This window comes from Ictidomys tridecemlineatus, chromosome 1 (assembly GCF_052094955.1).
Source record: "Ictidomys tridecemlineatus isolate mIctTri1 chromosome 1, mIctTri1.hap1, whole genome shotgun sequence".
Classification (NCBI taxonomy): domain Eukaryota; kingdom Metazoa; phylum Chordata; class Mammalia; order Rodentia; family Sciuridae; genus Ictidomys; species Ictidomys tridecemlineatus.
The window spans coordinates 1,219,411-1,360,450 of record NC_135477.1 but is presented as its reverse complement, the minus strand read 5'-3'; the positions used below and the strand labels follow the sequence as shown (position 1 = coordinate 1,360,450).

At 52.2% G+C, this 141,040-nt stretch overlaps 2 protein-coding genes and 3 long non-coding RNA genes across 16 annotated transcripts; 1 reads left to right on the top strand and 4 right to left on the bottom strand.

Annotated features, from left to right (window-relative positions):
- Nucleotides 1-45,954: 45,954 nt before the first annotated feature.
- Nucleotides 45,955-46,679, bottom strand: LOC144367499 (uncharacterized). Its single transcript, XR_013426943.1, has 2 exons — nt 46,334-46,679; nt 45,955-46,232 (listed from the first exon to the last, which is right to left on the bottom strand). It is a non-coding gene; the product is annotated as an uncharacterized LOC144367499 (long non-coding RNA).
- A 30,301-nt stretch (nt 46,680-76,980) lies between these two features.
- On the bottom strand, nt 76,981-84,499 carry LOC120885551 (uncharacterized). Of its 6 annotated transcripts, XR_013426937.1 has the most exons (5): nt 83,571-84,499; nt 82,160-82,240; nt 79,978-81,899; nt 78,562-78,632; nt 76,981-77,821 (listed from the first exon to the last, which is right to left on the bottom strand). It is a non-coding gene; the product is annotated as an uncharacterized LOC120885551 (long non-coding RNA). The 6 variants fall into 6 exon arrangements; XR_013426941.1 differs by having other exon boundaries at nt 76,981-77,361; nt 77,687-81,899; XR_013426934.1 differs by having other exon boundaries at nt 76,981-78,632.
- A 280-nt stretch (nt 84,500-84,779) lies between these two features.
- On the top strand, nt 84,780-122,382 carry Ppp2r2d (protein phosphatase 2 regulatory subunit Bdelta). Of its 4 annotated transcripts, XM_078024035.1 has the most exons (9): nt 84,780-84,898; nt 84,978-85,067; nt 106,569-106,666; nt 109,943-110,108; nt 110,490-110,602; nt 113,198-113,375; nt 115,022-115,186; nt 116,882-117,143; nt 121,889-122,382. In XM_078024035.1, exons 1-9 carry the CDS (start codon nt 84,892-84,894, stop codon nt 122,166-122,168), a joined length of 1,359 nt encoding a protein of 452 aa, XP_077880161.1. In that variant the 5' UTR covers nt 84,780-84,891; the 3' UTR covers nt 122,169-122,382. The 4 variants fall into 4 exon arrangements, with proteins under 4 accessions (XP_077880161.1, XP_040128142.1, XP_021579067.1 ...); XM_040272208.2 differs by lacking the exons at nt 84,780-84,898; nt 84,978-85,067 and adding an exon at nt 99,717-99,789; XM_021723392.3 differs by lacking the exons at nt 84,780-84,898; nt 84,978-85,067 and adding an exon at nt 103,289-103,427.
- On the bottom strand, nt 92,547-106,556 carry LOC144367498 (uncharacterized). Its single transcript, XR_013426942.1, has 2 exons — nt 102,308-106,556; nt 92,547-102,203 (listed from the first exon to the last, which is right to left on the bottom strand). It is a non-coding gene; the product is annotated as an uncharacterized LOC144367498 (long non-coding RNA).
- Bnip3 (BCL2 interacting protein 3) lies at nt 115,023-139,431 on the bottom strand. Of its 4 annotated transcripts, none has more exons than XM_078024043.1 (7): nt 139,246-139,431; nt 133,472-133,619; nt 132,491-132,575; nt 131,070-131,176; nt 130,849-130,998; nt 127,410-127,519; nt 115,023-116,147 (listed from the first exon to the last, which is right to left on the bottom strand). In XM_078024043.1, the coding sequence occupies exons 1-7, from the start codon at nt 139,289-139,291 to the stop codon at nt 115,987-115,989; spliced, it is 807 nt and encodes a 268-aa protein (XP_077880169.1). In that variant the 5' UTR covers nt 139,292-139,431; the 3' UTR covers nt 115,023-115,986. The 4 variants fall into 4 exon arrangements, with proteins under 4 accessions (XP_077880169.1, XP_077880171.1, XP_077880178.1 ...); XM_078024045.1 differs by lacking the exon at nt 115,023-116,147 and adding an exon at nt 120,144-127,142 and having other exon boundaries at nt 139,246-139,430; XM_078024052.1 differs by lacking the exons at nt 115,023-116,147; nt 127,410-127,519 and adding an exon at nt 128,287-128,607 and having other exon boundaries at nt 139,246-139,427.
- Between the last annotated feature and the right edge of the window lie 1,609 nt (nt 139,432-141,040).

Here is a 141,040-nt window from a genome sequence, read left to right as displayed (position 1 = left end):
CAAAAAAGAACTGAGAAAACCAACAAATGATCTGTGCTCAGAACATAAGAAGAGGCACAATCAGCAAGGGAAAGGCCATGCCCAGAGCCCTGAAGAGGCACCTTCCAGGCAGGACAGAGCCGCCAGGGGCTGGGGAGGTGGTGGGCCTGCGCCTTCGAGCTGGGGAGCTCCCCAGAGCGGGTCACTGGTAACCACCAGCCTGCCCAGCCGGGAAGCCAGCCGTGGCCTCCCACTCCCCCTGAACAGGGCCCCTCCTAGGACACAGAACCCAGTCTGGAGCTGGGGCCAGCAAGCTTCTCTGTAACTGGGAGGTGGACGATTTGTGCTTCGGGGACATCTAAACTCTGAAGGAACTTTTGTCACTATGTGAAAGTCATCACGGGCAATATGCAAATGGATGGCACCACTGGGCACCAACAAAACTTCCTTTACAGAGCAGTGGGCAGCTGGGCGAGCACACAGAGCCCATCTGAGGGTACTCAGGCCCTTGGGCACAGGGTGGGGGACCATTGTCACCCAGTGTAGAAGCAGGAGAAGGTGGGAGGCCACAGGCACCCAGTGTGGACACGGGGAAGCAGGAGAAGGTGGGAGACCACAGGCACCCAGTGTGGACACGGGGAAGCAGGAGAAGGTGGGAGACCACAGGCACCCAGTGTGGACACGGGGAAGCAGGAGAAGGTGGGAGACCACAGGCACCCACTGTGGACACGGGGAAGGAGGAGAAGGTGGGAGACCACAGGCACCCATTGTGGACAGAGGGAAGCAGGAGAAGGTGGGAGACCACAGGCACGCAGTGTGGACACGGGGAAGGAGGAGAAGGTGGGACGCCACAGGCATCCAGTGTGGACACGGGGAAGGAGGAGAAGGTGGGAGACCACAGGCACCCAGTGTGGACACGGGGAAGCAGGAGAAGGTGGGAGGCCACAGGCACCCAGTGTGGACACGGGGAAGGAGGAGAAGGTGGGAGGCCACAGGCACCCAGTGTGGACACGGGGAAGCAGGAGAAGGTGGGAGACCACAGGCACGCAGTGTGGACACGGGGAAGCAGGAGAAGGTGGGAGACCACAGGCACGCAGTGTGGACATGGGGAAGCAGGAGAAGGTGGGAGCTTGTGTCCCTGGGACCTTCCCATTCTCACAGGTTGATGCAGTGGGCGCTTGGAGGGGACTCTGCACATTTTTATAGTCTCTCTCTCTCTCTCTCTCTCTCTCTCTCTCTCTCTCTCTCTCTCTCTCTCTCTCTCTCTCTCTCTCTCTCTCCCTCCCTCCTTCACTCTTCCTCCTATTTATACCTTATTTGGGTTTGGAAGGTAGTAAGTTGAAGAGCAGCCCCGGGCAGCAGAGGATAGGCCCTCCAGTGCTGCGAGGGACGTGGACGGAGCAGATGTGAATGAGAACGGGGAGTGAGCCGGTCCCTGATGCTCCAGGATGCGTCAGGAGGGTCAGGAGGGCAGAAGGGCTGGGGATGTGTCCTCACTGGGGCTGGCCAGGACATCACAGCTATGGGGTCCACCAGCAGGGATGGCCAGAGGACAGGAAGCAGGACCTGCCCGGGGCAGGTGCCCTATGGGGGCAGAGAGGGGGCTCGGGGGCTCGGAGCAGCTGTTGAAGCAGAGCCCACTCTGCGCCCTGAGGCTGCCTCCCCAGGTCCTGACCCCACTTCTCATCCACACGGGTGATAACATGGCCCCCAGTGGGAACAGAGACTCGGTCGGGTGATCGACAGCCCTGGATCCAGGTCCCTGCCCAGCGGCTGGAGAGCAGGCCTCCTCACTCCCCAGGGCCACTGGAGGCTCCTTGCTGTGGCTGCAGCAGGCTGGTTCCTGGGAGCAGGCTCTATGGTTGGCCTCTGGGGCCAGGGTGGAGACCCGAGGAACGGGGTCAGCAGAGGGAGAAGTGGAGGCCTCACCCACCCAAATGGCAACGGCAGCCACCACGTCCCCGCACTGGGAGTCCTGGAGCTCACAGGCCGCGTCCTCCCGACTGGGCCAGTGGACCAGGCCCGCCCACAGACGCCCTGCCTCCTGCTGCCTCCACCGCAGGCTGGGCCTTTCAGGAGTGTCCAGTTAGGGGTCATCCACAGGAGCCAGGAGCAGCTCCAGGGGGCACAGTGGGGAAAAGGTCCCCGAGGCACCTCCAACCCCAAGGACTGAGGACGAAGCCCCTCCAAGTGCAGGTGGGAGGCCCAGGGGCCAGGAGAACTTTCCCTGGACAATAAACTGTGGAAACCCAGCCCTGTGCAGGAGGCGCACAGTCACTCCTCTGAACTACCGACTGGCAATGCAGATGGCGATGGTCAGTAAGACGGACTGGCCGTGTGACCAGGGGTGGACCAGGTTGAGGCAAGTGAGTGGCACGGCTCCCTCTGGCCACTGCAGACGACACCCTGTGGCCGTCAGTGAGTCTCTGAGCTCCCACGCGAGGGACTGGTGGAGCTGGGCCCCGAGCTGCATCCCATGCTCCAGACACGGCAGCCCCCAAAGACCACAGCTCAAGACAGACTGCCCGGCGCCGTGAGCTGCCACGGGTCACTCTCCCCCGTGTTTAATAAAGGACATCTTCATGGAGAGCGGTTTCTTTGAGTGAGTGCCACATAAATCCCCCTCGCCCCAGTGCTCCTCCACCACAGTGCCAGGTGGGCGAGAGGGAGACACAGCAGGTCTGCAGGCTGCTCGGAGCCCAGAGTCAGGGCAGGTGCCCTGAGGAAAAGACCAGAGGAGCCACAATCACCCCCCCGTCCCCACGGACGTGTGACCCTAGAAGTGCAGCTGTCACGTGTGCTCTTTCCACAGGGTCGTGCTGGGGCCCTCTTCCACGTGGCAGCTGGAAGATGGAAGGGCTCGGGTGGCTGTGGGTGTGGGGAGTGCCTGCAAGGGCGTGTCCCACTGAAGGATGACCGTGCCTATGCACTCCAGTGTGTTCATCCCATGAGTGTGTGTGCACAAGTGTATCTGTTGACATGTGTGTGCAGTGTGTTCATCCCAGGAGTGTGTACGCAGCGGGCCATCCCCATGAGTGGGTGCATGTGTATGTGTGCTTGTGTACACAGCGTGTGCCTGTTGGTGAGTGTTCATCTACATGGGTGCCCAAGTGTATTCATCTGCTTGACTGTGCGTGTGCTCGTCTGCATGAGTGTTTCTCTGTGTGTGTGCATGTGCACAGGCGTGCTCCTGTGACCGGGGAACGGTGGGTGGGACCCGGGAGCTGTGTGTTTTCCCCTCCAGCTCCATGGTTTACAAATCTGCTGCTGCTTTTGCACAGAATCCCTGCTGATGACTTGGCATTTGCCGATAGGAGGAGAGCAGCTCTTCTTGAGGAACTCGGGGAAGTTCTGCCTGTTCGCAGACGGCTAGGCCGCGCCTCTATCGGGTTGTCCACACCAGTGAGCACTTCCCTGGCCGGCGGCTGGCGCTGCCTCACACCCCACATCACACATTCTGCTCTCAAGTTTGAGGAAGCCGATCACAGTGCCCTGCCAGGCCCTCGGCAGGCCTTCCTGCACCGGAGCGGCCAGGTGAGGTGTGGCCACAACAGCACAGCCAAGCCCAGGAGGGAAAGAGCCCCCGGTAAAGACAAAACCAGAGGGAAGCAGGCCCTCGACCCAGGACCCCTGCCTCCGGGAACCTCATAAAGAGGACACAGCCCCGTGGGCCTCAGGGGAAAGCACTGGAGTGGCTTCTCCTGGCCCTCCCCAGGCCTCGTTTTCCACGCTGTCTGCCTAGAAATGCTGATTCCCGCTGGACTTGTACACCTGGTCTGTGTCCCCGAGTAACGGGTCCCTCCCCGGAGTTCTCACGTCTCCCCGGTCAGCCCACCTCTCCCTGTGCTTCCTGCAGGGCAGCAGAGCCAAGCACGTCCTCAGAGGCAGCCCAGGCGGCTGGCCTTCCCTGCTGAGGAGGGCCTAGAGGGCAGTGGAGGGACAGTGCCCATGTCGTGGGGGGGAGACGCGTTGCACACCAGGGCTGCAGTCTGCTGTCCACCCAGCTGCCCACCACAGCAGGGAAGGGCCACCAAGGGAGCGAGAGTGGGCTGTGGTCTGAGCGGCCAGGAGGGAGGCCCGTGGGGATGGAGGAAGGTTCCTGCCCCCCAGGTAGGGGAGGCCAGACCAGGACACCGACTGAGACAGATGTGATGTTAGTCACATGAACTCACAGCCCAGAAGGACCTCGCAGGCCACACAGGGCCCCGTCAGGGATGTGCTGGGGAGGGAGGAGCAGAAGGAAGCGTCGTGCAGAACATTCAGCCCGAGCTGTGGAGCCAGGGTCACCTCTGCACTTGGGCCTGTCACACATGAGGAGTGGTCCTGTCCTGTGTGCTGAGCCCGGAGGAGCATCACCATTCAGGCCCACATCCTTGTGCAAGTGCCATGGACCCTTCCAGGAGGTCCGGCCTCGGCGAGGTCCTGCCTCCGCAGGGCAAACACCCCCCACTGCCCACTCACAAGGCGACCCAGAGACCACGGAGCTGGCCGCCTCCGTGCTCTGTGGCCACCACTGGCTCTCCTGGGATCGGCTCCACGTGCTCCTCAGGAGACAAGGCCCCTGTCGCAGAGCGGGCAGCCGCCTTCGGCCGTGGGGTCGGAGCCGAGAGTCCCTGCAGCTCTTCCTCACTCGCAGTCCACACCCCGACTTCTGAACATGAAGTGCGCCCCTGGGAGACAGCTCTGTCCCAGCAGAGAGCAGTTACAAAACAGCTCAGGACGAAGACCAAGCAGTGCTTCCCACCAAGGAAATCATTAGGTTGACACCTTTTTCACCTTTCAGAAGTGTGGCAGGGCCTGCAGCCAGCTAAGCAGGAGGGCCAGGCACCACACTCCCCCTCCCACGGTGGCTGGCCCCGCCTGACCCTGAGGCCAGAGGGAAGCTGAGCCTGGAGCCAGGTGAGGACTTTCCTCAGAGATGGCCCCTGCATACCCCAACGGCCACTGGTGAGGCTGGCCACTCCCAAGTGGAAATGAAGAGGGAGCTGGCCCTGCTGCGGCCATCAACAGGCAAGTGCTACAGCCCCACCGCAAAGTTCTACAGACAGGGCTGGTGCCAGCAGCAGCCTCCCCAGCCCACATGTGCTGAGGACACCATGCTGCCGTCCCTCTGTCCCCCGTCCCCCGTCCCCCAGCACTGACGCCACAGCCAAGGCCGAGCAGGCACAGGGCGGGATGCTTCCTTCTGTTCGTGGTGTGTCCACTGAGCCAGGCCTGCTCGCCCACTCGCCCCGCACATGCACCCCCACAGGAGCTATGGAGAAGTGTGTCCTCTTTCCTGGATGGGCCAGACACACGAGCCGTGGGCCCTCGGTGCCCTGGGTCACCCACACACTGGGAGGAGACAGACCTCATTCTCCTCTCACAGACGTGTCCTTCCGACAAGTGACCTTGGTGTATGTCATTTGGCATGACTCACAGGGGCACCTCCCAGGGCCAGGGCTGAATTCTGCCTGCAGGCGAGCACTGTCCAGGCCCGAGTGGGGACAGGCAGGCAGGTGTCCTGACAAAGGCAGGACTGCTCCCACTACTTACACTGCCCACGAGACCCCGTGCTACGTCCACCAGAAACCCTCCCGGAGGCTCGCAGCAGCTCTGCCCACGACTGAGGACACGTGGAGACCGCGGAGCCGGCCCTCCGCTGTGAGTGGGAAAACAAACTGAGCACATCCAACCAGGGGCGTCATCCCGTGCCAGGAAGGGGGCCACCGAGCCAGGCTACTCAGGAGCAAGGCCGGTGCGAACAGGCCAGACTCAAGTCCTAACCACGGCTTCCCAGAAAAGGCGAACTAGGCAGACGGCAGCAACACCAGTGGTCGTCGGGGGCGGGAGGGACAGCAGGAAGTGACTGACCTGCAGCGGTCCACGAACGGCCGCAGGCGGCTCTCCACACAGACGGGAATGCTGCTGCAGAAGGCTCCCGAAGGAGAACCCGCGGCCTCTGGCTATCGAATAGCCAATGACACTGGACTCACGGCCACCCCACATCCCAGCAGTGCCACCTACGGCCGTTAAAAGAGGACCGACAAGTGCAGCACATGGGAGGTGGCAGCAGCGGCACCGCCTCTCGCACTGGCATGCGGCAGAGACGCACACACTCCCTCCACCCTGCCCAGCAGTGCCAGGCTGCAGACAGGCCTGGGAGAGTGCCTGAGTCGGCACGGGAGGCCCTGGTTCAGCAGGGAAAGCTCACAAAGACCAGCCACTGCCCCAGGGAGAGCTCAGGGCCGACAGGCAGAGCGCCTCCGTCCCTCACCAAGCAGCGCCTCCTCTCTCCCTCGGGTGCTGTGTCCAGCAGCACTGGGCTAGACGAGTGCCACGGGCCCTTTCCACAGGGCCCTCAGTTCCCTACTCAGACACTGGCAGAAGCAGCAAGCCCTCGGCATGAGCTCCTCATCTGACCAGCTTCCCAAGGGCAGTCGCCCTGGCACCTGCAGGACAGCAGCTCTCTACTGAGAACACCAGCTGGCCTGGTTGCAGGAGCCTGAGAGAGGAGCATCCTCCGCATACTGTGCATCTGGGCTCCCCACACAGGCATGCTCCCCGGAACTGGCCAGGTGTGGACGCTCAGGGACACAGTGTTTGTCTCTTTGCTCTAAGGATGATACACACAAATCAGAGGAATTCTACAAAGTTCTTGGGCAGAACAGTACATTGTGGTACAGCGTATAGGTGGGATGCCATGTACACGTGAACTTCAGAGGGTGTGTAGGTAAGATGCCATGTGCACGTGAACTTCAGAGGGTGTATAGGTGGGATGCCATGTGCACGTGAACTTCAGAGGGTGTGTAGGTGGGATGCCATGTGCACGTGAACTTCAGAGGGTGTGTAGGTGGGATGTCATGTGCACGTGAACTTCAGAGGGTGTGTGGGTGGGATGCCATGTGCACTTGAACTTCAGAGGGTGTGTAGGTGGGATGTCATGTGCACGTGAACTTCAGAGGGTGTGTGGGTGGGATGCCATGTGCACTTGAACTTCAGAGGGTGTGTGGGTGGGATGCCATGTGCACGTGAACTTCAGAGGGTGTGTGGGTGGGATGCCATGTGCACTTGAACTTCAGAGGGTGTGTAGGTGGGATGTCATGTGCAGGTGAACTTCAGAGGGTGTGTGGGTGGGATGCCATGTGCACTTGAACTTCAGAGGGTGTGTGGGTGGGATGCCATGTGCACGTGAACTTCAGAGGGTGTGTTGGTGGGATGCCATGTGCACGTGAACTTCAGAGGGTGTGTGGGTGGGATGCCATGTACACGTGAACTTCAGAGGGTGTGTGGGTGGGATGCCATGTGCACGTGAACTTCAGAGGGTGTGTGGGTGGGATGCCATGAGCACGTGAACTTCAGAGGGTGTGTGGGTGGGATGCCATGTGCACGTGAACTCAGAGGGTGTGTGGGTGGGATGCCATGTACACGTGAACTTCAGAGGGTGTGTGGGTGGGATGCCATGTGCACGTGAACTTCAGAGGGTGTGTGGGTGGGATGCCATGTACACGTGAACTTCAGAGGGTGTGTGGGTGGGATGCCATGTGCACGTGAACTTCAGAGGGTGTGTGGGTGGGATGCCATGTGCACGTGAACTTCAGAGGGTGTGTGGGTGGGATGCCATGTGCACGTGAACTTCAGAGGGTGTGTGGGTGGGATGCCATGTGCACGTGAACTTCAGAGGGTGTGTGGGTGGGATGCCATGTGCACGTGAACTTCAGAGGGTGTGTGGGTGGGATGCCATGTGCACGTGAACTTCAGAGGGTGTGTGGGTGGGATGCCATGTACACGTGAACTTCAGAGGGTGTGTGGGTGGGATGTCATGTGCATGTGAACTTCAGAGGTGTGTGGGTGGATGCCATGTGCACGTGAACTTCAGAGGGTGTGTAGGTGGGATGCCATGTGCACGTGAACTTCAGAGGGTGTGTAGGTGGGATGCCATGTACACGTGAACTTCAGAGGGTGTGTGGGTAAGATGCCATGTGCACGTGAAGTTCAGAGGTGTGTGGGTGGGATGCCATGTACACGTGAACTTCAGAGGGTGTGTAGGTGGGATGCCATGTGCACGTGAACTTCAGAGGGTGTCTAGGTGGGATGTCATGTGCATGTGAACTTCAGAGGGTGTGTGGGTGGGATGCCATGTGCACGTGAACTTCAGAGGGTGTGTGGGTGGGATGCCATGTGCACGTGAACTTCAGAGGGTGTGTGGGTGGGATGCCATGTACACGTGAACTTCAGAGGGTGTGTGGGTGGGATGCCATGTGCACGTGAACTTCAGAGGGTGTGTGGGTGGGATGCCATGTGCACGTGAACTTCAGAGGGTGTGTGGGTGGGATGCCATGTGCACGCGAACTTCAGAGGGTGTGTGGGTGGGATGCCATGTACACGTGAACTTCAGAGGGTGTGTGGGTGGGATGTCATGTGCATGTGAACTTCAGAGGGTGTGTGGGTGGGATGCCATGTGCACGTGAACTTCAGAGGGTGTGTAGGTGGGATGCCATGTGCACGTGAACTTCAGAGGGTGTGTAGGTGGGATGCCATGTACACGTGAACTTCAGAGGGTGTGTGGGTAAGATGCCATGTGCACGTGAACTTCAGAGGTGTGTGGGTGGGATGCCATGTACACGTGAACTTCAGAGGGTGTGTAGGTGGGATGCCATGTGCACGTGAACTTCAGAGGGTGTGTGGGTAAGATGCCATGTGCACGTGAACTTCAGAGGTGTGTGGGTGGGATGCCATGTACACGTGAACTTCAGAGGGTGTGTAGGTGGGATGCCATGTGCACGTGAACTTCAGAGGGTGTCTAGGTGGGATGTCATGTGCATGTGAACTTCAGAGGGTGTGTGGGTGGGATGCCATGTGCACGTGAACTTCAGAGGGTGTGTGGGTGGGATGCCATGTGCACGTGAACTTCAGAGGGTGTGTGGGTGGGATGCCATGTACATGTGAACTTCAGAGGGTGTGTAGGTGGGATGCCATGTGCACGTGAACTTCAGAGGTGTGTGGGTGGGATGCCATGTGCACTTGAACTTCAGAGGGTGTGTAGGTGGGATGCCATGTGCCCGTGAACTTCAAAGGTGTGTTGGTGGGATGCCATGTGCACGTGAACTTCAGAGGGTGTGTAGGTGCGATGCCATGTGCCCGTGAACTTCAAAGGTGTGTTGGTGGGATCCTACGTCCAGAATACTGACTTCCTCCGTGAGAGAGCTGGCAGGGCCGCAGGGCCTTGGGAGACTCTGTGGCTGTCAGCCTTTGTTCTGTAAACTGAGTCTAGGGTTTGTGGATGTTTGGTTTGTCGCTTTCTTTTTTTAAGCTTTGAATATTTCATAAGTTAAAAGAGCAAAGCACAGGACAACATAAATAATACACTAGCATTTGCTGTCTTAACAAAGAGGACACACACACACACACCTATTTGCATACATCTGGAACTCTGGGCAGGAGCGTGCATATGAACAACACCCTTTGCACTATTCAGGTTTGTGTTACCGTCTGTACATACTCTATTTTCAATTTTTAAAAAGATGTCAATATTTTAAGAAAACATAGCAGGAGGAAGCCCTGCCCACCCAGTATCCCCAAGAGTGCCATCCCCTCCTGATCCTGGGGCTAGGGCTTCAGCCATGAGCTTGGGGGACACAGCTCAGTCCATGAGTGCTGCACCCCAGCCCTTTTCTTTTCTTACTCAGAGCTCAGCCTGAACCAGCCCACCCCCTCAGGCCTCCATGTATCCCAATGCGACCAACTCCCACCCCAGAGCTCGCAGGATTTCCCTCTCTGCACCCAGGGCACAGCCCACCACAGAAAGCCGTGGAGTCTGCTCAGCAGCGGGCTGGTTCTCGCAGCGCTTCCCTTGGCCAGCCCCCCGCTACCCTGGGCGACTGCCCCTCCACCTTCCCAGACCTCCACTGACCTTCCCCTAGCATGCCTCGGTGTCTTTACCTTCACTAGCTCCGTGTTGGGCGCCCAAGACGACAGGTCTCAGCAGGGGAGCAGAAGCCACAGGAGGATTCTAACACAGAATACGACACAGGAGATCCTTCCACAGGCCTCCCTTCCGAGTGGCAGAGTTGGCGGGAACAGCTTCTGTCCCAGTGCGAGGAGTCCCAGAAGCCCAGGGAGGGGTCCCACAGAGCAGCAGGCAGACTGCTGAGGAGGGGTCTTGCAGGCTGTGCTGTGGGCCAGTGGACACCGTGACGGTTCTGCATGTGGGGGCACCGAACCCACAGCACTGCGCTGCAGGAAGAACGCTTTCCCCTACTGGCCTGCAGCCCGCCTTCCTCTGGCTCCCCAAGTGGCAGAAGCTGACAGGCAGAAGTGGCCCTAGTGTCTGCACCAGGGCCAGGGAGCAGAGTGTGTGCGGCAGGCTGGGGCTGAGGCGGGAGCTGGAGACCCACAGACGCGTAGGCCACGGCAGTGTTGGAGGAGGGCGGGCCGCGCCAAGCTCGAAGGCGCACACGCTCACCAGCCTGGGCGCCATTTTGCCACCAGCAGCTCTGGGAACGCTTCCCGTCTCTGTGCCCCTGCCCCTACCCTGCCTCTCCAGTGAACAGACGTGCTGGCCCTCTCCCTGGCTGGAGGATGTCCTGCCAGTGACTTCGGGGCTCTCTCTACAGGGGCAGCAGAGGACATGCACTCTTCTTGAGACCCCCACTCCTCTGAAGCAGACTCCCAGGACAGGCCCACTAGGAGGGAGCCATCATGTGGCCATTTTCTGCCTGGTCTGGCCCGTGCAGATGACCCCCATCACCAGGACCCTGGCCCCCGGCCCCCGACCTTCTGCCCGATCAATCTCAACCTGAAGATTTAAGGCTTCACCTTTGGAAGATAGAATTATGCATGATTTGGGAATGGCCATATTTCATGCCTACATTATTGATTCTTTTAAAAAAAATAAAATGCAGGTCAGGCGATGCTCAGGAAAGGCCACTCATGCAGCCCCAGCCCCGGGACACAGCTCTGCCTCCACTACAGTGTCAGGCAATTACAATCAGCCAATGTAGGTTTCATTTACAAAAACCGTATTTTAATTACTCACTTCACACTCTAAGAAGCAGAAGCCCTCTCTTCTGCCTCCTTCTCAGAAGGCTCTGTCCATGAGAAGCTGCAGTGGGTGGGCCACTCAGGGCAGCAGAGAGGGTGGCTTCCCTGAGCACAGAGGAAACCAGAACCAGGGGGCCCAACCCACCAGGGCCGCCAGCTCCTCAGCTGCAAGAGTTGGTGTCCCCAGGCTGGGAGCGTGTAGAGGTCACAACAGAGGTGGGCATGACCCGGGGTCCCCCCTTGACTAGCAAATCGTCTACTCCCCAAAAACATCAGGTGAGTACTGGGGCTTGAACCCCAGGTGTTGGGTATGCACCCACATTCCCTCAGCAGGCCTCGGGTGGACCCCCCATGCACCAGTCCCACGTCAGTGCTCCGTAAGTCTCTCAGGAACATGCCCGGGGTGACCCTGAGCTGGGCTGGGCCCCGGTCCTCTATGAAAACTCTCCCTTTGTGCCTTTTGTCCACAGGCAGGGGTGTGGGCAGGGCTGCTGCTGTTCACCAAGTGATGCCCCTGAGGACCTGCCACCAGAAGGAAGCAGCAGTCTGCCAAGGGCCGGGGAGGCCAATGGTCTGGGTTAACAGGTGCTGGTAGAGGTCTCTGAGAGGGCAAGGTCACCCATGCCAGGCCACCCGGTGCTGTTCAGGCCCAGGGCTCAGGAACAGTCCCGATGACGCCCACCGTCAGGAGCCACAGCCCAGGGTTTGGATGCAGGACCACTGCAGGACCTCGACCTCAAGGCCAGATTCATCCCGAGCTCTGAGCCAGGTCTGTGTGCTTCTTGGTCACCCTGCCCTCTCAGGTAAAGGATGAGCCCAACACTCAATGGACAAAACCCTGAACCCAGGCCAGGTGGGCCTCAGGGTCACTGCAAGGACACGAGCAAAACCCACACCAGCCATCCTTGTAGTGCAACTCACACCCTTTGTTACCCTCTTGCGGCTATTGCCAGAGGCAGAGTCCCGCGGGCCACACTGAATCCCCCACATCCTCTCCCACTGCACCTTCTTGGTTGGCCACCCCACCCCAGCCCTGGCGACCTTCCTCTGCTCTTGCCCCTGTCATTGTGCCTTTTCTGTAGGAGCCTGGCTCCTTCCCCTCGGCGACACTGACTGCTCAGGTACTCCTGCACCATAGTGCCCTCCTCTGCACCCAGAGCAGTGTTCAGGATTGCGGGCACCACAGTGCTGCCCACTCACTGGGGTGGGCATTTGGGTGGATTCCCCAGGGTTATCCCCAACAGCCATGTAAGCGTCGACCCAGCTTGTCTTTCCCGGGGTAAGTGCTCAAGTGAGCAAGGGTTTGATCAGGATGCAACCCCCTCTGCTTCCAGGTGGCCTGTACCAGCCTGGGATCCCTTGGTAAACTCCACACCAGAATCCTCGGGGACATAGGTGGGTGGGAGACCTTGTTCCTCCTCCAATAACTCTAGCACCCGGGGAGTGAGCTCCTTGCAGCTTCAGTGCCCAGGGGCATGTGGAGTGATCTCCTTGCAGCTTCAGTGCCCAGGGCATGTGGAGTGAGCTCCTTGCATCTCAGTGCCCAGGGGCATGTGGAGTGAGCTTCTTGCAGCTTCAGTGCCCAGGGGCATGTGGAGTGAGCTCCTTGCATCTCAGTGCCCAGGGGCATGTGGAGTGAGCTCCTGGCAGATTCAGTGCCCAGGGGCATGTGCAGTGAGCTCCTTGCAGCTTCAGTGCCCAGGGGCATGTGGAGTGAGCTCCTGGCAGCTTCAGTGCCCAGGGGCATGTGGAGTGAGCTCCTGGCAGCTTCAGTGCCCAGGGGCATGTGGAGTGAGCTCCTTGCATCTCAGTGCCCAGGGGCATGTGGAGTGAACTCCTTGCATCTCAGTGCCCAGGGGCATGTGGAGTGAGCTCCTTGCATCTCAGTGCCCAGGGGCATGTGGAGTGAGCTCCTTGCAGCTTCAGTGCCCAGGGGCATGTGGAGTGAGCTCCTTGCAGCTTCAGTGCCCAGGGCATGTGGAGTGAGCTCCTTGCATCTCAGTGCCCAGGGGCATGTGGAGTGAGGTTCTTGCATCTCAGTGCCCAGGGGCATGTGGAGTGAGCTCCTTGCATCTCAGTGCCCAGGGGCATGTGGAGTGAGCTCCTTGCAGCTTCAGTGCCCAGGGGCATGTGGAGTGAGGTTCTTGCATCTCAGTGCCCAGGGGCATGTGGAGTGAGCTCCTTGCATCTCAGTGCCCAGGGGCATGTGGAGTGAGGTTCTTGCATCTCAGTGCCCAGGGGCATGTGGAGTGAGCTCCTTGCAGCTTCAGTGCCCAGGGGCATGTGGAGTGAGCTCCTTGCATCTCAGTGCCCAGGGGCATGTGGAGTGAGCTCCTTGCAGCTTCAGTGCCCAGGGGCATGTGGAGTGAGCTCCTTGCAGCTTCAGTGCCCAGGGGCATGTGGAGTGAGCTCCTTGCATCTCAGTGCCCAGGGGCATGTGGAGTGAGCTCCTTGCATCTCAGTGCCCAGGGGCATGTGGAGTGAGGTTCTTGCATCTCAGTGCCCAGGGGCATGTGGAGTGAGCTCCTTGCAGCTTCAGTGCCCAGGGGCATGTGGAGTGAGCTCCTTGCAGCTTCAGTGCCCAGGGGCATGTGCAGTGAGCTCCTTGCAGCTTCAGTGCCCAGGGCATGTGGAGAGGAGCTCCTTGCAGCTCAGTGCCCAGGGGCATGTGGAGTGAGGTTCTTGCATCTCAGTGCCCAGGGGCATGTGGAGTGAGCTCCTTGCAGCTTCAGTGCCCAGGGCATGTGGAGAGGAGCTCCTTGCAGCTCAGTGCCCAGGGGCATGTGGAGTGAGCTCCTTGCAGCTTCAGTGCCCAGGGGCATGTGGAGTGAGCTCCTTGCAGCTTCAGTGCCCAGGGGCATGTGGAGTGAGCTTCTTGCATCTCAGTGCCCAGGGGCATGTGGAGTGAGCTCCTTGCAGCTTCAGTGCCCAGGGGCATGTGGAGTGAGCTCCTTGCAGCTTCAGTGCCCAGGGGCATGTGGAGTGAGCTCCTTGCAGCTTCAGTGCCCAGGGGCATGTGGAGTGAGCTCCTTGCATCTCAGTGCCCAGGGGCATGTGCAGTGAGCTCCTTGCAGCTTCAGTGCCCAGGGGCATGTGGAGTGAGCTCCTTGCAGCTTCAGTGCCCAGGGCATGTGGAGTGAGCTCCTGGCAGCTTCAGTGCCCAGGGGCATGTGGAGTGAGCTCCTTGCAGCTTCAGTGCCCAGGGGCATGTGGAGTGAGCTCCTTGCATCTCAGTGCCCAGGGCATGTGGAGTGAGCTCCTTGCAGCTTCAGTGCCCAGGGGCATGTGGAGTGAGCTTCTTGCAGCTTCAGTGCCCAGGGGCATGTGGAGTGAGCTCCTGGCAGCTTCAGTGCCCAGGGGCATGTGGAGTGAGCTCCTTGCAGCTTCAGTGCCCAGGGCATGTGGAGTGAGCTCCTTGCAGCTTCAGTGCCCAGGGGCATGTGGAGTGAGCTCCTTGCAGCTTCAGTGCCCAGGGCATGTGCACTGAGCTCCTTGCAGCTTCAGTGCCCAGGGGCATGTGGAGTGAGCTCCTTGCATCTCAGTGCCCAGGGGCATGTGGAGTGAGCTCCTTGCAGCTTCAGTGCCCAGGGGCATGTGGAGTGAGCTCCTTGCAGCTTCAGTGCCCAGGGGCATGTGGAGTGAGCTCCTTGCAGCTTCAGTGCCCAGGGGCATGTGGAGTGAGCTCCTTGCAGCTTCAGTGCCCAGGGGCATGTGGAGTGAGCTCCTGGCAGCTTCAGTGCCCAGGGGCATGTGGAGTGAGCTCCTTGCATCTCAGTGCCCAGGGGCATGTGGAGTGAGCTCCTTGCAGCTTCAGTGCCCAGGGCATGTGGAGTGAGCTCCTTGCATCTCAGTGCCCAGGGCATGTGGAGTGAGCTCCTTGCATCTCAGTGCCCAGGGGCATGTGGAGTGAGCTCCTTGCAGCTTCAGTGCCCAGGGGCATGTGCAGTGAGCTCCTTGCAGCTTCAGTGCCCAGGGGCATGTGGAGTGAGCTCCTTGCAGCTTCAGTGCCCAGGGGCATGTGGAGTGAGCTCCTTGCAGCTTCAGTGCCCAGGGGCATGTGGAGTGAGCTCCTTGCAGCTTCAGTGCCCAGGGGCATGTGGAGTGAGCTCCTTGCAGCTTCAGTGCCCAGGGCATGTGGAGTGAGCTCCTTGCAGCTTCAGTGCCCAGGGGCATGTGGAGTGAGCTCCTTGCAGCTTCAGTGCCCAGGGGCATGTGGAGTGAGCTCCTTGCATCTCAGTGCCCAGGGCATGTGGAGTGAGCTCCTTGCATCTCAGTGCCCAGGGGCATGTGGAGTGAGCTCCTTGCAGCTTCAGTGCCCAGGGGCATGTGGAGTGAGCTCCTTGCAGCTTCAGTGCCCAGGGGCATGTGGAGTGAGGTTCTTGCAGCTTCAGTGCCCAGGGGCATGTGGAGTGAGCTCCTTGCAGCTTCAGTGCCCAGGGGCATGTGCAGTGAGCTCCTTGCAGCTTCAGTGCCCAGGGGCATGTGGAGTGAGCTCCTTGCAGCTTCAGTGCCCAGGGGCATGTGCAGTGAGCTCCTTGCAGCTTCAGTGCCCAGGGGCATGTGCAGTGAGCTCCTTGCAGCTTCAGTGCCCAGGGGCATGTGCAGTGAGCTCCTTGCAGCTTCAGTGCCCAGGGGCATGTGCAGTGAGCTCCTTGCATCTCAGTGCCCAGGGGCATGTGGAGTGAGCTCCTGGCATCTCAGTGCCCAGGGGCATGTGCAGTGAGCTCCTTGCAGCTTCAGTGCCCAGGGGCATGTGGAGTGAGCTCCTTGCATCTCAGTGCCCAGGGGCATGTGGAGTGAGCTCCTTGCATCTCAGTGCCCAGGGGCATGTGCAGTGAGGTTCTTGCATCTCAGTGCCCAGGGGCATGTGGAGTGAGCTCCTTGCAGCTTCAGTGCCCAGGGGCATGTGGAGTGAGCTCCTTGCAGCTTCAGTGCCCAGGGGCATGTGGAGTGAGCTCCTTGCATCTCAGTGCCCAGGGGCATGTGCAGTGAGCTCCTTGCATCTCAGTGCCCAGGGGCATGTGGAGTGAGCTTCTTGCATCTCAGTGCCCAGGGGCATGTGGAGTGAGCTCCTTGCATCTCAGTGCCCAGGGGCATGTGGAGTGAGCTCCTTGCAGCTTCAGTGCCCAGGGGCATGTGCAGTGAGCTCCTTGCAGCTTCAGTGCCCAGGGCATGTGGAGTGAGCTCCTTGCAGCTTCAGTGCCCAGGGCATGTGGAGTGAGCTCATTGCAGCTTCAGTGCCCAGGGCATGTGGAGTGAGCTCCTTGCAGCTTCAGTGCCCAGGGGCATGTGCAGTGAGCTCCTTGCAGCTTCAGTGCCCAGGGGCATGTGGAGTGAGCTCCTTGAATCTCAGTGCCCAGGGGCATGTGGAGTGAGCTCCTTGCATCTCAGTGCCCAGGGGCATGTGCAGTGAGCTCCTTGCATCTCAGTGCCCAGGGGCATGTGCAGTGGAGCCCCTTGCAGCTTCAGTGCCCAGGGCTATTCCAGGTGCCCATGGTGCATGTCTATATTATCTGGTGACAGGTCTGTCCAAATTTCTGGCCAAGTTTTCCTTTTTGCTTTATAAAAAGAGGATATTTAGCTCACAGTTTTGAAGGCCAAGCCCAAACTGCATGCTTGGTTCTTGTGAGGGTCCCAGGTGCAGGTTCTTCCCCCACCTCGCAGCCCCCACCTCCTTTGTGTTCTGTGAACTCCCATGTACTCTGCATGCTCTGGACGTGACGTGACTTGTCATTTCATGTTCTCAGCAATATGCTTTGAAGAACAGATTTTATAACTTTGATACCATCTTACTTATTAATTTTTATGCACCTCTTCTAGTGTCACATCTAAAAACTCTTGCCTGAGTTTACGAAATTTCTCTCCCAGCCTTCTGGAAGTTCTGTGGTTTGGGGATGCACATTCAGGCCTGTGATGTACTCTGAGTTGATTTTCACTTGTTGCACAAGGACGGGATTGAGCTTGTTCTCTTCCCTGCCCATAGCTATCCTGATGCTCAGCACCATTTCTACAAAAGGTGTCTGTCCCCTCCTCTGTCGAAGGCTTGTGCACTCAGGGGACTGTGGCAACCACATCACATATGGAATGTAAGGGTTCAGCACTAGGAATCTCAAAGTCAGTGCTCAATAAATGGTGTGCTCCTGAAGCCGGGTGGAGGCGGAGCAGGCGTCACCAGAGGAGTCCTGGGAGTGTCACTTGCTTCTGTGTCAAGGAGAAGGACCTCTCGTCTGGTCTGATGGCTGCCCAGGAGGGTTACACTAGAGATGTGAGCCGTGGTCCCCGGCTGGAACCGGGATGCCACAGCAGTTCCGGAAGCCTCCCCGGGAAGAGACCGGGGAGAGGGCAGCACATGACTCCCTGCCCTGTACCTCGCATGTGGACTTGTACAGAGCTTAATCAACATGGCCCCCACTGTTAGTACCCAGGTGGCCACATTTACAGACTCCTTACTCGAAGGTTTTTATTAATAATTGATTGGGTGGCTTCTTTCGGCTTTGCCCACTGAGACATTATTTGCTTTGTGTACAGCACAATTGATTTTTTAAACAGAACATATTTAAACATCAATTGACAACAGTGATGGTGCATCTGAAGCTATCCTTTACCATGTGTTTATCAAGCCTTTTATCTTTGGCATTTGAAATAGTAAAGCCAAACAGTCACCATGGTCAGGGCCAGTCCACCAACAGGCACTGACTCTCATTTTTCTTGAGGAATAAGAACTAATTCAAAGATGATACACCAAAGGCAAAATCTCCCCATGAGCCCATGCCCAAATCACACCTGCGCTACCTGGCCCAGGCTTGGGTGGCCACCTGTGTGGGCATTCACAGCACCCTTGTGTGCCCTGAGCTAGAGCAGGACTCGGAAGCCCTATTCCAGAGGAAACTGTGTCTGAGAGGTCAACCCACACCAGAGCTTGAGACAAAATGCCTCAGACAGCCTCACCCTGAGTTGACCCTTGTGGTGGGCCCTGTGACCTCAGGTGTTCCCTGAGCCAGGCCCATCTGGAGCACCGTCAGGTGGAGACAGGTGAGTGATGTCTCTGCACGCTGCTCCTCAGACGCAGTGCAATGCCGTTCCTCCTCTCACAGACACACGAAGCCAGGACCAGGACCTGGACTTGCAGGTCTCCACGGCCTCCCACAGGGCCTGATCCTGGCACATGTGAGCGCCGGTTCCAAACATGTCCCAAGTGTGCGCCAGACTGCCATCTGCAAGGACCCACACTCAACCCCAGGGTCTCGGGCCTCTGGTCCTGCGGAGTCTCCAGGACTCCCGGTGGGAGGGCCCAGGGCCCTCGCGGCCTCTCGTGTCTCTGGTTCTCGTGCATCTCTTCCCCTGCATCCCACCCAGATGCCTCCCCTCCCTCCACAGGCTTGGGAGCGCTGCAGGAGCCAGGACAGGCGGCCCTGGTGGGCTGGGGCTCTCCAGGGCTGATGTTCTCTTCCTCCTTAGCTCCTTATCCTCTTCCCAGAAAGTCTCCACCTCTGGACAGAGTGAGGCCTGCTGCTGCAGCGCCCTCCTCAGCCCTCCTGGGACGCTCCCATCTGGAGCTACCTGCAGACTGCAGGCCACCCGGGGCCAGAGCCCAGTTGCACCGTCACATTGCAGACACTGCAAGGCACGTGTTAAATGAGTGGGCAAAAGCCAGCCCCTTCCCCTCGTGTGCAGAAGCGTGGACGGCCAGTGGTGCCTGCTTTTAGTGTCGAAGCAGTCTCCTTCCTCCCACTCGCTGGCTTCTGCCCAGAGGCCAGACAGGCCCGAGCTCAGACCTGCACAGCAGGGTCAATTTCACCTTCCCTGGGCCCTGGGCCCACCACTCCATAGCTGGAGCAGCCTCTCTCAAGGCAATGTCCCTTAGAACACGGGTCCATGAGGATCCAGAGACATCCCTGGGGCCATGTTCTGGGCTCTGGAGAGATGAGAAAATTGCAGGTTAAATATGATTCACTGCAGAATCCCTGGAGCCTTTAATAGACACGTGGCCCTCCCAGAGGGGAGCAGACTCCATCAGCTGTGAGACTCACCATCAGCTTCCAACAGCTCTTTGGAAGAAAAACGGCAAAGAGCCTGAAAGACGCTCACAGCATTAGTTACTGCTGTCGCTGGGGCAGCTGTCCGGGTGGCCCAAGATCAAGGGCTGTCCTGGGAGGCAGGACTTCAGAACTGGACCAAGGAATTCTGGAGCAAAGCGCAAGGGCTGCCCCCAGCACAGCCCACATGAGAAGTGTGCAGCACTTTCCAATTTATGCCCCGCGTCATCTTAAGAAGCCCCTCTCAGGGTTCCACAGAACACTCTTTGAGAAGTGGTGAGCTACGCCTGCCCGGGGAGAACTAGCATCTGCTCCATCTCAGCCTCCGTGGTCTGAGTCCCCAGAGGTTCTGACACGCTCTGCAGTGAGCTCCTCTGCAGAGAGGCATGGCTGTCGGCCACGGCGACCCTCAGCTCAAACACAGACGGTCACTGGCTCCAAGGGACCCCGCCTGGGGCCCTCCATCTGGTACCTGGAAGAGCTGGGTCACCTGCAGGAGCAGCCGGGTGGACAGATGAGGCCAGGCCAGGCACACAGATGGGCCAGGAGTGCGCAGGGCCTTGTGCCCTTGGGACGTTTCCCTGTGGTCCAGCTGCCTGGGGCCCACATCAACCTCAGTTTAGGTTCAGTGATTGACATGTTTAGAAAAACACAGGTTTCAAGTAAACAGACGTGATGACGCTTATTAGGTCAGAACTGGACTCCAGGAAAGGAGCACCAGGGTGAAGGCAGAGCGTCCCACGCCTGGGCCAGCCCAGATGGAGGGAGCTGGCCTCAGCGAGGCTCAGGGACACGCTTCCTGGGTTGGGCTGGAGACTGAGACTCTGCAGTCCTGCGGGGTCCAGACAGAATAGCTGAAGGCCCAAAGGACAAACCAATGTACATCTACTCTACAAGGAAGGCTCTGACCTTGCTGGAGCTACCTGGAACCCAGAGCAAAGCTGAGCACCTCCCAGCTGACCTCGGGCCTCTAGGGAGCCTCAAGAACCCAGCCAGTATGGCGCTGGCACACCGTGGTCGGAGCCGACTCCAGGAAACCTTTCCTCACACCAAGTCCAAAAATTAACTCAGAATAGTCTTTAGACCTATGATAACCCGACCTGTAAACATTGCAGGAAAAATATCTTTGTGGTCTTGGGTTATCCAACAATTTCTTAGAACATAAAACACTCTTAAAAATATCAACGAATTGAATTTCACCAAAATTAAAAACTTGCTCCTTCAAAGATAGTGACGAGAAAACAAAACAGTAAGACACTCATTGAGAGAAACATTTGATACACACACACACACACACTCACACACACACTCACGATCTGTATCCTAAATACATAAAGAACACATCTAACTCAACATGAAGATATTAACAGTAAATGATTGTTAAATGAACAAGAAATTCTGAAGTAGACAACTTACAGAAAGTCCACCAGTGGCAAATAAACACATGAAAGACGCTCACAGCATCAGTTACTGGGGAGACACCAAACCACAATGAGCCACCACTACAAATGCACACGGAATAGCTGGTGCTTTTTAAATGGACCATCCCAAGTGTCAACAGAAAGTACAGCAGGTAGAAGGTTCCTACGGGAGTATAAAATGATGAGCCACTTTGAAAACGATCCCAGCAACTTCTCATGAATTTAAACAGACCCTAGCACATGACCCAGGATTGGCTCCTAGATACTTCACCAGGAGAGGTTAAAACACACGTGCCCACAAAGACGTGCGTGCAAGCACTTGCAAGAGTTCTCCTCATGTGGCCAGAGCCTTAGCACAACCAAGACACCTGCTCACTGAGGGCCAGTGGCCTCTACGCCCCCGCATGGGCCTCGCTTGAGTGCGTGACTGTGTGACATTGCACTCTGGCTGTTTGGAAACACTCACTGAGCTACGTAGATCCTCAAAATGGGAACACGTTTTATAATCCCACATCAGAACCCACGTCGTTCAAGTCACCACTGAACACCCCACCAGGAAGGTCGCTGAGTGTGAAGAAGCATCACACTCACAGCAGCAGATGTCAATCACCCAATATTCTGATTTTTGCCTGAAAGCTCAGAGTTCATCATTAGAACGCATGCTGTCAGTTGTCTCCTCCAAGCGCAAGTTCACGGCGCTTGTTTTTGAGAAAATATCTGCCAAAGAGGAAGCCTGGGTAAGTGAGGCTCCCTGCCAGTCACTCCATCGAGTGCAAATGGCCTTTCAGGAAGGAGGAGAGCAGCACATGCAGGCCCAGGTCCCAGGCGGCCCACATCTGTCTGCTCCTCCAGGTCCGGGGCCCCCACCACAGGAGAAGCCCTGAGGTGGGCTCCTGTCCTGCCACACGAATATCAACGGCACATGTGGCCAAGGACTGACGCTGAAAACTGGTCGCGCACGGGCCCCCCTGGCCCCCACCAAGCCGTGAGCATGGCACCGAGGGGGAGACCCCCACCACACAGCCCAGCACTGCCTGGTCCCACTCAGGCCCCAGCACGGGCTCCACGGTGGCTTTAGCTCCAACAGTGCTTGCTGGCACCAGGAAATGCCATCTTGGTATTGTCATGAGGATTGCTTTAGCCTCTGGACCTGGGAAGGACCCCGTGCCCTGGGAAGGCCACTCCAAGGGCACCCCTCGCCCCTCCCCGCCCAGAGCTCACCAGTGGAGGCAGGGCCGCCGGTTTCCCAGGGCAGCAGAGTGCAGACACCGTCCATCCCCATGAAGCCACCAGCCGTACAGCTACACACAAGGACATCCACATGACCACACCGACTGTGGCCCTTTAGCACACCCTGGAGCCACAGGAAGCCAGGGGCAGGGCCACAGCAGGGGTCCCGCCCCACAGAGCTCTGTTCTGATGAGTGGGTGCCAGCCTCTCTGCTGAGGGTGCCCAGTGTGCCCCCAGCCTCGGCTCCTGGCAGCCAGGGCTGTTTTCTGTCTCCCCTTTCCCTGGCTCAGACTCTAGGGCTCCACAGCAGCCTGGGCCAGAAGCACAGTGCCCTTCTCTCCCCCTGCTGCCCAGCACTCTCTGAGGGTGCTGTGCTCACGCTGCGTCTGAAAGCACCTCAGATTCCAGCTTCCCCAGCAAGACGGGGTCACTGGAGCCCCCCACTCAGGTGAGAAGACACGCAGCCTCCCCCCATGCCAGGCTCGCACGTCACAGGACACCGCAGAACCCGTAAACAGACCCAGAGAGGAACGGTTCCAGTCACAGACAGCCTGGGGGCACAAGCAGTCCAGACAGGCACAAAGGCTGCACCCCAACTGACACAGACTGGCGTTGGACACTGGAAAGCAGTGAGGTCACAAGCCAGGCAGCCTTCCTGACTTTAATAAGGGTGCCTTATGTTTCAATGTGTCGCCATGACAACCCGTCTCTTCAAGGTGAGGCGTTAGAAACACTAGAATTGAACCCCAAGAGAAAGAAGGCTGCTCAGCGACTGGCCCCCTGTGCTCTGTAGCCATGGGCACTAGCACTGTCCCAGACCCGGGCTCCACACAAGCCTCATGGAGCAGAGCCGGCCAGCTCCCCTCGTCCTTCTCATCTACAGTCCTCTGCCCATGAACACGGCCTCCTTCAGGCCTCCCTCCACCCAGCTGCGACGGAGACCTGCAGGGCTGGCGCCTGAGGGCTTTCTCTCTGGGAAGAACAGCGCGTGCCTAGCATTGACTGTGTGGTGGGCAGGGCTCAGGAAGCCCCCTCAGCAAGTGTGGGTCCCGTGACAGCCCCCAGGGCTCCTCCCAGGCGTCCCCTCTGGACCTTCAAGGACAGGAATCCACACGTTATTGTAGGAAGCAGAACCAAGCATCTCTATGAGGCTTTAACCGAGCCACAGGTAAGCGCAAGTACCTGAGTGTCAGGTGTGGACAGCTGCAGCCCCGTGGCCAGGCAGCATGGGGGCAGGGCTGGCCAGGGCAGGGCTCTGCTCCAGATAGGAAGGACTCTGAACAGAGTCCTCCCTCTGCCCCCTGCTCCACATCCCCCATGAGGATCTTGGCATCTAGACAGGGTACAGAAGGCCCACTGTGGAGACTAGTGTGGGCCTCGCTTTCCCTTCCCTGGAGGGAATAGTGGAAACACTGGGACCAGGGAGCTTTGTCCCGTGAAGTTGTGGACTTGCAAACCTGGCCATCGGGAGCACTCCTTTGGTCAGCCCCCAAAGTGTCATCACCATTACTGTCTGCTCAGACAGCAACATGCTCCTGCCTGCTCCCTGCGCTCCCGCAGCCAGCACGGGGCAGGAGCACCACCTGCAGCCCCTATCCCGTGAGGACCCAGACTTTGCCACTCACCAGCGAGGGCTGCTCGCTGCCTCATTTCCTCCACAGTAGCGATGCCATCCGCAGAGGGTATCTGGAGGTAAATGGGTCAGCATTGATGAAGCACAACGGTGAAGCACAGGAAGCACTGTTTACGAGCATATCAGACACTTGGACGTGATGCACCCTGGCCTATGGGCCAGCAGAAACAGCCCCTAAGCAGCCTCTGATGGCCGTTTCCTCTCGGTCTCCACGTGCACTCCCCTGCAGCCACCACCACAGAGGCAACCTGCTCCCACGTCAGAGGGACCTGTGTCTGCTGCCTGGGAGTGACAGGGGCCTGGGCACTCTAAGTGAGTGCACTGTCACAGGATGCGGGACCTTAACACAAAGGAAGTAGCAGGTTCCAGAGCACAGCACTGGGGCCCTGGGTCCACCACAGCCCCCACCAGTCCTGCAGACAATTCCTACAGCTGGTGCATCTTCACAGTGAAGCCAGAGCACAGCACTCGGGCCCTGGGTCCACCACAGCCCCCACCAGTCCTGCAGACAATTCCTACAGCTGGTGCACCTTCACAGTGAAGCCAGAGCACAGCACTGGGGCCCTGGGTCCACCACAGCCCCCACCAGTCCTGCAGACAATTCCTACAGCTGGTGCATCTTCACAGTGAAGCCAGAGCACAGCACTGGGGCCCTGGGTCCACCACAGCCCCCACCAGCACTGCAGACAATTCCTACAGCTGGTGCACCTTCACAGTGAAGCCAGAGCACAGCACTGGGGCCCTGGGTCCACCACATGCCCCCACCAGTCCTGCAGACAATTCCTACAGCTGGTGCACCTTCACAGTGAAGCCAGAGCACAGCACTGGGGCCCTGGGTCCACCACAGCCCCCATCAGTCCTGCAGACAATTCCTACAGCTGGTGTACCTTCACAGTGAAACCAGAGCACAGCACTGGGGCCCTGGGTCCACCACAGCCTCCACCAGTCCTGCAGACAATTCCTACAGCTGGTGCACCTTCACAGTGAAACCAGAGCACAGCACTGGGGCCGTGGGTCCACCACAGCCCCCACCAGCACTGCAGACAATTCCTACAGCTCGTGTACCTTCACAGTGAAACCAGAGCACAGCACTGGGGCCGTGGGTCCACCACAGCCCCCACCAGTCCTGCAGACAATTCCTACAGCTGGTGCACCTTCACAGTGAAACCAGAGCACAGCACTGGGGCCCTGGGTCCACCACAGCCCCCACCAGTCCTGCAGACAATTCCTACAGCTGGTGCACCTTCACAGTGAAGCCAGAGCACAGCACTGGGGCCCTGGGTCCACCACAGCCCCCACCAGCACTGCAGACAATTCCTACAGCTGGTGCACCTTCACAGTGAAGCCAGAGCACAGCACTGGGGCCCTGGGTCCACCACAGCCCCCACCAGTCCTGCAGACAATTCCTACAGCTGGTGCATCTTCACAGTGAAGCCAGAGCACAGCACTGGGGCCGTGGGTCCACCACAGCCCCCACCAGTCCTGCAGACAATTCCTACAGCTGGTGCACCTTCACAGTGAAGCCAGAGCACAGCACTGGGGCCCTGGGTCCACCACAGCCCCCACCAGCACTGCAGACAATTCCTACAGCTGGTGCATCTTCACAGTGAAGCCAGAGCACAGCACTGGGGCCCTGGGTCCACCACAGCCCCCATCAGTCCTGCAGACAATTCCTACAGCTGGTGCATCTTCACAGTGAAGCCAGAGCACAGCATTGGGGCCCTGGGTCCACCACAGCCCCCACCAGCACTGCAGACAATTCCTACAGCTGGTGCATCTTCACAGTGAAGCCAGAGCACAGCACTGGGGCCGTGGGTCCACCACAGCCCCCACCAGTCCTGCAGACAATTCCTACAGCTGGTGCATCTTCACAGTGAAGCCAGAGCACAGCACTGGGGCCCTGGGTCCACCACAGTCCCCACCAGCACTGCAGACAATTCCTACAGCTGGTGCACCTTCACAGTGAAGCCAGAGCACAGCACTGGGGCCCTGGGTCCACCACAGCCCTCACCAGTCCTGCAGACAATTCCTACAGCTGGTGTACCTTCACAGTGAAACCAGAGCACAGCACTGGGGCCCTGGGTCCACCACAGCCTCCACCAGCACTACAGACAATTCCTATAGCTCGTGTACCTTCACAGTGAAACCAGAGCACAGCACTGGGGCCCTGGGTCCACCACAGCCCTCACCAGCACTGCAGACAATTCCTACAGCTGGTGCACCTTCACAGTGAAGCCAGAGCACAGCACTGGGGCCCTGGGTCCACCACAGCCTCCACCAGCACTACAGACAATTCCTATAGCTCGTGTACCTTCACAGTGAAACCAGAGCACAGCACTGGGGCCCTGGGTCCACCACAGCCCCCACCAGTCCTGCAGACAATTCCTACAGCTGGTGTACCTTCACAGTGAAGCCAGAGCACAGCACTGGGGTCCTGGGTCCACCACAGCCCCCACCAGCACTGCAGACAATTCCTACAGCTGGTGCACCTTCACAGTGAAGCCAGAGCACAGCACTGGGGCCCTGGGTCCACCACAGCCCCCACCAGCACTGCAGACAATTCCTACAGCTGGTGCACCTTCACAGTGAAGCCAGAGCACAGCACTGGGGCCGTGGGTCCACCACAGCCCCCACCAGTCCTGCAGACAATTCCTACAGCTGGTGCACCTTCACAGTGAAGCCAGAGCACAGCACTGGGGCCCTGGGTCCACCACAGCCCCCACCAGTCCTGCAGACAATTCCTACAGCTGGTGCACCTTCACAGTGAAGCCAGAGCACAGCACTGGGGCCCTGGGTCCACCACAGCCCCCACCAGCACTACAGACAATTCCTACAGCTGGTGTACCTTCACAGTGAAGCCAGAGCACAGCACTGGGGCCGTGGGTCCACCACAGCCCCCACCAGTCCTGCAGACAATTCCTACAGCTGGTGCATCTTCACAGTGAAGCCAGAGCACAGCACTGGGGCCCTGGGTCCACCACAGCCCCCACCAGTCCTGCAGACAATTCCTACAGCTGGTGCACCTTCACAGTGAAACCAGAGCACAGCACTGGGGCCCTGGGTCCACCACAGCCCCCACCAGCACTGCAGACAATTCCTACAGCTGGTGCATCTTCACAGTGAAGCCAGAGCACAGCACTGGGGCCCTGGGTCCACCACAGCCCCCACCAGTCCTGCAGACAATTCCTACAGCTGGTGCACCTTCACAGTGAAACCAGAGCCCGTGGCCCCTGCCAGGAGGAGCCAACACTCCGTGGGTGGAAGGAGTGAAGGAAGCCAGAGGTGGTGCTCCAACATCCACATTCTCTTCTCTCGTGGGCCAGGCACTTACTGTCACCAAGCAGGTCACCAGTGTATTAGAGGAGCAGCGGCAGTGACCCTATAGCACCCTGCTGTAGACAGCTCTCAGAAACCCTGAGTGATGGCCAAGCGGTCTCTATATCCCCAGGGGTCTCAGGCTATGGTCCCCCATCTGGATGTGTGAACACGGACTTCAGGTGGGACCTGGCGTGACCTGGCGTGACCCTGACTCACCTGAGAGCGAGGTTCCCGACCTCTGCACTCTCGGGCAGCAGGTGTCATTGGGCCGTCCAGTGTTGCCAATCTTCCTCTGGACGAAGGCCGAGCAGGTGCAGGCGTCAGCTCTGTGGCGAGCACAGCATCTGGGGAGAATCCATCAACATTGCCCTTCCTGGCCCAAACGTCTTCCCCAAGTAGAAAGCAGTGTCTCGCCGTGGCCGGAGGGAGCTGTCAACACAGTCATCACACTCAAGAGGTCCAGCACGGCTCATCTCGTGCCTGCTGAGCCTCTGCTGCGGTCGGCCACCACCGGATGGCAAAAGCAAGACGCTGGCCCTGGTGTAGTTGAGCCAAGAAGATGACGGGGACCAGCACTGAGGCCAAGGACATTGAGGGGAGGGTGGGGGAAGGGGAGGTGGGAGGGTTGGGAGCTCACCACACATCTAAGGGGGAGCACATCTTCGGGAGAGAGGGACCCAGGTATAGGCCAGGACACAAGTGATGTGCCCCACGTCCCTCACCCAGCAGGAATCCTCACTCTGAAAGAGCAGGTCCCCACTCGGGGGACAGGTGCTCACAGACACAGCTTGTTTGCAAGGCCCTCCCTCTGCTCCACAGTGCTCTGAGCACCAGGGCAGCCCCCCTAAGTGAGCAAAGACGCTTCGGCACAGCTCACAAGATGGAGGCTGCTGCTGGGTGAGTGTGGGGAGCCATCCTGACACGTGGCTGGGCGGCTCCCGTTAAGGGCCTGAGGCGCTCTGGCTGTGTCGGAACTTTCCCGGCCCTTTCCTGATGAGAGAGCCCATCCGTGTGGGGGTGTGACTGACCACTGACCCCGGGGGCCCAATCACTGACCCTGACCTTGGAGTGCAGCCCCCCCAACCTTCATTGGATGGAATTCTCCCCTGAATCTCTTGTTCCCCAATAAAAGGCTACTCTGGCGTGTTCACCCTCTCTCTCTCTCTCTCCTGCTAGCCCTGAGTAATCCTCGCTGCCCTGCTGGGCGGATAGAGGTGAGAACCAGAGAGGGGAGCCGTCTTGGACCTGGCAATAGAAATAAGGTAACTGAGTCTGTGTGTTTTATTTCGATCTCTTCTAGCTAACTTTATGCCAAGAACCTCATTAATGAAACCATTGCACTGGCCGCATGGTGGAGGTGAGGACCCGCTTCCTCCAGATCAACAGCAGGAGCTGTGGGGACCAAACAGAGACACACGTGAGGTGGGCGGGGTCCTCGGGCCCTCCCAGCCACAGCGCCACCCGAGCAGAGACAATGACCAGGCATCAGCCTCCTCAGCGGCTGGAAGCAGAGGGAGAGGCCGGGACAGAGGGGAGCAAGGAGGGAGAAGAGCAGGTGTCAGGGGGAGGGCAGGAGGACGGAGACTGAAAGGTGCACCCAGGGGTCTGGCCACCGCAGGCCCCTGTCCTCAAACCCCAACCCGGAGACCCCAGGGGAGTGTGGTGTTGAAGAGAGGAAGGCGAGAGCATTCTGGTGCCATTAGCCTGCGGCCTGCCCTGGGCCCTTCAGAAAGCCACAAAGGGGTGAGGGTTAAAGGGACAAAGAGACAAACGCCAAAGCCAGCCCGGCCAGGTCCTGGGTCGGCGGGAAGCCCCACAGGCGGTGGGTTGCTCAAGGTCTTACGCTGGCCGCGTAGGTAGGACCACGGCTCCTGAGTTAGTGGGAGAGAGCTGTTATTCTGAGAAGACATGGGCGGAAACCTATTTAGGATCCAGCCACGCTGTGGGCCACTTCCAAATGGCTCAAAGGAAAACACATGGAGCCACTCCTGCGTGGCAAAGCTAAGGCGGCAGAGGCTGGCACCCACGGGGAGGTGGGCACTGCTCTCTCCTCACTGAGACCCTCCAGGGAAAGGCTGGAAGGAGCCAGCTCTCCTCAGGCCTCTGACCTTGCAGGAGACCCACCAGGGGCTGTCCCACCCCTGGGATGGCAGAGTGTACTCGTCGCAGACGCAGGCTGGCCTCGTGTGAATCCCTGTTATCACACAGGCATCCAAGACATCCTCACTTCCAGCAGCCACCAGCCAGGGCTGCTGGTCCCTGGGGAGTGTTTTCACTTATTGTCATTGAAATGTACCTCTCATGCATAAAACCCACCCTCACCCAGCAGTGCACCTACTGAGACCTCACTGGGTTCCCCAGCCTCACTGCTAGGCAGTCCTGAGACAGGTCCTCCCAGGAGCTGGGCCCACCAGCACTGGATCTCCTGCCCCCAGGGCGGCCAGTGACCGTCCACCAGGCTTGGGAGGTGCAGCCAGGGAATATGGTGGAGCAGTGGTGTCTGCTGGGCCGACGTCCTGATCAGGCTGCGTCAGGCAGAGGGAAGCAGACACACTGACCCAACACAGCCTGTTCCAGGAAGTGTCACCCTGAGTGGTGACAAACCATTAAAGAGCTCACCCAATATGGACAGACGGCCTCAGAGGTTGAGCAGAGGTCACCCCTGCCCAGAGCAGGTGGGTGCCTGTCCTGTGACATCACTCTACTTTGACACACCCCTTGCACATTACTGCCACCGAGCAGGAGGCTACAGGGGTGGCTGCCCAAGGCCCCCAGCCTGCGAACCAGCTTAGACTTGGGCCTGGGGCTCCTCCCGCAGCCTCAGCCCCCCACACTCCAAACAGGGACTTATCCTGGCAACACTGCACTGGTGTGGGACCAGGGCCAGCAGAGGCTGTAGATGCAGCAGCTCTTTCCTACCTGTACCACGTGACAGGACGTGGACTCTTCCCCCAGAGGATAGTGTCCCCCAGGGACTGCCAGCCCAAGTCTGGTCTTTTTTACAGACGTCGGTAAAGCAGAGTGAGACAGGCCAGAAGTGCCAGCATCACACGACACCAGCTGCCTTGTCCCGCCATCAGGACCCTAGTCCTACTCCCACTCGTCCTCCCTGGACTGCACAGGGCCACCTCTGCCAGAGAGGCCACCAGATCCTGCCCACCTGCAGGCCTCAGCCGCAGGCCCAGACCTGGAGAGCAACTTGGAGTCACGGGTGGAGCGCGAGTCCCACAGCTTCACGCCACCCAGCAGTGGGTCTGCAGGGCCAAAGCCTCCCCTCCAGGGAAGCTGGGGTCCCCCAGGGGCAGCAGCCCAAGGCAGTCTGCACCCTGCCAAAGTCAGAAGGTGGAGCACTGGAGAGCTGAAGGCCAGGGGCTGGCCATGGGAAGGCCTGTGGGGTGGACGAGGAGGTGGGGACCCTGCTGGATGGGAGGAAGGGGCAGGAGAGTCCACCGCAGTGGACGGTCACACAGGGAACCTTTAAGGGACCAGTGCTGGGGCCTCACTGAGCCCTGTGGGGCCAGCGTCCTGTGGGCTGGGACCCTGCATGGCACTGTCCCCATGGTGGTTCTGAGGTGGGTCTGTCTTCAGAGTGTCAGAACATATCTGGCCCTTGGTGGGTGGCCAGGAAGCCACCAATGGCAGAGCACAGGCATTGGGCAATCAGGGTACAGCTCCTGACCAACGTCCTTCCAGCCAGTGTTGACTGACCACTTCGAAGCTCCCCAGCCCCAGGACATAGGGCTACCCTGTGGAGCCTGGGCCTCCCTCAATGGCAGCTGGTTCTGGAGCTGCACCCACCAAAGCCGAGGGAGGAGAAGATGGCCTGGGGCTGTGGTCACAGAGGGCTCACCCCACCTCAGCAGCTACGTGAGGCCACAAGACGGGTTATCCGGGCAGCGTCAGCTGGCCCTGGACCAATGTGAGGGCCCGACTCTGGGGAGGCCCACTGCCAGGGCTGCCCTCCACCCGAGGGGCCCCAGGGCAGCTTGCCTGGCGATTGGACTCCCTGGTGAGCAGAGCTCTCTCCAGGCACTGACAACACTGCTGTGAGGGGAGGGAAATGACCCTGGAAGTGGAGCTCTGCGGCCCCAGCTCTGCATCCTTCGGGACGATTCTGCTCCTGTTAGAAGTCCAGGGAGCCTCCTCTGCCATTCACAAGGCCAACCCCCCTCCTGAGGTCCGCCCTGCGGAGCTGAAAGGCTGTTGGCTCTGCACTCCTGCCTGCTCGCTGGGAAGCTGGGGAGCCCGTGAAAGGGAGGCAGGCGCGCTGGAAAGCATGACAGCAGGCGGGACCCGGGCAGGAGGGGAGGCGAGCTCGGCCTGCCCAGCCTCACACAGGGAGCTGCCTCACCCCGACACCACAGCTCCAGGGCAGGGGCTCTGGGCCAGCGAGGCTCCAGGGACAAGCCTCCTGCGCTGGCCGTGAGTGACACTGGCAGGTGCACACTTTGCCTGTGACGTTTGGTTGAAAACACCTGGAAAAAGGAAATTCAGTTGATGTATCTGGGTCAGATCAAACTTGGCAAGCATGACAGTTTTTGAAAGGGTGGAATATGAGAAGCCCCCCACCTCGCCGCCCACTGACCACACACAAACTCTGGACAGAGATAATAAGGCAGTGGTTGGGACCCTGGAACCAAGGACCCAGGACAGTAGTAGCAGTTGGGTTGCAGCAGGCAATGGAGACTGGACATGGCGGCATGGCCGTGAATCTCCTGGTCAGCTCCCTCAAGCTCCCAGTTTAAACCCAGGGCAGCCCAAATCTCAGAAGTGAACAGCAGGAGCAGCCTAGAGAAGCTCATTCTCAGAGGCCGGGCCCCTCTCCTTGATGGCCATACCCCACAGCCCCAGCACCAGCAGGAAGTCCTGTGCTCACTCTCCACCCAGGGGCTCACCCAATTGAGGGAGGCGCAGGACATCACAGGGCGCTGGAAACCCTGGTGCCTCTGCTGGGGCACTGGGAAGAGGTGTGGTGTCAGTGAGTTTAGGGATATCCCGGAAAGGAGGAAGCCAGACTTGCCTCCATGTCGGACACAGGCCCAGGAGAATGGAACGACTGAGACAGGAGCTCCGCTTCGGCCCCACAGACTGCACTGTGGAAAGTGCACACGGGCGGCAGATCCCAATAGCACCGTGAAGTCTGTGGAATCCGACCAGCCTTGATACAGCCAATGGGAAGGAGTCAGCACTGACAGCCTGAACCAAACTGGGCCAACAGAATGCTGAAACGAGATTCCCTGGAAGATTTTAGCAGGACTTTGAACCTCATAACACAATACTCAAAGTGTGCAAAAAAAAAAGAAGATACAAAAGTACAGTAAAATACTACCAGCTGGAAAAGAAAAAGACCATCAACTGATGCCGCTCCCAAAACGTTAGAACTGCAAAAGACTTCACAACAGCTAGTATATCGACTTCCATGAAGTAAGCATGACTCTCGTGAAAAGAAGAAGAAGATATACAGTGTCAACAGAAAAACAGAAGCCATATTATAGAAGCAAAGGGAAACTTTGGAATTTGAAAGCAAAATCATTGAACTGAAGCCTCAGTGGGTAGGGGTGTAGCAGGATGGCAAAGACAGGAGGTTGTTGGTAAACTGGAAGGCAGATCCTAAAATCCACCTCATCTGAACAATAAAGGGAAAATATTAAAAGGAAAAAGTACAGAATCTCAGGAGCACTGGGTAAAATATCAAACTGTCTAACATATATTGTTGAATAAAAACTTCCCAAATTGGGCAAACAAAAAAAAATAGAGAATTGATAATCTCAGTAAATTCCAGAGTGGATGATTTTTTAAAAAAATTCCCAGACATACCAAAATCAAATTTCTGAAAGTGAAAGACAAAAACAAATAGTCTAAAGTAGTCAGAGAAAAATATAGGAAATAACAGTTGAATGACTACAGAACGCAGTGGCACGACATCTAAAAGTGCTGAAGGAGAAGGACGGCCAGGCTAGAGTGGTCCTCCTTCTCCCCCTTCTCCTTCCCCACCCCCATGCTCATCCACCCCCCTGCCTTCTTCTCCCCCTCCTCCTCCTCCCCCTCCTCCTTCCCCACCCCCATCCTATTCCTCCTTCTCTTCCCCTCCTCCTCCTTTTCCTTCCTCTTCCTCTGTGGTATGGGGGATTGACCCAGGACACTATCACTGAGCTACCCCCCAGGTCTTTTTATGACAGGGTCTTGCTAGATGCCCAGGCTGGCCTGGAACCTGTGATCCTCCTGCCTCGGCCTCCCAAGTAGATAGGATCACAGGTGTGCACCACTATGCTTGGCTAACCCAGGGTTCTATAGAGAGAGAAAATATCCTCCAGGGATGAAGAAAAATAAAGTATTTTCAGATGGATAAAAGCAAAATCAGTTCAACACTGGGAGACCTATTCCAAAAGAAACGCTAAAGGAAGTTCTTGAAGTAGAAGAGGAAGGACATCAAAGGAAAGAGTGAAGCTGCAGGAACTAATGAAGACAGAGACAGGTACAAAGCACAGCTAAGATTATGAGAGGGTACTTTCTCCTGTCGTGCACTTTAAAATATGTATGACTGGGGCTGGGATTGTGGCTCAGCGGTAGAGCGCTTGCCTAGCACGGGGGGAACCTGGGTTCGACTCTCAGCACCACATAAAAATAAAGGCATTGTGTTGAAAAAAATGTATGATTAAAATAAACACGTGTGATTAAAACATGGCTTTGTGAGGAATGTTAGCATCATGCACCAGATAACTACAAGACAAAAGGCCTCATACAACTGTAAGCATGAACATGTCACCTGAATGGGGTTCTCACCAAGAGAACACAACAATCCTAAATTTTCAGTAAACTTTGAAAATATGCACATTATAATCCCTAGATCTACCACTTAAAAAGTATATGCACAGACATAAGTAGAACTCAAATTCATAGCTACAAATATGATTCTAAATAAATACTTAAATAACACAAAAGGAAGCATGAAATGGAAACAGAAAAAAAGCAGAAGAAATAACGGAGCATAAATAATAAAATGGTAAAGCTAAACTCAAGCATATCAGTATTAGGAAACAAAAATAATCAAAATACCAGATACAATGCAGATACTGTCAAATTGGTTTTTTTAAAGATCTGATTACATACTGTCCACAAGTCAGCTTTAAATATAAAAACACTGATGTTTCAAAGAACCGGAAGATATCCAAATGAAAACAAAATGGTCACGTGAAAGGTGGAGCTGCTGTGTTGCTACCAGAAAAAATACAGTGCAGACCCAGGAGAGGAGACAAGGTAAGAGGGGCCTCCCACCATCATAAATGCTTCAATTCACCAAGAGAACACAACAATCCTAAATGTATATGCACCTAACCACACGGCTCTAAAATATATGAAGCAAAAACCCATTGAACTGAAAGGAGAAATAAACAAATTTAAAATAATATTTGGAGATTTCAACACTTCCCTCAATGATCAATGAAATAAGTTAGAGAGAAAATCAGCAAAGATAGAGGAAAATTGAATAGCATCATCAACCACCTTGACCAAACCAACACTTACAGAACACTCCATACAAAAGTAGCAAATTGCAAACTCTTTTAAAAGACACTAAAACCTTTGTCAAGGTAAAGCATATTCTGGATCCTAAAACAGCTTTCAGAAATTTAAAAGAATAGAAACCATACAATGTATGTTCACTGATAGGAATGGAATTAAGCTTCAAATCAATAAACATATATCTGGGAAAAATCCATATACTTGGAAAATAAACAACATTATTCAAAATACTAACAGGTCAAAGAGGAAGTCTCAAAGATTAGAAAATATCTTGAATTAAATGAAAATTAAAGTGTAACATATTAAAATGTAAGGAATGCAGCTGAACAGTGGTTAAAGGAGATCCTGTGATATGAAGGATCTCCATATGATAGAAAATTAAAAAGCACTTAAAGACATAATATGAGCTTCCACTTTTAAGAAACTAGAAAAATGAAGCAAAATAAACCAAAACACACAATAAGAAGGAAAAAGTACAGCTAAATCAATGTTATCAAAAATAGGAACAATAACCCCCCCAAAAAAAAAAAACAATAAAACCAAAGCTGATCCTTTGAAAAGACCAACCAAACTGAACTTCTATCCAGTCTGAATAGAAAAAAAAGAACAAAGCTACAAACCACCATTATTAGAAATGAAGATGGGAACAGCTCCAGACTTCAAAAATATTACACCATAGACTCCTCAAAGGATGTTCAGAAACAACTCTATGCACAGACTTTCAACAACTTGGACGAAATGAACCAGTTTCTTCAAATGCACAAAGTATCAAAACTCACTCAAGGAAAAATAGGTAATCTGAGTCATCCTAAATATACTAATTTTTAGAAAGGGGTGAGGGTTGCAGGCCCCTCCAAAAAAGTCAACTCTGGGATCAGATGGCTTTCCTAGAAAATTCTACCCAATACTTAAGGAAGAAATAATATCACAATTAATGATTTCTTCCAGAAAATAGAAGAGATAATACTTTCCAGCTAATTTTTGTAAGGCCAACATTACCCTGATATCAAAATCAGACAAATCAATACAAGAAAAGAAAACTAAAGACCAGTAAAGATCAATATTCCTCATGAACACCAACACAAAATTCTCAGCATAATATTGGCAAATTGAATCCAGCAATATTTAAAAGAACAATACATCACAACCAAGAGAAATCATGCTAGGAATGCAAAGCTGATTCAATACCTGTAACTAAATCAGAGGAATCCACCATATTCATAGACTAAAAATATAGAAAGCACATAATGATATACAGTGAAGCAGGAAATTCAACTCTTGCACTCTCGCTTAAGAACAGGAAACAAACTCCCTTACCTGACAAGATAAGTTTAAAATTACATGATTGATAGACAGATAGATAGATAGATAGATAGATAGATAGATAGATAGATAGATAGATAGATAGACAGACAGACTGAATTATACTTAAGAATGAAAGATTAAATGCAGAATTATAAGACTGGGGGCAAGACAAGAATTTCTCCCCTTTCCTTTGCCATTCCTACTCAGCACTTGAGATCCTTGCCAATGCAACAAAGCAAGAAAATGAAATCAAAAGGCATACAGATTTGCAATTTAGAAATAAAATTGTCCCAATATATAGTTAACATGTAGAAAATCCCAAAGAATCTACCAAACAAGAGGTTTTAGGACCGATACACAAATTGTAAAATTCCTCACAGAGTGTAAGGCTAACATATAAAAATCAACTGCTTTTCTATATACTAACAATGAACAATTAAACTTCAAAAACCATGTCATTTACTATCACCCAAAGAAATGAAACATGTAGGCATAAATCCAATGAAATGAGTAAAAGATCTACATATGAAAAACTACAAAATTCTTGTGAAAGAAATAAAGAATTTATTAATAAAAAGACATACAGTGTTCATGGTTTGGAATACAATTTAGTTAAATGTCAGTTCTCCAAATGATCTATAAATTCAACACAATTCCAAATACACTCCCAGTGGTAATTCTCCTAGACACCCAGATGCTGATTCTAGAATCTACATGGTCAGGCAAAAGAACAACAGCCAAAATACTTTTTTGGAAAAGAGCAGAGTTGGTGGACTCATGCTGCTAGAGATTTACTTACTGCAAAGCTATGATGGTTCTGATTGTTTAATGTTGGTGAAAAGATAGACACTCAGATAAAAGGAACAGAACAGAGCCCAGGGAGGGACCCACACAAGATGGTGAACTGAGCTTTGAAAAATGTGCCCACACAATGCAATGGGAAAGGACACAGGGGGAAAAGGAGCTCCGTGTGGACCTTGTGATCACACAGAATAAACCTAAGGCAGATCCCAGGGTGGAATGTGGTATGAAAGACTGCATCACTCTTAAAAAAAAAAAACACCAGAGGACCCAGTGCTCTGAGTTAGCAAAGCGTCTTGGAATGGGACACCAAACGTAACCCTGAGGAGCTGATTCACTCGAGCTGGAAACCGGGAACATCTAGTCCTCCAAGGAGACTGCTAAGGGACACAAAGGTCACAAACAGGAGCAAACATTTTAAACCACTAATGACCGTCTGATAAAGAACTCAGGTTCACGATATGTGGACGACCCTCCGACTCAGGCAAGAGGCTTCAAGGGACTTAAAGGACACGAATGGGTGTCTTGCCAAAGAGGCTGCACGGGTGGCCTGACCAGGGCACCAGCCACGGCAGCTCTTCCAGCTCCTCAGGGGGCGCTCCCCCCAGGCCACGTGGGCAGCCACACATCTGCAAGTGCCCACTGAAGGGCTGCCCCTCTCGGTCCTGCTCCCTGTGCCGTGGGAAGTCCCCAAGGCAGGCCAGGGGAAGCACAAGGAGTGCCCGACCGTGAGCTCGTCGCACTGACCCGGCCCTCGCTTAACTGACCAACAGCCTTTCCCTGAGGCTCTTCCTGGCAGAGCGCACCTTCAGAGGGCCAAGGGGGTAAAGGGTCTTCTGCTGGAGGAGCCCAGCTGGCTGCACTCACACCCTCGCCCCTCACAGGCTGCTGCTTTCCTGGGCTCACGGGTGCCGGAGGAGGGCACCTAGCCCCAGCTCCCAGAGGCCACTCACTGCAGGCCACTCGCACACGCAATGGCTCCTCCCTGGTGTGGTTCAGGTCTGCCGGCAGGGTGACTCTCTGCAGCAGGTGTGGGGACCTAGACCCTCCTGTGCTTGGCCCAGGCTCTCTCGGCCCCATAAAGCCAGCTGCAAACACATACGCGCGCGCACACACACACACACACACACACACACACACACACACACACGCTGTCCCTTTCAGAAAGTCCAGCCCCGTGGGCCAGCCAGGCCTGGGATGTGGTGTGGATATGATACTCCTGGACTCGGTGGAACTTGCTTATCTCAGGAAGTCTGCCGCCCCCTGTCTGGGCACTGTCCCTGAATCCCTGCCCCCACTGCTCTGCCGTCTCGGGCTCTGGCCCTCTCCTCCCTGTCCCAGCCATGTCTGTCATCGAGGTCCTGCAGTCTCGCCAGTAGGGGAAGGAGCTCAGACCTCACTCGCAGGCTCAGTGTCACTGCTCACCAGACCTGGCACAGCCCCTTCTCAGCCTCACAACCCCCTGCCTGCCCTCAAGGCCTGAGCCCACAGGCCTGAGCCACCCTCAGAAGCCAGGACACACTGCAGGCCATGGCCAGCCAGTGCCCACCGTAGCCGTGGTGTTGACAGGCCACCCCACGGCAGGGCCTGCACACAAGGCCAGCGTGGGCACTCCACCCTCCTGGGCACCAGCCGTGAGGCTCTCTTCTGGGTCTGGTAAGTGCTGAAGTCCACAGCCATCTGCAGAGCTGACGTCAGCCGAGAGGCATCCCGCCATGTGCACTCTGACCGGGACAGCCCTGCGGCGTCAGAGCCCAAGGACTTCAGCACGACCCTGGGCTCTGTCCTGTGTATGTGCAGGACTCTGCTTTTCCCCTGATCCTGGTTGGGGGACCCCAGTGAGCCCCTGAAGTGGCCTGTGCACTCCCATCACGTCCACAGTCCACACAGCCACCAGGTGCTTATCCTTCACACCAGCCTCAGCCCAGAGGTGCAACTTCTTGCCAGAAGCACCTGAGATGCAGCTTGTGGCTTGGACTGCCCCCTGGGTACCCCTGTGTGGGGCACTAGAAGGGCTCCACAACTTGTCACTAAACCTCTGAAAAATCATCCTCCCTTTTCACCTACATGTCCACCAAGCCCAGAGACCACGAGTCTCTCACAGGAGGTCAACGGAGGGCTAGCCCTGGTGTCTGGCCCCTGGACCTGCCCAACACTACCTCCCATGCACAAAACCCAGAGAACATCCTATCCTGGGCCGCAGGGGAGCACCTGTGAGCAGCCCCGAGGGCATGTGCCATCTACTGAGGCTGGCGCTGCCCCCCCCTAGAAGCCCCTGCCCCTGCTGGGCCTGTGGGGGTCCAGCACAGGAGCAACGCATGCCAGCTGTGGCCAGGAGCAGTGACGACATTGCTGCAGGCTTGTCACTCACACCTGAGCCCCTGGGGCACCATGCTCTGCAGGAGCCTCCATGGCCCCTCCACTCAGCACAGGGCTTCAGGGTTCCCGGCACAGGCCCCAGATGTGGGGGATCAGAGACCAGCCGTGCCCGTGGCACCTGAGCCCGTGCCCGTCCTCTGACTTAGAAAGCATCCTAGAGCAAGGCTGAGGGTTGGGACGATGTGCCCCACCGCAACAGCCTCGGAAACCTGACTGGGACAGCCACCGCTGCAATCTGAGGTGCAACCAGAGATGCAGGCCCAGGCGGGGCCTCAGCTGAGACAACCGTCCCACGGCCTCCCTCTTCCCAAAGGAGAGCACAAGCCTCTACCAGGCCCAGGAGGCGGCACCGCTGCCCGGGCCGGCTGAGATGGGCAAGTGGCAGCCCTGTGTCCCTCAGAGCCGAAGACTGCTCGGATTCAGATGCACTCCAGGCTGCTGGGTGACCATGTGCCCGCTCGGTGCGTGCCTTGGGATTCCTGCTCTTCGCATCTGCCCTTCCTGGGCCAGCCTCGGGCAGTCTCCTACTGACAGCCCCGTCTGCTCCCAAGTGCTGCCTCCATTCTTGGTGGGGAAGGAGGGTGTGCACGGCACTTGGCGGAGCCCGTTTCAGCTGGCGCTCAATTTAGAGAGCGCTCATTGCAACGACACACCAAGAAGTGTTTCTTCAAGGGTGTTTGACAGGCAGTCTCTGGAGGCCATCTTCCCACATCATTTTTCCAGTGAAAACATGGTATTTTATGTCTCTATTCCAGCAGAGGAAGATTTACTTTCTTAATAATGGAAATCTGGATGCGGCCGGGCTTTGTTGCTTGCTGGAGCTGACGTTTTGTTTGCTGTGCCACTCCATTGTAAGAGGGTTTAATTGACAACTTGAGATTTACCATAGCACAGCCATGAAACATCTGGGAAACTTGAGAAACGCACGCTTTTATAGCCGTAAGGCTACTCGCGATTTGATAAACAGAAGATATGGGTAATCTGAATGTTTAAGCATTTAATTACTAGTAAGTGGGAGAGGTTTTGTTTTATGTTGTGTTGCTTATTCTTTCATAAGTTTTCATTTAAGCATCCGGGAACAGAAGCCAACTTTCTGTCATTCAGCTGTCTCTGCCCCCATCTTTCTCGAAGGCAGAGCAGGTCAGGCCCTGGGGAGACCTGGACAGGCCCAGGCAGAAGTCAGCTGTCTGCCTCCAACACCATGAGCAAAGCTCACGTGGCCTGGCACCACTCCACCAGCCTCCGGGAGCATCCCTGTCGCTGCCCCTGTGTGTGGCCCCCTCCTGAAGCGCAGAGTGGGGAGACAGTGGCCACACCCATCCAGTGGCCACACCCGTCCAGTGGGAGACCACCAGAGGCGAGACTCTCAGCCCTGCTGCCGAGGGCCCCAACACCCCTGGGACAAAGCCATTTACTTTCAAACCACACATACTCAAGGCCACCAGGGGGCTGAGGAAGCAGATCCGCTGTCCCCTGCTCTCTTCTAGGTGCGGGGACAGCCCAACACCTAGTAAAAACAGGGACCACTGCCCCCGCAGACGTGGTGGGAAGGAAAGTTCAAGGTTAGAGGTGGAGCTCAGCCAACTTCCACACCATTACTCATTGGAGGGAGGCCACAGTGGGCTGAGGTGACGGAGCCTGTAAGGACAGCAAGAAAAGTCACAGCTGGCTCCCTCCAACAGGACCTGTCCCTGGCAGAGCACGGGGCCTCGTCAGCTGGGGGCACCACGTGTTCCTTGCACCCTGGTGCGTGCGGTGGCTCTCGCCTCCCTTCCCCCCCCCTCCCCTGGCACCTGGAGGCCTGGCAGGCAGGGACAGCCCGGGAGGCAGGCCTACCACAGGGAAAGCACCAGCCCCGCCCTAAGAAGCCCAGGGAGGCTCCATGAGGACCTGTCTGGAAAGCAGGCCGCGGGAGGAGGCAGCGTCATGGTTCTGCAGTGCAGAAGGAGAGCAGAGAGCCCTGCCCTGACCCCAGAGGGAGCGGGATAGAGGCCAGAGGGTGGCTCAGCGGCCATCCACCCTGCCTTCTGGTGCCAGGCTCCCTCTGGCATCGGGCAACTCGGAGCTGTGCTGGAGCAGAGGGGGCTTCTGTGTGGCCAGACTTCCTGTGTGTGCCACCTCGTGGCTCTCTGCTGCCTGGAGACCAGTGCCCTGGTCCCACCTCTTCTCAGGAACCCTGCACACGGCACGTCCTGCTCAGGCCAGGCAGGCTCTCCCTGCATTTACACACACAGAGAGAGAGGAAATACGTGAAGATCAAAGGAAAAGCTTGAATTTTCTTATTCTCTCGTGACCTTTATTTTTAAGATAGTGCTCAAAATAACAGTGGCAGCAAGGCACCAGGCGAGTCCCGCAGGGTGAGTGGCGTGGAGACAGGCTGTCCCAGAAATGGGGGGAAGGGAGACTTTGGAGAGTGTCACGGTGAACTGACTTAAAGGTCTGTTTTACAAACCATGTGGAAACCACCAAACATTCTTGAAAGGGCTATGATTGATATGCCAAGAAATGAGGAAAATGGAATCAGAGAAAATGCCCACTTAAAACCAGGGAACACAGGAGGGGTGGAGGAACTGTGGGGTGCCTGTGGTCCCAGCACTGGGGAGGTTGAGGCAGGGGAGCACAAGTTTGAGGCCAGCCTCAGCAATTCAGTGAGCCCCGAAGCCACCTAGCGAGACTCTGTCTCAAAATGAAAACAAATAGAAGGACTGGGGATTGGCTCAGTGGTTCAACAATGTGGGTTCCAGCCCTGGTACCAAAAGAAGTGAGGTGGGAGTGGGAGTCAAAGGGAACAGTGATCCTGACAGACAGGTGAAAAGGCTGCAGACGCGATAGTTGTCACCTGAACCACGTCAACAGTCACCCCAAACGTGAAGGGCCTAGAAAAACCAGCGAGAAGCCGAGACTGACAAAGTGGGTAGAGCCCAGGGAGACTGGACCCGGGAAAAGCCAAAGGCCGCAGAGGCACACACCCTTGTGGAGCGGGCGTCAGTGCAAAGCTGGGCTCGCCACACCGACTTCAGATTCCAGAACATGAGTGTCACCGCAGACAGACCGGCCTCCGCGGAGCCAGTTCTCCAGAAGGCACCGCAACCCTCTGTCAGGTCTGCCACCAACCACAGTGTGCTGCACACGCCAGCAAGCAGCAGGGGAACTGAAGGAGGGGGCCACCCACGGTCACGGAGGAAACCCCAACACCACTCTCTCAGTGACCGACAGTCCTAGCAGACCCAAGGCCAGCGAGGCCGAGTGGACTGACGGGCGCCATCCATCACCCGAGTCTAATTGACAGCTGCGGAACACTCCACCCCATGGCAGCAGCACACGCTCTTCTCATAAAGAAGAAAGACGTGCTTTCTTTATTGGTAATCTCCTATGTACCAAAATGAACCACTGGAATTTGAAATGTTAAAAAAATGACCCCATTTATAATAGGTCCAGAAACTGAACTACTCAGGAATACACTTAGGCAAGGAAGTGCTGCGTGACACCCCGTCTGCAGGGGTCTTCCCTACAGTAGTGAAGGAATCAAAGGAGACCCAGATAAAGGCAGAGAGGGTTGTGACCATAGTTCGGAAGGCTAAGGTTTCCCAGCTCGATGTGAGATTCAACACGATTCCAGTCACCGTCCAGTGAGCCAGTTTTCAGACACTGACACTGATTCTAGAGTTTCTGTGGAAAGGCGAAGGCCCCAGAGAGCCAGATCTGAAGGACAAAAAGGAGGACTCCCTCTGCCCCATTTCAGCAGTCCTCAGTGATCCCAAGGGCACGGTGTCAGCCAACACACACGGAGCAGTGGCCAGGAGCCGTCCCTGGTCCACGCTGCCCACAGTTACAAAGGCAGTTCAAGAGGAGAAGGCTGGTGTTTTAGCAAATGCAAGGACGTGTGCAAAAGCTGCCTCGGTCCTTGGGTCTCCTGCTTCCCACCTAAACACGAGCTCAAGATGAGTCACTTCCGGCAGGGCTCCTGCCCAGGAGATGAAAATGTTCTGGAATGAATGGTGGTGGCTGCACAGGTTTGTGAATACACCAAGAAAACACTGAGCCGTGCACTTTTAAAAAGTATGTCTGTGATGGTCTGGGGATGTGGCTCAAGCGGTGGCCCGCTCGCCTGGCATGCATGCGGCTCGGGTTCGATTCTCAGCACCACATACCAACAAAGATGTTGTGCCTGCCAATAACTAAAAAAAATAAATAAATATTAATCTCTCTCTCTCTCTCTCTCTCTCTCTCTCTCTCTCTCTTTTAAAAAAAAGTATGTCTGTGATACATAATCATATCAAAAAAAAATAAAATCAACTCAAAGTGGCCGTAGACATAAATGTAATAGGCAAAACCGTGAATCTTCCGAAGGAAAACGGAACATCTACTTGTCCTTGTAGATGAGGTCCCAGATAATGAAGGCACAGGTCATGGAAGGAAAGACCTTGGTGAGCTGGACTTTGTTCACAGTGAAGCCTTCTATTCAGCAGAAAACACTATAAAGAAAATGAAGAGCCCAGTCACAGATGAGGGGGACATGGGCGACACGCTGTGCCGTGCTGTGCCCAGAATCAACTCTGCTTGCCGTGTGCCTTTGTGGGTGAGTCTGGATGACTGGCATCTAGCCACTTCCCTGGGCAGGCTGTCCCCTCCAGGTGGTGGCACCACTCCCACCCTCAGGGTCTGAGTCACGAGGAGGTGGAAGAAAACAGAGCTCTCCAGCCAGGGCCTTCTCCCCCCTGGCCCTGGGACTTGTTCTACCCACTTCCTTGATTCCCTTTCTCTGGAGAATACCAACTAAATACAGATTTGTCCCCAAAATACACCAAGAATGTTTAAGACTCAAAAATATGGAATTAAGTAAGCCGATTTAAAAATGTGCAAAATATCTGAATAGAAGCCCATGCAGAGATGGCCACTCCACTTGTACTCAGGGGACTTCAACAGCAAGGCGGCACCACACACCCATGGGAACAGTGACACTGATGGCAGCAAGTGCCGCTAGACGCGGAGCACGGGGACTCACACCTGCAGGCAGGACGCGACGGCCACCTTGGAGGACAGTGACAATCTCTTACAGTTATCACATAATCCTGCAGTTTCCCCGTAGGAATTTACTCAACCAATCTGAAAACTTTGTCCACACAAAAACCTGTGTGCTGTGTTCACAGCAGCTCTGTCCTGTTCACCCAAAACTTCAAGCAGCCAGGGCGTTCTTCAGCTAGTGAGTTTTGATACGCCTGTGGTACATCCGTACACAGAACATGTCCAGGGCAAAAGAAACGAGTATCAAGCCCCTTGACAACAGGATGAACTTTTTCTTCTTTCTTTCTTTTTTGCAATACTAGATATTGAATTCTGAGGTGCTCTGCCACTGTGCTACATTCCTGGCCCTTTTATTTTATTTTGAGACAGGGGCTCAAAAAGTTGCACAGCTGACCTCATACTTGCCATCCTCCTGCCTCAGCTGCCTGAGTAGCTGGAGTGACCGGCATGGGTCACTATGCCCAGCTCCAATGCAGATGAATCTTGAAAGCAGGCTGCTAGGAATCCAGCCTGAAGGGGCCACGTACTGTAGGATCCCATTTATATGATGTTCTGGAAAAAGCAGAGCTGCAGAGACAGCAGGTAGATGGGAGATTTCAAGAGCCCAGAGGCAAGGGGAGGAGAGAGTCAGCTGAACAGGCGACCCTCAGAGGACTGGGGGGGACAGTGAGGAGCTTCCCGGTTGCGGCCAGGGAGTACCCGAGAGGGCACGGAAGGTTGTGCCCACACGCCTGCTGTTCCTGAGCGACATCCTTATGATACTATGTAAAAGCAGGTGAGAGTTCTCCCTGGGCTCTGAGGAGGGCTGGCAGGACCCCGGCTCCTGGCCAGTCGGTCAGCAGACATGAGGCCTGGGTCTGCCTCTGTACTTAGAGAAGTCCCCTAGAGGGCTGTGCAGGGACGTGGTGGAAGCCCTGCTCTTGTCCTGGAGACGGCTTCCCATCCGCTGGGAGCCACCTGGCCAACAGGTCCTGACAAAAGTGCAAACTGTCCTGGCTCTTGGCCGGGTGAGGCCTGAGCCTCATGGTGAAGTGGAGAATGGAAAGAAAGGGCCTGGCCTCCAGCAGTGGAGGGGAGAGGTGGACGGGAGAGGTGGACAGGAGGTGGACGGGAGAGCTGCTGACAGTTGATACGCAGAGAGCCTGCTGGGCACACATCAGCACCATGCTCACTGGCCACTGGCTGGGACGTGGCTCATCTGCATGATCACTGCTCTGCGGCTCATGCAGGGCAAACAGACGCCCTGGAAACTGTGCAGACACAAGACTAAGGCACCAGACTAAGGTGTGTCCTTCTCGGAACCGCCCATCACACCCACCCTCGACCCTGCATTTGGCCTCCACCCAAGGTCTGAAATGAGCCCACTAGCCTGACCCTTAGGAAGCCAGCCCTGAGGAAAAGGAAGTGACAAACGCCTGTCAGCCACGGGGGCTAGGGTTCTCCAGACCAAGGTCCAGGTGGAAATGGCCGTCATTCTCAAACAGAGCTTGATCCATAGGCTCCACTCTGCCCTGGTGACAAGGCCTGATGACCACATGGACAGCACCTTCCTGGGACCGCAGGAGAGAGGGAAGGGTCCCTCACGTAAGGGAAGCCCTGGGGACAAGGCTGGAGTCCACGTGGGCAAACTCCTTGGTGTAGTCAGCTGGTGCCTCCGCCTCGCTGGCCCCGGGAGACTAGAACCTCAGCTACTGTGCCAGGAAACAGGCTCCTAGTGCCAGTCCAGAGCCTGTGTCCTGTGGATCTCCCTGTGTTTCTGAGCTTCAGTGGCCTGAGCGGGGACAGTGGCCCCCTGACTGGTCCCTGGGTGCTAATCATAGAGGATGATCAGCTCCTGCTGTATGTGTCGGGCTGGAGCTCCAGTGCCACGTGGAGGTGATGGCTGTGGCTGGGCTGGAGTTCCAGTGCCACGTGGAGGTGATGGCTGTGGCTTCGTGGGGGCTTTGGTGTCACTGAAGTGCCCTGCACACAGTCACCAGAGCTATTGGCCCTTGGGAAGGGTTCCTGCTCCCCTCAGAGCAAATGGGAGCCTTGGGTACAATCCTTGATATCCTTCAGCTCTGGGAGCCCCGGCCCGTGTCCGTCCTGGGTGGACCTGGGTGGAGCCTGTGCTCCAGGAGGGGAATGCTCAGACCTGCCCTGTCCACCACTGTCAGCCCAGAGCCACCTCCAAGCCAGCTCCAGATGCTCTCTGGGGACTTTCCTGCTCCTCCCCTTGCAGCCCATTATCACACGGGCGGCACTTAAGTGTGGAGCTGGTGTCGGAAAGCTATGTCCCTCTACAAAAGCAACAGGACTCCCCTTTATTTAAAATTGGCGTTTTCCACGTTCCTTACGTCCAGCACAGACTCGAGGTGTCTGGCAAATCGCCGTCTCTGGCAGACCACAGACACCCCATGCTGCGCCTTAACCAAGTCAGTAGGATCCTCTCAAGACGGACTCAGTTGCCAGACGTTTGCTGAGGATCTTGGCTCTTCTGAGGACAGCAGAAATCCCAACTTAAAGATCCACATCATGAAAAGAAGTTTCTTATTCTCCAAATGTGGAAAGAAAGGGCCAAGCCTAGGAGAAGGGAACTGTGAAGTGAGGACCCTGTTGCACTTCTCCCTGGGCATGTGCACCAGGCACTGGGGCTGGCACAAAGCCACCCTGGCCTTGCTCACCTCCTCTTGGCACCAGGGTGGAGCAGGTCCCTCTGCAGCCCAGACTAGCCCCATCAGAGTCGTGAGGGTGCCGGGGGCCGGCCAGCCCCAGCGGGGTCCAGGGAGTCCTGAAGGAGGAGTGGCAAAAAGATGAGGCAGGAGTCGTTCCGTTTGAGCCATCTTCAGAGAGAGAGCTAGAGCTGCTTTCTCTGGGTCCCCTTTTATTACAATTTTTCTCATCATTATAGATTCACAATACGTCACTGATTATATAATTTAAAACTTTGCCAAGACATGACATTTCCTTAACCATGGGCACACCAATCTACATCCTTCAGATTTTCCCAAGAATTACTGTTTTTCCCAAGATATGTTATTTTCTTATTAACTAATGCCAAACTACGTAAGCAGACTCTAAGTCTCCTAGCCAATCATTAACCTAAAGTACACCTGTACTTTATTTTTAATCTAAAATTCCCATCTAAAAAAGTCCCTTTAAATCTTATATTTAAAATGTCCTAAAGTTTATGAATCATCCTTAAAACATCAGAAACCTATACAACTAAAGACTTAAAAATTTCTAAACTTAAGAATCTAAATAAAATAATATTTCTAACATTATTCTAAAACTGTGTTTTATAAAGCTATTTTAATTAATTCCTAAATTTATTCTCATAAAACTGGTTGAGCTGCTTTCTCGAAGAGTTTCTTTGTTTCTCAGTCAAGGTACACTAGTTCTCAAAGAGTTTGTTTCTCAGTCAAGGTGCACTAGTTCTCAAAGAGTTTGTTTCTCAGTCAAGGTGCACTAGTTCTCAGAGTTTGTTTTTCAGAGGATGATTGTTGTCCGTTATTAGGTTTGTCCACAATGTACTAAGATAGAAGTATAGCCTTTCACTTTGTCCTTGATATGCTGAGGGGTAGTAGAACGGCCTCCAAGGCATGAACTGCCTGTTCTGTTCTAGCCATCTGAAATTTAATTTGTTTGGCATTCAGCATACTCATGCCTCCTGTGAGAAACATAAGCATGAAAATGCAAAGTCCCAATTACATAAAAAAGGGTCTCATGGTTTCGGTTTCCCACCAACCAGCGTGGCTTTGCCAGCATTCATCCTCACTGTGACCCTGTCAAGACAGTGGGAGAGCGGCTTTGCCAACACTTTTTCTCACTGTGACCCTGTCAAGACAGTGAGTGGGGGATCGCCTTCACCATGAGAGGTCACTGTCCATGCTGGGCATGCAAAGTGTCCCTTGAGTCAGAAGTGGTTCAGCACTGAAGGCCAGTGACAAAAACTTGAACCAGGCCACAGAGCAAGGCTCCTGTCTGCGGGGTCCCCTCCATCCCCTGGCCGCTGGGGTGCCCTGCCTGCTGTTCCAGGACCTGCCACCTTGGTGCCTGCTACAAGCAAGGAGCCAGTATGGGCTGCCAGTGAAAAGCCCATGTTCACAGAGGCCCCCTGGCCAGAGTGTGCAGCACTGGGCACGGGATGGACTGCAGGGACTGACCCCCCGATGTCAAGAGGCCAAGCAGAACACGTGTCACTGCTGTCCTCGCCCACCTGCCCAGAAGCTGCGCTGCCCTGGGCATCGCTGAGCCGTTTCTTGTTGCCAGGTCTTCGCTGTACTAAAGAGGGAGTAAAACACTGCTGTTAAGTCCAACCTGTCACCCACAAGTCACCTGGGGTGCAGATGACAGGGACAGCCTGAATGGAGGCCACATTTCCACCACTCACTCTGCAGGAGGCCTTGAGCCAACTGGACCCACTCTCTACATGTCACACTCCAGGCTGGGCAAGGCTGAGGGGCTGGCAGGGCCATCCCAAGAGGGACAAGTGGGAGCCAGCGCAGCCTCACCCCAGGCTCCCAACCTGGGGTCCCGCACAGGCCCCTCTGGCCAGGACGGCCTGCGACGCCCACCCAGGAGTTCGGCAGGAATCCACTGAGTGTGCGAGAGGGCTTTGTCAACAGCCAAGAACTAAACAAATGCTGGACTATTATTGTTATTTCTTATCAAATTAACTACCCATATTCTATAATTGCAAATCGCTCCTGAGCAGAGGAGGCCGGGACACCGGGCTCATCAGCAATTCCCAGCAACTGCACATCTTTTGCTGACCTTTGCATTAATTCTTGCCTTTTCTCTCCTCATTAAATCCTATTCCTGGAGCGGTTATTAGCTCCCTCGTCTCTACCCTGATTAAATAATGACCCAGGATCACTCGCTTAGGCGCTCCTCATTCCCATCACACTGCCGCCCGAGGCACCCCCACTTTGGCTGTGTCTCCATTTGCTGTGGGCTCTGCTGGTGAGGCAGACGCTACTAAATCATCCTCGATCTGTGCGCAGCAGATGCCTCTCGTGCCAATTATTAAAAGCTTGCAATTTTCAGGGGGGAAACTGCACTTTTACAAATAATTAGGTTGGGATTTGATCTTCCCTGCAGTCAAAGGACACTAATGAATCCCATTCTAGCTGCTGCATCCCCTTCCTGCAGCCTGGGACCGCTTGGGGAGCTATTCCCGCTGACAGCAGGGAGGAGCCCCTCTCCAGGTGGCCTCCTGTGAACCCACTGGGGCCACCTCACCAGCCCACAGCGGAGCATCTCGGGGGTCTTCAGCACGTCCTCCACTGCCCCCACATGCTTACACAAGTGTTTACGGAAACGCTGGCCCATTTGTGGGTGAAAGAACTGCCCTACAGGTTTTAGAATGAACTTGAAGTTCAAGGTGGATCAACAACAAAAAATAAACAAACCAATTCAAATACAGACAAGGACTTGAATAGATCACTGACCAAAAAAAGATATGCAAATGGCCAACAACCTCATGAATGCTCCACATCACTAATCATCAGGGAAATGCAAATCAGAACCCTAATGAAGCACCGTTTCACACCATCAGCACGGCAATCGTCAAGAAGCAGAAAATAGCAAGTTTCTATAAGGATGTGGGAAAACTGAAACCCTACCCCTGTGGGTGGAAAAGTAAATGGGTACAGCTACTGGAAAGCCATGTTGCAACTCCTCAAAAGGTTAAAAATAGAATTACTGTATGACCAGTGGTACTCATATTTTTTGTTTGTTTGTTTTGCAGTGCTGAGGATTGAACCCAGGATCTTATTCATGCTAGGCAAGTGCTCTACCACGGAGCTACTCCCCAGACAATCAAAATAACTGAAAACAGGAATTCAAATACATATTCAGAAACCCATATTCATAGCACCATCATTCATAATAGTGTAAATGTGGAAGCAATCCAAATGTCCTTCAACAGACAGACCGCAGGTGGATGGATAAACAAAATATGGTCATCTCAGTCCCTCCCAGCTGCGATAACAAAATGCCATACACTGAGTAGCTTACAAAGAGCAGAAATGTATCTCTCACAGTTCTAAAGGCCAGGAGTCCCGGACCATGGCACCAGCTGGGGCTAATGCGCTACACCTGGAGAGGCCTGCTCTCTGCTGCAGATGGCACCTTCCACCTGCATCTTCACAGGGTGGAAGGGGCCTCTTCTATGGGACACTAGTCCTATTCCTGAAGGCACTAACCCCGCTGACCTGTTCGCCTCTTAACACCACTGCACTGGACTCTGGGGGCTCACGCCTTCAGGCCTCAGAGGTGGTGTACCCAAGCGGGATACTAAGCCATCCTTCACAGGGAATGGAGCTCTGACTACAGCACGCATGAGCCCAGAGGTCATGCTGAGTGAACAAGCCAGCACAGAGGGACAACGCGTGGCTCTGCTTGTAAGGGGGCCTGAGGAGTCATTCAGAGAGTAGAAAGTAGAACGGTGGTGGCCAGGGGCCGGGGAAGGGGTGGGGTTGTGGAACGGGGGTGGGCTTCAGTGTCAGAAGACAATGGTTCTGGAGGTGCAGGGGGTGATGGGAGTACGGCAATGTAAACCTAGTTAACGCTTGAAAACTTGAAAATGATTCAATGGTAAGTTCTATGTTATATTTTACAGCAATAAGAAACTAAAAGCAAAAAATAAATTTACTGGGAAAAAATATTCAATGTGGGTCCCTCGAGCTCCCCTAGACCAAGCCGAGGTGGGCAATGCCAGGGCTGGGCAGGCAGGCAAGCATTTGGCCTGGCGGCTGGAGGCACTGGGCCTCTCCACCTGGCACCTGGAAAGAGCTATTGCCTGTGGCCAAGGTCACCATCGTCCCTGCCAGATCTCTAAACACATACACCCCCAGGGGCCGGCTTCTTCCCAATGCAATGGTAGCCATCTCACAAGGCTGTCAATAAGCCCCACCTGGTTGGAGAAGAAGCCTCTCAAAAAGGGGGAGATCACTGGTTGGGGAGCAATAAGGGGTCAACGGCAGCTGAAGATGTGTGATAGATAATGGCTCCATATACCAGGGTCCTGGTAAGGCCTGCAGAACCAACAGGGAACACAGACAAGAGGCAGCTTAGGACCCTGCTTGAACATGATGTTGGTGATAGGGAGAAACACCATTCGATTTGGCCTCAAGAAAAGAGAAACATGATTTTATGTTCCAGCAACAGCAGACGATCATTTCAACTTGACAGCGTTGAATCGGTCCCACGTCCGTGACTCCGCACGTTCCGAGCTGGCACTTTACTGGGCACTTAGAGCTTCCATCAGGTGACTGAGCTGCGTGGATGGCCCTTAAGGCCCTGGCAGCCTGTGGTCCCTGTTAGAGGCAAAGCCAAGGACAGCGAGGTGATTCGAGGTCCAGCCCTAACAAGGCCTACTTTGACCAAATTAAAGGAATCCTGTTCCTGTGGGAAACCTACAGACTCTTCATGAAGGCCTTTGTTATAAAAAACAGACTGATGTAAAAGGAACCTACCTCAATACAATAAAGGCCACACATGAAAAACCCAAGTCGCTTCACAGTAAATGGGGGAAACTGAACACATTTCCTTTAGAATCTGGAACAGTACAGGATGTTCACTCTCACCATTTCTATTTGATCTAGTGCTAGAAATTCTAGCTAGCGAGATTAGGCAAGGAACAGAATAAAAATAGGAAAGATAGAAGTCAAATTATAACTGTTTCCAGATGATATGACCCTATACTTAGAAGATTCAAAAAGCTTCACTAAAAGACTTCTAGAGCTAATAAATTCAGCAGCACAATCAACATACAAAAATCAACAGCTTTCCTATATACCAACAATGAATCTGCTTAGAAAGAAATCAGGAGAACAATCCCACTCACCGTAGCCTCAAAATAAAATAAAACACCTAGGAATAAATCTAACCAAGGAGCTTAAAGACTTCCACTATGAAAACTGTAGAAGAAAGAAATTTAGGAAGACCTTAGAAGACAGAAAGACCTCCCATGTTCATGGATAGGCAGCATTAAAATTGTTAAGATGTTCATACTACCAACAGCAATGTACAGATTCCATGCAATCCCCATCAAAATACAAATGACATTCTTCACCCAAGCAGGTGGGGAAAGTCCTTAAATTCCTTTGGAAGAATAAGAGACTCATAATAGCCAAAGTATTTCTATGCAAAAAAAAAAAAAGTGCTAGAGGAAACCCAATATCTGATTTCAAATTATACTACAGAGGTGTAATAACCAAAACTGCATGGTGCTGTATAGAAACACACAGACCAGTGGTGCAGGGTAGAGACACAGAGACACATCCACACAGACACAACCACCTGATCCGTGATAAAGTGCCAAAAACACACACTGGAGAAAAGACAGCCTTTTTAACAAATGGTGCTGGGACAACTGGTTATCCACATGGAGAAGAATGACCCTCATCTCTCACCCTACACAAAAATCAACTCAAAATGGATAAAAACTCTCAGAATTAGGCCAGAAGTTCTGCAACTCCTAGGAAAAAAACATAGGGTCAACCCTTCACCATACAGGCCCAGGCAGCGGCTTTCCCAATAAGACCCTGAAGCTCAGGAAATCAGGCTGAGAGCTAGAAAATGGGACGGCATCAAACTAAAAAGCACAGCCAAGGAAACAATTAGGAATGTGAAGAAAGGACCTGCAGAGTGGGAGAAAATCTTTGCCAGCTACTCTTGTGACAAATTGCATTGCTACATGTCTGCATGTATAGATATCCAGAATACATAAGGAACTCAAAAAAACCACTCACTTAGTAAATGGGCAAAAAAAAAAAAAATAAGACAGACATTTCCCAAAAGAAAAACCACTGATGGTCAACAAGCATATGAAAAATGTTCAACATCTCTAGCAGTTAGGGAAATGCAACTCAAAACTACACTGAGATTTCATCTTACTCCAATTAGAAGGGCATCATCAAGAACACAAAGAATAATACGTGCTGCAGAGGGTGTGGAGAAAAAGGGACCCTTTCACACTGTTGGTGGGACTGTAAACCAGTACAACCACTATGGAAATCAGTGTGGTCCTAGGCATGGAACCGCCACAGGACCCAGCTATACCACTCCTTGGTATTTATTCTAGAGAATGAAAGTCGTCGTACTACAGTGGTATATGCATACCATGTGTGAAGCAGCAAAATTCACAATATCCAATCTGTGGAACTAGCCGAGGTGTCCATCAACAGATGAATGGATAAAGAAAATGTGATGTATATATGCACAGTGGAGTTTTATTCAGTCACATTGGAAAATGAAATTATATAATTTGCAGGAAAATGGATGGAACTTGAGAACATCATGTTAAGCAAAATAAGCCAAACTCAGAAGGCTCATGTGTTTTCCCTCATGTGAAAGCTAGAGAGAAAAAGGAAAGAAAAGTGGGAGGAAGGGGATCTCATGAAAATCACAGGATGTCAGTGGAGTAGAGGAAAGGGACCGAGGAAGGAGGACAGGAGGGAAGGAGACAGGCTGAGGAGGGGTGGTGGCCAAACGGCATTGCTGCGCGTCTGCATGTATAAATGTCAACTACAAGTCCCACTATGAAGTGCAGCTCTAAGGCACCGATATAAGACATGGGAAAATAGACTGCGACCTCTGAAAGCCTTGGAGCAGGTCTTGGAGACCTCAGGGTTGTCAGGAGTTTCAGGTCTGGTCCTTGCTGACAGATGTCATTGCTGTTGCTGCTGTAAGGGAAGAAATGGCAAGACCTCTTGAAAAGCTGGGTGCAAATGGGGTTCAGTCACCCGTTGCGATAATAGTTGAAACAAATTTCCTAAACGTACATTAGTGGAGATAAAGGGGAGGAGCTGACTTGTTCAGAGAAAAACACAGAGAGTGAAGGTTAAGGAAGACGGAGGGACTTGTCACCTTGGAAGCAGTGGTCATCCATAGCCGTAGCCACCACTGGCCCCTCAAGGCAGCCCAATTCTCCAGCCAGGACAGCCCCCTCCCTGGATCCTGGGACTCTCCCGCAGGCACAGCAGTGACCTGGACCCCCCTGGAAGGAGAAGCGCAGGCCAGCTGCCCCACCACCTTGCTCTTCTGTGAAGAGAGCCAGAGGCTAAGCTCCTGCGAGAACTGCACTTGTCCAGCAGTCGCCACTGCCACTAATGACAATAGTCGACAATCTAGTGCTCAGCTCACAGGCACAGGCGTCACACTTCAGGGACCAGCAGCCACTGCACTGGGCAGCAAAGACCTAGAGCCTCTGAACAGGGAGCACCTTTCCCCGAGCTCTCCCGGGCAACAGCCTGATCCTGACCTCAGGGCCTTTTCTTTGTCTCCCAGCTGCCCGAGGGCACAGTGACCCTGCAGAAGGGGAGAAGCTTGGGGGCGTCACCCTTCCTGCTCGGAAGCTCAGTGGGGGCTCCTGGGAGTCCCCCGTGTATAAACAACAAATTAAGCCACAGACTTGCTGGTCTGCCAGAGAAATGGAAGACGGCTTCAAAAGTCTGTCTTGAGAGAAAGGCACGGCTGTCCCCTGCTGGTGAGCAATCCCAGATGACACAGACCCACGTTTGCTAATGAAGCCTCCAGCACCATTCACTTCAGGGCTGGAGTGGACTTCTAGCCCCTAAAGCTTTCATGATTGCTTGTGTTATTATGCCAGAATTTTATGTCAGTTCGAAGATTCTTTTTTGCATCCTATTAAAATTATTAATAAACTGTATTTAAGACCTTACCTTGAAATTATGTTGAGCAGACTAAACAAATCAACATTGGCTCTCTGTGCATTTATAAGAAAATACAGAACTGCTACAAACTTAATCTTTTAAAGTCAGAGCTGATTTTAATTGTGTCCAAAGTAAGCACGTTTAAGTCATGGGGCTGAGCATCTGCAGCCTGGCCTGCTAAGCCACAGGTGGGAGAGGGCACAGGAGGTGGGCTGAGCAGCAGAACGCACCTGGCAGGCCAGGCTTTGAGGTGTTCCGTCTCCTTCATCCACTGCCTCTCTTCCTTATCTGCACACATGGACCTGTGTGAGAAGCAGAATTTGAAAGCCCCTGGAGGCTGAGCTCTGTGGAGCCCTCAGGTCTGCAGGACACATCTTGCCAGGCTTTGCAAAGCTCCCCTCCTTCTCGGCCATGCTGCCTGCCTTCCCCCTAACATGGCTAGGTGGACCAAAGACTTAAATCCGATGGGTCCCCAGCCAAAGCTGCAGGACACTCACACTGTCTTGCACACAAAGCAGAAGTGGGGTGAGATTGCAAAGGCCAGAGTGCCTGAGCAAGGCCCCTCTAGCCTGTCCAGGAGACAGCGGGACAGGCCTGCCCTGGAGCAGGTCCCTGGGCTCTGGCCTGTCCGGCCCTCACCTGCTGGAGGCAGCCCAGGAACAGAGGCTCTCAGACACTGAGGAACACTGAGCAGCAGGCCCAAGGTCTCGCAGGGAGTCACCAGGGCCTGATTCCAAGCCCCAGGGGAGGGCCCCGGCCCAGGGCTGCTGGAGCTCTATGCAGTCCCTATTCCAGAGATCTGGGAGGCAACTGGAGCTGCCGGCCATGCAAGAAAATATGCTACAAGTTTTATTCCCTGGTTTTAAAATGCCAACATGTTGCTTTCTGTAAAATTCTCTTGTATTTAATATGGAAAATAGTGCTTACATGGGTCTCTAGGGAGGGAGGCCCCTGTTCCAGGAAGAGGCATCGTTGCTCTCTGGATTCAGTGTGTGGGAACCGTTCAGGCTGAGGGGTGTGAACTAAGCTCTGCCAAGCAGTGAATACCTAACAAGAGACAAAAAGTGAGCCAGGAAGGTGGCACACGCCTGTAATCCCAGTGGTTTAGGAGGCTGAGGCAGGAGGATCCCAGGTTCAAAACCAGTCTCAGCAATTTAGTGAGGACCTAAGCAACTTAATGAGACTCAGTCTCAAAATTAAAAGTAAAAAGGGTTGGGGATGTGGCTCAGTAATAAAGCTCTCCCGGGTTCAATCCCCAGTGCCAAACACAAAGACACCATTGCCAGGCTAAATCTCATCACTGAGGATGAGGCGAAGACAGCTGCTCACACGAGTGCACCCCTCCTCACCCTCCCTGGCCACGTGCTATCCACTGCTGCCACCAGAGTGGGCTACCCACGAGTCGCAGCTGGATCCGGCCTGGGGCCTCAGCAGCCTCCATTCAAGCACCACATGTCCTTCATCCACTCAGGGGAAGGTGGCATGACCTTCCAGCCCAGGGTTAGAGCCTTGGTATTCCGTAAATGCACCCAAATCACTCGTTTATAGTTTTTATATTATTTATGGAGTCTCGTTTTTCCAAGTTAATCATTCTCTCTGTGACTCTGACATATTAGTTTGAAATGACAAGTGTTGAAATATTAAACAGAATATGAGCTCCAAATTAAAGAGAAATGAAATAAAAAGGTGTGGTGATAGAAATCTCCCGAGACCTATTGGAAGTCTGTGTATGCAGATCGGATCACCAAGGTCAGATCACCAAGGTCAAATCACCAAGGCCGGATCACCAAGGTCGGATCACCAAGGCGGGATCACCAAGGCGGGATCTCCAAGGCGGGATCACCAAGGCCGGATCACCAAGGCTGGATCACCAAGGCTGGATCACCAAGGTCGGATCACCAAGGTGGGATCACCAAGGTGGGATCACCAAGGCTGGATCTTAAGAGGGGAGTGCAGCCTCACGCTCCTGGCAGGAGTTTTCTCGGGAACGGCCCCCTGTGTCTTCAGCTCACTATTTGAACTGCAGGTTTAAACTCCTCACAGGCCAAGCTAACAAGTTTCAGTCAGGTGGGGGGGCTGCCCCCTTGCCCCACAGTGCAGTCCCTGGTTCCAGGGTCTGCACAGGGTCTGCGCTGGGGTCCTGCAGAGGTCTGACCAGCTGCCATATCCCAAGCCCTAGGGAGACATGGGGGCTCAGGGCTCGCAGCGAGAAAACCTGACTGGCCATGGGTGCAGAGGCTCTGGAAAAGCTTTCTGGAAACCCAAGGTCTGAATTGAATCAATCGATCCATAGCCAAGGGAATTGGGACCCCTGCCAGCCCAGGACCTCATCAAGACTGGGCACTGAAGGGACCATCAGAAGAGGTGGGCGCAAGGGCCCTCAGTTCTAGAGTTAAGAGTACTGGAGACTGAAGCCCTTAACCACCGAACCACATCCTCAGCCCTTTTTTATTTTTTATTTAGAGACAGGGTCTCACTGAGTTGCTTAGGGCCTCGCTAAGTCACTGAGGCTGGCTTTAAACTTGGGATCCTCCTGCCTCAGCCTCCTGAGCCCCCGGGATTACAGACTTGCACCACCATACCCAGCTAGGACATTCACCCTTTAACCCAACAGATGGTAAACTATCACCTAACTGGGCACAGTGCACGGGGACGTGGCACCAGGCGCCATTGCCAAGCAGCCTGGGACTCTGGTCCTAAAGGCAGCTGTTGGAGCTCTGGCCTGACCCCCACTCTGCTCCCACAGGCCAAACTGAGGGTCTCTGCACACACCCAGGGCCAGCACCCATGCACCTTCAGAGAAGTCAAGATCCACCCGGCCCTCAGACTGCCCAGCTCCCAGGTCACGGTCCCTTCCCTTTTGTTTCCCTAATAATGACTTCCTCAAGCTCCTCAGGAGCCTGCCCTGCCATCAGTCGGGGCTGAGCCGGCCATGCACCTAGTCGCTGTTGCTCTTGCTCTCAGACACGGCTGTGTCTCTGCAGGCCTTCTCCCTCCACAGCTCCTGGGTGCCCACGGTCGGTGGCCCCAGTTGTCACCAACACCCGCCTCTGACTCCCAGACAGACAGTCCAGCCCTCCCCTCCCTTGAACACCTTTGACATCCTGGGTCTCCCCTGCCTGAGGAGCTGCCAGTGCCTGCCCTCCCAGAAGTTTCTGCAGCTTCCAGCCAAGGTCTGGCTCTGCTGCCACAGGATCCAGGCCGACAGTGCTGTTTGCTTCCATGTTCCAGTTACTGTGGTCACGTGACGGTAGGAGGGGCTGGCGGACCTTCCAACACTGTGGTGTCCACTCTCACTAGCCAGAGGGAAATAAGCGTGGCATGGCCTCCTGCCGCACACAGAGCAGGCAGGTCGAGAGGCCATCGTGCCCGAGCTCGCCAGTGCACTCACACCACCAACCCAGTGGCCATATCTGGGAATGCGGATTTGGTGCCAGTTCTGCAGGGAGCTTTCTCCTGGAATCTGGTGGCAGGCGAGGCAGCAGGCGGTATGAGGCAAGCAGCGTGGCAGTTCCTGCACACGGGCGTTGGAAGGGGAGCTGTGCTCTGCATGTTTCAGGACGCCCAGGGTCCGTGGCCTTGGCAGCTCTGAGCAGGGGCCCTGGGAGCTGGTTCCTGCTGTGGTTTGGCCACCTCTAGCCAGCACCCTGTGGTCTCTTCCCACAGATTCTCTTTGAAGTCAGAGGTTGTTCCAGGCTCAGATCTGTCCAGCAGGCAGCCATGCAGGCTAAGGGCAAGGAAGGCTGCTTCCTGCATGCAGAACAGAGCTCCCAGAGCCCAGAGAGCCAGGAGACTCCAGACTCCAGAGGTTGCTCTGGACTCCAGGAGGGCCCCACAGAGGGTCACGATGAGGAACCCGTGCCCAGGCCAGGCCCGCCCTGGGGCAAGGGGACCCAGCAGCTCTGACCCAATCCAGCAGGTAAAAGCAGAGGAGCCAAAGGAAAACGGCTCACCCTGGCCACTCCCGGCCATTTCTTCAGCGCACCCTGGCACTCCCGGCCGTCCCCTCAACGTGTTTTCTTCATTTCCCACTGCAGTCTCCCCAGGAAGTGGTCACCCGGTGGGGTATCGGGCTCCCTCAGCCCCAGGACTTCATCACATCTGCATCCTGCTCACTGCAAACCCGCACAGCCCTGCTCCATCCCCCTCCAAGTCGAGGGGCCCAAGGACAGAGCACAGAAGCCTGGGCCCAACATGGTTCCTGCAGTGACACTGACCATCTGCCACATTTCCCCTCCGAGTCTAACCGGCCCGAGTCTGGAACACCTGTCACCACAAGACCCTTCTGGAGTCTCGCTGATGCTAGGATTTTCCCTTCCTTGGAACTCCAGAGGGAACAAACCCGCCTGAAGACCAAACCATGCCCAGAGCTTCAACAGCACCTCCCAGGATCAGAGCTCTGCCCCTTTAGCCCCTCCGCACAAGGACTTAGCACCCAGCTCAGGAGAAAGTGGCACTTTCTTGGTTTTCCTCTTTCTTTCAGAGAAGGACAGACAAGTGCCTTAAATCCTCATCTCTAAAACAGGAACATTAAAAGAGGACAGAGATGGGAAGGAGAACAAGGAGGAGGAGATGAAGACAGAAAAGGGGGGTCACCTTGGCCAGTAGCATCTAAAGGTGCCAATAAGTTCCAACCACACGGTATCTCAGTTTAGATGTCCTCTTGTTTATCCTGCTGACCAACTCGCAAAGTTCAACATAAACTAAGTGATCCCGACAGAGCCAAGCGGGGCCCATCCTTTAAATGAGGTGCAAGAGCGCCGCCCTGTGGCCGGTCTCTTTCCTCGGTGCTGGCCGCCTGAGCCTGCCTGCCCTGCCTGCTTCCTGCCCTGGGTTCTGCATATTCCTTCCTGGGGCTGCCTGCACACACGCCCTTGGGAGGTACTTCCTGACTGAGAAGGAGCAGGGCTGAACACACACCCCTTCCTACAACGCCCCTGGCCTCTCTGCTCCTGGGGGCCTCCTGGGTCTGGAAATCCTAAACCCTGCCATCCTGGTGAGGACAGGGTGGTTCCTAGCTAGGGCTACTACTGGGCAAAGTGCCCAGGGTACAGGGTCTCTTTGCAGGGGTCCTCCCCAGCCATCAGAGGCAGGTGCTGATGCCTCTCGTCACATAGTGGCTCACCTGAGGTCTCCATGGCCGCCCTCTGCCAGGAGGAGAAGCAGAGGAGCCGGGGGTCACGTCCTTACCCTTCCCCGGGGTGTCTTGAAAAACCTGAGCCACTTCCCACAAGGCCTTCAGCTGGTGCTGCCCTCTGAGTGTGGCCACCTGTTTACATGTTTCCTGTGTCTGGGGGCAGGACCAGAGCCAATGCCACATGCGTACTTTGTCTGCACTGGGCAGCCGCAGGTGGCCCTCCCTCAGCCTCAGAGCCCTGCCCAACGCTCCAGGGTAGGAAGGGTTGGACTCTCTGAATTAACACGGTCCTGGAGCCACACGGGAATTGGAGGGGCTTCTACCTGGTCCCTGGGTGGGGTTAGGGCTGTGCACACTCAACGTCTGGTGTGTTTGGGAAACCAACCAACATGGGCAGGAAACCGTGGTGAGCACAAAGAGCCCTGCCCAAGCGCCCATGGTCACCTCCATGCCTGACCTCCTGGGTATGGGCCCGGGAGCAGCCCAGTGGCGTGGCTTGGCAGTGGTAACACTGTCACACCCTCTGAACCCCAGTGTCTGTGTCAACCAGGAAATGAGGCAGTGCAGTCTGCAGGAGGGGCCGGCTGGGAGGGGCTTCCCTGTCCTCCCTCGGCAAGGAAGGTCCCAGGAAGTCGATGCTGGGCTAGGGTCCTGGGCCCAGGCTGGGGGCAGAGTTCCAGGGGCCAAAGTGGCCCTTCTCCCCTGCAGTCAGAAGACTGGGGCTCCCTGCCCATTCCACTCAGCTTGGGGTGGGGTGCTGCTGGCTGTCCCTGTCAGGGCTCACTGCTGACCTGCCCACCTCTCTCCCAGCTGGCCTACCTTCCCTGCCTGGAGCCTGAGGCTGCGGCTCAAGGCCCAGTCGGCCTCCTGGGCTGTGTGGCCTTGGAGAGACTCTTCTTCCTCGTCAGGCCAGCAACACCCCCGCCAGGAAGGCTAAATCCAGGACCACTGTCCTCCTGAGACGGGGAGAAAGCCCAAGGGTGCCCTGGGGGCAGGTGTCCCTGAGTCCTGGCCAACATATGGCCAGGGTGTCCCTTGAATATGGCCACAGACGGTCTAGTAAGGCGCTGCGCTGCCCCACATAGAGAACACGATGTCTTAGGTCGGCTTCAGAAGGGCAATTGTCCTCTAGGGAAGGGTGAGCCCAGGTGCCTCTTGGACGGTCAGCAACTTTTCCAGAATAAAAGAGACTCAGGCAGTAGAGGGTCTGGAGAGTGGCACACAGAGAAGAAAGGAGCCAGTGCACAGGAGGGGTCAAGGGACTCAATGGGCAGGAGCTGGGGTCAGGATGCAGCATAAAGACCTGGAGCAGAGCAGGAAGGAAGGGGCCCGGGAGCAGAGAGCCAGGAAGGTGCCGGGGCACATCTCCCTCGCCTTGGGGGAGCGTTCAGTGGACCTTGCCGGGGCTTCCCAGAGAGCACAGTGAGCTCTTAGTAGGGCAGAACGCCCCGCTGACCACAGCTACAAACCCCAGAGTGCTCTCACCTCATGGGGAACTCGAGGCTCTGGGCAGGACAGGGAAGAGAGAACACCTCTGTGCCACGTCACACCAGCAGCCCAGCTGGAGCCAAAAAAAACGGAGAGGAAACACGAGGCACAAGTTGGAAAAGAGGAACAAAACCATTCTCACCCTCAGATGACATGATGACTAATGCATGGAATCCCACAGAAGTGGTGAAGCCAGATTTAAAGTTAGGTAGTCAGTGTCGTTAGGTAAATCAGGTCTATTACCGAGTGAAATCCAAAATGGAGGCCATGCTGGGAATGACTCAGGGAAAACTCAGGACAATTCATGGAATGTTAGTGAAGTCCCGAAAAGGCCCTAGGCCAAAGTCCACCTGGAAGAAGTATTAATGAATAGCCCCCAGCAGATTTGGAGACAGCCCATCCCAAAGAAGTGATAATGAAGTCCTTCCTGCTCAGACTACTTCCTTGGCCCACCTGTGTCCCACCCCTCGGGCCTTCCAACCTACATTCCATCACTGAAAGAACTCTAAAAAGGGGAGACAACCGCACTTCCACAGATTCCACCTTCTGGGTCTCCTTCTTCCTCCGGGAGAAGTCTTTTCTGCTGTCCTTTAATAAACTTCTAATCTCTACTCTGACCTTGCCTCGGCATGCTTCTTGGTGTTATTCTTCAACATCGGGGAAGCAAGGACTCGTCACCGGTCAACAGCGGTAACACTGGCGGCCACAAAACCTCCCAGAACATATCATGGTAAGGTTGCAAAGTGAGATAAAAGCCAGTCTCTGTTGTGGACACCAGCACTGAACTGCTGGAACTGGAGGTTAAAGCACAGCCGCACCACAGGTGCAAGCCCAAAGGAACAGGGCAGGAGCTGTCTCAGGAAAGCCACAAGCTCCCAAGGAAAGGGACAGGAGCTACGTGAACAGAGACCCCACATCTGTGCATATGACTCGACATTCTCACTGTTCACAGTTTCAACGGTCCCAATTAAAATCCCACCAAGTTACTCAGGGGATACTGACAAACTGATTCTGAACTCAATGCAGAAAGTCAAAATTCCCAGAACTGCCAACAAAGAACAAAGTTGGAGAACTGACTTCCCAACTTCACGTCACAATATAAAATGACAGTAATTGAGAAGGTGATGCTTTGGCAAAAATAAATAAATAAATAACCATGCAAACAGATTTGGATCCAGAGCCTTCAGCAAGCCGTGCGGCAACAACTGGACACCTGCCTGCACAGACTTCGGCTTCAACGTGTGACCCTGGGTTTGGAGATGAGTTTCCTGACACAATATGAAAAGTAAGATCCATGGAGGAAAAATCAAGCCAGATTTCACTGACTGTAGAACCTCTGCTCCACAGAAGACTCATCAGGCAATGAGAAGGCCAGCCACAGGCCAGGAGGAAACGGTTTCAAACAGCATGTCTGGTAAAATATGCACAGAAGCCCAGAGAACCTGGGCCACACGGGCACTGCTTCAGTGGCCACTGTGACAAATCACCATGAACTAGCGACCTAGAACAGCAGCAATCCATTCTCTGTTGGTCCAGAGTCCAGAAGTCCAAAGCCCACGTCACTGGGCAGCATTCTAGTTGGAGACAGAGCTGTGCTCCTCCCTAAGCTCTGGGGTGGGGGTCCCTCCTTTCCTTCCAACTGCAGGGCCTTTGTGGCTTGTGTCACTCCAGGGACTGCCCCCCCCCACATCACTCTGCCTCTGCCTCTGCTTCTGCCTCTCTTGGTGAGGACAGTGTGCGGGCATCCAGGGCTGCCAGCATTGTTGGGGTGACCTCATCACCTGGAGAGACCTGACTTCAGCACCCTCCTGGGAGGCCCACCACAGGTCTCGGTACTGGGGCATGAACATGGTCAGCCTGCAGAAAATGGACCTGGGGGGACAAGGCATGACCCAACACAGGAGGGCAACAGGGCCTGCAGCCATCTGGCTGAGCTCCTGCCTCAAGGAAGCTGAGGTCCGTTTTCGTAACAGACCCGGCAGCACGACGCCAGCCGAGCACTGTTCCTAGAGCAGCCGCTCTGCTCTGGTGGTGCTCAAGAGGCTGCAGGGAGGATCTCTAGTTGCCTGAATGCCCCTGAGTGTCACCTTGAGCCTTCCCTGCGTCCTTCCAAATGTAGGATGGGGCTCAGGCTGAGGATGCATCCAGAAAACTCTCATCTCAAGGCTCAGAGTAAGCAAGATCCAGGAAGCCAAGCCTCTGGAGCAGCCCCAGGCCAAGATGAATGCATCACAGATTAATGCACACCCACCCACACACACACAGACACACACACACACACACACACACACGCCACATATGCCATACACATCCACACACACACCCTGCACACCACACCCCTCACACACACACGCCACATGTGCCACACACATCCACACACACACCCTGCAGAACACAAACACACACACACACGCCACATGTGCCACACACATCCACACACACACCCTGCACTCCACACCCCCCCACACACACACGCCACATGTGCCACACACAACCACACACACACCCTGCAGACCACACACACACACACACACACACGCCACATATGCCATACACATCCACACACACACCCTGCACTCCACACCCCTCACACACACACACGCCACATGTGCCACACACATACACACACACACACTGCAGACCACACACACACACACACACACACACACACGCCACATGTGCCACACACATCCACACACACACCCTGCACACAGGGCCCACGTGTTATGTGCCCACACACATTACACACACCACATGCACACTGTACGCAGCACACACCCAAACATACTCCACACACTGTACACCATGCACATCACAAACACTGCATCATGCACACGTGTGTTGAGAGCCACAGCCGAGTCAGAATGGCCCCTGGCATTTTGCCAGAAGTAATGGTTGAGAGGCGAGCCCTTAAGATGATGCTGGATTGAAACAGGCTGTGTATTCAATTGTATATAGACCCCTGCTGTCCGACTCAGGCGCCCGCTATTTTGGAGTTCTCACGGGGATTCCTGGGGAGTTCACGTTGGTTGGTGAAGTTCCGGTGGAGGGAGTTCTGGTTGGTGTATGGTGTCGCTGGAAGGACCGCGTGGGTGGCGTTTGGGGGAGTTCAGAAATAAAGTTTGTTCCTGCTTGAGTGGCTCGTGATTTGTGTCCAGCCAGACTGCGGCATTTGGTGGCCCATGCAGGGAACGCCTGAAGCTTGGAGGTAAGTGAAGTTGCTCGCCCCTGAGGGAAGGTGAGAGAATGGGTAACCATTTAAAGATTCTTCTTTTGTTTTGTTTCACTTTTGTTTTAAGTTGCCTGTCCCTGGAGATGGGTGGGACGAAAGAAAATCTGCTCACCTCTGAGGAAAAACTATTTGCGTCTGAGGAACAGATAGGGAGAAAGGACGGATGGACATTTCAGGAGGATAGAAAGGCTGATACAATGAATTTTTGTTCCATTTTTGTTTCATTTTGCTCAGTTTTATTTTGCATTATCTTAGTGAGGGGTATCTTCGTCACAGAAATATGGAATTAAAAATTATTAAGAACCAAACTGAAAGGGCGTTAAGTAAAGTGCTAGAGGAAGGAGGCATCTGAGTAAAATCAAGAACAGTCAGGGCATACATTAAGACGATACAAAGGTGTAGCCCATGGTTCATTAAAGAGGGGTTGTTAGATATATCACAATGGAACCAATGGTGAATATTTTAAAAGGATAGAAAAGGAAAGCCCAGGAACGCTGCCAGTTTGCACATTACCATTATGGACGTTGGTACGATCTTGTTTGCTTAGTCTAGGAGAAGACATCTTACATCAAGTAAAAGAGGAAGTCTCTCGTGCCGCAGTCTGGCTGGGCACAATTCAGGAGCCACTGGTCAAAAGAAAGGAACTTTATTTTTAGAACTACAAACGCCAAGCAAAACAGCTCCTCAGGAAAAACCCTCAGAGCCCAACTGCCACCACCGGCTTCCCACAAGCCTCTCACCCCCACACCAGCCTCTCCACCTCCCACAATCCTCCTGCTCTTGAGGCCGATTGGCTGGGTCGCGTGGGCGGAGCCAAAGAAGTCCCCCAATGAGCAGCTCCGTGGTATGAAAGGGCAGGGAAACAGCCCAATGAGCATCACCGCAGAGGAGCCAATCAGCTAGATGTTGCTGGGGCCGCTGTGAGCCAATCATCAGCTGGCAGTCTGAAAGGTGGGGAAACAGCCCAATGAACATCACTGCAGAGGAGCCAATCAGCTAGATGTTGCTGGGGCCTCTGTGAGCCAATCATCAGCCAGCAGCTGGAAGTTTGCTGGCAGCTGGAAGTTTGCTGGGGCCCCTTTGGCTGTGGCTCTCAATACTCTCGAGTTAGTCAGACAAAGGAAAAAGGTTCAGAGGAGGAAGGGCTATCAGGGAAAAAGTTACAACAGGAAGCTGCTACTAACACTTTCTATCACCAGAGAGCGTAAGTGTCCAACCAACAGCTTCACCTATGGAGACAATATATGCTGGGGGGTCCCCAACCCCCGTAGTTGATAGATGGAATCCTGAGACAGGACCTCAAAGATTGGCATGCCCTGTACTTGAGCAGAGAGGAGGGCAACAAATTCACCGTGCTTTAGATTTCAAAACAGTGAAGCAATTAAAAGAGGCTGTGACAACCTATGGTCCCCAAGCACCCTTCACTGTAAGCATGGTCGAATCCATTACCAACCTGGACATGATGCCAGCAGATTGGGCTAATATGTGTAAAGCTGTGCTAAATGGAGATCAATACCTGTTATGCAAGGTTACCAATGAGAAATTTTGCACGGAGACAGCTAGGAGAAATGCAGCAGCCGGTTGTCCTCAGAGAAATCTAGATATGTTGTTAGGAAAAGGACCTTATGAGGGTCAGCAGCAACAAATTGCATATGATCCTGCCATATACTCACAAATTGCTGCAGATGCGGTTAGGGCATGGAAGACTTTACAAAGACATGGAGGTTTACAAGGTCAATTATCTAAGGTAATACAAGGAGCTAATGAACCTTATGCTGAATTTGTAGATAGGCTTATTCAAACAGCTAGCAGAGTTTGGGGGGATACAGAACAAGCAATGCCATTAATAAAACAACTGGCTTATGACCAAGCGAATCGTTGGTTGCGGAGATATCATTACACCATGGAAACATGAAGATTTAGGCACATATATTAAATAATATAGAGATATTAATGAACAAGGGCAAGTCTTGGCAGCTGCAGTACAACAGGCTTTAGATGCCAGGCCAAAAACATGCTACAATTGTGAACAAACAGGATATTTTAAAAGGAGTTGCCCCAGAGGAGGAGGGTTTAACAAAACTAAGTATCAAAGGGGTAGAATACTGGGTATTTGCCCACGATGCCATAGAGGGAGACATAGGGCTAATGAATGTCGTTCTCAAACCACCATAGAGGGTACTCCATTATCAAAAAATGGACAAGGACCAGGTGTTTACCCACGATATCATAGAGAAAGGCATTGGGCTCCATTGCCAAAAAACAGACAGGGGGGCCCAATGCTCCGGGGCCCACAACCACAAATATACAGGGCACTGGAGGAACCCAGCAACACCATCAGGGTAGTGCCCAGGACACATTATCCATTAGATCTCTCATCAGACAAACCAGAGGGAGTGCCGGGTTGGACATCTGTGCCTCCACCAGAGCAGTACTAACTCCAGAGATGGGAGTTCAAATCCTTCCCATAGGGGTGAAAGGACCTCTTCCCCAAGGAGCAGTAGGCTTATTATTGGGATGCAGTTCTTCTACTCTAAAAGGACTTATGATAAGTCCTGGGGTAATTGATCCCGATTATGAAGGTGAAATAAAAATTATAGCCAGTTCTCCAAAGGGTATATCAGTAATTTCACCAGGAGATAGAATAGCACAGTTATTAATAATACCAAGCCTACATGATAAATGTTCCAGCCGTACTATAGAAAGAGGTTCCAGGGGATTAGGCTCTACAGGTGTAGATTGGGCTATGCTTTCTTTAAATTAGATTCTCACCCCATGCTAAAACTAAATATTCATGGACATGAATTTAATGGGCTACTGGACACAGGTGCTGACCTTAGCATCACCTCTCGTCAAGAATGGCCGAAACATTGGCCATTACAACAAGCCACTCAAACGATTCGAGACCTAGGAGTGGCAACTAATCCCCATAGAAGTGCAATGGTATTAGATTGGAAGGATCCTGAAGGATGTGAAGGAACTATACAGCCAAATGTATTGGATCATCTTCCTATAAATTTATGGGGACGAGATGTCCTAGATCAATTAGGTTTGACATTAACAAATAACATCAATCCAAATGCGCCCACTATTATGGCTAGACAAGGTTTTAGGAAAGGAAAAAGATTAGAAGAACAAGAACAAGGTATAGCAGCACCAATACAAATAGATCAAGTAACAGACAGATATGGGTTGGGTTTTCAGGAGGGGTCACTGAGATAATCAAAATTACTTGGAAATCAGAAAGACCAGTATGGGTTCCTCAGTGGCCCCAGAATAAAGAAAAGATACAAGTAGCCCATGACCTGGTCAAACAACAATTAGTGGAGGGACATATACAGCCTTCTGTATCTCCCCATAATACTCCCATTTTTGTCATTAAAAAGAAATCTGGTAAATGGAGATTATTGCAAGATTTAAGAGCCACTAATAATGAGAGGGTTATTATGGGACCTGCTCAGTCGGGGATTCTTCAATTGTCTGCTTTGCCAAAAACCTGGTATGTTTTAGCTATAGATATTAAAGATTGTTTTTTTTTTCAATTCCAATTCATCCTGAGGATAGTCCACATTTTGCATTTACTATCCCTGCACTGAATCATGAAGGTCTCGATCAGAGATATGAATGGAAAGTACTCCCTCAAGGGATGGCTAACAGCCCAACTATGTGTCAAATTTATGTTAACAAAGCAATCCAGCCACTTAGAAATCAAAATCTGAACTAGAAATATTTCACAATATGGATGACATATTGTTAGCACACAAAGATAAAAACACATTGCAAGAATGTTATGCCACACTTACAAACTTATTAAAAAATTATAATCTAGAGATAGCAATAGATAAAATACAATTAAATTTTCCAATTAATTATTTAGGAGTTCTATTATCCTCAACCATGGTCCATCCACCAAAAATTCAAATACGAGTAGATCAACTCAAATCACTTAACGACTTTCAAAAGTTATTAGGAGACATAAATTGGATAAAGCCTTATCTAGGCATACCTATAGGAGAGTTGAGACCTTTATTTGATATCCTAAAAGGTCCATCAGATCCAAATTCACCCCAAATGTTAACGCCTGAAGCAAGAAAGGCATTAAAAATCATTGAAACATATATGGAAAATATGCATTTGGATAGAATTGATATAAGTTTGCCTTTTTTATTTATTGTACTACCAACAAAAAATATTTCTACAGGAGTATTTTGGCAAGATGGTCCATTATTATGGATACATTCATTTTATTCTCCTGACACTATTCTTACTAGGTATCCTGAGGCTGTAGGACAATTAATACTCAAAGGAATAAAAACAGTAAAGGGAGTATTTGGAATTTCTCCCAATAAAATTATTACTCCATATACTATGGATCAAATTGATGAATTAGCTAATGAGTTAAATACTTGGGCAATAATCATGTGCAAATCTAATGTTTCATTTGATAATCACTTACCATCTAACTCTTTGTTATCTTTTTGGTCTTTGCATCCTGTAGTTTTTCCAAAAATGATAAGAAAAAACACCTATCATGAATGCTCCAAATATATTCACTGATGGGTCAAATAATGGTACAGCAGCAATAGCTACACCTGATCAAACTTTTACATTTTTAGTACACAAACAATCAGCTCAAACGGTAGAGCTTAATGCAGTATTACAAGATTTTGTGATGTTTAAAGATTCTGTATTTAATTTATTTTCTGATAGTCAGTATATAGTTAATGCTATAGTATCCCTTGAAGATGCTGGTAGGATTTCCCCTTCCTCTACTGTTTTCTCTTTGCTTTCCACTATACAAAGTCTAATCTGGGACAGAAAAGATCCATTCTTTATAGGACATATCAGGGCACATACAGGATTCCTGGAGCCCTTAGTTTGGGCAATGATTTAGCAGATAAAACTACACATGACATACATATTTTCTCTACACTAGAAGAAGCTATAAATTTTCATAAAAGGTTCAATGTCAATGCTAATACTTTACAAAAGCATTTTAAAATAACTAAAGAACAAGCTAGACAAATAATAAAACAATGTCAAATTGTGTGACCTTTTTACCACAAGTTAATCTTGGAGTCAATCCTAGAGGACTGATATCTAACCATATTTGGCAGATGGACGTCACACACTTGCCAGAATTTGGAAAATTAAATTATTTGCATGTTACAGTTGATACTTCTTCTGGATTTTTGATGGGCTCCCTTCATGCCAGAGAAAAAACTAAAGATGTTATAGCTCATTGCTTACAAAATTTTGCCACTGTGGGCATTCCAAAACAGTTAAAAACAGATAATGCCCCTGGCTATACCTCTACCTCTTTTAAACAATTTTGCTCATCATTTGGCATTACTCATATAACAGGAATCCTATACAATCCACAGGGACAAGGCATAGTTGAAAGAGCTCATCAAACTATTAAAATGTACTTATTAAAGCAAAAAGACGGAATTGGGAAGGGGTATATATCCCCCAAAGATAAACTTAAAATAACCCTTTTTACTCTAAACTTTTTAAATTTGGATTCATCAGGGCTTAGTGCTGCGGAAAGGCACATATGTCCAAAAAATGTACATAAGCCCAAGGTACTTTGGAAGGATATTCTAACATGACAATAGAAAGGTCCTGATCCATTGATTATCTGGAGTCGGGGTTCTGTTTGTGTGTTTCCACAGGGAGAACAGCAGCCGATTTGGATTCCAGATAGACTAACTAAAGTGATTTCTACAAACCAAAAAGAAGATGACTTGGCTCAAATCCCTAACAGCTGATATCCTTACATCTGCAACAGTGGTTCTCCCACACCTGGAGGCTAATGAATAATGAATACCATTAAAGCCTATTTCAAATGTAAAAAACCTTGGGGCTTGCTTGTGGGAATACCTTCAGACCCATTATGCAAGTTACAGGAAGAAGGGTGGAATATCCAAAGAAGAGTCAAACCCGGGTGGTAACCAGGATGCTTTTTTTCAATATCTATTTTATTATTGCCCTTTCCCACATCATGAAGTTCTATTTTGTTTTTTGAGCTCATACAGACCTAGGTTAATGTTTTTCTGATCAGTTCTATTTTTTGACTGTGGAGTTTTTAAACATTGCAATGGAGATGTCACCTGTGAAAAGCTACAAGGCCTTTACTATTGTCTTATGTGTTGTATGTTATGTGTGCACACTTGTGTTTTGTGTTGTATGTCTGTATGTGTGTATGTCCATATATCTTATATGAGGAGCGCTCATGAATAAATGGATCCAAATATTTTTTTTATTCACGTAATTTAAATGGTTTAATTTAAATTGGGTAAACAGCTGTTGAGGATTGTTTTAATATGTGAACAAAAAAGGAGGTTAATAGATCTGTTTGTTTACTTTCACCTTTCCTTTTCATTATATTTAATAATTCTGTTCAGGATAATGTAAATTGTTCAGAAACTTGCTTTCTTTTAGTGGCTGCTGGAATGTTACATAATTTTTTTTTTAGCCATCATTGCCAGAATTCCTATCTTCATCCCAGTGCCGGTGAAGACAAAGATAAAACAAAACTACAGCTTCTGCGATAGCTATCACAGTAAACTATATAAACTGATGCATCAATGAATAATGTAACTCAACAAGCGGTGCTCAATCAAAGAGTCGATTTACTTTGGGAGGAAATGGACATATTAATAGATTCCTCTACTTTGAACTGCTTGCAGAACTTGCCTGGACTATGTATCACTTGTATGCATTGTGAACTATCTGTTGGTGCAGCAAATTGTGGTAGTGCTGGAGTATCTTTGCTGATGATGTCATTGGTGGTACAATTTTTCCAAAGGAGCCGTCAATTGGCTTGGTGTCATGGCGTTTTGTATCCTCCTCCCTTCTGCTTGTCATGATCGTTAAGCTAAAATTTGGGGGCCAACAGAGGTGAGGCAAAGAACCTCACCCCCCCACACTGGTGCAAAGGCCTATCCACAAGTATGGCTGTATACTGGACCAGTAGTCAGTGACGGGTAAGATCCAATTGCAGTGGTACCAACCTAAGACAGGAGGCTGACGCCTTGAGGTCAGCTCATCTGATGACGGGTAAGAACCATATGTAGTATTGGACAACCTAAGACAGGCACGGTCCCTAAGCCACATACTTGTTGTTCAATTAAACAGAAGCGGGGAGATGTTGAGAGCCACAGCCGAGTCAGAATGACCCCTGGCATTTTGCCAGAAGTAATGGTTGAGAGGTGAGCCCTTAAGATGATGCTGGATTGAAACAGGCTGTGTATTCAATTGTATATAGACCCCTGCTGTCCGCCTCAGGCACCCGCTACTTTGGAGTTCTCGCAGGGATACTTGGGGAGTTCGCATTGGTTGGTGAAGTTCCGGTGGAGGGAGTTCTGGTTGGTGTATGTTGTCACTGGAAGGACCGCGTGGGTGGCATTCGGGGGAGTTCAGAAATAAAGTTTGTTCCTGCTTGAGTGGCTCATGATTTGTGCCCAGCCAGACTGTGGCACACGTACACACACATGCCCCTGCACACATGTGCACATACGGGTGTGAGTGTGTGGGGTGGGGTGTGACCACACTTGCACTATTGGCTTTGGCCTGCAGGCTCTGTGGCTCTTCTAATGTGCTCCGGCATCTCCTAACATCATTGATGTCAACTGGCTTTTCTGCTTTCTCCAGCAGGCAAGCTGTGAGAAACACCAGGTCCTCAGCAGTTCCCAGAGATAGCCACGGGATTCAGGGGGTCAGCCCATACCTCTGGCTTCCTGGAGGGAAGCCCAGGGGTGGAGGCCTCCCATGGGTCCTGCCTGGGGCAAGGCGCTGCCGGCCTGGGCTTTGCCCCTGGTGCCAGGGCAACACACCCAAGGAGGCACTGCTGCCTCCTGACAGGCCTTGCTTGGCTTGTGCTCAGGTCCTCAGGGCAGGGGGAGCTTCTGCCTTCTCTGGATCTAGACTAGACTTTGCAAATCAGAACAGAAGTGCAGCACAGGAGCCTACAGAATGTGCTTCCTCCAGGACGTGGGTCAGGGTCACAGAGACTTGTTGGGAGTCCCACGGAGAGCTTGGTCCTGTACCCAGCACGTGGCGCCCAAGGCACCCTGCAAGTCAGGCACAGAGACTCCAGTAGCACCAATCTCGAAGGAGAGGGACCTGCTCTAATTTTTGAGGATGACTAAGCGCTGGTCAGCTGTCAGAGGCACACAGAGTAGCTGTCCACCCCCAGGTTTTGCCCCGCCACCAGCAGGTAAGGACCAGGGTCAGGTGCCAGCTGGTGGTTCAGACGCTCCCTAACCAGACTCTCCCCAGAAGCCTGGAGAAGGTTTCTGCACAGGTTCTTTGGGGTGCAGAGATGCAGCCAGCATGTGTTGGGAACGTCCTGCTTTGGCCTGCATGGGCTTTGTTTCCTAGATGCTTATGTGGGCACAAAAGCAAGGACTATCCACCCGGTGGCCTGCTCCTTGGATGTTGGGAGTTAGGCACTGACTGCCTCCTCGAACTCGGCCAGCAGAGGGCAGTGGCGCCCTGACAGAGGCCGCCTCGCAGGCGGCAGACACAGCACCAGATCAGGCTCTGGCTTGGGTGTTCCTGCGTATTTTTACTTTCGCTTAAGGACGGTCCAGAAAATGACTTCCCACCTCTCTGAAACTCGGTAGTAAAAACAGTTCAGATCGGGACATATGTAACCATTTTCAGAGCACTTGCATTTATTTTCTCTTGACCTCATAACTCCACAGAGCAGAGAGAGCAAGAACAACCATTCTGCTTACCAAGGATAAAGAAGCAAACTCAGTGAAACTGGAAATGCACTAGAGGTACTCAGATTTGGAGAAGCAGAGGCTGCCCTTGGGGACCTTGCACCTGAGCCCCAGGCAGAGGGAGAGGCCCAGCACAGCTCTGCCAGTGGTGTTCACAGGGCTCTCCTCTGGGGCACCAGGCAGATTTGCCTTCTCAGAGTAGGTGCGGGAGCCAGTGCCAGGCCTGAGCTCCCCAGCTCTCTGCCGCATGCTTGACTTGCTCTTGGGGCTTGGAAGATATGACGCACCCCCTGGAGCCAGAAAGAGCTTTACTTAACAGGGGCAGCAGCGGGATTCTCCTTCTGTTGGTGGCATGCCTCCCAAGACGGCTCCAGGGCACACAGCAAGGGTTCCTCAGGACAGGGGAGCCCTGCAAAGGGCTCAGGAGCACCCTGCTCAGAGCCGCCCATCCCCCTAGAACAAGCCCAGCATTGGATTCATCTTGTCAATCACACTGACATCCTCCCATGAGAAAATAAGGCGACTGGCGTTTTTAAGGCTCTTTGATGTACAAAGAGCTTTTTCAATGTACAGAATCCCTGGGTTACCAAGATTAATGGGAGAAGATGTGACATTTATTGTGCATAATTTAAATTCAAATAGGCTCCCAGGGAAGGAGAATCACGGGTGCTGCACGGGCCTGTGCCTCCAGAGCCGAGCCCGTCACTGGTGTGCTGCTCTGTGCTGCTTTGGGTCCGTCTTAATTTTTATAATTTGGAGAGTGAAACTGTACTGTATAATGTTGCAAAGCTTATTCTTATTTTTGAAATAAAGTTATCCCATTTGTGCATCATTTCTTTTTTAAAAAACCACTTAAAATGAACAAATGTTTTTCTCACTTTAAAATATCTAATTTAAAAACAAGAAATATTGAACAGTTGACTGTATTCCCAAAATATAGAGAAATGCACGGATGCAGGTATGTGTCAAGCTTAGAGAGGGAAGATTTCCCAGAGGATATATGCTCTAGGCTGGGTCAGTCCCAGTCACTTATGGTAGCAGAGGTATGGACACTGCCCCTGGGAGACCAGCAGCCTCACTCTGCTCCACATTGCAGAACAGAGGAGCCCCAAACATTCCTGTGCACAATCATACAGACATTCCTTTTGCTGCCTGTGAGCTGGGGTATCCCTCTGTGCTTAGCCCAGAGGCATGGAAGGTCCACATGTCCCCTGGCGATGTCCAGTAGGACCAGGGTTATAGCCCTCTGCTTTTTCCCTCTGCCTTCAAGTCAGAAATGGGAGAGAGAACACTGTGGAGCCAGAGAGAAGGAGAGGGTTAGCACAGTCCTGCAAGGAAACAGGTGGGATTGAGGGGCACCCAGGCTGTCTCTCCTGAACCCATGCACGTCACGTCCTGGAAGAGTTGAGAACCAGCTGAAGCTCACGTGTCACCCTGACTCATGGGATGTGATGAGGTAGAGGGGTTGACAGGGACCCCAGCTCACAGCAGAGTATCACAAAACTCTTGCATCTCTCCGATGACCTGTGACCTGTGAATGACATGCATGTCTATGAGGAGCATCTATTAGGGCCAAATGGCACCTAACCTATAACTCTCCTGCACTTGCTCCTGATGCCCTGACACTGCAGAAATCCCAAAAGGGGCTGCACCCCCACCTGCAGCCATGGCCGTCCCAGGGCTCCACCCACCTCGCCGTGCCTGGTTCCCTTCTGTTCCCGGAGGTTCAACGGCCGGGGTGGACAGAGCCTGGGGCTTAGGACTGCCCTGGCCACACAAGCAGTGCAGACACCTGCAGAGAGGCCCAGAGCAGAGCTGCAGTTCACTGCACTGCGTCTCCCAGGAAGAAGCCCTGAAGTTCCCACCAGCTGACCATCAAGGAGCCTGGAGATAGAGCCCTTTGTGAACCGGGCCTCCTGCCTGTGACTCTCCCAGCCTCCCTGCCTGTACCACAGGTCCGCAGACACGCAGGGACTCAGGGTCTGTGTGGGGACAGAGTCCGCTCACACCTGGCCTCCACCCACCCAGCAAGTTGGGGCCATAGCTCTGGCCACACGCAACCCTGGAGCCTATGGCACAAAGGACAAGGTTTGTCTGCCCATTCAGTGGGTGACGATCTTGTGGGTGTCCTGGGGAGGGTCCCAGTCAGGCCTGGACACAGTGGGCTTCCAACTGTGGGGAAGTGCCCCCAGGTCGGTTATTTCTCCTCCAGCATTGACTGCAGCACAGGAAGGAGGGACAGTCACCAGGCCTCAGGAGGAAAGTGGGACGAGATGACCCGTGCTGATTTTGAGTCTCACCCCAATGGAAGTCCTCTAGGGACAGCTGGACAACAGGCTCTGCTCTATCTTGAACTCAACCCCAGGTCCAACTGGAGGCTTTAAGGGGTCCTACAGGTGGCCTTCCTACCCCACACTCCCCATGCATCTTAGTGCTGCAGGTGCTCCCCACCAGACCCCTCTCCCCTTCAAAGCCACCTGGTTCCTCGTCTCTTGGCTACACACCTGCTTCCTCTCCAGCCCTCCCACACCTTCCCTCCCCACCTTCCCCCAAGTCAGCCAGTAGCTGTATTCTCCCCCAGTAGCCTCTGCACCCCTTTTCTGCATCTTTCCCAAGGGCCCCTTCTTGGGGGGAAGGGGGTGCACTGGGCAGCATTTCATCACTGAGGACCGCATACATACTCACACCTGCACACACGCGTGCCTTCCGTTGCCTGCCAAGCCAGGCATGGTGTCCAGGTGCAGCAAATGAGCCCTCCCAGAACAGTCCTGAGTCACAAGAGGGAGAACCAGGATGGATGGAGCCCTGAGCTGAATGCAGGGCCCAAGCCTCAGGAGCAGGCAGACGGTATGAACTCCTGGGGTCGGGAGCACTGGAGTCCAGAAAGCAGGTCCCAGAATCCGAGGCAACGGCAGAGAGAAGTTGTGGGGAATGGAGAGGAGAAGCCAGTCTCTAAGTAAACCAGGCGTGTCACAGGCATGTCACACTATGCAAGACACACAGGAGCACAGGAGGGTAACCAGAGCACAGGAGAAGCCCCATGGGGGGCCAGCAATGACATCATAAGGGAGACACAGTCTGCGGAGCTCTCTGACCTCCATAAAAATGGACAGGCAACCCGTGAACTGGGCGAAGGCATCCTGTTATCCCCAGAATAGCTTGAGAGATCTATTCCCCCAGAGCCTCCCTGCTGAATCTATCAAAAACAGCGTCCCACAGCAGACCGCTAGAAGGACGTGACAGTGAACACTGAGGTGAGCCTGGAGCAGACAGCCTGACATCCAGGTGCTGCAGAAAGACACAGGGTGGGAGAGCACAGAGAGCAGATGTGTGGCTTCATGAGCAGACAGCGTGGCCACAGGCCACCTCTGAACCCAGGTGGAGCAGGCAGAGAGAGGCCAGTGTTCCTCAGCAGCCCTCACGATGGCGGAGGAGACGGCGATGTTGGCGCTGCAGATTCCCAGGCACGCAGGTGCAGCAGGGTCAAGTAGACCAGCAGAGAGGTCATGGTCTGGCTTGATCGTCCCTGGTCCCAAGGAACCAAGACTGGTGTGGATGAGGAGACCATGCGACCATCTCGTCTGCACTGGGGTGCAGCGCAGCGGTAGAAGCTTGCCCAGCATGCACAAGACCCTCAGTTCCAATCCCAGCACTTCAGAAGGGCTGCAGGTGCAGGTCAGTGTTGGAACACCAGCCCATCATGGGCAAGGCCCAGGTTCCACCCCCAAAACCACAAGTAACCACAATAAACAAAGCCTTCTTCACCGACACATAAAAATAAATGGCGGAACCTGGCTTTGCACCCCAGGGAAAGAGTGGACCTGGGCCTCCAGCTGCTCACTTCAGATCCAAGGAGCCCCCTGAGGGCTGGTCACCAGGCATCTGAAGTCCTGCTGAAGGCAACAGCCACCTCTGATGGAACCTCTGCACGTCTGTCATTGGTTGAGGGGTACAGGGAACATCTCCTACCCCCGGAGTCTGCTTCTGGGGAGCCCACCACACTCTTGACCAGGAGTGATGCAACAAGAGTTTCTGCCCAAATAATCCAGGAAGTTACACATTTGTGCATGACTGTCTGTGTCTGAATTTTATTTAATAGTAACAGGTTAATTTCAAAAAACAAAACACAAAACACTTCTGATGTGTGGGAACACTGGAAGCTTCTGCAGTCCAGCCACCACAGCCCACGGCAGCCCACCACAGACAAGCCGGAGCCTCACAGTGACTCTGGCTAAGGGCTGTGCCCCAGGAGGACAAGGGGAAGCCCCAAGGAGAAGTCCTCCACCATAGTGTCCAGGGCCACCCTCTGCACCCAGATCCAGCTTCCTTCTCCAATGTCCAGCGGGATAAACACATTCTGTATCTGATGACCTTGAGGGACAGCTTCCCCAGAGACAGCCAGCTCCAGAGATGCAGAGACTCACCAGTAAGTGGGACTTCCCTATGCAAACCAACCAATCCAATGCCTCTCAACCACCCAGGCTACTACTCACTGGCCTGGTCACCCCGAGGCCAGTACTGGATGACTAGGGCAGCCCCTAGGCCTCAGAATCCATCTGATCAGCCAGTCCCAAGCGCCCCTGCCCCACCCCACCTGTCCCTTCCCATGGAAGCCACAAGAAAGGCTCTGGCCTCCACTCCCCTCTTTCTCTCTGCCCCCTGTCCACCCTGGTGCTTCCTGTGGACCCTCAAGGGCCCTGCCTCCTGTCTCTGGGGACCTGTCTTCCTGCAAGACAGTCCCTCCTGAGCCTGTCCTAAACACAAACCTGATGGAAACAGGTTGAACTCTCAGCAGCAGCCCCACACCCAGGACCTGGGCCCTCTTGCTGGCTCCTGGCAGCGGTGATGGAAATGCTTCCCGTGAGCCTGGCTGAGTGGAACTCACAGGAATCTCCAGGGCGCTGAAGTGCAAGCGGGAGGAAAGGACTTGGAGCTGGCTATGCTGTGGAGGGCACCTCCTCCTCCAGCAAGCCCCTCTCTGATCCCCAGACCTGGCCTCTGAGCCTACACCACCATCACCAGAAGCCTTTGAGACAGAGCCCCGTCCCACTCTCCTCCTGATCAGCTCTGAGGGAAGCAAAGCAGGCTGAGGACTGCTGCCCAGCAACTACAACCCCCAGCAAGGAACCCCTGCCTCCCTGGACCTCGGCAAGGCTTCCCATGTGGAAGAGGAAAACAAATTCTCTGTGAAAAGAGAAAAATCAAAAGTTAAGTACAGGCTCTCAGGGGATAGCTGGCCCTGGTGCCACTGGGCACAGAAGACCCTGCCAGGCTCAGCCACAGCTCCTCTGCTGCAGTCACCCTCACCAGGAGCTCTCTGAAAACACAGGATGCCTCCCAAAGCCCAGTACATTTTTAACCCACCCCCAGATCCAGCCCTTAACGAGCCTGTCACCCCACCAGGAAGGGCTGAGAAGAGCACAGCCTGAGAGACCCTGGAGCCAGGGCCCCGGGAGGCTGCCTACTACCTGGGGCCACCACTCAGCGGGGAACCAGTTCCAGGCTTCAAATCAAGGGGCTCCTCCCAGCCACCTAGTGGGATGTGAAGCCTGATCTTTCCCCCGTGAGACCCTTCCCAGAGCCTCAGGATTCTCTCTGCAGGCCTCAGGCCCCTGCCCACCCACGTGCTGTACCTCCGCACCTCTGGAAGAAGGGCCTTGCTTCCCTCGGAGGGGCCTTCTATCAGGGTTTCCCAAGGTGCATGCGGAACTGCTGGGAGAGAACAGCAAGCAAAAGATGGCCTCACAGCAGACAGCACTGGCCACACCCTCATGTGCCACTGCTGACAGCGTCCACTGGCTCACCTCCCTGGACAAGCCACAGCCACCTGCTAATGTTACACTGCCATGTGATAGGAAGTCACCCAAAAATTGGAGGAGCTTTTTTCCTTGCCCAGTTTTCAATTGTTCCAAATACTGGCTTCGTAGCACACCAACGTGGTCTCTACTCTAAGGACTGCAGGACATGCAAGGCCATGGCTCTGCTCTGGGCTTCAGTGGGCTTGGCCTGCAGGTCTAAGGCCTCCCCACAGTGATGTCTGACAGCACCACTGACAGCAGACGTGCACAGTGAGGCTCGCAGCTGCAGTGGGAGGATCATGTGAGAGGTGAAAACACCGAGGTCCCTGAAGTGGTAGGAGGGGATCCAGAGTGGCCCCTGCTCTGAGCCTGTGAGCAGGCACAGCACTGGTCCAGGACAGGGCTCGGCTGGGGAGGGATGTTCAGGCCAACAAGGCTCCTGCTTCCCAGGCACCTAGAGGCAGGGGTGCTGCGAGAGCCAAAGGTGGATGGAGCCCACATCTTGAGTTTGGCGGTGGTGGGAAGATTGACACTAGAGGGCGGCAAACACTAAAACCAGGGTTTTATTTTATTTTATTTTATTTTATTTTATTTTACTTTACTTTACTTTACTTTACTATTTTATTTTATTTTATTTTATTTATTTTATTTTATTTTTTGGATAGTTGGAGTTCTAGCACACACTTCTTATAATTATTAGGGGAAGCTATTTACAAAATCATATCCATTCAATTGTGTTTCAGATAAAAACATGTCACTGTGAACTGGACACCACGGTGCATGCCTGTCATCTCAGGAATGCAGAGACTGAGGCAGGAGGTTGAGGCTAACCTCAGCAACTTAGCAAGACCATGTCTCAATATAAAACAAAAGGGCTGGGGAGAAAGCTCAGTGGTAGAGCACCCTTGGATTTAAATCCCAGTACCCCCATTAAAAAAATTGTGTACACCAAACAGTGGGAAGTTGTCTTACTCAGAGCTCAATTCCTAAATACTCAAGATATACAGCTACTATTTGGCAGAAAGGAGTACTAAGCAGCCCTGATGTCAGTCAGGCCCCCAAGCTCCACAGAGGTCTGGTGACCAGCTCTGTGATCAGTCTTGGTGCTCTCCTACGGCTTCTGAGCCCCGGCACCACCTGCTCATCTTCTCAGGGATCCCAAGGGCTCATTAAGGAGCTTTGAGGAATCACCAGCCCATTTGCCACCCACTGCCACCTCCATCTCCTACTCATTCTCCTCCACAAGTTTTCATACTCACAGACCCTGAAGCTCATCTTCTCCCCAGAAGCCATTTCCTCCTCTGGAAGCAAGCTGGTGTCTGCTGCTCAGGGCAGACGCGCCTCCTCATCACAACAGCACTGTGCTCTCTTGCTCTTCTCACCTTACAGTCTACGCAACAGCAACCCACTGGTGGTGACCTTGGGATGGATGTGACTAAAGCTCATATGTTCAGGAAATCTGATAGGCTCTGAAATTTTCCAAGTCACATTTCAGAGATTGGACAGCTACCCATAAATAGTTCTAGAAGAATCTCAGCCAAGGCCAGAGGACCATGATGCCCTGCAGGACCCTCAGTAGAGGGTCATGGCCTCAGCCCTAACACAGGAGACAACCAGCTTCCTGCTCCATGCTGAGCCAGGAACTAAAATCAAAAGCTTCTGACTCCTGACCACAATCAGGAGAGTCAGCTACAGGAAAGTGCTGACTCCATGTTCCCTGAAGGAAGGAGGCATGGGATTCCAGAGGGGCCAGAGAAGAGGGGAAAACTGCAAAGTCCCTGCCCAAACTCATGCAGCAGACACTGCAAGTGCAGGGGTGGGAAGAGGGGCTTCCAGCTGCCCTGCTACGGGTGGCTGATAAGAATGGAGTCCACAGACCCCACAGGTTCTCATCGTAGCTGAGTCTCTGATGCTGAAGCACATTCATTGCTCTTTTAAAATGACATGAAATTATAATGACGATATAACTTTGAAATCTGGGAGGGTTTCAGAGGCCCACATTCCTACAAGGACTAAAACTGCTCTCATAGTCACTCCATGGAGACCACCACACACACCGGCCAGGGTTTGGGAACAGGGTCGGTCCCCAAGGCAGGCATTCACCCAGAAGCTCTCTGCCCAACACTACACCCAGGCAGGGGTCTGAGGGGCACACATGCTTCTTTCTCTACACCCAGAAGAACAGCTCTTGGTTTATTGAGCACAGGACGTTAGCAGAACATTATCAGGGCACAGGATAAATATAAGGGACTTGAAGTTCCTGTTTTCCCCTGTTCTGGGCCTTCAATTTCTGTTCTTGACACTCAATTGATTAAACACAAGGAGCAGGTCTAAGGGTCAAGCAGAGGATTGGTGGAGGTCCTCAGGAAAGATGGCTGTTGGTGCCGAAGCCCATGCCCGTGAGAAGAAACCCAGGGTAGGCAGAGCAGCTCGGCTGTGCAGGGCATCACAGCCCCTGGGGGCCAAGTGCGGCAACGCAGAGCTGGGAAGACCACAGCTCCTGGGGAGATCTGTACTGATTCTCGTTGATCAGAATGGACAGGGCCCAGCCTGCCCCCAACTTACTCCCTGGTAGAAACAGCTGATAAAACCACGGGGTGAACAGGAACGCACCGGGGCAGAGGCAGCTGTGCAAGTGGTAGAAACAGTCTCCGGTGGCAGTGGGTCTGAAGTCCACCCTCCACCTCAGGGACTGAGGCAATCCACCCGGCGACCAGCACACTGGTTTCATACCAGAGGTTCATAGCATAGAAGTTAACTAGTGAGATCAAAATAAACACACAAGACTCAATTACCTTTCTCTTTGACCAGGTCCGAGATGGCCCTCCCTCTAGCTCTTACCTCGAACCACCCAGTGGAACAGCAAGGCTTACTCAGGACTAGCAGGAGAGAGAGAGCGCGAGAACACGCCAGGGAGTGGCCTTTTATGGAGAACAAGAAATTCAGGGGAAAATTCCATCCAATGAAGGTCGAGGGGGGCAGCATTCTAAGGTCAGGGTCAGTGATTGGTCTCAGGGTCAATGGTCAGTCACACCCCCACATGGACAGGCTCTCACACCTGGAGAGGATGGGGATTAGCTCCAACACAGTTTGGCCAGAACGCCTCACACCCAATCAGGGAGGTGCCCAATCACGTGCAAGAATGGCTCTCCACAAGGCAATACTTGACTTCCTTCTCCACCTGGTAAACAAGGACAAAGCAGTCGACTTGAACTCAGTCTGGCTCCCAGTGGCCACAGAACTACGTGGGGACCCTCCCTGGGCTGAGCCCAGACATCTGCTCAGCCAAATCTTAACAGGTGAAAAAGTAATTAAGTCAAGGATAGTAATTGCCTCAGACTTCCCTTTGTGAGCCACACAAGCAAGCTGAGAACAGAGTGAGACATTTACAGTATTGAAAGAAGAAAACTATCCACCAAAGCCAGGTGCAGCAGCACACACCTGCAATCCCAATGAGTTGGGAGGCAGAGACAGGAGGATCACAAGTTCAAGGCCAGCTTCACCAACTTAGTGAGACTCTGTCTGAAAATTAAAAAAAAAAAAATTAAAGGGCTGGTGATGTATCTCAGTGGTTAAACACCCCTGGATTCAACCCCCAGTAACAAGCGTGTGCGTGCGTGTGTGCGCACGCGCGCACACACACACACATACACACACACACACACACACACAAAAGAAAGAAAACCATCTACCAACCTAAAAATCTACATCCATCAATACTATGCTTCTGAGGTGGTGAAATAAAGGCTTTTTCAGGGACAGAAAAACTGAGAGAATTTGTTACCAGCAGACTTAATTTGCAAAAAAAAAAAAAAAAAAAGATAAAAGGAATCCTTTAGGGAGAAAGAAAACGACATAGATCAGAAAAATCATACCTACATAAAGAAAGAAATAGTATTAGAAATGGACCAAAAAAGTAAAGTAAAATGGTTATATTTCTTATTTCTAAATGATCTAGAAAAACTACTTGTTCAAAGCACTAACAACAACAATACAGTAGGAGGTTATAACTCATGGGTAAGTGAAATGAAGGACAGGAACATTTCAGGGATGGGAGACAAGGATTGGAAACACTGTTGTAGACACCTGCACTGCTCAGGAGGTGCCAGGAGTGACAAGTTCTAGGCTGGGGCTACAGCTCAGTGGGAAAAGTGCTTTTGCCTCAGGCAAGGCCTTGGGTTCAATCCCAGTGCCACACACACAAAAAAAGTGGTGAGTTCTAAGTGCACATTGCAAATTCAAGGGAAACCACTCAAAAGTAAAAAAGAAGAATGTTTAGAAAGGAGAAAAAGTGGAATCACATAAACTGCCCAATTAAAACAAGAAAGAGCAGAACAAGTGAGAGATTTACAATAAACAATGAACAACAGGGCAACAAATAGAAAACAGTAATAAACATTGTAAATATTAATCTATCTCAATAATCACTTTAAACATCAATGGCTCACCTCAATTACAAGGCAGAGACTGATTTGGGATTAATAATTTTAAAAAATAAGACTAACCAGTGTGCTGACATAGAAAAACATATGTCTAAGTTTTCTTTGTGTGTGTGGTGCTGAGGATGGAACTCAGGGCCCTGTGCCTGCTAGACAGCACCCCAGTACTCCCAGTCTTCTGATCAGTGTTAACCTGGTGTACTTTTCTCCATCCCTTTACTGGTAATCTGTGTCCTTATTGGTAAAACAGGCTTCTTGGGCTGTGGATGTGGCTCAGTACAGCACTTGCCTAACATACTCAAGGCACCAGAAACAGAAAGGAAAAAGAAAAGAAAGTGGGAAGATCTGTATTAATTTCAGACTGAGCAGACTTCAAATGAAGAAAAAAAGATGAGAAATAAACTGAGCGTTACCTAATGATAAAAGAGCCATTTTGCAGGAAGACATAGGATCCTAGAGCACACATGGGCCTCGAGTGTGAAACCTCATGAGACAAGAGCTGACAGACTGCAAGGAGAAGCAGAAGGACCCACTGTTACAGATGAGGACCTCAGCTTCCCAGCAGGAACCCACAGATCCACAGGCAGGAAATTAGGAAGCGCTCGGTTGAATTCAACAGTATCATCAAGCAAGTGGCTCTAAGGGTCACACACAGTTCCTTTGTCTCAGGCCTGGAAACGCTTCCTTCCAGGTGTTCAGATCATGCAAGTGCAGTTATTGTGTCCCCCCCACCCCATCTCCTCTGCAAATCCATGGAGACCAGCTTCCAAGTACTCATCTCTGAAATGCATACTCACTGGGTATGCTCCACCATACCCAGTGAGATTCCACCCTGAACCCCTTGTCTGGACACCTGCCGGCCTCTTCACTGGTGTCCTAGCATCCTCCCTTGGATCCCCACTAACTGTCTTCAGCAGAGCAGCCCTGTTAAAGCTCGAAACCGTGGTGATGCTCCTCTGCTGTCTTCCCTAGAGTCCTACCTAGTCCTGGAAAGAGCCTCCCTGCTTCCACTACTACCCCTGGTCTCCACTCTTTGTGCTTCGACCAGTCACTTTCCCTACGGCTACTCTGGGACCTTAGAACCCCTGAAGTAACACTTTGGTAGGGTCCCTAGCGCTCTGGGTACCACCAAGGGCCGGGCATTAACAGGAGGGAAGAGAGCTGTAAGCCCAGAGAGAGCAAGGTGGGCCCGGCCCGGCCGCCCCGCCCACTGCCGCTGAGCGCCCTCCATTGGCTGCTCCGCCGAGGGCCCCCGCTCCCATTGGCCGAGGCGTGGGAAAGGGCGGGGCCATTCCGGAGGTGAAAGTCCGGCCCCTAGAGCCAGCCCACTCGGGGGCGACTAGTCCTCAGGGGACCGCCCGGCGCACGTCAACTGTCCAACAGGCCAAGGGGTCCACAGTCAGCCTGCGCCCGCCGGACCAGCCGTCCGAAGGCGCCCCTCGCCCGGCCGTGGCGTGTGGTCTAGGTCAGAACAGTTCGCGCAGGCGCTGTGGGCGCACAGCGTGCCCCCGGCAGCCCCCGCGGCGCGCCCCTCCCGGGCCGTCGGAGGAGGCGGAGGGGGATGACGTCAGCCGGCGGGGCGACGGGCATTGGGCGCCATTTTGAAAAGGGAAAAAAATCCCTCCCCGGCGGCGGCGGCGGCGGCGGCGGCGGCGGCGGCCGGAGCTGAGGCTCGGCGGCGGCGCCTGCGGTCGGCCGCACTCGGCTGGGCGGGCGCCGTCCCGCGCCGCGGCCATGGCGGGTGAGGGCCGCGGGCGCGCGGGCGGGCGGGCGGGCCAGTGGGGCGGGCGGGGCCGGCCTGACCGCCCGTTGTGTTGCAGGAGCCGGAGGCGGCGGCTGCCCGGCGGGCAACGACTTCCAGTGGTGCTTCTCGCAGGTGAAGGGCGCCGTCGACGAGGACGTAGCGGAAGGTGAGGCCGCGGGAGCTGGCACGAGGTCGCGCGCGGGCCGGCGCCGGGACGCGGCCACCTCCGCCCGCGCGGCCCCGCGTGGTCCCGCGGAGACCCAGGCCGCGACCCGGAGAGGGATGGGGGCCGGACGCCGGCCTCGGGGGGCCGCTGGAGAGACCCGGGCGCCCCGGACGCCGGCCTCGGGGCCGCTGGAGAGACCCGGGGCGCCCCGGACGCCGGCCTCCTGGGGTTGGTGGACAGGGTTTGGGGCATCGTGGAGCCTGGACTCGCTGTGTCCGTGGAAGGTAAGGCGGGGTGCGGGTGAACACCGGCCCCCGAGTGTCCGCGGAGGGTATCTCGGGGTGTTAGTGGCAGGTCCTGTAGCGGCCGGTTCGGGGAGGGCTGGGGCGCGCCCACCGGACCTTTGCCTGTCCCCGGGAGGCAGCTCCGGGCCTCCTCTGCGCAGCCTTCACCCCAGGTGGGCAGCTTGCCCTTAGGCTGCCTTCACTGCGGGTGTTTTCTCCTCCACTGTTCGCTTTAAAGTCTCTCATCCAGAATTTAGTCTTGAACCTTGAGGCATCTCTGCTGCCTGATTCTTTCGCGTAATCACAGCTTCGGAGGCTGCAGGGCCTGAAGTTTAGGGTTGTGGGCAGGTAGCCAGCAGAGCTCTAAAGGTAGGGTAATGATAATCACGAGACATTTCGTGGTTTTTTTGTTCTTGTTCAACCATCTTACTAAGCAGTGAATCTTTGACTTTGACTTAAAAATGATTTGTCTTTGCATCAAGTACCCTTCCCTGTCCCAGATTACTAAGCCTCTGGTCAGACGTCTGGGCCGAGATCCTACACCTTGGCGCCTCATGACCTTTTGCTCCCTCCTCCTTCACCTTGTTCCCCTCCCTGGCAGTGTCTGATTTGACCATGGCCCTTGAGGACATCTGGAGATCGTAGCCCCACGGGTAGACTGTGCCCTGGTCATGCAGCAAGGCAAACTGCTCTCAGACACTACCAAAGAGGTATATGGTTTGGGATAGAAACTAGGTGACTCCTTTATGTAAACTAATACCCTATTGATTTTGTTTCTTTTGTATGGATTTGAAACATGTTAACTCTAGTTTTTTTGTTTCACTTGCCAAGTGGGTCAGAGTTCCACCTCACATGTGAGTCTTTTGAAAGAAGGCAAAATTTGTTTGTGTAGGGTGGGACACTAAGTGCTGGTCTTAATTTCTGTTTTGTAGTTTATTGATAAGCTGAATGAATTAAAATTTAAATCTAAACTGATGTGTTTTTTAATGCATTTGAAAATAGCATTCTTTCCCTTAAAAGTCTTGGCAGAAATACTCTATTGTCTGAAGTAAACTGATTAGAACTTTTTGCATTGTGAGCGGTTTGCCCAACCTAGTCATGCTGGTGATCAAACCTGGAGCCTTAAGATACTGGGCAAGGGCTTTATACCCCCCCAAGATACATCCCCAGTTCGATGAAAAGTTTGGTGTTCAGGTTGTCATTTTTTTGGAAGGGGGAGTAACGTTATTTTATGATAGCTAGCTACCCTTTATTGTTGTTGTTATTATTGTATGTATTCAAAGCTAACTATTTTAGTTCCTTTATGCCTTAAATGTAATCTATTGAGATTAACACAATTTATAATCTTATCATTTTGTCAAATAGTTGTGATGTTGAATTGTGTTATTACTACAGAATGGATGTCAAAATATAATCATTAGCAACTGGGGTTGTTAAAGCAACAAGGCTCAAGAAACTAGTTCTGCCAAAACTCAGTTTTGAAGGAGAAATGAGGAATAGTTAGGAGGAGAAAGGGACTTCAAGGGGATGTTCTTGTCCTCTGGTGCTTGGACTACAGAACTGAAGGCATATGACAAAGTGTCTTTGTAAACTTGTGATTTGTGAGACTTTTGAGGGTTCTGTTCTGATCTCAGTCCCACTCTGCAGAGTTCATATATCCCTGCACTTTGGACTGTCTTTCTTCTGTCCCTGTGATGGGTTGTCAGAAGTACCTCAGAACCATCAAAGATGGGGTTCTCTCCTGATTCAGTAGGGACAGTGGCCCATTAAGCATAGGCTGGTGTTCAGGTAGAAGTAGGCAGGCCTGACTTCAAAGGTCATGGAGTGAGTAGCATGGGAAAGGCTCTGGTTTTCATTGACTTTTTTTTTAACAAATAATTCCTCGGTCATAACCTCTGATGCCAGTATTGGACTGTGTACAATTTATTTGTTTTAAAGCATTGGATTTTGCTTTGGATCAGATTAGCTGTCCTGTTCAGAGCCATGGTTCCATTGTGCCATCAGTAATTCTCATCTCCCTGCAAGTTGGGGTGAGCGGACTCACAGGAAATTAGCAAGAGTTCCCACAGTGGTGACTGGCCTCTCCTGCTTGTGCAGAAAGGTGGGCGAGGTGACCAAGGTGACCAAGGGTCAAATAGAGAAGTCAGGATGACTTCTAGGGAGAAGAGATGCTGCTGGCTTCTGTCTCCACATGCTTACGTGCTGTGTGTTGGCTGCTCTGGGGGAGAGTGAGAGTCTGGGCAGGTTTTCACTGTGCTGTCTGGTCACCCTCAGCATGGTTCCTGCTCACGAAACTCACACCTTTTACTGTCCTTCACTTGTCTGTCTCAGGTAGACTGGAGTTCCTTCAGCTTGAGTGCCACTGTCCTCCCACCCCAGTGCCTGGTAGAGGACCTAGCCGAGTGGTGGTGATAGTTAACATGTGTTGAATGCTTGCTGTGTGCTAAATACTGTTCCAAGGTCTTTCTTTACCTGTGTCAGTTAATCTAATCTTCACATAACCCAATAGGCAGTTCTTCTCAGTTTCAGATGCAGAAATCAAGGCACAGAGAGCAGCTAACTTGGTCCCACAGCTACTGTGTGGCAGAACAAGGGTTTGAAGCCTTGCTGACTGGCTCAAGAGCCCAAGTGTGCTGTACTATTCAGTGACTGTTGGGGATTCTAGCTGTCCTGAAGCCCCAAAGAGATCACACCTCCAAAAATTGTACTAAAATGCCTTTGAGGGAAGTGTTAATTAAAGTAATACAAGATTTGTAAGGGTTCCAAGATTAAGGGGACTTGGACATCAGACAGGAAGATACATTGTTTTATTGACTATATGATACATCTAATTTTTTTTTCTTTTAACTATTTTTCTTTAGTTATAAATGGACACGATAACTTTATTTATTTATTTATTATTTTGTATGTGATGCTGAGGATCCCACATGCTGGGCAAGCGTTTTAAAATTCTGAGAATTTTCAAGCCTTTTGAAGAGGAGGTATCTCAGAAGCAAGAAGTAACTAGAATCCTGTGTGTCAAATGTGCGCTGCTTTTGAATGTACTACATTCTGCTAGTTGCGGGAAAGATGTGGGTCTTGATCCCTTTATATATTTATTGCTGTTCCCAAGAAACTAGGGAGAGTCTGTCAGAAGTCTTGTTGGAACCTGGTTTTCTAGAGCTTGGCATAGCTTGACAACAGGTGGGTCATTTCATCTCAGAATTTGTGTCTTGACTTTTTAATTTGGTGATTTCATTTTCTTAATACATGAGTTAATCTGTGGATTTTGCTTTGGATCAGATCAGCTGATCTGATTAAATTAGGAATTAATGGTGTTCTGAAGAAATATGAAACAAAGTATGAAATAACCTGGTGCCTGTGTAACTGGGTAGGAAAAGCCTTCCTAAGAGGGTTACATGGTGTTTCAAAAGACAGAAACATTTTAAATTGAGGAAGGTAACAAAAATCAAGGGGACTTGGGTATCAGACAGGAAGATACATTGTTTTATTGACTATATGAGACATCTAATTTTTTTTCTTTTAACTGTTTTTCTTTAGTTATAACTGGACACGACAACTTTATTTTTATTTATTTATTTAATTGTTTATTATTTTTTATGTGATGCTGAGGATCACACATGCTGGGCAAGCGTTTTATCATTGAGCTACAGCCCCAGCCCGAAACATCTGATTTCGAAGGCATTAACCATGCTAATGGGTCCTTGACCTCGAGTTCTCTGTGGGCCTCTCTGCTCTCCACACCCCATTGATCCTTCTGAGTCCACCCAGCTGTCACCTCATCTGTGGCTCTCTACTGCAGCCTCTCTCCACGTTGAGTGCTCTGTCTCGGACCCTGGACTTCCTCATCTACACAGCATGGCTTCCTGGTTGGTTGTGTCCTACTTCATGATCAGACATGTCTCTTCAGCTTGATGTCAGTCAGTGCGGAAAGTCACAACAGGTAGAAAGGTTTGGTCCAAAAGGGTTTGGGTAGACCCCATTTCTACCTGCCTGCAGCTTTGTGTCATTGTGGCCAGATTCTCACCTTCTGATTACTCATCTGGAAAATGGGTACTGTTATCCTGTGACCATGACAGAGTTACTGAGGAGATTCCACAGAAGGTTCGGAAAGCTCTGGCAAACAGGAATACAGGAACCGGTAACTGTGCTGTGCCAGGAAACCCTCTTACTCAGAAGAGCTGATGCTGTACCACTCCGGGGAGCCCAGCCAACAAAAAGTGTGGGTGATATAGGGCTAGAGAAGGCATAGTGGTACAGTAAGATCGGGAGTGCTGGGTGTAAGGAGCTGAGAAACCCAGTTTAGACAGAGACGGACAAGCTGATGGGTTATTGCACCAGAACATGTGAGGGAACGTGATAGAAGTGCCCATTTCACAGACTTGGGTAGGGATGGAGAGGAGGAAGTCACAAAATAAGAAGAGGGAGGAAGGGAATGGGAAGAACATTCCAGGTGGGGAATCTTAGAGTGGAGCCTGGAGATGCCTGGTGCATTCTGGGAAGTGAGAGTGTTTGCCTGGCCTCTGTTGACAAGGGAGTCCCTCATAAGGCAAGAGGTGTCCCAGATGATAGTGATGCATAAAGACCTTGAGTACCATGCTAGGGTTTTGCTTTGGGCTTTGAGTATCAGTGAACCTGGAAGGTCCTGAGCAGAGGAGTGACGTAAACATGATGACTTTAGGAAGGTCATTCTGGCCTTTGGAGGACGGAGACGAAGGTTCCCCTTAGGAAATCACTGTGGTCACAGGCTGGAAACAGGGCTTGCTATGAATCAAAGGTCAGCAGGCTTTTTCTAAAGGACCAAGTATTAAGTAGTTCAGACTTCAAAGGCCTGTCCCTGCTGTGACTGCCGAACTCTGCCTTTGTGGCAGGAGGACAGCTACAGACCTAAGGAGAAACCTCAGGTTGTAGTTTGCTGATCTCTGCTCTGAATTACTGGTCTCTCAGCCTCTTAATTCTGGGATACTTTCATATACTAATTGTTGAGGACCCGGAGAGCTTTTCTTTTGTCTTTGTGGGTTATATCTATCCATATATCCTATATTTGAAATTAAAATATTTATTATTTCTCTTTGAAATAATAATAAATCTGCATGTTAACAATTTTAATGACAAACAACTTATTTAAAACTAAGTGAGGGAAATGGAAGGAGACCCTCATTGTTATACAAAATTACATATAAGGATGTGAGGGGAAAGGGAAAAAAAATCAAGGGAGAGAAATGAATTACAGTAGATGGGGTAGAGAGAGAAGATGGGAGGGGAGGGGAGGGGAGGGGGGATAGTAGAGGATAGGAAAGATAGCAGAATACAACGGTCACAAGTATGGCAATATGTAAAAACGTGGATGTGTAACCAATGTGATTCTGCAGTCTGTATATGGGGTAAAAATGGGAGTTCATAACCCACTTGAATCAAATGTATGAAATATGATATGTCAAGAGCTATGTAATTTTTGAACAACCAATTCTAAAAAAAAAGGAAAAAAAAGAAAACTAAGTAAGAAGGGTGCCATTGTTTATGACTTCGAGAACTCTTAGAAGCTTAGCAGTATGGACCTATAATGCCATTGAGTTGGCGCTGAAGCAGGAAGATGGCAAGTCCAGTGCCAGCCTGGGCAACATAGCCAGACACATCTGAAAGGTTTTTTAAATTAACATCTGAATAGAAGGCTGTTGGATTCTCAGGTTTGCTTGCACATTCAGCCTCTTGCAGTTGCTTCATTGAATTGTATAAAGAAAATTTGATGCAATGTTCATGTGTACTGTCGTCAGATCAGGGAGTGTGGCTGGCAGTCTCTGACCCCACCACAGCTCTAGAGGTGGTGATTTAAGTACTTATACTTTAGAATCTGAAACTTAAGAGTGAACTTTTTGCCTTTACATTAGAATCCCTAGTTCGGAGGGCTGGGGATGTAGCCCAGTGGTAGAGTGCTTGGTGTATTGCACCTGGAGTGGCTCTTCCTCCTGTGCGTGATTGGTGGCACCGCCCTGGTTGTTAGGAAGTGTTGGCACTGAATTACTCTATGCTGGTGCTGCATACTCATTATATCCAACCAAAGAAAATCCTGCTCGTTATTATCTCCACAGATCTCATCAGAGAAAGCTGTCATGTTAGCAGTAAAAACAGATTTCCCCACATTCTGATTTGATCTTGAAAGCCTGGATTTTTATCATTGGCAGTGAGTACTGTCAGTTATTTTCTGTGAAGTGAGAGCTTCTAATTTTCAAGGAAATTTCTATCTAATTCCAAAGTCTGAATAAACAAAGCCATTCTGTGAAGAAAAGGAAGATGGAGAGCTCAAGCTTGCCAGTGGCAGCTCTGAGCAGCAGGCTGCACAGTGGTGCTGTTCTGAACATGGCTTGGCCTTCGGTGCTCTGAAGGGTCCCGCGGCCACCTTGGGAGCTGCTCTAAAGCAAGGTATTGGCAGTGGGATGACAAGGACAGGGCAGATATCAGGATTAACTGCCCCCTTTTATCTTTACTAGGTTTTATTACTAGTAATAAGACCTACAGATGCATGAGAAGTGACAGCCCCTTCTCCGCCCTCTTGTCTCTGCTGTCCTGGAGCCCTCCCGAAGGAGGCTCCTCCTCTTAGCCGCAAGTGTGTAGACCATTCATCCGTTCTACTTTATAACTTGGTTTGAATAGAGAAGCAGCAGGTTTTACACTCATGGAATCCTATTCTAAATATTATTTTGTGGCTTGTTGTATTCACTAATAGTTGGGAAATTGAGATCTGGTGGCACACCTGGCTTTCCACTGGGCTATGCATTTAGGTCCTTGGAGCCTGGCCACACCCAATGAGAGTCATGTGTTGAGACCTTGCCATCGTTTTATGGGTAGGAAAGTTGAATTCCAGAAAGCCTGAACCCCTGACTGTGCTTCAGCTAGCACATGCTGCAGTGAGGATTTCATTCCAGATGCTCTGCACCCAGGTTCAGCTAGGCTGTTTTCCTGGACAATCCTGTTCATCTTTGTTGACAACCACATCATGTTTCAGTGCAGTTGACCTCATTACTACTGGCAATACAGCAGAGTCTCATAATCCATTTGCTAGTGTGCAGGCATCCACCCAGGAGTGGACACACAGAATCTTATCAGAGGCCATGCATGTGGATATTTGGGTGCTGCCAAACAGCCCTAGAACTCAGCGCCAACTTAAGCTTTAATTCTTGTGGAGAACATCAGCCCGTTTACTTGGAATGATTTTATTTAAAACTGCAGAGGTGATAAACTGCAACTAATACAGAAATGCAGTTGTGTGAAGGCATGGACCGTGTTTATATTCTGCCATGTTGTGCGCCATACCCAGTGCAGCACTGGCACAAAGGAAGTGTCTTAATGACTTGGGAATCTTCGCTGAGTCAGCATACCTGCCCCAAATGTAGCAAATTCCCTAGTAACTCAGAATATTTGGGTGACAAAAACCAGATGTAGTTTAACCGATCTATCCATTTAAAAAGGGAGGTGAGGAGCTAGGTGTGGTGGCACACACCTGTGATCCCAGCTATTTACAAACTGAGGCAGGACAATCACAAGTATAAGGCCATCCTGGGCAACTCAGTAAGACCCTGTCTCTAAATAAAATTTTTCAACAATGGGAAGGAGAATAACTGAATGGTAGAGTGCTTATCTGACATGCTCAGGGCCTGGGTTTTAGTCTACAGTACTGCAAAAGGGCGGTGGAGACAAGTCAAAGAGTTAAAAACCCTGCAGGGATGGCATTAATAAGCAAAGCCAGCTTAATCAAAGCAATTTTAAAGGTTCAGTTTTTGTTAGACATTTCTTAAAAGAGTGTTTCATGTTTTGGAGGCAATTTGGTATTTCTCTGTCAAATTTTAGGTAAGAATCCACTTCCAGGAACCCTACAGGAGTGTGCCAGCCTTTCATAAAGAAGCACTGTGGCGTTGGCATTGCAGCATAAAATGAAGAAAGCCTAAATGCCTAAACACAGTGAAGCAGTGAGCTTGTGAGAGCAAAGGTTTGCGGCCTGTGCCTATTGGAAAGCAGTCTGGGACACTTGGGTGACAGTGCTTGCGTAACAGGGATCCCTGTAGAGCTCAAGTGGCTGTGAATGCCCGGGCCGAGGAGGTGACCAGGGGTCAGCGTCTGGACACCGGTGGGTGTGAGAAGGGAGGTCTTGGGGAGCGGCCTTTTGCTTTCTCCTGCACATCTCTCTGCCCTGATTCACACAGAGGTGCAGCATTTTTGTAGTAGTAGGGAGGAAAAGGTCCATTAGAGGAGGCAGAGCCTGGCTTGACCACAGCTCAGAAGAGGATGGTTTCCTTGCTCTTGCTGTGACCACCTAGGGATGGTTCATTTGGTTGACCAGTCTACCTTCTGTTTGGTGGCTCTCTTAACTGCTTCAGGCTGCCATTCTTCATGTTCAAAAATATATTAAACTTTTTTTTTCTCAGTTGTACTTGTTTTCCAGGTATCTAGGACGACAAAGTAGATATCCATAAGTGTTCATTGCAGGTGCTCTAGTGCCACAGCTAGATTTAAAATAGACCCCAGCTGAAAATTGTTACTCAGACGGGGAGGTGGATTCCTCTTGTCGGGGGTGCCGTTGTGGACACCCTGACTGCGTGAAACACTGGTGGCAGCTGCTTGGTTTTGCCTCTGCGGTGTAGTGTGTGCTGAAGTCTCATTCATTTCCCACGTCCCATCCTGATAGGCCCTATAGAATGCCTTAAAATAAGTAAGACCATGCACAAGTGTGCATACACACACATAATAGTAGCGGTAGTATAATGTAAATAAAAATGGACACCCATTTCTCAGTAGACTGCTGACAGATGGTCAGGGTTCCTTTAAGTAAAATGCACCACCAAAGTCCTCCATTTGCAGTTCCCCAGGCCCACTGTCTGTGCGTCTTCCTCTTAGCAGCAGTATCTGCTGTGATGTCCATACACAGCCTATCCCTGCTTTTGAATTGGTGCCCAGGTTACCTCTCATCCAGCAGAGGTGGCATGGGATCCCCTCCCTGAGCCTGCTGGTGTTTGTCCTCCCTTCTCCCTCGGGGTCTGTTCAGAGGGCACATTATGTGGATGATGCCTCTGTGTGTGGCACCCAAAGGAATGTTATCAGTCAGTTTTCAGAGGTAATCCTTAAAGCAGTACCAACCAAAATTATTGGTTTCTTCTGCTCTAGGATCCTGGCTAAGTTCAGCTGTGAAAATGGTGTCTTAATTTAAAACAGAGAACAGGAAAAGTTTTACTATTTTGATTTAGTTCTTGTTCGTGGAAGAATATGGACTTAAGTAGTGAAAGCAGTAATGGATTGGCATCTTGGGCTCATCTGTGTAGGGCTGCTCTGTGTTCTCTGTAAAGCACTGTCCCGAGTGAGATGTATCTAGGTATTGTTCAGGGTATAAACTGTCACTTTAGAAGGCCATTGAAATTACTGTTCAAATTACAAAAAATGTGCAGCTATAGATATATAGCTATATATAGTGGGTAGAGCCTGTGCCTCCGGTCATTTGCCCTGACCCCCTGTTCCTGGGGGCAGGTCAAGCTGGGGAGTGGGAGGGGAGCATACAGGCCCTACCACTGGAAGACAGTTGGTCCCTGGGATCCAACATCTGCATCTCATCCCCTTGACTTGTGATTGCGTGGCCTGCCCTCTTCCCTGACTTGCAAAGAGAAATCTTAACTGCTGTGTGTGTGTGTGTGTGTGTGTGTGTGTGTGTGTGTGTGTGTGTGTTTAGGTCTGTGAATTTTTTTAAGTTGTGATAAAATGTGCACAGCACATTTACCATGTGAAGTGTTCAGAGTGTCCAGCTCCGTGGTGTTAGAGTATCCAGTGCTGTGTGGCCGTCACTGCTTCCTGTGTTCACAGATTTTCACCATCCCCTACAGCATCTGCTCACTGAGTAATGACCCTCTTTCTTCTCTCTCCCTTCATCCCTGGCCCCAGTCTACCTTCTCTCTGGGTGAATTGGCTTTTTCCAGGACTCCGTAAGTGGAATTCTACAGTGATTGTCCCTCTTCTGACTTCACTATAATGTTTTCAAGGTCCACCCATGTTATAGCAGGTGTCAGGATTTCATTCCAGTTTTATTGTTTCATGGAAGAATTATATGTGGATTTTTTTTAAAGCAAGAGATAATGTTTTCAGCCTACTTTTGTTGTTTATGTTGCTTTTACTCATTTATACTTGTTAAATCTGTATTCTCAAACAATAAGTGTATTCCTGAAAAACTGTTCGGAAATTACACTCACATGCATTGAGTACCTAGCTTATTACTTTTTTCCCCCCTAAACTAAGTGATAATAAACTGCAAATTGATAATTGTTGCTTAAAGTTTGATAAAACCTTCTTGTTTTACTTTTTGCCTGATAATTTTGTCACATGATCAACCTACCTGTTTTAGAGTCTTTGTGATTGAGAACCTTAAGTTCTTAGAGTGTACGTATGTATGCCTAAGTAGTTAGTGCAAGGAAGGATTCAGGGTTGTGTGTGTTCCTGATGAAAACTAAGCAAAGATGGAGTTTAAGAGTCATTATTAGCAGTCTTGGTTTACTGGTATGATAGGCTGGGTTTAAAGATCATTTCCCAGATTGTGAGATTCATATTTCCCTTTTTGGTACCAGTTCTCAAAGTGATGATCCCCCCATGCATTGAAGAACTGCTGGTCCAGCCTTTCTGCTGGGGAATCCTTCTGCGGTGTCTGGGGGCGTGGCTTGTGTGTGGCCGGTCTGGGGCTTGGCTGTCCAGAAGCAGCCAGCTGTGCATCTTCTTACTGCTCAGGTGCCAGCCAGCAAGCGCCAAGACAGAGGGCGCTGCAGGGCTTCAGCAGTCCTCCCAGCGGGGCTCGAAGGAGTCCAGGTTGGCCCTGAACCTGTGCTCAGATGTGGGTGAGCATGGCCTGGCAGGGTTAATGGCAGGAGCAGCAGGAGAGGTAGAGAATGTGGGAGGGGTTGAAACGGGGTGGAATCAAATGAGGCCTGGGTGCTGGGCCAGTGAAAATCTGGGGACAGGGAACTGAGGGCTTAAGCTTTGATGAGAACACTTGAGAGTTCTCACTCACATAATCAGACTTGTGCCGAAAAGTGAAAATCACTCTGACTGCAGTGTGCCATTGGGGGCTGGAATCACTAGAGGCTTGTGGTTCAGTTGGAAAATTGTGCTTTTGATTTCCAAAAAGCCTGAGGAATGTGTCAGTGGTGTTTCGGGGACACTGACCTGCTGTTGATGTGCATCACCCTCAGGTTCTTGTTTTCCAAAGAATCTCCAAGCATGAAATGACGACATACCCTCGATGTGATTCAGATCACTTAATGTTTGATGCAGCCAGAAAGCCTTTTGAATCAAGACTTTCTCACTTTTCAGCATAGGATGGGGAGAAATAGTGTGCAACATTTTATATAAATCGGGTTTTCCTGGAAAACTGTGGTTAAACCTATGATAGGCTTTAATGGCAGAGGGTAAATCTGGTTTCCTGAATCTTGAAGTCAATTGCATTGGTTGGACGAGACTTCTCATTATGGAATGATGGTTACACTAAATTTCCAAATTAGTTCCCCCACTGCTGCCATCATCTCCTTAGGAACACACTTGCACAGTGGCCAGAGGACAAAGCCTGTTTAGGTTTCAAGAGAAAATAAATTTGAAGTAGTGTTTTGGTGAAAACAGATTTATAGCCAGGGATTTTGTTTAGGAAAAACAAAATAGTTTGGTCAACTTTTAGAATGTGTTTTGAGAAAGGTTGTAAGTTCTCAGCCCTTTCAATTACTTGACTCATTTTTAAGGTGCAGTTGTTTATACCAGCTTTATTGAGATGCGAGTGACAGCTGTTAGAAATAACAAAGTACTCAAGAAATCAAACACATGCTCAGAAGTGGGCGGGCCAGGCAACCCTTTACTTCTGCAGAAGGGTGCACTCCCAAAGGGATCTGAGAGCAAACACACCTGGGCGGGCAGTCTGCCAGCATCTAACCCTACATACAGCCCCTCGCTCCTGATAGAAAGAGCTAGAGGGGCAGGGCAGGGGCACAATCTGTGTGATCAGCTGGTTTTAGAATTAGAGTGGGCAAAAAGTTAGCCCTTTGAACCCGATGAAAGCTGAATACTAGATTTTGGAAATGGACTACCAGACTGTCTGTTTCTCACATTGGAGAGGCCCTTCCTTTAAAGTGTTAGTGAATGGTTCTCTAGTATGTTCGCAGCCCTCAGAACTCTTGAATTTCAGAACATTTCATCCTCCCCCAAAGAAATCCAGTAGTAGTCCCTCCCCACCCACCCCCACAACCACTGGCCTCCTGTTTCTGTGGATTTGCTATTCTGGACTCTTCAAATGAACGGAGTCGTGTAAGATGTGGCCTTTTACGTTTGGCTGCTCCAGTGAGTTTTCAAGGTTCACCCATGTTGTAGCATTGTCAGTAGTCGTAGATTAGATAGACAGCCATCTGTCAGTCAGTGGGTGGCCCCACCTGGGTCTGTTAGGAATGCTGCTGCTGTGCACATTCTGCAAGTCTCTGGAGACGTGTGTCAGTTCTTTTGTCATAACCTAGGCATGGAATTGCTTGGTCATAGGGTGGCTTTGTGTTGAGCACTTGAAGAATCTACCCAGCTGTTTTACGTTCCCACCATCAGTGTACGAGGGTCCCACTTTCTCCACGTCCTCCCCGACCGTTGTTATTGTCTGTGTTTAGTTTTAGCTATTCTAACAGTTGTGAAGTGGTATCTTACAGTTTTGACTTGTATTGCCCTAGTAATTAATGATGTCAAGCAATATTTCCTGTACTTATTGGACTTTTGATTGACTTCTTTGGAAAAAACATCTATCCAAATACCCATTTTTAAATTGAGTTTATTGTTGAGTTGTTTAGTTCTAAAACATTAATGTTTTCTGGATATAAGTCCCTTATTGTGTAAATGATTTGCAATTTTTTTTTCATTCTGCAAGTTGTCTTTCCATTCTCAATGGTATCCTTATGCACAAGAATTTTAATTATAATGATGTCCAGTTTATCTGTTTTTTTCACTTGTTATTTATGCTGTTAATGTCCTATTTTAGAAACTGTTGCCTAATTATAAATCTGATTTTCTTCTGTTTTTCATCTAAAAGTTGTATAGCTTCAGTGCCTATATTCATGCTTTTATTAAATACATTCACATAGTTTTGTGTGTGTGTGTGTGTGTGTGTGTGTATATATATATATATATATATATATATATATATATATATATCATAAATAAACATGGCGCTTCTTTCCTTTAGTGTGGGTATTTGGCTGTCTCAGCTCCAATCATTGAAATATCATTTTCCCATTGAATAGTCTTGTTAAAAATCAGATATGTCTGTCCTTATGCCATTTCCACACTGTCGTAACTCTTGTAGCTTTCTAGTGAGTTTTGAAATCAAGAGTGTGACTTCTCTAACCTTGTTCTTTTTAAAGGTTGTTCTGGCTGTTCTTGAACCCTTGAATTTACATTTTAAAATGAGCTTTCCACTCACTTTCTGTAAAAAGACAGTGAGTGGGCCACTGGGGATGTTACATAACCCTGACTCTAATCAGTTTAGGAAATATTGCCATCTTAACCTGAAGTCCTCCAGTTCATGAACGTGGGATGCCTTTCCATATATTCAGTTTTCTTTTTTTCTTTCTTTCTCTCTTTTTTTTTTTTTTGACAGTACTTTGGAGTGTTCATTGCACAAACCTCATAATTCTTTGATTAAATTTATTCTTCAGAATTTTATTATTTTTGATGTAGTGTAAGTGAAATTGTGTTCTTGTGTTTGTATTGTTCATTGCTAATTTTCAAAAATAAAATTGACTTTGTGTCCTGCATCTTTGCTGAACTTGTATAGGTGCTGGTGGCTTCGTGGCTGACCCAGGGTTCTCTGTGAACAAGACTGGGTTTCTGAAGGAGCCTGAGTGCTGGGGTGGCTACGTTGCCAGGGCAAACGTCCTGGTTTCCGGTCCGAGCCCAGGAGAGCATGGACCGCTGTGGTCAGATGCTCACCACCAAGCAGGAGGCTCCCTGAGGGCCTTTTCTCCACTGGTGGAGCGTGAGGTGTTTATCACTGAAGGGTTGGAGTTGCCTAGTTCTTAGTCGGCATCTGTTGAATGACTGTGGGGTTTGACCTGGAGTTGTGTGCAAGTGGGGAATTGTGTGAAACTGATCTTTTGTTCTAGGAGATGACTTACTTTTGTTTTTATTAAAATATTCTTTTGTAGCAGAGTAACTCAACAGTTGTCCTTCTTGGTTTTCTCATCTTAGGACAACCCATCATACAACTTTTGTTTGACCGAACTATTCAGAATTGATAGCAGCCTCACCAAAAAAATAAAATAAAATTTAGATTCTTCTGCTTTGTCATAATATGGAGAAACTTCATTTGGAGATTACAGTGATCCTGTGTACAGCTATGCAGTTCCTCTTACCCAGCTGGTTGCTATGTGTGTTTGGTGCAGGCTTTAGAGCAGGTATGTCAGTGTTTGTGGTTTCTGAACAAAGATGGTGCTCGTCTTGGGGTGATCTGCCCTAAAAGACATACTTAGATAAGATGCAGAGTTGCATGCCAGTTAACCCAGCAACTCAGGAGGCTGAAGCAGGAGGATCCCAAGTTTGAGGCCAGCCTCAGCAACTTATCAAAACCCTGTCTCAAAATTAAAAATAAAGGTGCTGGGGATGTGGCTCAAGCGGTAGTGCCCTGGCCTGGCATGCGTGCGGCCTGGGTTCGAACCTCAGCACCACATACAAACAAAGATGTTGTGTCCGCCGAAAATTAAAAAATAAATATTAAAAAATTCTTTAAAAAAAATTAAAAATAAAAAGGGCTGGGGGTGTAGCTCAGTGGTAGAGCACCCTGAGATCAATTCCCTAGTACTGGGGGGATAAAACATACTTAGAAACTGTTGGTCTGTCTACTGATGGAACTTTCCCAATTTCCTTCACGTCACTGTATAACATCCAGAGCATTTCATGGTGGCACCCGTTGAACACATGGAGGTTCGCCAAGCCTCATGTCTGCAAGCAGAGACACTCCTTGTTCTGGATATGTAATAAGTTCCTCTTACAGAACTCGTGTGAGCAGGAACTTTCAGTGTTTTGTGTTTGTGTGTTTGTTTTTTGAAATTTCGTGAGTTACCTGTAAGACCCTTCAGTTTACGTACAGTCTGGTACATGCTGCAGAGCATAGGTTGTCGGCCTCACCCTTGGCCCACAGAGAAGAGAGAAGGCAGAGTTGGAGTGGCTGAGCTTGCTGGGTGGGCGGTGAGGACAGCCTGGGGACTGGGGAATGAGTCTCAGGGCTTGTTTGATTACTTAAGGTGGGGGGTGGCATTTTCTCCTGGAGATGGGAGTGACCTACAAGAGTAAGGGGGGAGGTGCAGGGTGGGGTGCCCTGGGACCATGTCCTTGAGGGGCAGGTAGGACTCCCTTGCCACAGAAGTGAGGGACCATGCTGCTGCAGGCCTTGTGTGGTGGTGGAGGATACGGTGGTTCTTTTCTGTAAACTTTGATTTTTCAGTGAAATAAGCAGGAAGTGAGTTGGGTGGCTAGGGTGTAGGGATTGGGGGAGGAAGAAGAAAAGGGTGAGATGCTCATTGGGAGGTGGGGGCGGAGCAGTGCTCCAGGGGCACCCAGAGGCCCCAGGAGAGTCTCAGGGTTGAGCAGGTTGGACAGTGCTTTGAAGAGCCACCGCCTGGACTTGCCAGGCCTCAGAGCAGGGAAACGCAGGGAGTGTTAGAGGAGAGGAAAGGCTGGGAGCAGACTAGGGTCAGCAGATCCACGTGGGCACAAGAGTCCAGGTGGAGTGACTAACATGGGAAGGACTAGGGGAGACCTGGCTGCTTATGGAAATATGATGATGTGCAAACGGACATGGTGCCCAGCATGCACCAGTGAGCTTCACGGAGTTCAGGAGCTTTGCCCGCAGAGTGAGAGCCCATTACTTGAAGTGCATCAAGGCCTCAGGCCCTTCCCTCCCAGCTCTGCCCTGTGGGCCCCTTTTCCTGGTGCTGAAGGTGATGAAAGTGGAGCTGTTCTGCGCACACCCTGAGCACTGTCTTCCTGATGGCAAGAGGTTGCTGCTGTGTGGGGTTCCACTGTGAGAGTCTGCCACGGCTTGTGCACGTCTTTTTACTCCCTGTGAACACCTTGCCTGGTTTCAGTGCGACACATATGCTGATCGGGTGGCCGTGTGTCTGGGTGGGTTTTCCAGGTTCTGGGATAAGCATGTTGGGCTTTATTGGATATTGCCAGAGAGCTTTCAAAAAGGCCGTGCGGATTCCCAATGCCAGGAGCAGTCCAAGGATTTGATGTGGTCTGGTTTCCACCCTTTCTGATGACTGCATGATGTTGTCTCAGCGTGGCTCTTACTTGCCTTTCCCTGGCAGCTGAAGGGGTTGCAACCATTTCACATGCTTGTTGACCTAAAATGGCCTTGAGGACACCCTGCAGGGAAGTGAGTAGAGGCTGGTAGGAGTGAGGCAATGTAGGACTCGGCCCCCACAGTCCTGCCGAGGGCTGTTTGGGTCCTCAGAGTTGCCTTTGTGTCAGGAACTACTTGGGCACTTGCCAAGATGCGTGTGGAAATAACCACTCAAGCCAGCTAGAGAGGATAAGGAGGAGATGAAACTGACAGAGACTGGTACCTCTCATCTGTCATGGGTTCATTTCATGCTGACAATGACTTGGTGACTAGGTTATCAGTCCTATACTGTGTCTTTACTGCTTTGGTAAATAGATTGATGGTGGTAGCAGAATGATGATGTTGCCTTTGTGTTTTTAAGCTAAGTCTTCATCTGCTGTGGAGGCTGGACTTGAGGGGAGCCCAGAGGCTGCTGCAGTAAAGCAGCCAGATGGGAAGTTGGACTTGGAGTGGTGGCAGGAGAGTCTGAGCCAAGTAGAGAAAAAGAAATATTCACACTTATATTTCATTTTGAAAATCCTAATAGTTTGAAAAAGTATGGACTAATACACCAAACACCGTATACTTACCCCAAAGTTCACCACTAGCATGCTCTGATCCTTCTCCTCTTGGCTTCAGGATCTGGAGATGATGCACAACTCCTGAGGCTCTGACAGTTCCCTGCTTTCATTCTGCTATACCCCCATGCCGTCTTCCAATGTGCCCCCTTTCCCTGCCACCACACCTCCTTATTTTTCCACTCTTAGAACTTGGACCCAGGGTTCAACTCAGTGCCTTGAAGTGTCCCCTAAAACTTGGGGGTGGGAACCTGAATTGACAGTGCTCAGCATGGGAAGTGTCTGCAACAGGGGCTCCCTCCCTGTTAACCCTGGGGCCAGCAGGGGGCACATATCATCTCTCTCATGCCTCATGGAGCAGATGCAGTCTGCTGAGCTGTAGTGTTGCACCCATGTTCATAGTCTGCTGCTTTTGCCGTGTGCAGCCCCTGCTCTGCCCAGGGAGGTACCTGCTGCCCTTGCCCAGCTCTCCTGCTCTGCATCTCCATGCACTCTTCCCTTCCCCTTGCTTGCCACAGATATGACTTGGTATTATTTCTTTTATATTTTTATAAACAGAGTCTTGTTAACTTGCCCAGGCTGGCCTTGAACTTGTGATTCTCCTGTTCAACCTCCAGAGTAGAGTAGTGAGGATATTGGGTGTGATCACTATGCCTGGCTCTCATCCTTTAAAAATCCCAGAGGTTTTATTTCCCTGTTGAGTCCTTCCTGCTCCCTGTGCACATTCCTTTCCACCTGCTCCTCCTCGCCCGCCCCGCTGCAGGCTGTGAAGCATTCTCAGCAGCTCTTACTTCAAGTAATAGGCTCACACACTGGTCTCCTGGTTTTGACACTAAGGATGGCTTCCTGTGGGGTGGCTGGTGAGCTAGGTTCTTACTAGCATCACCTTCAACCTAAATGTACCCCCAGATCAGGAGCCAAGAGAATGCTGTTACCGAGAGTTTTACGTCTATATGTGGCTGTACAAGTACAGTCCATTAGTGAGCCGCTGCATGTCTCTTTTTTCATATGAGCTTTTGTTTTCCTAGAGCTGTGATTGCCCTGTTTTTTCCCAGGATTAGTTCTGTGTGCCTTTTGCAAAGGACAGCTCATCTGCCAGATGATCTTGCAGCTCTTCCTCCCCCAGAGAGAGGTGAGTCCCTCCAGCCAGTCTCCTCCCCCTGGCCACTGCTCCCTGGCAGAGTCCATGCCACACTGCCCATATCCTGGGACTTTCTTCACTGTTTTTTTGGAAGACCATTCCCTGATCTTCCTCTCTGTTAATTTTCTCTTATTTTGACAAATTGTGGCTTCCAGCAGTTTTCTGCGAAAGGGTTTTGTTTTGATTCTGCTTTTTGAAAACATGTTTACTCCTTCCTCAACCTTGATTGAAAATTCAGCTAGTATGGAATACATGCTGAAATTATTTTTCTTGGGCTCCTAGGAGAGGCTGATGCGCTTGGTCTCCTGTGTGATGCCATTGGGTGTTTCCCTTTTGTACGCGACATCTGTGTCCTCTGAGGTTGGTACGTAGGTGTCCTGGGCTGCCAGTTCCTCAGCAGAGCTGGTGGTCATCTAAGTCAGCTGGAGACCTTGTGCTCAGCCCAGGAGGCTCTGGTATAACCCCTGGCTACTTTTCCTTCCTTTTCTTTGTTGGCTTCTAGAGCTCGTCACTTGAGTGATGGGCCCCCGAACCCCATCCTGGTTCTTTTACTTCCTGCCATCCATCTCTTGTACTCCACCCTGGAGAAGAGTGTTGTGGTTTTTATTTTTGTTGCTCCTGTTTGGATTTTAGCTGATGCTTCCTGCCATTTCCTTTCTCACAGCAGGCTGCTCAGCCTTAGGGAACCCCATTGGTTGTTGTGGCTGAAATAGGCCCAGTAGCAGCTGGTGCTGTGCCAGCCTCCACCTCTTCTGTCTGGCAGAGGTGAGAGTAGCCCTGCCTCGCTGTCTGCTGTGAGGCTCACCGGGTAGTGTGCCACAGCTCCCTAAAACATCCACAGTGTGTGTGTGCTCTTGTACAGTGCCCTGTCTCCTGCATGTCTGTGATGCTGGTGCTTCTGGTCTGTGTCTGAGAGTGGAGTTACTGGGCGGTGGGCATTGGGCCAGGATCCCAAACAGATTGCAGTTTAAGGCCTTTTCTTTTGGGCTTTGCATTTCAGAGAAGTCTCAGGGTGGTGGGGATGCTGAACTCCTGGCAGCCAGCATCTGAGCAGCAGGAAATGGCAAGAGCACTGTTCCCACCTAGCAGGGTAGGGTGGAGTCGGGTGTACCCTGCAGTTCTGCACACCTCCTGCAGCTCCACACCCACTCCTCCCTGCTGTCCTCCACAGTCCTTGAAGCAGCCTCACAAGAATGCCTTCAGCTTTCTTTTGACCCCTGGATTGGGGCAGGAAAGGGACAGGAATTCACCCACAGTCGTGTTCTCCTGGAAGTGTGGGCTGGCCCACAGGGTGCTGGGGATGGCCATGGTTCTGAGGGGAGCTGAACATTTAGCAGGACTTTTGGCATCAGCCAGATGACCATCTTACAGCCCTGCCCCAGAGCTTTGGGCTGCCGCAGTGGAGCAGCTCTCTGAGTAGACCTGATGCCACCCTGGGATGGCCAGGGGGTACCAGGGGTTGCTGCGGGTGGACTCCAGTAGAAAAAGGAGGCAGAATTGACTCCCACCAAAGTATGTGGTGGTTTTGGGTTTTGAATTCCAGCCGGGTGCCCTGCACAGTACCACAGTTATACTTTTAGCCTGTTGCATTTGTAAAACAAAAAAAAATATAAAAAATCAGATCAAATTGATGACTGATAATTTATATCTTTCTGGTTTTGTAATTTGTTGCCATTTAGTTTGTATGTTTATTTTGGTTTTAGACCTTGTAAAAAGAGATTATTTCTAAGTTTAGGCCCATGCATATTTACGGAGCTTAATGAAAATCATTTCTCGGCACTGACAGCCGAGGGATTTCTCTTTTAAAAGATTCAGTTCTTTATAATTAAATTTGAAAATCACTAACAGAACACCATTAATTATATAATATTGTATATCTTCTGGGTATAAATGACATAGATTTAGTCTCTTTTAATCCAGTACAGAAAATTTTAGTTTTATTTAAGCAAATTAGGTTATTTAGAGTAATTTTAAGAGTGATAGGCTAGGAGTGCAGCTTGTGTAGAGTGCCTGCCTAGCATACGTGAGACCCTGGGTTCAGTTCCCAGCACTGCCTTCCCAAAAAAGAGGCAAATGCCTGTAATAAGAAGCAGCTAACCCTTTCCAGTCTAACTGAAGATTTCTTTAAAAAAGAAAGCAATCCCAGCAATGAAATTGAAGCCTTGAGGAGGGAACGGTGCTGATGCCGTCAGGCTGGCTCTGCAGTAAATGGCCCACTTTAGTGTTGGTGCTGACCTTTAAGAATGGTTTCCTAGTAAGGCCACCTGGTGGGGATTCTTCAGGTAGTCTAACCTCTGAGTCTGAGTCACAGTTACTAGTAGACGGACTGTTTCCAGCAGCCATGTATAAGTGTTTGTCTTTAAGGACATGCAGCTTTTGTGCTCCTGTGCACCATGGTGTGCTTAGCAGCTGCTCTGCACAACTGTGCATTGGTGCCCGGCAGACCCTGAAACTGCAGCTCTACTGGGTCAGATTTAGGGTCCAGTGGTGGCCACGGCACATGACACAGCCGAGCCACAGGGAGGCTGATTCCCCAGGAGCCACTGTGCAGAGGCAGGGACCCATGGTGTTTTTTTCTTTAGAGAGTGAACTGAGGGCCCTCCAGTGTGTGCCACGGTTCTCGCCTCCCGGGATCTCATGTGTTGTGGTGTGCTCTTGTCATTATCGAGGAGACTGGGGCTTTAGCTTTATTTAGTGAAATGGAACTTATTCTGTCTACAATGCTATCTTGTGCCCACGCCAACAAAATGGACTGCGTATGATGTTAAAACACTCCTATTGCTGCTGTGTAAGAATCCAGTTTATGTTAAAAAGTCAACATTGGGCATGTATTGTAAAGTTAGGCAGCATTCTTCTAGGACCAATCAGAGTTTTTCTCTTATTTTGTTTTCCTTTTAGAAAGTAATGTTCTAAATTTCTGCCCTATCTCCTTAAGTCAAGATAACCCAGTCTAGACAAATTCTGGTGTACCAGAGGACCAGGTATCGTCGGGCCACTTGGTATTTAAAACTTTGCCATGACATTTTTGTTTCATCTGGGGAGAAAGTTTTACACATGTTTACCTTTCTTTTTATTTCTTTGTGACTCCTTCCAAAAAGACAATCTGTAATTTCTCCTGTATTTTATTGACAGCTGACATCATTTCAACTGTTGAATTTAATTACTCTGGAGATCTTCTTGCAACAGGAGACAAGGGCGGCAGAGTTGTTATTTTTCAGCGGGAACAAGAGGTCAGTAATATACAACCCTCAAACCAAATAAAATAATTCACACCTTCTTATCACTTACAAGAAAAGAAACACAGGCTGGGGTTGTGGCCTAACTTGTGTGAGGCACTACATCACATAAAGTTAATTAAATAAAATAGTCATTATGTCCATCTACAACTAAAGAAAAATATTTACATATTTGTTTAAAAATATTTAAGCAAACGAACAAACTTTCCCTCTGCTGCTTTTTAAAAACAGAAAAAGAAAGGAAGCAATCATTTTCTCAGTATCCAGTTCCTTTACCCTCAGTTCCCTCACATTGGCTGGTGCACACAAACCTTGCCTAGGGACCAGTGGAGAGATCTGCCTCCCACGGCAAGCCCCCGAGTCCCTGCTGCCTTCAGCTGGAGTAGGGAGAATCCTAAGCAAGGACCAGAGGAGGGAGGTAGAGGGCCATGGTGTTTGGAACATGTGACTTCCTGCCGTCCTAGGGTTCTGACCCGCTCCCACCGCACTTGCTGCGGAGGACCCGGTGGAGTGTAGATCCTCTCGGTAGAGGTGAAGGGCACTCCCTGAAGCCCCTGGAGGCTTCCCTGGCCTTCAGGGAGGAGCGCACAGGTGGACCCACTCTCAAGGGCTGGTTTCTGGGTCACTTCTGTGAGGAATACTTCTTCACACATGAGAGCATGGGAAATAGGCCCAGGCCCTGCCTGCCACCCATCCTGCCCCCACCCTGGCATTTCTGGTGGCCTCAGGAGGGTTCTTGTGACCAGCAAGGCAGCAGGGCTGTTGTGTGCTGCACAGCCACCATGTGCCAGGCTGCACGCTGTCTGTAAGGGTAGGTCTTGTGTTTTCCCAGCAGGTTATGAGATAATCCTTTACCTTCCTGTCATCTCCCCGGGGAGCAAAGCTTTTTTTGGAATTTGACATAAAAATCAGACATCTTGTTCTAAAATGGATTGCATTTTAAGCCCTTGGCTGAGGTATGTTGAGTCACCCAGGAGCAGCGTCTCTACAGATGTTGCCCTGTGGTGCCCTGGTCCAGTATAGCTGGGTAAACCCTGGCAACTTGTTTTCTTCTGTCTTCATGCTGTGGATTCCCGAAGAAGGGCTGTTTGCTCTCTCCCTGGCTCTGGTAGGGCAGCTGAGAAGCTGGAGTGGCCAGTAGCTAAGCCGCCACCCCTCAGCTCAGAGGTGTCCAGATGTACGTCCTGGTTTAGAGCAGGAGTCAGGCTCCTCGCTAGGGACCTGTTGAGACACTCTGGCCTCCAGGACGGTGGACGGTAAGGGAGCAATCTGGCAGTGCGAAAAGGACGAGCCCTCCTATAGGTTGTCTCTTGGGGAGCCCCCATGTGAGAGGAAGGCGGCTCTGTTTAATGGTGTGTGTCTGCAGTCTGCCCAGCATGCAGCTCCACCCTGCAGAAGCAGATCTGCGCACTGCATGCAGTTAAGTCAGAACCCTGCTCTCCACCCAGCACCCCTTCCTGTTTGCCCCAGCCCCCTGAAGACTTCCCTTAGAACCCTTCTCCCTGGGTAAGGGAGGAGGTCTCTATAGGGCCTTGGGACTGCTGGGCCACCTTGGGCTTTGGCAGTTTGTGAGGGTCGAGGGAGGTCGTGGTGGGGTCACAATGCTGTTCTGGGTCCTGGTCAGAGTGGCTCAGGCAGCAGACACTGCTGATTTTTCTTGGCATGGGACCGACTTGTTGGTGCAGATCTTTATTTTGAAATAATAGTTTTGTTGTTTTCCTTTGTAAGTCGGAACCATCTGTTGATAGACTGTGCTTTCTTCTAGAGGAGTGAGGCCTGGCCAGGAGGGAGAGCTGAGTGGATTAGCCTATCACAGCACACTGGGGAAAGCCACCTGGTGAGGGGCTTCCAGCTCCCACCAGCAAGCCCTGGATTCAGGGCTGCGCAGGACGTGGCGCTCAGCAAGGGAGAGGTTCAGGTGGTTTGGGGGATGCCTTCTCATAATATTTGATCATAATTCAGAAATATAAAGAAGTGCCCATCTTGACATAAAGATTTGTTGAGTTCCCGTTCCTTGGGATACAGACTAAAGTGCCAAAATGTAGAATTTTTAGGTATGGATTGTAGAGCAAGAATTAAACAAAAGACAGGGTATAGCTCAGAGGCTTGCCTGACATGTGAGGTCCTGGGTTCTGTCCCCAGTACTGGAAAAGGGGGAAAATACAGGAAATACTCAGGCTGCAAATGACACTTTATGGTACCCACTTCAGTGCCCCTGGCCCCCATCTCCCTGAATGCCCCTGCCCTCCCACAGTTACCAGGTCTTGGAAGGTGGCATGTGTCTTCTCAAGCACGTTTTCTCTCTACTGTGACCTGTAGAACTGCTCTGTGTGTTTCAGTTCTCATAAGCAGCACCTCACCGGGGACATCTTTGTGTAGAGCTTGTCCGAGGGTCTCTGTGCTTTCCTGCTGTGTGGTTTGCCTGGATGGCTCTGCCGCTGCCACGGTGTGTGTGCTGTGTCTGAGTTACTGCCACAGAGCTGGCGTAGCCCCTGGCTCTGTTGGGCTCCTCTCCCACTGACTCGGGCCACTAGCACTGATCCTCTGCGGGCCTAGATGTCCACCTGGCAGGACAGAGGCAGGTAGGCAGCAGTTCACACTTAGGTATCCATCTAGGCGGGGTCTGCCAAATGGAGCCTGCTGCATATGCAGCCTGAACATGGAATAGAAGGGCTGGGAAATGCCTGTTTCTTTTCTCTGAGTACATTAATTCCGAATTTAATCTGTGTGAGATTTTTTTGACCCAGGATTGCCCCTTCTGCCCCATACTGAGGCTAGAACCCAGCAGCAAAGCCATCTCCACCTGCAGTAGACAGTAGGTGCACTCTCCCACTAGGCTGCATCCCCAGCCCTTTTTAAAATTTTGAGATAGAGACTTGCAAAGTTGCCAAAGCTGGCTTTGAACACATGATCCTCCAGCTGCAGGCACCCGAGTTGCTGGGATTATAGGCATATGCTGTTGTACCCAGTAACCCAGGGTTTTTGTTTTTGTTTTAACTTTTAAAAATGTTGCTGGGCACAGTAGCCATGCCTGTAATCCCAGCAGCTTGTGAGGCTGAGGCAGGAGGATTGCAGGTTCAAAGCCTGCCAAGCCAGCTTCAGTCACTTAGTGAGACCCTGTCTCAAAAAATAAGAAGGATTGGGGATGAGGTTCAGTGGTTAAGCAGCCCTGGGATTCAATACCCAGTACCATGGTGTTCACATTTGTATTGCCATGTTCTCGCCTGACTGGGCTTCACTCAGTAAAGTAGCTGTCATGTTTTCTTGCAGAATAAAATCCGCCCTCATTCCAGGGGAGAATATAATGTTTACAGTACCTTTCAAAGTCATGAACCAGAGTTCGACTATTTGAAAAGTCTAGAAATTGAGGAAAAGATTAATAAAATTAGGTGGCTGCCACAGCAGAATGCTGCTCATTTTCTACTGTCTACAAATGGTAAGAGTTTTTTATTTGAGTGACTGTTTGATTTAGAGTTTTGTTTTTAACCTTCTGTATATGTGGATTTCTTTTTTTCTAGAAATTGTTTCTGGCTTAAACTTTTGGAAGAGTAAATTATCAGCCACAGTGGCAAGTGATAAGTTAAAGATTCAAAATGTGCCCCCCAACAACCAATACTGCGTCCACCACTCTGCACATGTGTCTGCATTTTTATTTTACCAAGAAAAATGTTCATCTATAATTGGAAATGTTCATATTTAAAGACCCCCCCCAGCCTAGATACCAACAGAACCTCAGTTTTCAGTATGATAACCTAAGTAATAGTGGTGCATGTTATGGTTTTTCTTTTAACATGAAGAATGAGGTTTTTATTTGCAGATAAAACTATTAAATTATGGAAAATAAGTGAACGGGATAAAAGAGCAGAAGGTTATAACTTGAAAGATGAAGATGGACGACTCCGAGACCCATTTAGAATCACAGCACTGCGGGTAGGTGCGCCCTCCGTTTTCTTTAGACTTCCCAGCCTCGTTACCTCAGCTGTCTGGCGAGCGCCGTGGATGGCACTGCCTTCTTGACCCAGGAGCTGCTCCTCGCGTAGCAGTCGCCTTCGTGTGTGTGTTCAAGGGGGGACTCTGCAGGTTTCCACCCAGGCAGAAGCGACATGCTGCTCAGAGGTACAGCTGAGGCACCAGGGAGAGTTCACACCCAGCCCCGTGGCAGAGCGCTTCCCTGGGGGCAGCTCAGGCTGCAGCCTGGACGTCGGACTGTGGGCCGAGGGTGCTCTGTGGGGTGTTCCTGGGGTTCCTGCTCAGGAGCTAAGGCACACGCTGCTGTTGCTGACTTTTTTGCATCAGGGTGTCCGTGAGCATCATTACTTCTAATCGTTAGATTCTCCCCTTACGTTTTGGTGCCCCCATGTGTAGTACGGAGTGACCATAATTCATCAGTTCCTGTACTAGACTTTTTTCATGTTTTGACATCTGTTTAGTTGCATAAACCTTAGAAATCTCAGTGTCTTGCATTGTTCTGGTTGAAGGGTGTCTTAAGACACAGGGCTTAAGCTGACTGGACTTGTGCCCAGATAAGACAGGGAAAGTGCTGCTGGGGGTGGAGCCCAGCCTCGGTACCAGGGGCTGCGGCTACTATTTAGAAAACCGCTGGCTGCTGATTTCTCAATGACGTTTAAGCCCTGGTTATATATACTCTTTCTCGTCAAAGAAATACTAGTTAATGAGCACATTCCAAATCAATGGTCAAGGGAGATCCCAGAAAGGGTGCTGTCCACAGATCCCCACCCCAACACACTCCAGGCCCCATTGGGCATGCTTGCAGCTCAGAGTGGGCGTGGCCTGTTCTGGTGCCATTCTTGAACTGCACCAGGAGGGTGGTGACAGAGCAGCAAAGCCATCTCCACCTGCAGTAGACAGTAGGTGCAGCTGGGGTGAGAGCATCCCAAGCACAGTCCTCGAACTCCCTGCCTGTGATGCTGCTCCCTCATTTCCAGGGTCTTTGTTGAGGCTGGGGAAGGCAGTGTCATTTGCTCAGATCAGTTTATGGGAACTCAGATGTTCTGTTGAAAACGCCGGCGGTTTCTGATATGCCACGCTGCTGCAGGTGTATCCACCAAGCTACAGGAGTCATGTGGTGGCAGTCTCACTAGTGTTGAGGACCCATCACAGCCATCGTCAGTGCTCTCAGTCTTGTGAAGTAGGAGTTTGGGTGACACGGGTCATCCTAAGTCCTGTGCTGTCTGTCCCTCTCCCACCAGCTGTGTGTACAGCCCTCTCAGGAATCCATGTTGCTCCCAGTCAGACTCTGCACCACCCCAGAAGCTCACCTGCTTGTTTTGGAGAAACTGCAGGTCCTATGTGGCCCCTTTAATACCATCATCCTCAATAAAACCATACATGAGGAGCCACAGGAAACTGACGAGCACAGTTGTGAGGGTGCAGGGTCAGGGCCAGGGGGCTGTGTTTGTGAACCGAGGTCTGTATTAGACTCACAGAGGACTGTCACCTTGACTGAGCCTACCTGGGCAGGAACCCGAATGTCACTGTTTTAATTTTTTTCTTTGAGTGCCAGAAAAGGGACTTGATTACAAGAAGGACTCGGCATTATTAGTCTCCCTGTGTTCTGATCAGAGACTTGTCAGAGGGTCCTGGCACATGTGCTTTATTCCTGTGCACGTTAGAGCCGACACTCCTGTTCCTGGGAAATGAACCCAGGGCACTCCACCACTGAGCCACATCCCCAGACCTTTTTATTTTTTATTTTGAGACAGAGTCTCACTAAGTTGCCTTGGGCCTAAGTTGCTGAGGCTGATCTCAAATTTGTGATCCTCCTGCCTGAGCCTCCTAAGTAACTGGAATCATAGGTGTGCATTAGCACCCAGCTCCCTAGCTTATTTTTACAGAATTTGGGGAAGACTCAGATGAGAGATTTCTTCCTGCCTTCAGGGCTCCCTTCTGATGTCTGGTTACCAAAAAAAACAGACAACACTATTCCTCGACTTTCCTTTTGCTTGGTGAGGGTCAGGCCTGCATTCTTGCTTCTGTTCTTGGCGCAGTATGCTCTGGCCAGGCACCCTCCTCCTCCTCGTTTCTTTGGCACAGCAGCCTGTTTTTTGGAGCCCCTCAGGCACAACACTCAGCACAAGTATGGGGAGGGTGCCTTTGTGGCTTTTCTTCTTAACCTTCAAGTGAAGGGAGTGTACATGCCGAGAAACGCAGCTACTGTGGAAGTGACTAGCCCTGGGGTGCTCAGACTGGACATGCCACATACTAGCCCCAGATCAAGAAGGGGAGCAGCCTCAGCTCCTCTGAGGGGCCCACACGCGAGCACTGAGTGCAGCAGGAGAGGCTGTGCTCCAGCTGTAGGTGCTGGCACCGCAAGGATCTCCTTGCCTTCCAGGGTGGGCCACAGGGACACAGGTGTCCTCGGGACGTGGGGTGCCTGTGGCTGCAGTCCTGCTCGCTGGTCAGTTGGGGGTGTGGCTGGCCCTACCGTAGATCTGTCCCATACCTGCTTTACTCTTACACTACCATGACCCTTGTTTTGAATTCCTATTTCCTTCCATTTTTTAGGTTCCAATACTGAAGCCCATGGACCTCATGGTAGAAGCAAGCCCACGACGAATTTTTGCAAATGCTCATACGTATCATATAAATTCCATTTCAGTAAATAGTGATCATGAAACGTATCTTTCTGCAGATGACCTGAGAATTAACCTGTGGCATTTAGAAATCACAGATAGAAGTTTTAGTATCCTTCACTAGGCGGTGATCTCTGCGTTTCCCTAGGGGTGGTTCAGTCGTTTTCATGTGCACTTGTCTTCATGTAGCTCAGCACTGATCTTTGAAAGACAGTTTCCTTCCCTAATAGCCTGTGAAGAAGTTCTCAGAAATATAAACTTCCCCCTGTCTTGGGGAAGTGCTCTGTAGGGGATTGACCTGAAGCCCATGGCCCACCTGATTCTGTCAGAGGCAATTTTAAACAGAGTGTATTTGAAAAATCAGTGTTGTGGTTTTTCTTTTAAATTTACAAATGGTAAGAGTAGAAAATAAAACTCTGATTAGAATTCTCACATTCAGCCCCAGGTGAGAACTTTGAGCCCTTAGTGGCGTGACAACTCTCCTACCTTGGCCTCCTGGTATGGCCATCCCCTATATGTATCTCATGCCTCCTGCCCTCTGAAGAACTGCCCAGAGCCTGCCTGTGGCTGGCAGGAGCTCAGGGCACTATTTGCTGGCTGGTCACTGTCAGGGGGCTGCCCTGCGTTGCCCCACCATCACATGAGTCTCCCCGAGAGGTCTCTGGGGTCCTTGCTCCCCAGTTTGCCCTGGGAATCGCAGCTGCAGCTCTCCCAAACTCCCAGCTCTGTGTTCTAGCTCCGCCTAGATCCTCTCCTTTGCTGCTGCCAGCACAACTGTGGGTTGGTTGTGCCTCCAACCTCTCTGGATGTGCCTTTCCCTCTCTAGCATCCCATGATTCAAGCTGTGGACTCAAGTTTGTGTGTGTGTTCTTAGTTGTCTTAGCTGGAAGGTGAATCTGGTCCTCCCCATTCCAGACTGGCACAGGGTATTCTGCCTACCCTGAGTTTTTTTGTTTATATATATATATATCTATATATATATATATATATATATATATTTATATTGTTTTTATATATGTGTATATATTTTAAAGAAAGGTTGTCTTCTTTTTTTTTTTTTTTTTTGAGAGAGAGAATTTTAATATTTATTTTTTAGTTTTTGGCGGACACAACACTTTGTATGTGGTGCTAAGGATCGAACCCGGGCCGCACGCATGCCAGGCGAGTGCGCTACCACTTGAGCCACATCCCCAGCCCAGTTTTAATTTTTTTTTTAGTTGTCAATTGATCTTTATTTACTTATATGCAGTGCTGAGAGTAGAACCCTGTGCCTCACACATGCTAGACAAGCACTCTACCACTCAGCCCCAGCCCTAGCCCTAGCCCTGTTTTTTTTTTTGATGAACCGATTTCTGCATGCGACAGCCACCTCTGTTGGCATTGTTCTGACAATTCCACAAGTGCTTACTTGGCTCCAAGTAATCGGCAAGGGAACCTTAGACCTGGTGGAGTTGTGTTCTATCGTGGGGACAGAGTGTGGGGCTCTGCAGAGGAGCCCTCCAGCGCAGGCGCCCATGGTGGAGGCTGGTAGGGTGGCAGTACAGCAGCAGGGCGAAAGCAGAGCTTGTCTCCACACCCACCTGTGGCCAGGTGCCCGTGGCAGGAGTGCCACGGCCATTTGAAGCTGCCTTCTGGTGTGCCTCGGGAATGTGATGTGTGCAGTCAGCCTCCTGGGCCTCTGCCCCACCTCCCTGGGGCCCCGCTGTGTGTCCGCAGCACACCCATCAGCAGCATGCGCCTTAACACCTCCCTCCAGACATCGTGGACATCAAACCTGCCAACATGGAGGAGCTGACGGAGGTGATCACCGCCGCCGAGTTCCACCCACACCAGTGCAACGTGTTCGTGTACAGCAGCAGTAAAGGGACCATCCGGCTGTGTGACATGCGCTCCTCCGCCCTGTGCGACCGGCACTCTAAGTGTAAGTACCTTGTTTTAGTCCTCCTTCCAGCTGGGCCTCACCCAGGCCTGGTCCTGTTCCCACAAGCGGCCATCCTGGGCTGGCGTCATGAGGCCAGTGGTTCATTGCCAGCACTTACCCTCCCTGAGCCTCAGTGCCTCAGCTGAGCTCATCCCTGGACCAGGTCCAGCCACTGTGGCCTCCCCCCTAATGCATGAAGCCTGGACTGAAGCTCCCGAAGGCACTGGGCCTGATCACTTGCATTCTGCTCCCCCTGAAGCCAGTTCCCCGAGGGCACTGTCTGCAAGTACTGAGCCTTGAAGTCTCTTCTGGGGGGGAAAGCTTCGTTTGTTTCATCTTTAGCCAGGAAGAACAGGCCTGTAGTCTCAGGGTCAGCGTCGGCTGAGGTGGGAGGGTTGCAGGAGACGTCCAGGGCCTGTGCCATTGCATTCTGGGATATGGAGACCTTGCTGCCCTTCCTGGCCCCTGCCCACAGGGCTCTGCGGGTTTCTGCGTCCTGTGGTGCTTTCCCTGACAGTGAAGTCCCTGACCTGCCCTTCAGTGGGTGTCCCTGCTGGCACAGCACCAGCCAGCCCCGGGCACTCCCTGGCTCCTCCCCAGCTGCCGTCTGCTGCCTGCTCTCTCCTGTGGTCAGAGCACCGTGCTCCTGTTACACTGCCTGCCATGAAGAAGTGTCCTCAGCGTTCAGCAGGTGCAACGACCAGGGGTGGCTCACCTGTGAGCAGAGTGACTTAGTGGTGGCAGAGCTGGTTGCTGGCACAAGCTGGCCTCAGGTTAACTTCATGCAGAGAAACATGTTCCTATGTGGACAGAAGCAAGGGGAAGCCAAAGCAGATGATGGCAGCACACCTCCCTGGCCTGATCCTGCTGAGCCAGAGCCATGCGCTGGGGCATCTGGTGGCCCAGAGGCTCAGGGGCACCTCCTCCTGACCGGCCAGGTGAAGGGAGCTCTGTCCAGGTTCTGTAATAGAGAAAGCAGGTTCTGAGAAGGCACAGGACCTCTCACAGTTAGAACTGATTTCAGCATGGAAGACAAAACTCCTTCTGCTGACTGACTTTGGCCAGCAGAACCAGTGTAACAGTTAAAATCTGGACCAGCAGCCAGGGGTGGAAGGACACACTTGTAATCCCAACCACTTGGGAACCCGAGGGAGGAGAACGGCAAGTTCAAGGCCAGCCTCAGCAATTTAGCAAGATCCCATCTCAATGAAAAGGGCTAGAGCTCAGTGGTAGAGCACCCCAGGGTTCAGTCCCCAGTACAGAACAACACCACACCTGGACCATGGTGGTGGTTGAAGTGGTGGTCAGTCCAGCAGAGCAACCAGGTGTTGACCCTACAGAGAGCAGGCTCACTCTAAGAGGTCCCAAGCACCACACCTGTGAAAAGCATGTATCTTCTAATTATGGACATGGACAGGAATGATCGTGGCATGCCCTGGCCCAGTGTCATGAGGATACAGGCTTCCCTGTGGTGACGGTCTCAGGCTGGGGCCATGCCTGTGAGATTCTGGCTCGGCATTGACTTGCAATCTGAGTGTGCTTCCAAGCAGCTGTCCTGGCTGGCACTGGGGCAGTGTCCTAGAGGATGCAGTTTCGAGGCTGAACCCTGCAGAGTCTCACTGGGGGAACTGAGACCTGCTAAACTTGTTTTCTGATTTGAAACAGAAGCTGAAAATATTTTATTTTGTTTTTCAGTTTTTGAAGAGCCTGAAGATCCCAGTAGTAGGTCCTTCTTCTCAGAAATAATCTCATCCATCTCCGACGTCAAATTCAGCCATAGTGGTCGGTACATGATGACCCGAGACTACCTGTCAGTGAAGGTGTGGGACCTCAACATGGAGAGCAGGCCAGTGGAGACCCACCAGGTGCATGAGTACCTTCGGAGCAAGCTCTGCTCCCTCTACGAGAACGACTGCATCTTCGACAAGTTTGAGTGCTGCTGGAACGGTTCCGACAGGTGAGCCCGCAGGGCAGGAGCCGCCATCCTGGAGTCTCAGCGGGCCCTTGGGAGGGGTGCTTCGGCGCAGAGCTGCAGAGCAGCACGCAGGGGCTTGTGTGCACGGGGGCTGAGAAGTTGCTCCCCATGCTCACAGCACAGCACCAGGTGCTTTGGTGTCAGTTTTTGCTGTTTGTCATTACGTGTGTGTGGTGTCCCCCCCCAGTGAGCAGAAAGGAAGTAAGTAGGGATCTGCTCAGCCTTCAGGTGGCCACCCTGAGCTTTGGGACGCTGCCTTCTGGGTTCAGCTCCCTTTTGGTTTCCTGTGTCCAGCCTCATGCCTCATGTCCAGCCGCCACATAGGCAGCCTGCTCTCGCTCTGCACAGACTCACATGCCAGCCTAGAGCATGCGCAGAGAGGCCAAAGAGATTATTCAGGTCACAGGAAGCAGTGTGATCTTTGTGCTGCGTAAGTTCCCGGAGTGACGTGGGGCCAGGCAGAGGCCGTGTAGGCCATGGGGTTGTGTAACAGGCAAGACACACTGGGCTTGGAAGAGCCTCTGTTTGTGAGGAACGCAGTGGACAAGCCTGTACTTAACCCGGCTCCTGAGGGTAGGGGAGGCCAGTGCGCTCGCACCTTTGGTGCTCCTGCTGGGCCCTAGGACTCCCCAGACTAAAATCACCTGTGCGACTCTTGAGGAAAATTACCACCCATACTTAGAAAAACTCCACCATGGGCAGCCACAACAGCAGCAGAACTCCTGAGAATTGAGGTGTTGAAGTCGTGCATTACAGATTATAAAATAAGGATGCTTGAAACAGTTCTGTGTTAAATGAAAGAACCAAACACCTGAAAAAGAACCACAGACTATTAAAAATGACCTAGGAAACCTGAAAGCAAATCAGACAGAAATTTTAAAACGCAAGATACGGCAGGAGACAATCCACTGTGGGTTTAGCAGCAGATCCAGTTCAGGGAGAGTTGGAATCATGATGGAAGGGTGAGCCACAGAAGCAGAAAGCCTGAAGGTTAAGTGTGGAGGAGAGGGTAGGGTGTGGCCTAGGTCCATGTGCAGAGGAGCATTTTAAAGTAGCATAGCCAGCAGTACATTCAGTTTAGGGAAGACAACACAGATTTCAGAGGCACCAAGATCTGCAGCAGACACTATAAAGGCACCATGTGCACATCATAGTGCAGAGCAGGTCTCAAGAGGAACCTGGGAAGGACACACATCCCACACAGACTGGCCCTTGAGGCTGAGAGCAGACTCCTGCAGCCACTATGGAGGTCTGTCTTAGTCCTGTGTGTGTTGCCATAACAGGATACTGGAAGCTGGGCATTTTTGACAGAGGGGCTTGCTTATCCTTCTGTCTGGCTCACAGGTTGAAGGCTGAAAGGTAAGATCAAGTGACTCCATCTTTTTAGCTTCTGGTGATGGCTTCATGGTGGATGGCATCACTTGGTGAGAGTACACGAGTCAAAGAGCAGGAGAGGCAGCCACGGGAGCCAGACTCCCTTCACAACAGCCTCTTCTCCTGGGAGCTAGCCCAGTCCCTTTAAGAAGGCAAGCCTCTCGAGGCCCCTCACCTCAGTTTCTGTGCACAGGGTTGAGCCTCACCTGAGTCTGGCTGGGACAGCCACAGGGGCCTGCAGGTGTCCTGGTGTTTGCTGTAAGCGCCCAACTGCCTGAGTGTGCTGGAGAGCACCGTCACCTGCCTAGGGTCACGCACTCAGGCAAGTGGCCCTGTGGGTGAAGGCATCTTCAGGGGGAGTCAGAACCAACTGTAACAGGAAACCAAAGAGAGCAAGACCCCGATGAGCTTGCTGCAGGCTGTTTCCAGCAGGAGGGGCCCTGGAAAGAGGGTCTGGGGACCAGCAGAGCAGCATCAAAGCCCTGAGTGAGTGAGTGAGTGTCTCAGGGCCACACAGAGCTGTTGACTGTGCCAGCTGGCTGGCTGTGCTGCAGGGACAGAGACCAGCCCTCCCCACAGCGTGGAGTGAACAAGCGCCGAGAGTTCAGGGCTCAGAGAAGAGTCCCGAATAAGGGCAGAGTCACAAATCAGGCAGAAGCCAGCCAAGAGCAAAACTGCAGCAGTGGCCTAGGCACGGAACTGGGGACGAGGAAAAGCGGACCTGGACGTTGGGATTTGGAAGAAGATGAAGCACAACTTGGCGATTACAGTGAGCTCCAGGCCACCCCTGGGGCTGGCCAGCCAAGAAGAGGGGAGCCACCGCCACCTCCAAGACACAGCCTTGAGGCCTCAGCCCCACCTGCACCCCACAGGCAGCACTGCTAGGAAGAGGGTCCTGCCCCCAGCTCCAGGTGACACAGACTTGGTGGGGGCCTGTGCCATAGCAGGGAGGGCTCGATTCCCAGGTCACCAAGAAAGGGGTGTGCTCAGCTGCCCCTATCCCCTCCCTGGGTCCTGTCTCTTTACCGGAACAATAAATCTGGCTTTGTTCGTAAAAAAAAAAAAAAAAATTCAAGTCTGAGACCCCCTCACAGCACAGCCAGCACAGCTGTGGGAATTCACAGGGCTCATCCACAGCCAGAGGTGGAGGCCTGACCCTGCCCTGCCTGGCGTGGGATTCTGGTGACGGGGACTGGGAGCCAGAACCCCTAGCCCAGGTATTGAGATGGGGGTCCCGCCAGCTGTCCGTTCTGCAGCGTAGTGCTGAACAGCTGAGAGGTGGGGAACTGCAGGCATCACAAGTGGCCTCACGAGGAAGCCAACAGGACACAACGTGCCCGCCACACAGACGGCTCCTGTGGGTGTACTCGGGCTTGTGCCAGGGTGCAGTTAGTCTGCTGAGCACTCACTTAGCAAATGTCAGACCCTGGGTTCGACCTTGAGCACCCCTAAAACGCATCTGTGACAGGAAGTGCACAGCTGCTCTGCTGAAGGACTGCCCACTGCCCCACTCTGCGGAGCCGAGCCGAGGGCTGGCCTGGCTCTCTGGAGGGGTGCACGATGGGATTCGCCTTCTTGGTGATGGGTATGTGGATACTGGCCGCACTGTTCCTGATACCTTGTGGTTTATTTGAAATATTACAAAATACATTTCAGTAAAACATCCCCACGAGTATCCAAGACCTCTCCTGGTGATACGTGCTGCATCCATTTACTCCTGAGGACCCCCCCCCGTCATCTGGTCTGGTAGCACTATAGGGGCAAGATGGTGCAAGGCCAGGCTGAGGGCTGCTGTTGCCTGGCCCCTTGCCACACCAGGTGGTCGTGGCCTCTTGCTCATGTGTCCACGTAGGTCTGCACTGGGCTGTTCCCTGCTTGGGGGGTGGCACTTCAGAGCAGGGGCCTAACAGTTCTCTGGCAATTGATTGCCAGGTGGGCTAGGGGATGCCCGCCTCTGGTGCGGGCATTGGCTATCAGGAATTTATAGGTATGCACTGCGCTTCAGATCTTAGCACCGGGTTCCTTGCAGGAGGTTATTTGAAGAACCCCCAGTGAGAGTCACCCTCCTGTGCAGTCCTGGGTCATCTGTGGTCATCCTGAGGCTCCGGCTCTGGCACTCGCTGGACTGGGCTCGAACACAGTAGCCTCTCCAGCCCCTCTGGTACCAGAACTCTGGCGATGAGCTGCAGGTCCCGCGTGCACAGCACAGCTGTGTGTAGCTCTTCTTCTGAGTTCATCTTTTTTTCTGGTGAACCAGCGTAGACGAGGTACATGGGACATTGAAGTATTTGCACATTGCGGGGGAAAGCCCCACGCCCTGTAAGGAGGCCGCCCCGTTGAAGGTGGGCACCTAGATATGGCACCTCCCTTGAGCACCAGGCGGGGTGAGCGTGTTGAGGTGGGAGCAGAGACTGGCCTAGCCTGGCCTGGCCAGGAAGGTGGGTGAGTGCCATGGACCTCACCTCCACACCAGGAACTCCACTCACTTCGAAGCCCTGGGTCAGCTCAGGCAGCATTGGATGTGAGTGTGGAGGTGAGCTTTAGGCAGCCATCTCTTCCACTTTTGTAGAAAAAGCTGAAGTTTTGCAGTGTGGTCAGGCCACATTGTGAGGATGTGAAGGTGCTTTAGTGGGTTCCTGGTCTCAGCTGAAAGTTATGATTGACGCTGAGATAAAAGCAGGAAAGGTGTAGCAAATTCTGGATTTATGTAAAATGGAATACTCTGCTTCTGCCACATTTTGTATTCGAGAGTTTCATTGTATGATATATATTGCTTCATGTAAAAGAAACTTTTTTGAAGATAAATTTAAAACTTGTTTGAGCTGGATCCAGTTGTGCACACCTGTAATCCAGGCAACTGGTGAGGCGAGGCAAGAGGATTGCAAGTTTGAGGCTGGCCTGCACAGCTTGGTAAGCACCTTAGTGAGACCCTGTCTCAAAATCAGAACGGTTGTGAATGTGGCTCAGTGGTTAAGCTCTCCTGGGCTGAGTGTCCAATACCAAAAAAAAAAAAACAAAAAACAGATCAAATGCCACTGAAGACGCATTGGCAGAGGTGGCCATGCATACCGAGCATGAGTATGTGGAGGTGAGCTTTGGCGGGCAGTGACAGTGCAGAAAGCCGGAGCTGGGAGAGGAGCCCCAACTGTCAGGACAGAGACGAGCAGGTGGGCTTTCCTGTACTACATAAGAGGTCATATGGAAGCTTCAGGGAGACGCTGCCTCTCCTTTCTGACCCCAGCATATCTCAGTCCTGGTTTCTGAACGTGCCCAGGTGCTGCGGAGGGAGGGGTGGGGAGCACAGGCAGTGTGCAGCCGCCCGGCACTCAGTGCTCCTGTCTTGTCTCAAGCAGTGCTGTCATGACGGGCTCCTACAACAACTTCTTCAGGATGTTCGACAGAAGCACGCGCAGGGATGTCACCCTGGAAGCCTCGAGAGAGAGCAGCAAACCCCGAGCCAGCTTAAAGCCCCGGAAGGTTTGTGCAGGTGGGAAGAGGAAGAAGGACGAGATCAGTGTGGACAGCCTGGACTTCAATAAGAAGATCCTCCACACAGCCTGGCACCCCGTGGACAACATCATCGCCGTGGCCGCCACCAACAACCTGTACATATTCCAGGACAAAGCCAACTGAGGGAGCCGGCGAGGCCCCTGCCGCAGCCCGGACAGCGTCAAGGAGCTCTGCGTTCAGAGCCTCACGCCCTCCCACGGAGCAAGAGCTGGCCTTGGTGCATCCTGGCCTGGCCCTGCCTTCAGCCCAGGAGAGAAGGGTGCTGCTGCTCCAGAGCGGAGCCCACTGGGAGCAGAACTGCTGGACATTGCTCAATAAAGGCCATTACTCAAATAAATATATTTATTTAAGTCTGAGCTTCCTTTCCAGTTTATAGACCAAATACCTAACACCCAGGAGAAGAGGTGTTGTCAGGCCCTCTCCCCATCCCACCCTCCACTCTTCCCTCTCCCTGCTGTCCCTGGTCCTGTGCCTAGACATGGGGCGGCCTGAGCCCGGGCAGGTGTTCCCACTCACTGCATCTGCCATCACACCTCCGGGTGTGGCTACTCAGTGCAAGCAGCACAGTCCAGAGTGCTTTTGAAAACAAACAGAAGTTGTTGTCTTGTATTTGCTTCAGGTCTATGTGATGAAATCATGCAGGGTCATTCTTGGGAACAATCTCAGAAACGCTGGTCCTCTTTGGCAGAATGGTGGCATGTGTGCAGTTCTTAGTTCTAACCCAGCTCCCCCACACTGTCACGCTGCCCTGTTTCTGTAGAAGTAGTCCATCTCCCCATCAGGCCGGGCTGGGCGGGGAGACCACAGGAAGAGACACTGCTGCCCTAAAAACCACCCGGCTCCCAGCAGGCCTGAGTCACTACAACTGAAAACATGCTTTCTTAAAAGTCTTTTTTAAAAGTACTTTGGGGAAAATATACTTTTTAAATATTGCTACAGTTACATGCATGCTTTCACACTGCATTTCAAGCCAGCAGAATTAAACCACTTTAACTGCTTGTGATGCCACCAGTACCTTGGTGGTTCATTTCAAAAGATCTTTGATGTCAAAATCAAGGTTTTCCAGCAAGAGTGCAGAGGCTACCAACATCAAACAACAGAGATTGCTTCCATGGGATTGCACCCATGAGCCCAGTCACAGAGCCCCTTGCCCTGGGGCTGGAGAGCCAGGTCTCAGTGCCATCACTGAAATGGAGGTGTATTTTGATTACTAATGATATAGATATGCAAGGACAAAAGTGTCATCACCCTGAGTTGATGTTAACAGAATGCCAGTTTAGTTCACATGAAGTTAGAAATTGAGAACATAAAAATACCTTTATTTTATTTAAAGTAAGTCATTCTGTGTCTTGGTTGTGATGCCATTACAACATCTGAGATGTGGAACAGTTGTGCAGGCATTAGTCAGCCCTGGTCCTTCAAATCAGGATTGTATATATTTGTTTCAATCAACTATTTTGACCAAAAAGTTTAATAAATTTTAAATGATTAACTGGATTTTCAGTGTTTGAACAACTTTTTCCATTTTTAAAACACATTTCCCACTAAATAGGAAACCAGCCTTTGACGCCTGGGGACAGGCCGAGGTGAGTGCAAGTCCATGCTGCATAGCTGCGTGCTCCTCGCAGGGTCACGGGTCCCCCAGACCGAGTGCCCTGGCTGGCAGGTTGCCTTCCCTGCCGTGCAGCATCAGAAGTCCCCTTTGTGGCAGTTACAAACACTGGCCAAAGGGATTCACTTCTGAGAGGGTGCTTTGTAGAGGCAGGTAGAAAATCTTACCTCTCCCTCTTGCACATCAGATTCCACTAGACCCTTTCTCCATTCCAGTGACTGAGAATCCCAAGGCTTAAATTGATATTTTATGTTCAAACTTACAAAGTCTGTCATTTTTCTTGTTCTAAACCTTTTTGTTTTGTTTAAAGTTAGATATATGTTCCTGAAAGTGAATTCTGTGTATCTCTTATTACATGAGATTTGATGCTAGTCTCTGGCCTGAGACTCTGGATTAGGTGAATAAAAAGTTAAAAATTCAAAAAGGGCTAGAGAAGTAGCTCAGTGATAAAATGGGTGTTCTACCATGCAGGTACACTTCAAAGCCGCTGGGATTACAGGCGTGCACCTCTGTGCCCAGCTAAAGAGAAAAACAGAGTTTCTGTAAACCGGTAGTGCTGTTAGGAACCTGTGGGTATTTGTGAGCTGAGGGGTAGTGTGGATGCTATCTAGGGACTCCCTGATCTTCCTGTGAGGCGCTTTAAATCGCAGCCTGCCAACACCAGGAGCTCTCTAGAGGGGAGCCCGTCAGTAGCTGCCAGCCCAGGGCTGTCCCACTGCTCCTCCCAGGAGGGTCTGTGTAAAGGGGATGAGATGGGCATAGGGATGGGCCCTTAACTCTGTCCTTTTAAACAGGCTGTCTCCCTGGACCAGTGCCCTTGGCACCAGCAGGGGATTGACGGAGAATGCCAGCCAGTAGGAGTCCACACTGCAAGGCCCTGGGACGGTGTCCTGTGCTGTAGGTGGGGGAATACCAAGTGCCTGTTGTCTGCAGGTGATACTCTGTGCTCAGCCCTGGTCTGAGATAAGGCTTTACCCAGGACTGGACTGTTGAGTAGGGATGGGTCACATTTTCAGTGTTATCTGTCCCACAGGCACCATGCCCAGAAAGCTAGGGAGTCAGAAGTTCTCTGTGAGCTGCTGACCAGTCCCTGAACACTGCAGATGGAGAATGCTGCCCAGGAGCCACATGCCAGCCTTGCGCCTGCCTGCCCTGCACAGGGCGCACGTGTCTTGCTCGAAGCTGCCTGGTGCAGCTGAGCTAAGCAGCAGGCCAGTGGCTTTCATTGTTTAGGGGTGTGCCAGGTGTTGACCTCCACCCTCTACAGGGCATCGTGGGCTGGGCCAGAGGGCTCATGGCTATGGATGACAGCCCCTTCTGGGCACAGGCTCAGGACAAGTGCTTTGATCCTGGCTGTGGGTTGCAGAACAAGCCTGAACTCCATGCACTTGTGCCCACATGCTGCTCTGTAGCGTGTGGTGGTTGTGTGGGCCTGCAGGCCATGGAACTTGACCTTGACCTTTTAGGAACCATGATACCCCTGGAACTGGGCAGGGAAAAAGCCAACTGAAGGGTGGGCAGAGGTTGGTGCCATCTGCCTTCATGTATAGCCAAGTACACTGCTGGGGCCCCATCTGTCCAAGGCGCCCAGTGGTACTGTCACACCAGGCAGGGCACACACAGGACAAAAACCTGCACTTAGACTTCCCTTTTGGTTTTGAGTTATCATAATGCTGATGACTCCTGCTTAAAGTGCTCTGCCTCGAACCCCACAGGCATGTCCTCAGTAAACACCTGTGTCCTCAGAGGACCAGCGGGAAGACCTGGGAGCAGCAGCAAGATGGCCAAAGGCCTGGCTCTGCCATCCAGTGCCCTGTACGATGATCTTGTGCAAGTCCCTTCAGTTAGAACATTTTAATGATTTTTAAAAATACAATGGAAACCAGACCCTCGAAATTGGACTAGGAGTATGGCTGTCGGATGGTCCACTGCATCAGACAGGGTTCCCAGCAAGTGGGAGGCAGACCCCCGCCTGGAGTGTGGTGGACAAGACCTGGAGAGGAAGAGTCTTGGGACACACGAGTGGTAGGAAAGCTTCACACTTTCCAACCCCACGCTGTTTCATGGCACCAAGACACAGACCTGCGATTTCATTTCTCATCTGGCTGTTAGAAAACTCCTGTGATCAAGTTTTGATTTTGCAGATGCCACAGCACGAAGCTTTGTAGCATCCTTGAGATGTGTCACTGATGTCTCCAGAAGATACTGGCCCTTGCACATCTGCCTGGCCCCCTGAGTCATGAAGGGACTGATCACAATGCTGACGTAGCATGAAGTGCCTCCTGGCACCTGTGGCTGGAGGGCTGGTAGCCAAGACCCAGAGGTTCCAATTGGATGCCATTTACTTGGAGTAGCCACTTACGTGACATTAAATCTCATCATCCAAGTGCTACTTGGTTTTGATTACAGATCAATGGTCTTAAGCAATTCACTTGTTTGCCTCTGAGTGAACTGTTAGCAGGTTACTTGGGAGAGCTGGGGGTGTAAGTCAAGGGTAGAGCACTTGCCCACCTTCCACTTGCATGGCAGTACCAGAAAGAAGAAAATTTGGAAAGAGTGGGACACCTTTTTTAAATGAGTCTGTGCTATAAGGATAGGAAACAATTAATTCCTAGGAACTTTAAGTGGGAAATTTGTTCTACAAAATCTAAATATCCAACACAGTGTAACTCTGGTTCTTAGGAATATACTTTCTTAAAACCAAACAAGGGGCCCACAGGTCATTCCAGCAGCTCAGGAGACAGAGGTTGCAAGTCCAAAACCACAGCTTAACAAGACCCTGTCTCAAAAAACAAAGGGCTGAGATGCAGCTCAGTGGTAGGGAGCCCCCGAGTTCAATCCCCAGTATCAAAAAGAAAAATAATTTTTTCTTAAGTTTTGAGCTGGTAACTTGTAGATATCAAAACCTCTAAGAAGATGATGGCAATGTCTTGCTTGTGCCTCTGACCCTCTTGGGTGGACTGTCCCTTGCTTCTCTGGTGTGCTTTCAGTTTCTAGACACAGACCTGATGTGTTCCTGTCCTGTTCTCGCACGGAAAGCAGCCAGCAGTGTCCAAGCCTGCTGGTGCTCCTTGGCATGGGCCGTCTCCCACAGGCCTTATGCACAGCTCTGATAGAGATGTGCACCAGCAGTCTGCATGTCCAGAGGCCCCCAGCGATGCTAATGTCACCAGCTCAGGGACCACTTAGAGTAAAAAGGTATCACCCAATTTTTACTTCATTGTTTCACTTTGAAACATCTTAAACAGGTGAGCACTAGCACTGGCTGCAGCCAGAGGGAGCAGGCACTGGAGGCATGCCCTTCCTTGAGGACCTGGTCCCTGTTCTTCCTCGGCTTCTGGGCTGCTGTGAGCAGACAGCTTGCTTCCTCCCGTGCAGACACTGCATTTGTTTCAGTGTTTTGATATATTAGTATAGATATGGCCCTTTGCGCACATGCACCTCAAAATTCAGGTCTCCCTTCAGGCTATATTCCAACAAGTGGTCTGTAGGGAAAAAGGACAGCCTGTCGGTTTGTCCCATCCAGAGGCCGGCTCCCCCACCTGTGCTGCCCCTCCCTCCCTGGAGCTGCAGCCCTCTCCACTCCTTGGGGGGTCACACTGGAGTCTGTAAGCTCAGGCCCTAGGATTGGTGCAAAGTCTACATCAGGAAACTTGCATTTGGCCAAAGGCTTTTTCTTAAAATTATTTGGATTATGTTAAACATTTTATAAATTTGCTGTTCCCCAAATGAGTAATAGTGCAGGCAATTACCTGTGCAGATGGCTAGTTGCCAAAGATCTTCAGAAAGGCCTGATTCCTCTTCTGCCATCATTCTGAGAACTGTCCCAGCGGGCAGGAAAGTTCTGGGAGAAACACTGCCCCTGCACAGAGCACAGACAGGACAAGGACACACTCCCCTCTCCCTGAACATGCGCTCGGCTGCCTGCACGGCTCTCATGTCCTGGGGGCTGTGGCCAACACAACACAGGGAGGAGGTGTGGAAGCTCTGCAAACCTGAGGCGGGTTACAGGGACATGAGCGCCTGCAGGCGCTGCAACCCTAGGGATGGGGTGTATATGTGAAGCACCTACTGTAAGGCAGTCTGGTGAAAAGACGCCCTGGCAACTCAAGCCTCAGTCTCATCTCTTATGTCCACAGCATTTCCAACCAGTTTCACTGAATTCTGCTGGGGCCACTGGTGACAGGGTTTGTCAATAAAGTGGCTGTGCCAAGTCCAGGGACACTTGAAAGCCTGTTTCATCACATCGTTCAGAAGCTCCCGATGCAAGACAAGCATGTTGTTCTACACAAAAGGGAAGTGACTCATCAGGGTGGGCCAGTGTGACCTCATGGACCTTTCTTTGAGGTTCGACTCTGAGGACTTCTGGTGCCACCCCACTAGCCGCCTCCAGTTGAGGGGACATCAGCTAGCATTTCCAAGGCAACAACTTAAAAGATTTGTTTTAAGTTAAAATTTTAATTTATTTTAACACACCTCAATGAAGTAGGGAAAAGGCAAAATACAAGGCATATACAGCATATCAAAGAGGCAGCCTTTTAGAAATCATGCTGTAGAAAAGATAAAGCAGGACATGTGGTGAACTAGTTCAATCAAGCTTTTATGATACCATATGTAAATACGACAATCTGAAGAATTTGGCAAAGATTTATTTTTGTTTATCTCCAGTTTAAGTCGATACATCTGCTTACAGTAAAGCTGTGTAAGAGCACACAAAAGCTGAACACAAACAGTAAGATCAGACCCAGCAATCCAGAGCTGCAGAGTAAGACCAAGTAGGTGCCTTCAACAGAAGTTCAACCGTCCAGGTGATGGCGGACAATCGGGGGCTGGGGTCTGCACCCGGCAGAAGGCCCTCAGGGTGCCGGCTGCACAGTGGAGCCTGCAGCTGTACCCGGGTTCCATGGCTCCTGATGGAGACAGCCCACGTCCACTACATCTAACATGCCACTGAAAACAGGGATTATAAGGCCACAGTATTTCTTTTGGACGAACCCCTTACTGTAGTAACTTTTTCCTATTAATGTAGTTCAGTCTTTTGAAATATAAATTATTTTAACAATTAAGGTTACAGTTAATTTTTTAATTACTACATAATAACTATTAAATTATTTATACTATTTATACCTAATATCCAAAGGAAATTTACTACCAAATCTTATAGTAACTATCAGTCTGACATGCTTATTAATTGATCCCATAGGTATAATTACAGGCCAGCATGATTTTAGTGTCTGCTGTTTCCATTTTACTAAGTTATGAGCGCAGCATTTATGGAACAAATAAACTCAAGTGGTGCGGCCACCCAAGGATCACCATAGCCCAGCCGTCAGCTCAGGAGGGAATCCCAGCACGCCAACAGCGCCAGTCCACATCTCCCTCAAAAGGTGCTGGTGGAGGTTGTCAGGCGCCTCCCAATGTAGATCCTGTCAGAACAGTGACCAAGTCAGTGGGGCCTCCAGCTCTCAGGTGGCTCTGCTCAGCTAGACAGGCAGCTCAAGGTGGCTACAGCTTTGGAGGGACTGGCTATTTTATACCCATTTAAAATGTTTGTGATGACATCTGTAATCCTTCATCAAGTGGTTTACTCAAAACGCCCAGTTGTGTCCTCACAGTGCACAACACAGGTGACCAGCTGGGGTTGCAGGTCGGGGGCAGAGCACCTGACTGGCAAGCACAAGGCTCTGGGCTCGTCCTCAGCACCAGGAAAACAAAGGGTCTAAGTAGGATACCAATCAAGTAGAAGTGCTGTTGCGACCCAGAACAGCCTTTTCACTGTTTGTAAAGTAATCCAACACAGTGTTGGAAGACACTCCCAGGGCAGGTGGCACCACTATCAGTCCATCATCCCCAACCTCAAATCCCAATCACTGAATCAGGAAGCCCTGCCTACAGCAGCCCAAGCCTGGTCCCAGTGGATACCTGAAAAGCAGGGGATATCGCTTAAGAGGGCATGGGGCAGGCCAGGAATGGAGGAAGAGACGGCAGACCATGAGCTTTCTGGGACCAACTATAGAGGGTGGTTTTCATGCTGCTCATGATGGGAAGCTGCTGAGAAGCTTGGGGTGGGTTTGGAACCATCAGTCTCCAAAAGACTGAGCAGGATGAAGGGCAGGGACTGTAGCCAGAAACTGGCTGCAGAAAACCATCCTGAAAGGCACAGCTAATCTGGGCATTTAGAATAGGTATTACCAGGCCCTTCTTGCTAGTTCTGGGAAAAGCTCAAAAAAATCAGTACCTAACCACATCATTGGTGAGACTGATGCACACTAATTCTGAGCCCAAAGCCAAAATGAAGATGATGGATTGGAGCCTTCCTTGAGACAAAGAACCAGGAGAGTCACACACAGGCAGCCAGAGAGAGGTGCCAGCCCAGCAAGAAGAGGGATGAGGTTCATTGTGGATTGCGGTCACTCTTTAAGGAGCCTCTGGCTCACCCAGGAAGCCATGTCCACAGCAGGTGGAACCATGGGCCAAGGAGGGGGCTGGATGTGACCCAAGGACCACAGCTCTCACAACCTACAGCAGGGAAGCGACCAGATGTGATCCGCCACAAAGGAGATTCTGGGGAAAAAGGGTGACCATGCCACAGAACCTTTCATCCTGTGCCCTGTTGTCCCCCCCCACACAAACACAAGCCCTCCAGCCAACCTAAGCCAGAACCAGTGCCAGCAGCCGGCTCTCCAGGAACCACAACCAGCACACTGCCCATCTCGGGAGACGGCCACATGCCTGGCAGCTAAGGGAAGAACAGCTCCACTCAGCACCGTCCAGCTGGAGGTTTTAGAATCACAACAGCACCTGCCTGGACTCCCAATGCTTCCTGCAGTTACTTAGCACATGAAGCCAGAAATCTAGAGACCTTGTTTTTTCTGTTGCTGCTGAGAATGGAAGAGAACAATCCCCTGCCACCCACAGTGAAGGGGACAGGTCAGTGCAATGCCACACAGGAGTGCACTAATCCAGACCACACAAAGCAGTCCAGGAACAGAAGGTGGACGCAGTCCTATGCAAGGAGAAGGGCTAAAGGACAGCTAGAGGGCCTTCCAGAGTTGCCCGTGTTTCCCTTTCGTGACCAGTGACAATGTGGTTGTCTGTGAAGCCGCGCCCAGCTATCGCTTATGTGCAGATTTGGGAGACTCTGCACCCTCCCAAGGCCCACTGTCAGGGTTGCATGGTAACATCACCTACCCCAATCCAATGGCCAGGAGATGGGACAGCAGCAGAGACGGAAGAAAGACCTTGAGGAACTCTGCCGAGAAGATGCCCCCCTTCTTCATGACACTGGTGTTTCTCATGCTGAGCGTGGCCGTGCGCTTGGGGTGTCGGAAGAGGAACTCCCTGGGCGGGGAGAAACACGGCGGTCAGTGCACCCGTCACCACAGAGCCCCTGGTGCTGAACGCAGACTTACTTGGGGGGGATGTTTTCTGGCCGACTTGACCAATCCCATATCCAGTCTGAGTTTTTCTTTAAGATGCTTTCGACCTCTTTCCTTCTCTCAAGATAATCTTCCTCGGACTAAGATAAAGCAAATATTTAAAGCAGATTAATTAGCCTACCACAGTCACACCAGGAAGCACGAGATCAGCCAGCCAGACAGCCTGAAGACACAGGTCCACTCCTCCAGCCACAATCTGGGGGCTGGTGAACAGGGTCACCCCCAAGAGCAGACCCCCCAGCTGGGAAGTCCCCCCAGCCCATCAGGACCCCGGTGAGACAGCGAGCTTCTGTCAGCACTGAGAGCTGCAAACATGACACCACGAAGGGAGGACAAAGGTGGTGACCGCAGCTATGTGACCCAGCGACCTGAAGGAAGCAAGCTCTGTGCAGCCAGGGTGTCCCAGGAGAGGCAGGAGCACTCACCATCATAGCTGAGCTGCACTAAAGACCTACTAACTTCAAGGAACTTGACAATCCGGGACTACAGTGCTTCTTAACTCTGCTGCATTGCATTTTCAAGATTCTGTGCCTGGGCATGCAATTCCTTTCTGGGGGGGCGGGGTATGTAAAATAGCGGAAACCCTCTAGAATGCAGTGCCAAACCTACAGATGTATGGATGCGAAGCTGGACAGGGACCTCAAACATCTGGAAAGAGGTGACACCTGGGGCACAGCCAGATTCTTACTCGCTACCAGGTTCTTGCTGAGCTCTGGCAGCCTTAGAACCCTGTCTGGGGCACGGAGACGTCCCAGAGAAAGCAGGGGTAGCAGGGAGCCCGAGAGGAACTGAACAGAAGGAAGAAGGACTCGTGCAACCCGAGACCCTGCTTCAGGCTAAGGCAACTCTTGAGCCAATTACAGGGGGAAACACCACTGTTCCGTCCTCACTGTTGTTGACTATCCCAGAGGGTGTCCCCTGCACATACACGGTGTGCACAAGGCACAGCTCTGAGACCTTAGCTGCGCGTCACCATCACTGCCTCAAAGTCCACGCAGGAGAAGGGGGACACACTCAACTGTCTCTTTGCCTCCCAGGCTGAGACCTTTAGAAGGCTTTGTGGCCTGTCCATGTTGGAAGTTACCAGTTCCTGAGCTACTAACACAAACCGCCATCAAGCACCAGTTAGCATCAGGTGCAGAACAGATGACAGTGCCTAGGGAGACGCCCAGAAGCCACAGGCACCTGGGGGCACCATAACCAGCTCTCAGCCACCCTCCCAGGGGCCAGGAGGCCCCCAGTGCAGCCCCATCCATGCCTCCCCTGGCCAGCCCACCATGAAGGCCATGTGCTGTGGGTGACCCCACAAGATTTTTTTTCCCAAAGGCACGAGACGCCCCAAGGGCCAGCCCGTGCTCAGGTGCCCTAGGAAGCCCACACGCCCTCCAGCTCACCTGAGAGCTGTTCTTCTCGCCGATGCTGTGGGCATCTGTTTCTGAAGCTCTCGTGTTTTCTTGTGGCGTCTGTGAGCGTGGTGGGCTTGGTAACAATGTGAACAGAGTGGGGAAAAAAACAGCGTCACGTTAACGTTCTGTGTTCAGAAGCAAACGCCCCTGGCTGCAAGCAGTGCAGATGCCTGTAACCCTAGCTACTCAGGAGACTGAGGCAGCGGATGCGAATTGGAGGCCAGCCTGGGCAACTCAGCAAGGCCCTGTTGCCAAACAACAAGGGCTGGGAAACAGCTCTGCCGTCAAGGGAGCCCATCCTGTGCAAGGCCACGCTTCAGTCCCCAGAACCAAAAAACAGGCAGCAAAACCCAAGACAGGGGCTCAGCTAAGCACAGGACGCAGGGCAGCTGCCAGCCACAGGCAGGGCCAGATGCTCCCAGTCTTCCTAGGTGGGACCTCTTATTCCCCGGCAGTCGGCTATAGCTGGCTCTGGTCGGTGGCTCCCAGCCATGCCACCATGGGCTCACTGCCAAGCCAGGGGAGGGCATGAGTGCTTCTCAGAGGCAGTCAGCTAAACACAGAGCCCAGAGACACAGTTCCACTCCTCTGGCCACAGTCCAGGGACTGGTGAACAGGGTCACCCCCAAGGGCAGACCCCAGCCGGGAAGTCCCCCCAGCCCATCAGGACTATGGTGCCGAGGTTCATGCCGAGTGACCTCAGGAGTGCCTTCACCATGCTGGCTGGCGTGAGGGGCAGAAGGGACCCTTTTGCTGAGTGTTCTGGCCTCAACACAGTCTCCAGAGAAGCCCCAGGTCTCCCACCCCAGACAGCAGGCTCCTGCTATGCCAGGACTCCCAAGAGCACCCCTTTGTTTAGCCTCAGCCAAAAGGCCCCGGGGTCCTTGCAGGTCACAGGGGCATGTGCACCTGTGCCTGCCCATCTCTTAGGGAAGTCAACTCTGGGGTACACACATGTACTGACCCTACCTGTCACAGTGAGAGCTCTTGGAACTACTCCGTCCAGATTCGTGCTGGGCGTCCAGCAGTATTTTTTCCATGTCACCATTATAAATAGACACTGAGGCTGGAACACCGCTCCCATTCCCGTTGCTGAAGTGCAGCTCCACCCAGGAGCCTAGGGACCAAAAAGAGGCATGGCTGGAACTCTCCACCCACTCTGGAATCTGGTCCTAACATAACCTGTCACCGCCCCCTTCCAAGAGAAGGAGTCACCCTGTGAGCCGTCGGGCCCACTCTGACCCACATCCCTCGTCTGCTGCCTCATTGGCCGTTTGCCATTTCTGTAAACCAAGCAGATGTCAGATAAACCTGTTGTGTCCTCAGAGTCCAGCTTGATCACTGTCTTGCAGTCAGCTTTTAGAAGAAAAGACTATCAAAAAAGTTTAAAGAATCAAACATTTCCTTTAGAAGATTCACTCTTAGCCTACTTCCACACCCCAGTATCACACACTGACCCGAGAAGATTCACTCTTAGCCTACTTCCTCACCCCAGTATCACACACTGACCCGAGGCCCTGTAAGATCCACACTGCTGCCTTTCATTTCAGTCTGACTGACCAGAACAAGCTACCCTTCAAGTAGGGCTTGGACGAATCTCGACACCGACACTCCACGATAAAAAGGTTGGGGATGTAGTTCAGTGGTGGAGTGTCCTGGATTCAAGACCCAGTAACAGGGGAAAAAAAAGGGGGGGGAGAAAGGGCAAGGCCAGCCTGGGCAGCTTAGCAAAATCCCATCTCAAAGTCAACAGCAGGATGACCTGATTTGTTTGTTTATAGAAAAGGCTTTGTTTACAAACACACAGCGTTAGGAGACAGGAGGGAGCATGACACGGGAGACTCATGGAGAAACGGCACTGTTCATGGCCGTTGCCCTTCTCCCCAGTACAGTGAGATCCACGCTCTGTCCTTAACCAACAGAGCAGCACCCTCACCGTCTGGGAGGAGTGCAGCCGACTAGTGACCTCTCAGCGCCCTCCGGAGGCAGGTGTAGGCTGGGGTCTCCTGAAGTGGCCTGGCCTCAGTGGGACACTGGATGGGGAGTGCGTCACATCAATCAGAAGAAAGCACATCGGAGGCACGGGAATTAAACTTGCCCTGGACCGCCTGGGCGAGTTCTCCAAGGGCCACATGAAACCCTAGAGCCTCCACGAGGTTCCCCCTGCCCTGCCCACAGGAGGCAGGCACCGTCCTCGCAGGCCGGACTGGGAGCCCTCAGGGACCTGACTAGCTCCAGGCACACTGACACTGGGCACCAGCACTAACTCTACCAATACCCTTCGGCAGCTGCCCCCTCGCTGGGCCTCAGGACACAGGCTGTCTAGCAGCCTCCGGGACATTCCCTTTTCTAGGCTCACCGAGGAGGCTGCGGTGCTGCCTGGGTCTCCCTGGTGTGTGACACCAGCAGGGTTTGAGACTTGGTGCAAGGAGCCTTTCCCCACCAATAACCAGCTCTCCAGCACCAAACGGCCCCCAACAGCTCAATTCTGACACTATCACCCACAAACTAAGGTACCCAGGCTACCCACACGACTACCTGGACACTGGCTGCAAATTTAGAGGTTCCCACACCCCACCCCACTGGCTCAGTACTGTGCTGTGACTCAGAGAACTCGGGAAAGACTACTTGTGTTCTGGACACCATTTGGAAAAGGCCAGAAGGACACAGCACACAGAAGCAGTGATGAGAGAAAGAAAGCTCCCACCTTCCCAACTCCCCTCCTGTCCCCCAGGGCACCAAGTTTCCACCCTCTGATGGCTTACTCGGTCCTTCTGGGGACCAACCCTTTGAGCTACAGAGGCCAGGGTCCCACTAAGGCAGCTCATCAGTGTCTACCTGAGTGTATCCCAGGACTTGAGCAAGACATGCCCATCACTCAGGAGACCTAGCTTAAGGAGGTCTGTGCCAGAGGCAGGGACAAGGACCAAATACGCAGTTCTTACGCAGGGGCACCCCGAACCTTGAAGGAAACAGTCTGTGCTGGTGACTCAGAACACCAGACTCAAAGGTGGTTGGTTCATAAAGAAGTTTGTTTCTCAAGTCTGAGGCCGGGAAGGCCAAGAGGAGCCCTAGCCTGTGGGGTCTGCTGCAGGCAGGAGGCACAAAAGGCACAGCCCCTCCCTCCCCCCTCCTCCACCACACCAGGTCCTGCCCCACCCCCTGACAACCCCTGGGACAGGAGGAGCACACACCACCCCAGCAGTGCTGAGCCCCCAGGATCCTGAGAGAAAGGAGCACCCCATCCTGGCTCAGCAGCAGCACCATCTTTGGGTCTGAAAGCTCTACACAAGGAACGATTGGCTCAGGACAGAAGTCACTACTGCCCCACAACGACTGACCAGGAAACACCCTGCAGGACACTGTCCACCTGCTGAGGTCTTGCAGCTGGCCAGAAGAGCTGTTTAAGAAAGGCAGCTCTCAGGTTTCTCAACAAGCTCAGAAAACCACCTTGGGTTCCGAGTGAACCATTACGACAACTGATACCTTGGGCCTTAGCGGGGTGGGCCCTCACTCCAGTTCCACTTTACATCCCTCTCCTACCCTCACTTCCACCGCCACCATCAAGGCACAGTAAGGTGACCGGAGCTCCCCTGTGGATCCAGGTGAACTCAACAGAAAGCCCAGGCTATAAATATTTAGCCATTACAAAAAGAAACCCACAGGTCCACCTTAGAGATCAAACACAATGCAGCGCCTCCGAGTTCCCAACCCACTTCCTCATCTCCCGTGAGCACAGCTGACCTCGGCTTCCGGCACTCCAGGGACTGCCCCAGCCTCCCTGCCCTGCGTCCCAAGACAGCCTTGCAGCTCTCTGTTCCCCAGCACTGAGCAACCACAGCCAGGAGAGCCCAGGAGAGAGCACACATAGGACCCCTGCCCCCGGCTGAGTGGCAGGACTCAACCCTGGCCACAGAGGAGGACCAGTGAGACTGACCTTGCTTCCCAGAAGCCACAGGGCTGATTTGGAATGCTGAGGCAGACACCCTGAAAGAGCTCTCGCCCGTCACCCACCCACTGTCCCAGCATCAGGAGGCCCAGCAGGAGGATGGCAAATTCAACCTGGGCAACTTAGTGAGACCCTGTCTCAAAACACAGGAATAAAGGAGCTGGGGACATAGCTCAGTAGTAAAGGGTCCTGGGCTTCAACCCCCAGTATACCACAAAATAAATAAAATGGCAAGTTCTACCAGACCCTAGCCAGGGTTGAAATACCCACCCAACAAGCAGCTCCCAAGCAGGCCCAGGGAAGCTCCCAGAGTGGCAGATGGTGGCGCACCCCAGGAGAAGCCCAGCAGTGGGCAAAGCCTGGAAGGAATCCAAGCCCCAAAGGACTCTCCCTAGAAGTGGGCCTCCGGAAACTGCTGTCTGCATTTAGAAGCCTCTTAGTTCTCAGGGGAGGACAAGGGCTGGAAATGGCACACATGTTGAGCATGAAGTCCACTGGGCCGGTGGCTGGCATCTAGGTGAGCCAACCACGCCTAACACATTCTCAGTCACCCGGGCTTCAGGTATTCCTCTGGAACTTAACACAGCACCTTCATTTTCCTTAACCATCCCTGTTGACGGGGAGCACTTAGCTATGCACTCATGGTCCTGGGGGGCCACACACATCCCACCCCCTCAGGCCACTGTGACACTGTGTTCTTAAAAAGTCCCAACTCCCTCCTGCACTTCAGCAGTAATATATCAAAAGAAAAATAAAGCCACAGTGCCCCCCCACTTTAGAGCTTCAGCTGGACTGGACAGGGTGGGAAGGAGCACCAACCAATCAGTGCTGGCCTGTGGGCTGGGCTACCGGCCTGTGGGCTGGGCTACCAGCCTCTGCCGGCCCAGCTCGTGGTAAACAAGCCACAGTCCAATCAGAGCAGAGGCAGGGAGGGCAAGTGTGGCCAGCGAATCCCAGCCTGGATTCACATTTCCTGGGGCAGCTGAAGGCCCCATGTGACCAGTGACCCCTCCTACCCTAGCCAAAAGGCAAGCAAGTGCTGGGCTGCACGTAGACTCTGCACGTAGACTCGAGTGAGGCCCAAAGAATCCTCAACGTGAGTTTCCATACTCTGGGTAACCACCTTTTTATAGAATAGCAATTCAGGAAAACAAAAATCTGTTTAACTCTTGGGCTGACAATCTTGCTGCCAATGACTCAGCAATTCAGGGGGGTGGCAACAAAGGAAGACAGCCCCTCGGAACCCTTCCAAGACACAAGACACTACAGCTGAAGTAACACACAATGTTAGACATAAAGCAGCTGATAACAAGAAAGAGTTCATGAAACACTCCCTGGATCAGATTTCATGACCAAAAAAAAAAAAAAAAACCTCTCAAATCTATTTCAAAGAAGTTATTATCACTGTTTCAAAATTTGGTTGTAGTTTTAAATATTGTAAACTCAGCTACTTGGGAGGCTGAGGCAGGAGGATGGGGAGTTGGAGGCTAGCCTCAGCAATTTGAGACCCAGTCTCAAAATAAAAACTTAAAAAAAAAAAAAAAAAAGAGCTGTGGGTGTAGTTAAGTGACAGAGAGCTTACCTAGCATGGGTTCAATCCCCAGTACCTCCCCACCCTAAATGGGACATAGTCTACAATGTACTAGGCTAAGTAAATCCCGCCTAGTAAAACCTTTAGATAATAAATTAACAGCTCCCTAGACCTACCTGAATAGAAACTTCTAAAAAAAACTTAATGAAATTTCAAGCTTCACCCTCAAAGGTTTAAAAAGTCCTCTCCAAATGTATTCACATGCTCATTTTGTTCAGGGAACTCTTGCATCAGACAATACAAAGGTCAATTCCCCCTTGACTCTTGGACCCTTGGGATTGGGTAGAGGCTGGGGGCTGGCTTTATTCTGTGACCCATGCCTGCTCCACCCACCCCAGACCCACAGGTGGCAAGTGTAAAAGGCTAATCCCGGGGAGCCAGGACCAGCACCGGGAGCCAGGACCAGCACGGGGAGCCAGCCGGCCTCTGCCCGGGAGCCCCGTCCGTGGGCTGGGGGCGGGCAGGCAGTGATCCTGGGGGAGAGGGGGCGGGTACGGGAACTGAACCCCGAACCCGTGCGCGCCATCACGGAGCTACACCCGTAACCATCTCATCATCCTGAGGCAGGATGCAGCAACCCGCCCAGGCCGCTAGGCACTTGACCCTCCTGCTCAAACCAACGCGCCTCTGGCGTGACCTCCAGCAGAACGGAGGCAGTTCAGACCCTATTTTTAAAAGCCACTCATACCTTTCGCTGGCAAAAACGCGCCAGCCGTCCAGGCCCGGATCCCGTGACCCGCCCTCTTCTCCCTACTTTAGGAGTCCCGAGTCCCTCCGGAAATAACGTTGAGACCAAAACCCAAGCTCTGCCGAGCGCCGCGGCGCGCTCCCGTCGTCCCTGCGACTCGGAGGCTGAGGCAGGAGGACGGCAAATTCCGCGACTCGGGGAAGCCCTACCTCGAAAGTAACAAGGACGGGGTGTAGCTTGGGGATGGTTCAACCCCACCGCAAAAGAAATCCCAGCACTCACGGCTCCGCTTCAACGCCCGCGGCCTCGCTGCGTGCCGGCTGCTGCACCCAGGGCCCCGGGCCCCGGAGCCGGGCTACTTCCAGCTGCGACGTCAGGTCGCGTGGATGGAGAAGCGGGCTCCTCGCTCAGCTCCCACCCGCGGGGCCCCGCCGTGGCCTCGCTCCGAGTTCGCCCGCTCCCGCGCCCCCCCCGCTCCCGCGCCCCCCCCGCTCCCGCGGCCTCCCGCGCCTCACCCTGAAGGGTCTCCTCCTGCATCCCGGGGGCTCCGCTCTGCGACATGGCGCCGGAGGAGGGCTCGACAGCGGGGTGGCGCTCGGCTGCGGCTGCCTCGGCGGCGACCGCGGTAGAGGACGCACGCCGCCGGCCGACCGCTCAGCACTGAGCTGGGACCGCGCCGCACCAGGGTAAACTAGGGGCGGGGCGGGGCGGGGCCGAGCGGGGCGGGGCGAAGGCGAGGCGGGCCCGGCGGCGTCGCCCATTGGCCGCGGGGCGGAACCTGCGTCGCGCGGGACGCCGAGCGCGTGCGGCACGTGCACCGCGTGCGCAGGATGGGGCCTGAAGCGCGTGCGTGAAGGAGGGCGTACGTGAGAGGGGCCGACGGGACACCTGCAGGGTGGGGCCTGCGGCGTGCGCCTGCAGCAGGGCGTACGGGCGAGGGGCGGGGCCCGACCCTCTACGGAATGGGCGTGCGCGGGGTGGGACCTACAGCGCGTGCGTGCCAGAGGGCACTTGTGCGAGGGGCAGGGCCCCGCCCTCTCCCTCACGGGCGTCTGCCGGGTGGGGCCTGGGGCGCGTGCGTGGAGTCCACCGTGGGTGCGAGGGGGCGGGGCCGAGGGACCTCTAGTGGGGGAGGCGGCGGAGAGGTCGGGCCGCCCGGCGCGGGGCCTGTGCTCGCGCCTCCCGCGGGCGGGGAGTCGCAGGGCTGCGGCCGGCCGTGGGTCCCGGCCCACGCCCCGCCTCGTCGCCCCGCTGCCTCCCGTGCAGGTTTCTCTCCCCCGGGAACAGCTGTACGCGCGCCGGGGCGGCGGGCGGCCCGGAGCCGCGCTTCCGTAGCGGGGCGAGGCGCGTTCCCCGCACCGTCGGCCTGGGCGCAGCGGTGGGGCCGGGCTCGCGGCCTCGGAGCTGCTCCCCGCCCTGCCGCAGAGCCGCCGCTGCAGCCAGCAGGGGACGGAGCCAGTGGGGACTGCCCCAAAGGCAGCACCAGAGCAGGGCCCTGGAGTCCTCCACGCCCGTCTCCCGGGAGACGGGTGGGAAGTGCGAGCGAGGGCGGGCTGGAACGGCCATCCCAGCCCACGGGGTCTTCGCCTTCGAAATGAAAAAGGAGGTTTCCCTACAGTCCCGACCTCAGCGCCCTCAGTGAAGGAAGGCTTCCTGCAGTGAGCCTAGCGTCCTAAAGGGAGAGGAGGAGCCCCAGACCTGCTTGCACGCGCCTGTGTGCGAGAGAGGAGCCCCAGACCTGCTTGCACACGCCTGTGTGCGAAAAAACCTGTCCGTGAGTCCCTCACCTCCACCACAGTTAACGATAATTGTTGCTAATGTAGCTGAGACGCCAAAGGCAATGGTTAATATTCCTAAGAAAATAAAAAGTATGATCTTGCTCTAAAATTCCAGGGGATTTCCGTTATATGTTGGGTGTCAGTAAACCTGTGCATTACAGATTTAATTTATTCAGGAGAGGAAAGTTACAGATTCTGACATTTAGAAATATGTTGATGGAAAAAGCATAATATTTCTTAAGATGTTAGAATAGCATCACTAGAAAGCTAAAGGCTCTTCACTTTCAATTTGAGGGAAAAAAAAGGAAAAGGAAAAGGACATGACAGATTGAAGTAACAGACTTCACTTCATATGTTTATGTGAAACTTTATTTCTGCAGTGCTTGGGATTGAGCCCAGGGGCTTGTTTATGCTAGGCAAGCACTCTATCACTGAGCTGCATCTCAGCCCTTGTTGATGTGAACTACAATGGCAACACATAGAAAATATACATTTAAGTCTAGTACCCTTGGAACTTTTTAAAAAGTTGGCT

Bases quoted from the DNA above. Each gene is read 5' to 3' on its own strand.
- Ppp2r2d (XM_021723392.3), top strand. From the start codon at position 103,304: ATGAGCTTTTGTTTTCCTAGAGCTGTGATTGCCCTGTTTTTTCCCAGG. The intron at 106,667-109,942 runs GTCAGTAATATA...GTTTTCTTGCAG, and splicing joins TTTTTCAGCGGGAACAAGAG to AATAAAATCCGCCCTCATTC. The intron at 115,187-116,881 runs GTAAGTACCTTG...TTTGTTTTTCAG, and splicing joins GTGCGACCGGCACTCTAAGT to TTTTTGAAGAGCCTGAAGAT.
- Bnip3 (XM_078024043.1), bottom strand. From the start codon at position 139,291: ATGTCGCAGAGCGGAGCCCCCGGGATGCAGGAGGAGACCCTTCAGG. The intron at 133,620-139,245 runs GTGAGGCGCGGG...TTTGGTCCCTAG, and splicing joins GCAGGAGGAGACCCTTCAGG to GCTCCTGGGTGGAGCTGCAC. The intron at 127,520-130,848 runs GTAGGTGATGTT...TGCTCTGTGCAG, and splicing joins CTCCTGGCCATTGGATTGGG to GGGCAGTGTTTCTCCCAGAA.